Source organism: Ruditapes philippinarum, unplaced genomic scaffold (assembly GCF_026571515.1).
Source record: "Ruditapes philippinarum isolate M1 unplaced genomic scaffold, ASM2657151v2 ctg613_1_1_1_1, whole genome shotgun sequence".
Taxonomy (NCBI): Eukaryota; Metazoa; Mollusca; class Bivalvia; order Venerida; family Veneridae; genus Ruditapes; species Ruditapes philippinarum.
Window position 1 is genome coordinate 15,207 of NW_026856642.1, and position 141,044 is coordinate 156,250.

The 141,044-nt window shown below is 33.6% G+C and overlaps 3 protein-coding genes across 4 annotated transcripts; 1 reads left to right on the forward strand and 2 right to left on the reverse strand.

Moving 5' to 3' along the window:
* Positions 1-3,717: 3,717 nt before the first annotated feature.
* LOC132747198 (centromere protein H-like) lies at positions 3,718-13,727 on the reverse strand. 2 transcript variants are annotated; one of them, XM_060736529.1, is made up of 9 exons: positions 13,629-13,727; positions 12,014-12,255; positions 11,565-11,613; positions 10,771-10,842; positions 8,939-9,022; positions 8,269-8,332; positions 6,169-6,220; positions 5,391-5,493; positions 3,718-4,450 (listed from the first exon to the last, which is right to left on the reverse strand). In XM_060736529.1, exons 2-9 carry the CDS (start codon positions 12,246-12,248, stop codon positions 4,300-4,302), a joined length of 810 nt encoding a protein of 269 aa, XP_060592512.1. In that variant the 5' UTR covers positions 12,249-12,255; positions 13,629-13,727; the 3' UTR covers positions 3,718-4,299. The 2 variants fall into 2 exon arrangements, with proteins under 2 accessions (XP_060592512.1, XP_060592513.1); XM_060736530.1 differs by having other exon boundaries at positions 13,602-13,714.
* Positions 13,728-23,290: 9,563 nt separating this feature from the next.
* On the forward strand, positions 23,291-84,253 carry LOC132747199 (insulin-like peptide receptor). The gene is made up of 28 exons (XM_060736531.1): positions 23,291-23,998; positions 33,620-33,772; positions 34,687-34,848; positions 35,324-35,653; positions 36,068-36,370; positions 54,811-55,353; positions 58,573-58,751; positions 59,394-59,601; positions 61,364-61,462; positions 61,870-62,017; positions 62,695-62,912; positions 65,239-65,368; positions 65,948-66,001; positions 67,259-67,428; positions 70,388-70,558; positions 72,221-72,407; positions 72,838-73,132; positions 74,996-75,080; positions 75,903-76,054; positions 76,426-76,600; positions 77,259-77,361; positions 77,828-77,895; positions 79,158-79,362; positions 79,939-80,071; positions 80,526-80,685; positions 81,289-81,418; positions 81,929-82,063; positions 82,385-84,253. Exons 1-28 carry the CDS (start codon positions 23,890-23,892, stop codon positions 82,998-83,000), a joined length of 5,421 nt encoding a protein of 1,806 aa, XP_060592514.1. The 5' UTR covers positions 23,291-23,889; the 3' UTR covers positions 83,001-84,253.
* A 19,869-nt stretch (positions 84,254-104,122) lies between these two features.
* LOC132747200 (insulin-like growth factor 1 receptor) lies at positions 104,123-133,310 on the reverse strand. The gene is made up of 20 exons (XM_060736532.1): positions 133,179-133,310; positions 132,641-132,788; positions 128,528-128,745; positions 127,949-128,075; positions 127,349-127,402; positions 126,268-126,446; positions 125,467-125,637; positions 123,609-123,807; positions 122,647-123,028; positions 121,799-121,889; positions 121,171-121,322; positions 119,915-120,089; positions 118,979-119,078; positions 118,266-118,336; positions 116,842-117,052; positions 115,366-115,498; positions 113,152-113,311; positions 112,359-112,488; positions 108,930-109,064; positions 104,123-106,431 (listed from the first exon to the last, which is right to left on the reverse strand). The coding sequence occupies exons 2-20, from the start codon at positions 132,700-132,702 to the stop codon at positions 105,795-105,797; spliced, it is 3,387 nt and encodes a 1,128-aa protein (XP_060592515.1). The 5' UTR covers positions 132,703-132,788; positions 133,179-133,310; the 3' UTR covers positions 104,123-105,794.
* Positions 133,311-141,044: the final 7,734 nt, after the last annotated feature.

The following is a 141,044-nucleotide window of genomic DNA, read 5'->3' on the forward strand; positions in this document are numbered from 1 at the left end:
AGGATTTTTACTAAAGCAATAACTCATAATACAAATCTGAATAAATAAAAATACAAGCAAACTCCCAGGTGAGCAACTGCACATGTATACCAAGATTTCTAGGTCAAATACTGTTTGGGCTACGCGCGACCCTAGTAGAATATTACAAATCTTAACTAAGTCAAGGGCAATGACTCTACAAAAACATTTCTGTAAAGCTTTACGACTCCATGTCATATACTTTTTGGGTGAGGCGTGATAAAAGTTGAAAATTGCAATTTTTCACCAAGTCAAGGGCAACAGCTCTCCAAATACTGCATAAATCCACAAGCAAACCACCAGGTACACAACTACATATGCTGACCAACACTTCTGTAAAGATTCATGGCACTAGGTCAAATACTTTTTGAGCTATGTGCAACACAAATTGAAAATTTTTACTAAGGAAAGGGCAAAAACTCAGTAACAGGTTCAAATCATAAGGACTTTAATTTTTCATTAACAATATACAAATGTCATTTTCCAGAGGATTAATATGCACTACAATTTTCTACAATGTATTATATTTTCTAGGTCAACAATGTTATACATTTCCTTGCCCATCTTCAATCAGGCATTCTCATGCTATATTTAGTTGTGTCCCTTTTATTCAACTTTAGGATGCATTCATTTATTTCATTCCTTTTTAGACAAATTTTAAAACATTCTTGGGGTCATATCTCAGCGATTGGTCCTCCATCAAACAGGCTTTCCTGTATAACTAATTTTAATTACCAGTGACTGGGCCAAGTGACCCACTATTTATCTCACCCGATTTCTGAATCAATGGTCATTAAAAGACTCAATGTCCGAGATCAGTTATCACAGAAAAGATTTCACCACAACAGAGTATCAAACCAGTCACCACTGGATTAAAAATCTATTGGGTCTCAATTGAGCCGAGCTGACTTAGCAGACTAGGATTTACGGTAAAGGGTCAACCCGGCCGTTAACCAACTAAGCATAGGTAAACTCAACACAATATGGAAACAAGCCCCTTGACACCAAAGAAATAATTTTGTCTACAACTGAAACACATGGATATAAATAGAAAATAAAATTACTGATTCCATTCTTTATTCACATATTTTATTCATTTGATAAGTGATAATCCATGAGATATAGTTCTGGTCTTGAGTGCATACATCAGAACAATGGCTAGAGTGTACACTCATACCAATTGTAAGAAAAGGCAAACAGAGGCCTTCATATCTCCATAGTGTCAAAGTTTTCTAACAAGAACATGTTTATTAAACACAAATGCCCCTGGCTCTGATTCTTGTTAATAAAACCGAGTGGCCTTGTGACTCCCAGCACTGGACCACCCAAGGTGTGTTTCTTCCAAAAATGATAAACATTGGTCTATAAATAAAGGTTGCATAAACCAATGTGCAAAAACTGCCTCCGTGATCAAAGGGTTAGAGTCAATGACTTCTCATCCAGTTACCTCTCAGGCGTGGGTTCGATCCCCGGGAGATGCTTTGGTAGTTTAGCGCGGAGGAAGGTAGTCTAGTACTGGTGTAACTCTCCAGGAACGATGGTTAGGAAACTACCCGCCTATATGACTGAAATACTGTTGGGGAAAAGGCATAAAAGGAAACAAACAAACAAAAGCAAAAATCTATTTTTTGGCACCCTTGACCTTGTTCCACTGACCCCTTACTCAATCCAAAAGAACGCCATGCAAGATATCTTCCAACCAAATATGAAAAACATTATGTCCATAAATAAAGACTGTATGGACAAAAGTGTAAAAATCATTTTCGTTTTTTTTCCCACTAGTGGCCTTAATACATTTCAATCCAAAACAAGAACCGGTTGAACCGGGTGATGCTCCCCGAGAAGGTTCTGGACACAGGAAAGTATAAAAAAAATGAACAAAGGGCAATAACTCCAAAATTAGACCAGGCTTTGTTTAGGTTCTTGAAGCGTTGCAGTTCTATCCAATTACATCTAGCTACCTACAAAGTTTCATGTTGATAACTCTAATAGTTTTAAAGTAATGTCCAGGACAAAAGTCAAAAAGTAAAAATAAACAAAGGGCAATTACTTCAAAATAAGGCAAGGCAGAGTAATGATTCTTAAGCACTGCACTTCCACCCAATGAGACCTATCTATCTACAAAGTTTCATGTTAATATCTCTTATAATTTTAGAGTAATGTCCCAGACAAAGTTCAAAGTGTCAAAATGAACAAAGGGCAATAACTCCAAAAGTAGGCAAGACAGTGTTACAGTTCTTGTGCACTGCAAACTTACTCAATGAGATCTATCTACCTACAAAGTTTCATGTTGATATCTCTTATACATTAAGAAATATGTCCCGGACAAAGTTCAAAGTGTAAAAATAAACAAAGGGGGATAATTCAAAAATTAGGCAAGGCAGAGTTAAGGTTCTTGTTCACTGCACACCTACTCAATGAGATCTATCTACCTACAAAGTTTCATGTTGATACCTCTTACACTTTTAGAGTTATGTCCCGGACAAAGTTCAAAGTGTAAAATAAACAAAGGGGGATAATTCAAAAATTAGACAAGGCAGAGTTACGGTTCTTGTGCACTGCACACCTACTCAATGAGATCTATCTACCTACAAAGTTTCATGTTGATATCTCTTATACTTTTAGAGTTATGTCCCGGACAAATTTCAAAGTGTAAAATAAACAAAGGGGGATAATTCAAAAATTAGGCAAGGCAGAGTTACGGTTCTTGTGCACTGCACTTCTACTCAATGAGATCTATCTACCTACAAAGTTTCATGTTGATACCTCTTATACTTTTAGAGTTATGTCCCGGACAAAGTTCAAAGTGTAAAATAAACAAAGGGGGGTAATTCAAAAATTAGGCACGGCAGAGTTACGGTTCTTGTGCACTGCACTTCTACTCAATGAGATCTATCTACCTACAAAGTTTCATGTTAATACCTCTTATACTTTTAGAGTTATGTCCCGGACAAATTTCAAAGTGTAAAATAAACAAAGGGGGGTAATTCAAAAATTAGGCAAGGCAGAGTTACGGTTCTTGTGCACTGCACTTCTACTCAATGAGATCTATCTACCTACAAAGTTTCATGTTGATACCTCTTATACTTTTAGAGTTATGTCCCGGACAAAGTTCAAAGTGTAAAATAAACAAAGGGGAATAATTCAAAAATTAGGCAAGGCAGAGTTACGGTTCTTGTGCACTGCACTTCTACTCAATGAGATCTATCTACCTACAAAGTTTCATGTTGATACCTCTTATACTTTTAGAGTTATGTCCCGGACAAAGTTCAAAGTGTAAAAATAAACAAAGGGGAATAATTCAAAAATTAGGCAAGGCAGAGTTACGGTTCTTGTGCACTGCACACCTACTTAATGAGATCTATCTACCTACAAAGTTTCATGTTGATACCTCTTGTTGTTTCAAAGTTATGTCCCGGACAAGAAAAGGGGACGGACGGACGGACGGACGGACGGACGGACGGAAAGACGGACGGACGGACGGACGGACAAGGCGGCGACTATATGCTCCCCCGAAATTTTTTCGGGGAGCATAAAAAGTTATGTAATTATCATTTTTTCAAATATGAAAAGCATCAGGTTAACATGGTACATATGGACGGACAGACGGACATTTCAATTACTATATGCCTGGGGGCATTAAAAGTATTGCTTTATTGCAAAGGTTTTTATGCAAAACAGTTAAAACTACTACATATATATAGTTTTTTCGAATTTATTCTAGAAAGGTTCAAGTCTATTTGACGTTTTACTGCAAAGGTTTTTATGCAAAACAGTTAAAACTACTAAATATATACAAATGTATAGTTTTTTTCGAATCTATTCTAGAAAGGTTCAAGCCTATTTGATGGGAACTTTTCCATTCCACTTTCTGGACATTTGTCAAGACTAGGATCATGTGGGAAAACCTGATTGCAACCCCAGTAGAGTTCAAACCCACGACCTCCACGTTGAGAGGCATACAACTTAACCGCTAGGCCACAAGCTTTATGACAATGTAGAACAGACTCTGATAAATACAGTAACTCCAACCTTTCCTGTCAAATCAGCTAAAAACTGTATAGCAAAAAGCATGTTTTCAGTTATAACAATTCTAATAGCACTACCAAAAGCAGTAATATGGTCATTTAAAATTGTCACATCAAGACTCGAACCCTCATTCCTTACATATGTAAAGTCTTGCCGGTGTCCTGCATAAGAGTAGATATTTTCCAATCCTGCTGACAAAAGCATAGATATGGTCATCTAAAATTGTCACATGAAGACTCGAACGCATGTTTTCTACATATGTAAAGTCTTGCCGGCCTCCTGCATAAGAGCACACAATTTCTCATCCTGCGCCCAGTTAAGTCCGCTGCCCAGTATGAGGCCTTGTAGCACATTGTTTTGAATGTAGTTCAGTTGTAGTTTGGCCTGCATCACTTCATGAATGCTAAAATACAATTATAAAATTATATTGGACAAAATACAAAGTTTTTTTTCTTCTTTTTATTCCATCATTCCACTCTTTGAAAAAAGAAGGAAATTTTTATATAAAAATTGTTTACACTATATGTGAAAAGTTTGTGAGCAGATACAAACTTGCTGGCTCAAACCTTTGACATTTAACTGTTACCTTGACCTTTAACTGTTTAACTGTTACCTTGACCTTTAACTGTTTAACTGTTACCTTGACCTTTAACTGTTTAACTGTTACCTTGACCTTTAACTGTTTAACTGTTACCTTGACCTTTAACTGTTTAACTGTTACCTTGACCTTTAACTGTTTAACTGTTACCTTGACCTTTAACTGTTTACTTAACTATAAACTGTTACCTTGACCTTAAACAGTAACAATGACCTTTAACTGTATCATTGACCTTGAATGTGGGCGTCTGGCATGTGAATTCTTCACAATGTCTAAACGAGCTAAACATTTGACATTAGTACTTTCAATATGCCTAAATCTGTTCAAAAGATATAGAGTTGACACATTTTCTTTTTGGCTTTAACTTTGGGCTTTTGTCTTGAAATTTTAAATTTGGGGCAACTGAAACCTGGGTCCAGCACTTTGCCTGAATGAGGAGCACATTTGACCCAAATATCAAGAATCAAACACACCAAATAACACTAGATTTTTCAAACAAAGAACCCAGCAAGAAATGATTTGAATAGAAATTAACCAAATCTAATTTTTTTATCTAACAAGTTTTATTCTCAACAGCTCAGGCAGACAGAAAGATAGACAATCAGGGTATAACATTTTTAAACCCTTCGGCCATTTGCAAAAAAAAGGCGATAAAATATTTTATCACATATACCACGGTGCAGGAGTGTAATAAAACCATTTAACAAAACCAATATTAAAATATTGACATAAAATTTGTATTTACCTTTTACCATCTGCGTCAGTTGTCAATGCTTTTAACTCCTCTTCTTTGGCCCTCCGTTTCTCCTCGATCTCCGAGTATAATTTTCTGCATTTCTTTTTTAGAGCTGTTAAATAAATGAAACAGTATCTTAAAATATAGTACTATTTATTTTACACCTTACAAAACTCGACCAATAAACTTCAAATATCTGCACCATATATTCTAATGGAAATTATAAGTGGATCAAATTTTATCAATTAAGGTAGTCTTACTGCAGTGCTCTGTGGCCGCGTGGTTAATGTTGTTGACTACAAAGCACTTGCCTCTCACAACGACATTAAACACGCTGCCACAGACGCCTGTTTGCTGCATTATTCTAACATTTTGATAATGAAATCTCGTAACATAAAAATGGGTAATATCAAATCGGGCCAAACAAAGCGAGAAAATAAACCCTTAGCATGCAAGCGCTTTAGGATTCCACCTGTGCAACCAGTGCAGAACAAGATTAACTAGCATACCCTTGCTGTCTGATCATGGTATGCGATTTAGCCAGTACATATTTTGAAATTTTCCTAAAAGTTATGAATGGTTTTGGTTTTGTCCAGATTAGAAGATTATGTCACTTACTTATCTTTACCATATATAGGAATTTCTCAATATCAGAACTTTCCAATTTCAAATGGAAAACAGACCAAACCACAAAAGCAAACATCAACAAAGATAGCATTCAAGAGAAGTGTTCAATAAACTTCTGTAGGTCAAAGATATATGCCAATGTGGAATAATGATATCATACTAAAATTTTCCAGTTTTAGTTTCTCAAGGTTTTCTCTCAGACTGGAGTTCTCCTGAAATAAAAAAAAATCAAATTAAAGAAATGCCAACATTGTGAACAATATAAAACACAGCCCGGTTAATAGATGTTTTCCGGAACATGGCAATTGTGGGGTTTTACAGCTTCACGGTGCACTATCAGTTTTACCATTAGAGATTCAAGGTACAATATCGGTTTTACCGTAAAAGCTTCATGGTGCACTATCGGTTTTACCGTAAAAGCTTCATGGTACACTATCGGTTTTACCGTAAAAGCTTCATGGTACACTATCGGTTTTACCGTAAAAGCTTCATGGTGCACTATCGGTTTTACCGTAAAAGCTTCATGGTACACTATCGGTTTTACCGTAAAAGCTTCATGGTGCACTATCGGTTTTACCGTAAAAGCTTCATGGTGCACTATCGGTTTTACCGTAAAAGCTTCATGGTGCACTATCGGTTTTACCGTAAAAGCTTCATGGTACACTATCGGTTTTACCGTAAAAGCTTCATGGTACACTATCGGTTTTACCGTAAAAGCTTCATGGTACACTATCGGTTTTACCGTAAAAGCTTCATGGTACACTATCGGTTTTACCGTAAAAGCTTCCATTACAATATCGGTTTTTACCGTAAAAGCTTCATGGTACACTATCGGTTTTACCCTAAAAGCTTCATGGTGCACTATCGGTTTTATCGTAAAAGCTTCATGGTTCACTATCGGTTTTACCCTAAAAGCTTCATGGTGCACTATCGGTTTTATCGTAAAAGCTTCATGGTGCACTATCGGTTTTATCGTAAAAGCTTCATGGTTCACTATCGGTTTTACCCTAAAAGCTTCATGGTGCACTATCGGTTTTACCCTAAAAGCTTCATGGTACACTATCGGTTTTACCGTAAAAGCTTCATGGTGCACTATCAGTTTTATCGTAAAAGCTTCATGGTGCACTATCGGTTTTACCGTAAAAGCTTCACGGTACAATATCGGTTTTACCGTAAAAGCTTCATGGTACACTATCGGTTTTACCCTAAAAGCTTCATGGTGCACTATCGGTTTTATCGTAAAAGCTTCATGGTTCACTATCGGTTTTACCCTAAAAGCTTCATGGTGCACTATCGGTTTTATCGTAAAAGCTTCATGGTGCACTATCGGTTTTACCGTAAAAGCTTCATGGTTCACTATCGGTTTTACCCTAAAAGCTTCATGGTGCACTATCGGTTTTACCCTAAAAGCTTCATGGTACACTATCGGTTTTACCGTAAAAGCTTCATGGTGCACTATCAGTTTTATCGTAAAAGCTTCATGGTGCACTATCGGTTTTATCGTAAAAGCTTCATGGTTCACTATCGGTTTTACCCTAAAAGCTTCATGGTACACTATCGGTTTTATCGTAAAAGCTTCATGGTGCACTATCGGTTTTACTGTAAAAGCTTCATGGTGCACTATCAGTTTTACTGTTAGAGCTTCACGGTGCACTATCGGTTTTACTGTTAGAGCTTCACGGTGCACTATCAGTTTTACTGTTAGAGCTTCACGGTGCACTATCAGTTTTACTGTTAGAGCTTCACGGTGCACTATTGGTTTTACTGTTAGACCTTCATGGTGCACTATCAGTTTTACCGTTCGAGCTTCACGGTGCACTATCGGTCACAAAAGATTAGTCAACCTGTTGTGCTTAATTTCAAAGCTGTTACAGTAAATGTTTGTTTGTACCACCCGATTAGGGAAAAACCTGAATATTATAAGTTCCGGGGTAAGTCTATAGTGCAAACCATCAAACGTTACTCACATAATAATATATTTACTTTAATAATATTATAGGGACTCAACTGAGATTTTTTGACATATGACGGATCTGGAAACATTTGTGTACTATTTGATGCAGGTCTAGACAAATACCAATGTGTGTGAAATTTCTGGTAATTCACTCTGCATTTCCAGAAAAAGATCATTTTAACTGTGCAAAATTATCTAAAAAATGAAAAACTTTCAAACGCTTTTACTCAAAAAAGTAGCGGGAAATTTGATTTATAAATAATGATATTTTACTTTTGAAATTCTATATTTTTACAGATATATTACCTTGTGTTCTTTTGCTACATGAGACGCCAGTGTTGTATACTCGTCTAAAATAGTTTCCAGTTCCCTAGATAGAAATCAGCAATATATGATTAAAGCCTTATACAACTAATTTTTACTGTTTCATGAATAATACTGTATAAGTTTGTTAATTTTGCGATTGCCATTTTTGTGAATTGAAATTATTCACAAATATTTGATCGCGCAAAAATTGTTTTTGTAGGCAAACTTTCTTCTTTCATCTGAAATCAATGTTTCATAAAGCATCCTTCATGAATAAGTTTGACTGTTCATTTATTAAAATTGATATTTCTCATTTCTTGTTTGTTTAAGTTTGGTCTTAATAAATCACAAATGTTAGAATGAAACAATATATGTGTTAGTAACACAATAGGTTATTCACATAACAAAAAATGTTTCAAAATATGGCTAGCAAAGTGTGATAAGGTCCTTTATCAAATTAACAACAAACAAAAGGACCCAACTGGTAATAAGATAATCAACTCTTGTTTGAAAATAAAACAAATGATCTTAAATTAAAACAAAATGACATCCAGACCATCAGATTTAACAGTTGCAGTCTCAGTAAATCTTTGCTGGCCAGGAATACAGTTTTGCCACATGGGTAATTAAGCAATTATTAAAAATATATAATATGTATACAAAAAGTTACCTTTTCTTTTCTAAAGATTCTGAGTCATCGTGGCCAGTGAGTTTACATTGAAGAACAGATAATGTCACCTCATTCAAACATTCTCTGAAATAAATGGAGATTTAATGATAAATTGTAGCTTTAATGTAAAACAAGAGCTGTCCATACTTGACACAAAGAAAAGAGGCATAACTCTGTAGAAAATATAACAAGAGCTGTCGGTAGGACAGCAACGCTCGACTATTCTTAGTGCTTGATAGTAAAAAAAAATGCTTGATACAATTACCTCCTCCTGTTTACAGGTTGGGGTAATGATGGTGAACAAGTGTGCAAAGTTTCAAAGCCATATGTCAATGGACTTTGAAAATATTTGAACTATTACAAAAACTTTAACGTAAATTCTAAGTCGAAAAAGGGGCATAATTCTGTCAAAATGCTTGATACAGTTACCTCCTCCTGTTAACAGGTTGGGGTCATGATGGTGAACAAGTGTGCAAAGTTTCAAAGCCATATGTCAATGGACTTTGAAAATATTTGAACTATTACAAAAACTTTAACGTAAATTCTAAGTCGAAAAAGGGGCATAATTCTGTCAAAATGCTTGATACAGTTACCTCCTCCTGTTAACAGGTTGGGGTCATGATGGTGAACAAGTGTTCAAAGTTTCAAAGCCATATGTCAATGGACTTTGAAAATATTTGAACTATTACAAAAACTTTAACGTAAATTCTAAGTCGAAAAAGGGGCATAATTCTGTCAAAATGCTTGATAGAGTTACCTCCTCCTGTCTACAGGTTGGGGTCATGATGGTGAACAAGTGTGCCAAGTTTCAAAGCCATATGTCAATGGACTTTGAAAATATTTAAACTATTACAAAAACTTTAATGTAAATTCTAAGTCGAAAAAGGGGCATAATTCTGTCAAAATGCTTGATACAGTTACCTCCTCCTGTCTACAGGTTGGGGTCATGATGGTGAACAAGTGTGCAAAGTTTCAAAGCCATATGTCAATGGACTTTGAAAATATTTGAACTATTACAAAAACTTTAACGTAAATTCTAAGTCGAAAAAGGGGCATTATTCTGTCAAAATGCTTGATACAGTTACCTCCTCCTGTCTACAGGTTGGGGTCATGATGGTGAACAAGTGTGCCAAGTTTCAAAGCCATATGTCAATGGACTTTGAAAATATTTGAACTATTACAAAAACTTTAACATAAGTGGTTACGCCGACGCGGACACCAACGCCGACGCCGACACCGACGCTCTGGTGACTACAATAGCTCTCATATTCTTCGAATAGTCGAGCTAAAAAGTATATACCAATTCACAAGTATGGCAACATATGTCATGTCATATGACTTTATTAACACTTAACCTGTTTACTTCACATTATGGATTTGCCCGGTTTTGAATTTGGAACAGTTCATTCTGGGTCTAAGGGATTTCAACATCAACTTCAAATTTTTATCTTGATATCCCCAAAAATTGATAATGGACTGTACCAAAATTGGAAGCTGAACATGTTCATTCAAGAAATTCAGCAGTTTCAGAGTTAAGGTTAATTCTGCTATATAAAAGTCCGACATATTGCGATGTTCGGGGAAGACCTCTGGCTCTCTGTCTATTCTTTTTTCTCCAAGAAAAAGGCTTCATCTCAGTTGAACCACCGATGGCTTACTCACAAGACAGAATGCAAAGTACCAAAATAGAGATAAACAGAATCCCTAAAGAATGCACAACCACAAAACTGCAGTGAGCCAGCAGCAGTGAAGTGCATGTGATACCAAGTTGGTGACTTTAACAATCCGAAAAACAAAGGAATCTATGAAACCTAAGTTTTAGTGTTACGTACCCTTTCAGTATAAGTTCTCTTCCATCATTTAATGTGCTGTGTTGTAGTAAATCTTCTTTCAACTGATCATATCTGAAATAAGTATGATGGAAAGGTAAATAACACCTGCAGGAAAGCCTAATAAATATGGTGATTTACATTCAGTTTAGAAACTTGACCTTAATCATAGAACTACTTGTCTGACTTGAAACACAATGTCTTATCTAAATAAACATTTGTGCCAAGTTATATTAAACTTACTCCATGCATAAGCCAGGTACATCTTGGTTCATACAGAATTTATTTAAGATGTTGTTCTACATGATCCTTTCCTTTTTGATACTTCATATTTATTTTAGTTTGACTGTGAAGGAAGCTTAAAGACACACTTACAAATCCGATCCTGGAACCAACCAGTACAGAGTTCAGTTACAAATATTAAGATTCTTGTTTAAGGAAACCAGGCTTCAAACTATGTGGATAGCGATTCTAACGTGTTAACCACTCAGGCATCCTGCCATTTACAACTTGCATTCTGTACAAGAAATATTGCACATATCTTGACCATTTACCCTAATGTATAACTTGACCATTGATCAACTAGAAATAGTTCTTGAGCATACTACATTGTTTCAAACATTTGTGCCAATTTTGAAATTTACCTTTGTGATACACCATGGACAAACATGCAAGTTGCAAGGACTAACTGGTTACACAAATTTTGTTCTGATGTTTCTATCATTATCAAAAATTTTTATTACATGTATATTACAGTATATAAAATGAATTGTCAAAAAAAAGTCAAAAGTACTTACAGGTTTCTAAGCTGGTTAGTAGTCATTGTGTCAATGTTTCTTGCAGCCTCTGAAATATACACACCTTATTTATTAAATATGTTATAAATGCCCTAAAAAATGTTAAAGTCTTGTAATATTAAACGGGTATCAAAGTAAATATGTTCCATTTTTACATCTTTTTAATTTATAAATACTATCCTTTTTTGTAAAAATCCATCCAAATTGAAAAACTGCATTTGCAAATTGTATTTAGCCATGCATTTTTGATACTTTGCAAACCCTGCTTGCAATGGCATGGAGGAAAATATCAGCTTTTAAACATCTTTTACATGCATTTATAAAACATATTAAAATTTTATTCTTACACACACTTTAGGTGTCATTGTCGCCAATTTCGTAAATTTACTGTGTCAAATTTTTGCCATATGACAACTTGATAAAAATACAATTTTGTATACAACATCTACCTGATTGAATTGTATGTAACTCAGACTTAAGCTGGTTCCTTTGTGAATACAGCCATTCTCTTTTTCTGAGCAAGTCTTCTAGTGATGGTTCCTGGCTTGCCGTAAGAGGAGTACCCTCTGATAATGGACTAACATTCATCAGTTCTGGTGTAGCCCGGGAATGTCTCAACCCAGAGCCCCTTCCTCCATTGGCTGGACTGATGCTGGGGACTAAGTCATTCTCTGGAGTTGCCATTCCTTTTCTGAAACATTATAAACATTGTCTGTAAAATCATTTTCTTACATTATTTTCTTTAAAGAGAAACCACAGCTTTAATTGAAGCCTTGCAAAAATTGTGGACTGAGACTTTAAGTTAACAAGTAATCAAGCTTTATTTTTCTGAAAATCAAACATTTGAGTCATGTACAAAGAATACACAGGCCATCTGCTTGAGACTTCTTAAGCCTTTTCCCAAGGAACCTACCCTGTGGTCCTCAATACCACCCAAATACATTGCAAATATAGTACTGATACTTTTTTTTTTTTGATAGTATTTTGCTATATAGTCATGATCTGTTCTAGATAATTTGGCTTGCAATGTACTTTGTTGGCTATGAGTAAACAGGCTGGTGAAAATGCCCGATTGGGCTTATGACATGAAAATTCATATTTCTAGAAAAGTAATTAATATATTTCTATTAAACTTTGTTTGTTTACTGAGAATAATATTTGACATAAACAGATAGAGAAAAATATTTGGCTACTGTCACTTTTGTGAGAATTATTTCCCCTTTTTCATGTTTTTATAACACATAATTTTTGAAGTCCTTAAGAAATATGTTGCATATGCAAATTTTAAAACAAAATAAGTTAAATAAATTCTTTATGCTCTAATTCATTGCGCCAACACCTGTCAGCATACATTTCATTCAGTTTTCATAGAAAACTTCAAAGTATAATGTCCAGTGTCAAAGAATTGTCAAAAAAAATGCCAGGAACAGAATATTTAATCCAAATATATTGAATAAAGGCACTGACAGTGGCAACATAATCTTGAGCAAAATGAAGTTGTTGGACACATTTGTTAATGGAATTTTACATTACAACATGATTTTCATGAACTTCAAATATTTTGTTTCCAGAAAATGGGAAAAAGGGAAATAATTCTAAGAAAATAAAAGATAACCAAATATTTTTATTTGTATCATATAAAAATGCTTAATAAACAACAAGTTAGAAAGAAACATTTAAATTATTTTTCTATAAATATGATTTTTTATGTCTTATATAAGCCCGATCGGGCATTGTCACCAGCCGGATAAAGAGGATTCAGATGGTGGGTCACGAAGGAAATCAGTTTACATGATACATCTAGTTATAAGTTAGTTAGGCAAGAGTTGTGTGTAAGTTGAGTGGAGCATATGACAACTTATTCCCCTCTCTTAATATTTCAGATGGCATTACTATAAAATTATGAAAAACAAAACAAAATTGCAAATTATGTCATTTTTTTGCATCGCGAAAACTCATTACATGATACAATAATTTAATTACATGGGTGATGATATAGTGACTTTACATAATTTGATAGTAGAACGTGATACGTACATGAAAATCAATCATTAGAAATTAGACTTGCAAACTAGTTTAAAGGCGATTCCTCAATAATTCAATTTTGTTTCCAAATTTGTATTTCCCGGTGATGAAGTCGACTATATATGTCTGTTTAGTACCGTCCTATAACTGTAGTACCGTACTATAACCGTATAATTCATACTAGCTAGAACACATGAATTTATATGTGCCATGTTATGTGCCATGCGAACATGGCGGATTCAGTTTTAAACTTTATCTATTTGATAAATTGTACATGAAATAACATATATAATTATTTCACAACAAAGTAATTAAGACTGGATCGAAAAACAAGTAAAACAATACTTTGTTTCCAGATTTTTATACTTCACAACAGTATGTGTCAAGTGCTGTGTGGCAGCTGTAAAAAGTTGTCCCGTGCTTCACTTCAGTGTTGTTATATTTTTCTGGTCCTTCGGGATCATTGATGCCAGCACTATTAAGTGTTGAGAATTAAGTACCGCTCAAGCCGGTGCTAGGGGTCGTGATGGATGTTGCACGTATTCATTATCCCTCATGTACAGACTCGATCAAACCGAGTCTGCAATTCTCTTGTAATTTTGTTGTGATTAATGCTTCCGAGGGATCACTTTGTTTCCAGATTTTTTTTACTGTATACAGTATCAATTCTTCTCAAGTAATTTTATGTAAATTTTCAAAAAAATAAAATAAAGATACAAAAATGTTGAGGTTAGATGTAAGCGCTTTGAATGTACAACTCATGTAACTTATGAAGAAAAGCTAGCAGAAAGGAAGCATATAAGGAGAAATATGATTGAATATATCATATGAATATCGTATGAATTTTGAACACCTAAGATAAACATGTGACGGAATATGAGCGTACTGAGAGGCAAAGTTCATTCACACTGATATTAAAATTCTTACAAAAAGCGCTTCGATTGTGAGATGATTTTTTGGACATTAGTAAGCTTTAAAAACAATCTGTTTTTATATAACGCAAATGACTGCACGTATTATTACACTAGTGTAATAATTGTTTTGTTTTTTAATGGGTTTATTAATACACTCCTGCGTCGTAGTTAATATGATAAAGATAATTATATATTATAGATAGTAAACGTCCATCTTATAAGAAGATTTATTTATATTGCATATTGAAAAGAACCAGTCCTTTTTTAAAAGTATTAATTAATAAAAATGTGTGTGTATACATATATATAAAGTACCAACTTACCAAATGGAACTCAAGAGTTATCAAATTTTACCAGGAAAATATATTTTGTTATCACAATGGCAAAGCTCTGTAACTGCAAGCACGGAAATAACATGTATTGAAAATTTAGCATTAAATTTAAAATATTTTCAAAGAAATGCACTTCGAACGGTTGCATTGGAAACAAGTTGACGAAAATGACGAAGAGCCACAGGCTGATGATAGCCCGATACATACTAAAGATTATGTAATGAAAGTTTGTAAATAAATAATTTACATTATGAACATATTTGTTTTATTTTTTATATTTAACTCCAAATAGGGGAAGGACGTTTAGAAGTATTACTTAATTCATACAATCCGTTTATTTCCAGCAAAAAAGTAACTTTTTGTAAACTTAGATAAATCGGGGCGATTTTGGAAATGATCCGCACAGTCCATTTCCGTCCGTTCTTTATTACTAACAATACTTACCATTGGCCCCGTGTTCACTAAGGATCACATTTACTCGTACATAAAAAAACTTAAATATTCTCCATCGTTTATGCTCATAGATGAAACATTCAATATTAACTTGGTAAAACTGGATGTGAAATAGCATGTTTATGAAATTTTTGAATTAATTAATTGTTATTTAAAAGATACGAGCATATTAATTTTATCCAAATATTGATCTTGAACTTTAAATTGATCCGTTAATTTTTGTATTTGTTTCGATATTCGTAAATTTTATCCCATAATAGGATTTCATCTTTGCAAATCAGCAATATTTTACATTATGGTTATGCACCAATCATTTGAGCCGCGTCACGACCAAACCAACATAATGTGTTTGCGACCAGCATGGATCCAGACCAGCCTGCGCCTCCGCGCAGTCTGATCAGGATCCATGCTGTTCGCTATCAGTTTCTCTACTTGTAATAGAGTTGGTAAGCGAACAGCATGGATCCTGATCAGACTGCGCGGATGCGCAGGCTGTTCTGGATCCATGCTGGTCGCAAACCCATTATGTTGGTTTTTTTATGACGCGGCTCATTTGATCCTGATCTTTTTTAGTAAACATCTAACAATACTTTTGCCGGTTATTGCCGTCTATCATGGTATGCACTGTTTATTAAAAAGTCTGAATATTTCCCTAAAATAATGAACGGTTTTGTCCTCAAAGAAAGATTGGCAAGTAGTGTTCACTCTTTGTCCGCTTAAACTTCCGCTTGCCTGCAAGAAAAATCGCTGATTTTCAACTGAAAATTAATAAATAAGTTCAAAAAAGACCAATCATGGAGGAATTATTACTTTTATAATTAGAAGTTACATACAAGAGATTATTTCTGGCCTAAGCCCTACGGTAAAACATACATTTTCCGGAAAAAAAACGATTTCTCACCCAGATTCCTCAAATAATGTCACAATTGTTTACTTGAAACACCGATTTCAAGCTTTGCATATAATATACGAGCAAATCCTCTTGAAACTTTAAAGAATATTGATTATTATAATCATGTGAGCTTAAGAAAATTAAACAATATCTCGTGTACACACAGTGGTTTATGAAAAAATGACAAATAATTCATTATTGGTGTTGTTTCCTAACTGTACGGTTGCTTGCTAACTCATAGTTGCTTGGGAGAATAAATTAAAACTGTGTGCCGTTGCCTTGGAGCCAAATATTGTACAATTTCTTGATGTTTTATTTGTTTTAGTTATTGTCAATTAATTTAAGATCCTCAATTGCTCATAAACGGCTTAACATTCAGACAAATTAATCCTGATTTAAACATTTATTGAGATTTGGCTACAAACGAAGGAATCACTGCTCAAAATTGCATTTGAGCTCCATATATATTAAGGAGATCCATATGCACATAATATAAAAAAATATAGCAACATAATTACGGATCACTTTCATAAAGCAATGTATAATTTATTCTTGTGCGTATCATTCTGTAGTAAAAACTATTATCCGAAATAGACACATTTTCACGAGACGAGCTTAAATAACATAGTATCCTTATAGAAAGAGATAAAAGACATTCTGCATACGAAAGGTATTGAAAATGGGAAGGCATTGTTTATTTTGATTTATTGCCGTCATATGTACTGCAATCATTCTCTTTTTATGCCGCCATGCATTAATTAATTAATTTACTAATTATTCACTCGACTGCACTGTCTGCTTCATAGGGGAGTAATGTGAAGCGTGTTTGAATTTTTAATGACGCTGTAGAAAGTTAGTGATAAACTATTTGAAAAAAAGATCAAAGAAACTTAGCATATTTATTTTTCCACATCAAGAAACGTCCTTGCATAATATCTACATGGTTTAGTTCATGTCCATAGTCGCAATTATGGGTCAATGCCTATTTGACTTATTTTATGCATGCTCTGTAACTCTTTGGATGTTTTTTAAGAAACTTTAACAAATCTTAACAGCATTGAGCGATCATGCATCCTTTATCCTAAATGTTATGTTGCGCTAGGAGGCACTGCCTCTATGAATCTTTCATGAGTAGCATTACTATTATCCATTTCAAGTCCCCAAGAAAGTAACAGTTATCGTTACCCGTAATAATCGACTTATTGATATAGATTTAATCAAAGTGCTGAATGCACTGAATGCGACGGACATGCAACCGGAGAGACATCAAGGCTTTTTCTGAAAAAAAAACACACACACAAAAGATATAGCAGATACAATTTGTTCCATAAAAGTTCGAGATTTGTAGAGCAATCTATTTTAGGTGTCCCAATCTGATATACTTCAGATTTTCTACTTTCAAGCAGAACACGTCCAAATTTTTAAATACAAAATGAAATTTATGCCTCAAAACTCTTATCGATTTATTTGTAAATAGAAAAAAACTGTCAACGAAATATTTCTAAAAGCATAATACATAGTAATGCGAGAATGTTAATTAGAATTGCTTCAAATTATACTATAGTTGGCATATAGACAATAAAATAAAGTCATTAGTACTTTTATTACTCTTAGATATGTCTCATTAAAATATTTTTGGTTAAAACCATCAGCAATTAATGGTGTATTTTTTAGATTTATTTTTCATTTACAAGGTAAAGATGTAGAGGCCAGAGCACATCTTGTTTGCTTCTTACAATTGTATAAAATTTCTTAAAGTATTGCATGTAAACAAAGTAAGTATCCGCTGATTTATTACATGTATAATGTGTACTACCTAATCGCTTGTCCGAAAGTCAGCACAGGTGATGTAGCGGTGATAAAATCTATTTTTAGAATAGTGTTATCCCAGATCGAAGGCTATTATAATCTCTCACAAATCACATTAGCAGGTTAACTCATATCGTGACCTAGAAAATTATGTAATTAATGCGCGAGATATTCTAGAATTGCTGAGTCACGAAAAACTTTTGATCTGTTAATAACTAGAAATGTGTCATCATGCCACGGATGCCCCCGCATGCAGCCATAATTTCAAATGTTATAATATTTAGTTCCAAATTTGTTTGCACAAATTATTTTTTTCATTCTAAGTTCAAAGCCCTTAAAACTTTTCAATGTTAACACAAACCATGATTATACAATGTTCAAGGCACTGAAATTATTCAGTCTTAACCTTTTGAAAATAGCATATTGCATATTTGTAGCCAAAATAATGGCTATATACATTTCCACAAAAGTATGAGTGCTGAAACTGAAAGTTCAAAATTTTTCCAACATTCAGGAAAGATAAGTTTGTCCAAAATCATTGAACCACGACCAAATTCAAACTTAAACTGCTTATTCCTAAGATGTATCTATATTATTTTCAAAGTGAAAGGGACATAACTCTGCCAAAAAAAATCATCGAACCATGACCAAATTCCAACTTGACCTGCGCACTCCTTTGACATATCCATATGTCAATTTTGAGTTGAATATGTAACACTGTTGGGTTGATAATGAACAGAAACTGTAAATTTCATATCATTTTCAAAGTGAAAGGGGCATTACTCTGCCAAAAATCATTGAACCATGACCAAATTCAAACTTGGCCTGCGCATTCCAAAAACATATCCATATGTCAAATTTGAGTTGAATGTGTAATACTGTTGGGGAGATAATAAACGGAAACTGAAAATTTCATATTATTTTTAAAGTGAAAAGGGCATTACTCTGCCAAAAATCATCGAACCATGACCGAATTCGAACTTGACCTGTATTTTCTCCTGACATATCCATATGTCAAGTTTGAGTTGAATGTGTAATACCATTGGGGAAATAATGAACGGAAACTGAAAATTTCATATTATTTTCAAAGTGAAAGGGGCATAACTCTGCCAAAAATCATCGAAACATGACCAAATTTGAACTTGACCTGCGCATTCCTTTGACATATCCATATGTCAAGTTTGGAAACTGAAAATTTCATATTATTTTCAAAGTAAAAGGGGCATAACTCTGCCAAAAATCATCGAACCATGACCAAATTCGAACTTGACCTGTATTTTCTCATGACATATCCATATGTCAACTTTGAGTTGAATGTGTTGTACCGTTGGGGAGATAATGAACGGAAACTGAAATTTCATATTATTTTCAAAGTAAAAGGGGCATAACTCTGCCAAAAATCATCGAACCATGACCAATTTCGAACTTGACCTGTATTTTCTCATGACATATCTATATGTCAAATTTTGAGATCAATATGTGCAACGGTTAGTAAGATAATGAACGGCAACTGATGATGACGAAAGGACGGAATGACAGAACAGGGTAACACTATATGCCCCTGCCATTATATGGCGGGGGCATAAAAATGTTTTGTTTAATGGAGAAATATTCATTTCCTACTATAATTTCCAGGAATTATTGAGCTTACTCCTTAATTATAGCATAATTTGCTGTCCTACTGTTTCGACAGCGGTTATTTGCATATTGCGCAATAATACTACGGGGCTACAGCGTTTTTATCAATCAAATACGTTCATATTTTAACTTGGATAACTTTATTTGAAAATAAAAAGGCTAAATATTGAAGTTTTTTAAGATATCCCGACAAAGTATGGGAGTTTCATAGGATCAAATTCATGTACTATTTCTTGGGCTGTTATTCGGTTGGGGACACTTCGATGTCGCACCAGGCCATGTTATTTCCACATAGCAGTCTCGTCGCTATAACTTGTGGAATCTTAAAGTTATAAATAATTTTATGAATATAGAAACATATTATATGACACGATAGCTTTACAAAGTTCAATACAATGTACTTTCAATTTGACTTGTCCAATTTTCATATCCTTTATTAGTAATTTGTTTATCATTGGAGTACTATCCGCTCTGTGTCAACATTTTCATGTACTCGGGCCTTTTACTGTTTTAGTTTTTCTAATGCTAGCAGAAGCTAGTAAGCCCTGTCATTGTGGTGATCAAACACACTTATGTTACTATTAAGTTTTCAGCAAAAGCTACGAAACCTTAATTGTTCCTTTACATTGACTATTTAATGATTATATGGAAGTCGTCCATAGTTTTGTAGATGGTATTCTACATCACTTATGGATCTCTTCAGCATATATGAAGCTTAAATGCAATTTTGAGCAGCGATTCCTTCGTTTGCAGCCTTTCAATAAATGTTTCTGAATGTTAAGCATTGGTCTGTAGTGAGATTTCGTAAAATTTCTGTTTTTAGTCCGTTTAGTGACATTTTCTTCATGAACATTGCATGTTTTAGACACAAGACGGAAAGAATATCTCGATGAAGACTGCATATAAATCCAATACAAAAATGGGTAATATAGAGGAGAGTCAGGAGGGTGGAATCACATTTCGATTTTCTAAAAAAAAGGATTGAATTTTATATAACTGTTTAAAAAATTCAAAACTTACCCTGCGATTTACCTATTTTCTCAGTCACATCTGGAGCAGCGGAAATTCACATATACTTTTTACCGATGCTCATTTTCGAGATACATATGGGGTTCCACTCATGTGATGGTGATTATGTACTATGTACGCTCCGTGAACCTTGTGAGTGGTGCCCTTTGAGCGAAGTGAGTTCAGTGTGTGAGTAGTGTCCTGTGATTCATGTTCACTTTGTACATGGTGTCCTGTGTTTTGTTACGTCAATATTTGAGTAGAATCCTGACGTTTGCTGTCTACATTGTGTGTAAGGTCGTTGTGTAAGTAGTGCCTTGTGTGTCAGTGCTTGCGAAGTGAAATGCGAGACTTGTTCGCCGTCTGCATCATTGTGGTCAACTTATGCTTTGTGCCATGTCATCATGTAAGTAGTAGTGGACTGTGTGTAAGGTCAGTGTTTCAGTTGTGACCTGTTTGTCAGTGTGTGTGTCGATGTGCTTAAATAGTATACTGTGTGTCAGTAGCGCCCTATGTGTTAGTGTGTACAGTTTTGTGAGGGGTGCCATGTGTGATTTGGGTGTCTGTATGTTACTGTTTGAGTTGTGTCCTATGTGTCGGTGTGTGTCATTTCTTATGTTTGAGTTATGCTGTGTGTAACATTATGTGAGTCGTGTCCTGTGTGTTATTGTGTCGGTTGTTTACTGTGTATCAGTTGTGCCATATGTGTCAGTGTGTTAATGGTGCCCTGTGTGTTAGTAGTGTCCTGTCTGTCAGTGTGTGAGTCGTCTGTCAGTGTGTGAGTCGTTTCCTGTCTGTGAGTGTGTGAGTTGTTTCCTGTGTGTCAGTGTGTGAGTATGTCGCGTATGTCAGTACTGTCCTGTCTGTGAGTGTGTGAGTCGTTTCCTGTCTGTCAGTGTGTGAGTCGTTTCCTGTGTGTCAGTGTTTGAGTAGTGTCCTGTCTGTCAGTGTGTGAATGGTGCTCCGTTAGTTCCGTTCATTGTGAAAGTTATGATTTGTGAGTTATATTGATTGTGTGAATTATGTTTTATATTGAAATCGCCATTACAAGAGTCATTTTTTTTATTGTTGTTAGTATTTTTAGTGGAGTAGCGGAAGATCGAACTCGCGACCCCTAGACTTGTAGTCAGACACTGTTACCACTGCACCACAGCGTCCGCTCTGATTTATAACTATTTTGTAGTCCCTATATACATTACAAAAAATTGAGTAATACAATTGAATTTTCACACCTAAATAGTTAATGTAGCTTTTAGGTCTATGGTGTTTTACAATGGCTGACATTCGTGTCCTTGCTCCAGTGGTTATGATAAAGGACTAGACACAAACGAGTACTGAAAGTAAATAAATAGGACTGTTAATAGGCAATAAAAACATGTTAGAAAAAGTCATGTTCCGTTTTATAGAACCGCAGTTCTGATATTGACAATAAGTAACTTGTAATGGAAGATAATCGCTGCCAAAATTACATCCTGCGTTCTTACATTGTAAATTGCAGCCTCTATATGTCTGCAAGTAAATTCGTTCATTAAACCATTAAAATGGTTACACCATGCTGCATTCTTACATTGGAAATTGTATTTTTTTTAATTTCATGGAAAAGTGTGCTTTCTTCTAACTCACTATATCACAGTTTTATTTACATGATGATTTCTTTTCACTCCTTATGAATAAATAATACTTTATGGTTAGTCTCTCTTTTCACAGCTGTTAACATAAATTCTTTGCTAATTTTGAAACAATTAATTGACTGTGGCCATTATGATGTGATAATGTGATAAGATTTTGTTATTAAATACCTATTTATTATGTTGTTCTTGTTTTAAAAAACAAGCCGTAAATGGTTACGTTGACTTCAAACCACTTGCCCCTCGCCGCTGTGGGCTCGAATCCCGACAGGGACTTTAGATTCTTTCATGTGAGGAAGCTATCCAGCTAGCTTATGGAACGTCGGTGCTTCTACTCAGGAGCCCGTTCGTGCCTGAAATAATGCACGGAAGGGCACCTAAGGTCTTTCTCCACCAGTAAAGCTGGAACGTGGCGATATGACCTATTATTTACTGTGTCGATGTGACGTTTTTAACCCAAAACAAAACCTCGAAATAACATTTTCTATATCGCAAATCGGCCCTTGGTTAAGAGGATGTACCGATTGTCGCGAAACCATAATATAGATTTGACCCTGGTGTAAATTAAAGTCAACAAGGGGACATAATTGTATACTAAATGTCACCTGTCTATAGTATTAAGTTATGTCCCTTTATGAATATTTTCTTTCAACTTACAAGTTAACAAGCGTTAGTTACGCGTAATTTCTGAAAATTTAGCCTTAGATAACATTTATACGAAATATGTCATCGATTTGGAGAGATATTTAATATATTTGAAATTGTTACCGTAGACTTACCATAAATATGTACTTTAAGCGCTTACATTTGGATAAATGTTGTTATTCTTACCAAGATGAATGTCCGATGAGTTACAATACAAAATAATTATTTAATTTTTTTTCTGTGCAAATCAAATATTTTGTAATTATTTTTTGGGCGAAAAAATACTGTATATTTTACAATTCCAAAATGTAGAAATAGACTATAGTTGAAAGTATATAGCGACCAGTACGAAACTTCGGTGCGTGAAAAACTTGATGGCTTTGTGCGATATTGACCAATCAGCGGGAGGGGTTGTTTACGTTTATGTTTCACTCTGTGATAGTACATTGAATATCGTTGATTTTTTAACGAGGAATTAGTAGTGAATTCGTGATAAAAATCGTGTGAAAATTTTATAGAATCACTAAATATAGGATACATTAATGAAATAAACCAAGATATTCAACATCAACAGCCGGGGAAGTCTAAAAATTACATCACATTCTTGTTGTTTTGAGAATGACATTTTATTATCGCGGTTCAAGGCTGTTCGAGATGTTTGTGTAACAATACAATAACATATGAAAATGAAACCCATGGATTTACAATTTACTTAGATAACATATGAAAATGTGAATAGTGATATGATTTTCATTGTTTTACGGAGTTGGTCATGTGATTAATTGATATTTAGGGATTTGTTTGTGACAGTCATGTACTCCGCGTTAGGATTATCATTCATTGATAAAAGCCGCCATTGAAATCCCAGACAAAATAATTTTCGTGTTTACAAGGCCGGCAATGGTCGGCTACGGGTCACTGCGACCCTGGGCTTTAGTGTTTCCTTTTCAGTAATATAATGAACATGTAGAAATTTTTAATATGCTGGGTGTGAATTTTATGAAAGCAATTTTAATTCTGGCATGGCCCTTGGTGACCCTCGCTCAACTGGACCCACGTGAAGGATTAAGAGATGCCAGTGTAACTGCTGGTAAGTATTAATGGTACATTTTAAAAGGTCACTTCTGTAAACTCATCAGTCTGAAGTTCTTTTTGTTTAAAACCAATGTAATAATAGATTGTTATTGTCACTGATTAAGTTAAAATTGAAAACAGAATTACGGTAGCAAGACACTTCACCCCCAGACACTTCACCCCTAAAGTCACCCCTCAAGACACTTCACCCCTCAAAATCAGTAAGACACTTCACATGTATTACACAATAATACTTCACAAGAATTACATGTAGTCCTCTGAAGAATAATCAGATGGCTTTAAAGGTTATAAAAAGTTTGTTTTAAAGTTTATCAGAAGGTGAGGTAAAAGGAACCAAATCCACATATCCTACAACTTTTCAAGAAAAATATGGAAGTGTTCAGAAATTATGAATGTGGAGACAGACTCTTGCAGACACTTCACATTCCCCCCCCCCCCCGCCCCCCTTCAAACCCCCCAAACAGAAGGGGGCACATCCCCCTTCTGGCAACCCCCTGATGTATCTTTTGGTTGGGGCCGCGCCGAAAAAGAGGTCACTTTTTTTAACAACATTTCTCAATTAAGGCATTTTTTCATCATTTGAGACAACATAAAAGGGGGGGGGGGGTGAAAAAGGCGTTAAAAGGCGTGTATATGAAGTAATGGGTAATAGGTGAAAATCTCTTCAAAACTTCAAAAGTCTTCACTTGTATTCTTGTATTCAAGTTTAAACCATCTGTAGACCAACTATTTCTTGATTTCTTTCATCAAACAAATAAGAACATTATTGAAGTAATGTATATATGGTCATTCATATCTTTTTTTTTACATTCAAGAACCATCCTCTCTTCAAACTGAAAGCATTTTTAGGACATTTTGTCAGTAATTTCATTAAGTAAAACATTTTTAGGACTATATGTACGCTTTTTGACTAGGTTGACTGGTGGACTATTGCATCATACATGTACCAACTCTTATTATATATTAGTCTTAAATCGTTGAAGTCATTTCATACACGTACCCAGTCCCTTAACAGAATAATTTAGTACTTTAGCATATCACCATGATTGTTGTTATCCAACATTTTTTTCAAGCAAATACATGTACACAGATAAATTATACATGTATATATTCATAATTAGAAAGTTCAGTCAGTTTCTTTTAATGCTTAGAATTAAAGCATTTTGTGATGATGAAGTATATCCCAACCTGTCTTTGAGGTTGAATCTTTGATTATCATTTGTCTTTATATTACTAATGCCCTCTGTGACTGAGGTGTTTCCTTTAAAGGGATACTCAGGCAAAATAATGGCAAAAATATAAAAATGATTTTCTGTACTCAAATCACCCTAAAATGACATTTCTTAAAGTCCCAACATGAATTTCTGTATAAATTCTATATATTTTGGGTTTGAAGTTTAAATATATCTATATATGTTGAACGAAATTTTGACACGAACAGAATCAGCAAATAGTTTAAAAACAAGTCATGCGATTTGAACAAACCCTGGAAGTTACAAGAACAAATATTGTGGATATTGTATGATTGAAACAAGTCTAAGTAATTGATTTGACATGTTTTTTAACATTTCCAGAGTACAGAGTGACAACTATTGTGAAATTTTAGCGCTCTAACCTGACCCACGCGGGTCAAGTTAGGAAAACACCATTTTATTCTTTATATGGAGAAAAGTTTTGTTCCTTTGACTGTTTAGTGTATTCATTTTGAGGACATTTACAGAATAATGAATGAAAATTTCAAAACTAAGAAATGAAAATTTTGCCTGTGTCTCCCTTTAAGGGTTGAGGCTTAAGAAATCAGAACTGCAGCCACCGTTATCCATGGCAACTAAATCTAATGGGTACAAATAACTGTCCCAGAGTCTATGCATCTCTTTACTCTAGCAGGTGAGGTGGTTTTGACCCAGGGCTGGCATTGCTTTGAAGTTTGTTACAGTAGCTAACTCTCAAGGTTAGCCAAAATCATTTTTCCTGTTTCAACACCATATGATCTGAACACACAAACATTATGAAACATGATTTATTACACTAATAGCGCCCAGTCTACTGTCAAGTCAGTGTTCAAAGAAGTTCTTTTGAAAAGACTATTTAAAATCCCCTATATTTTAGTCCAGACATTATGTTGTGTGTGTTGACTGGAATACATGTACATGTACTTCATACTAATTTAGTAAAAGTTATAATAAAATATTGTCAACAAAAGTTTGTGATGTTCATGTCCAATGTTCAATTGAGAACCAATTTGAAGCAATCTGGAATAAGGTTAAGTTTTTATTATTACCTTGCAGAATGAGTTGCATTTTGAGGTGATAATATTTTTTTTTAGATTAATTCAAACACCATTCTTTAATCATACTAGCAGTGCACTTTCATCAACATGAGACAAAATTTATTTGTCTGTTATTTTCCTAGGTCTGACAGAGAAACACGTAAAAAAAAAGTAACAGATTAAATAGAATCTGTAATTTCCAGTTGCATATTTTGCTTCTTTAATTTATCAAATGCGTCTGACTTTAACACTGTATGATCATATGATTATCTATTGATGCTAATAGTGTGGTGCATTCATTTTCTTTCCATTATTGTCTGCAATTCTGTCTGGATAAAACTAAGGTTTGTTTTGCTTTGCAACAACTTGAATAAATGAATCCTCCATTGTCAAGTGGTTACGGTAGCCCAACTTTTAATCCCTTGCTCCTCACCTATATGGCCTTATATGTTTGAGTTCCACCATGTGTCTGCTAGGGTGTAACAATACAGCAAAAACCGTATTGCAATATATTGCCATTTTGCTGAAGCGTATTGCAATATATTGCAATACGTATTGTCGTGTATATGTTTTGATGTAAAGATGGAGTAACATTTATATATTATTATTATTATATGTATATATTTTTAGTAGAAACTTAATAAAAATGTAAGGAATAAATAGAAAGTAGTGTCACACAATTTGATAAACAAAACTAGTCGCGTGTAACCTTTCACATCTGGGCCGCTTATGTAAATTATGCGGCCGCTTATTGACTTTTAAGTGTACTAGTTGTCGGATACTTTTATCTTACGTTGGCGCCAACAAAATTTGCCAATTAAAGATTTTATGTGAAATTTGTACAAAATTAGAAGGCAATTAATTGAAAATTATGATTTTTATAAAATACCGGTTTTCCAAAAATCGTACCGCGGTTCGAAATTCATTTTTTCATATTGCAATATATCGGTATACCGGTAAACCGTTACACCCTTAGTGTCTGCTAAGGTAGCAGAGCTCTCACTAGGATTTTTAAAGTAGGAGTCCTCATGAAACCAATGTGGAGTCCTAACTCTACCAACATAACTATACAAGCATTAAAGCCCAGCCTTAAAACATAACACATAAGCCGCTGTATAATTGCATATAAGAAGGACGCAATGACATGCGGATTTGGAATTTATATGCGTACTGATGATCAGATATTTAAAGTTGTCTTTTGCATAAGTATGCGTAAAAATACGCTCAAATAAGCGTTTCCGAAAGCCCTTGGTAGAAATAGCTTGCAAGCCCATAGCTAGGAGAATATGGATAAGCCTGTTACTAGACTAACATAATAACTATGTACATGTGTGCATATTGGGGGTTCTGAGGTCTTCTGTTTTACAAGGTTTCCATTAAGTTCCAAAATTTGGAAGGCATTGTCAGCTAAATCTGCTGTAATGGAAGTCACATTATATAGGTAAAGTAAGAAAAGCATTACTAATGATTAGTTACATTTTGGAAGTCAAAAGCCAGAATCAAGGAGTAAATCACTAAATGACTCCCAAACTTCCACGGAAGCCCTGGCCTTGAAGTCACCCAAAACATTGAAATAGAATTTCTGCATGATATAAAATTTATGAAATTCAGACATTTTGTGTTTGAGAAGAAATTTATGAAGTTTAGTTAGTTATATATGTATGTAAACAGTGATTGCATTTTCATATATATATGTAAACAGTGATTATATATATGTAAACAGTGATTGCATTTTCGCCCTATCGTTTAGGGCTTATATAAGCCCCCATTACACCATTAACCAATCCAAAAAAGCGTATTTTTTCCATTTTCAAATTAAAAGTTTCCAACAGTTGCCCAATAAATGACAGTTTGTGAAACTGATCAATCTTTAACTGTATTGAAGAACTGACAGGTTTTTCTGATCACACACATGTTAAAAACCATGAAATTCATGTGTAAGGAAGTTTTGCAACTTTTAGTTTTACATTTTTTCAAAATTTGTCAAAATGTACAGTAGAATTATTTTTTTCCAATTTTTGCCAAGGGCTTTTTCCAAAAAATTAGCTAGAATTGCACCGAAATGTCTTGTACATATCTTTGTCTAAAAACAGAAATTTAAGAACATTATCATTCTGTACATTGTTTTTGCTTAATGAAATTTATTTAATACTTTACAAATTATTCTGAATGTAAATTCTGTAAATTTGATATTGGTTGAAGGTTACCACTCAATTTCTATGATTTTTTCCCCAGTTAATACAAGTTCCTATAGTTATAATACAATTTCAGTCCACTGACGGTCACTGTTCATGTACTTTGTAAACTTTCTATTATCTTATATTTCACAAAGGAAAACTGTATTAAAAGTTACATAATATTAATCTCGTTCATGTTTAATAGAATAAGATGATGACTGCATTCCTTTCATATGATGAATTTAATTGCTTATAGGATTAAATTGATTTCATAATAGACAGGAAATCATTTCATTTAAGTGCTCATATAAAATTTGTCATAAATCAGTAAATAAATTTAGATTAATTTCAGTAAAATTACACTGTCCAGCACTGCAAATGCAAAGGTCATAGTGGCAACTTCCCAAATGGTTCAGGAAGAGTCTTAATGTGCTATGAATGATATGCTGACACAAAAACAGCCCCTGCCATAGAAGGGGAAAAAAGCCTTGTAATTTCAAACAAGTTTCATTCTCTTTGTGCTTCCTTAAGAAAACTGAATACAAAAAATAATGAAAAAGGTTAGGTACACCAAGAAGTTCCTTTTAGTAGTGATTTATCCTGAACTCGGCAAATGTGGGTTTTTACAAACTAAACCCCCAAGTACAAACAAACTTTTACTGTTATAGCTTCATGGTGCACTATCTGTATATAAACTGTAACTGTCTTTGTTTGTACCCCAAGATAGCTGGGAAAACTGAAAATATTCTTAATTCTGAAGTAAGTCTATTTTTTTGTGGCCTGATCAAGAACTTACAGTTATGAAGTCAGAATTTCCCACTCCTGATTCTCTTCCAGCCATCATATCAGTGCTGACCACTCATTTTTGGTAGGCGATAAATCTGTGTTATTTATAAATGAATAATCCTGCAAAGTACAAAATCGTCCTCCATCAGTACTTATTATCATCATTTTCATGTAAGATTGAAATCAATAAATCCTCCCTTAACAATAACAATGAACTGTTCCCAACATCAATGCAGGAAGGACCAGTCCATTTCACAAATTCTGCAGGGTATCCAAGAATAACCCATTCCCCCCTCCCCTCCTAATTCATGATTATCTCATTTGCTACTTATGCAGGCAATATCCATTGCAATGTATGTACAATGTTCCACATTAACATTCTGGTATTGTTGTAGTACTTTAGGTTATTCTTGTATTTACCTGTTGCATATTGACAGGTAAAAACACAGTATAACACACACATATGTGTATATCTTTCATTTTCTAACCTTGATAAAGAAATTTCTATGCATAAAAACCTTGTGCAGCAGATTTTCATTGACATAAAAAGCGCAACAACATTTTTGCATATAAAAGTGTAAAATTTTAATTTTAAACTTTCGTGTACTATATCACAAGGCAGGGATATGTTTCAATGTATAGCGATGGTATTCCAGCTATGCTGCGTTTATGAAAAATACACCAAAATGTTTTTTCACGCCTTGTTAAGCATCATTTAATCATTGTATTAGTTAAGAATACTATTTTGTTTTGTATTCACGCTGGTATCTCGTACAATCAGGGGTTCTACTAACTGGTATGAATAATGAAATACAGGGTTTCTTAGTTTTGTATAGGTTTATTTTGTGTAGTTTTTATCAGGCCGATCTCCAATTCCTGCCTTTGTTTAATTTACTGCGTCAAAATGTTCCACAATATTATTAACATAAACAGCACCCTGACATTCTGCTTTAATTATAATAATATACATAACATAATTATGTACTTTAGAAAAGTCAAAATACTGATTTTCAGTTACCACTGTGAGTGTCTATTGTAGGAGGGGAGATAGGGTGATTCACTCATATTTTTTGAGGATTTCCCCCTATTTTTGCAGGAGCAGGGGGACATTTTTTCATAGAAAAAGAAAGAAAAAGATCAACAAATGTAATAAATTCTCACTTGTTGATAAAAATCCCCAGTTTTTCGAATCCTACTAAGGATAGACACTGTACCTGGTGTAATTTTCTTTCACTGGTGTATTTTTTTTCCCCTGAAAACTGAAATACATTTTACTATCATTCAAATAAAATTTGTAAAATATTTTTAAGTTAAGCCAAAGAAAAAAATAAAAATAGAATTTATTATGTAATTCTATTAGTTACAAACTCAGACAGGCAAATAATTTGGTAGGAAGTAATCTAGTTTAATCTTTCAGTTTCAAAGTTATTATAATTTTCTCTGTGTCTTAATGATTAATATATATACACATAACAGTTAAAAAAAATCTTAATTTGAATCTGTAGAAACCAATAGATCGACCTGTCCCCCCCCCCCCCACACACACACACTGTAACAGCTTCATTATGCCTCTTTTCTGAAGACAATTTAGTACATGTATATTTCATGCCAGAATGTTTACTTTAAAGGCCCATTGAACCCCATACAAAATTTTATTTTTATTTCTAAACCATCACTTTATTTTAAGCATCCAAAATGTAACATCAGTCATTACACATTGGCCATAATTACAAGGTATACATTGTAGCTAAAACTATATTTTTTGATTTTAGTAAATTTGGCCATTAGTAAAGTTATCAATTTCAAATCAGAGGAAAAAACGTATTGAATTCTGAGGCTTATTGGGCCTTTAAGGAAGGTTTCATTTTCATGCCTAATGCAGTCTTATTTTCTGAGCCCTTTAAACCTTAAGCAACCAGTCACGAGCTAAAGAACCAACATAAAATGACCAGCCGTAATATTTATGCAAGGAGCAACAAGAGTTACAGAAATTTATAAATATCTACCATCATGTATAAGATATAAATGATGTTTATACAAAATAATGAAATGATAATGGCCGACTGCTATTTTTGTGACGGTGACCTGTTACAAGGCTATTTTTGTATAAGTTTCAAGTTTTATTATTTGTCATATTCAAGGCCGCCGGCCCAAATACGCAATACAATAGCAAAAATGTGCAGCCACTTGTGTTATAATTTCCTAAAATAATATATATTACAAATAATAAAGAGAAAAAGAAATACAATAGCAAAATAGTGTTCATTTTACAACAGGTTGTGCAATCATTTTATATAGAACATGTACATGTTATACAATGCATGTATATGTACAATATTATAATATACGATGTACACATGTACATGTATTAATGCATGTGCAAAGACAAAAGATAGTTTACTGTTAATGTTTATATTTCAAGTAAATCTGTTCCACTACATTTAATCAAATCATCATCAAATTATACATATAATTGATACAGTGCTTAACTTTTTATTAAAATAAAGTGTGAAATCTAAATTAAAAGGCACATTATGCCCCAGAAATGAATATTTTTTAACTTATTTAGAAAGGGCAAACATGATCTTAATAACATTAAAATAATGGTTTTAGAGCATGTTAGAATGATGCTTATAACATGAAAAAAACAGAAGAACATAAAAAATAGACAGACTGGAACCCAGGCTACATTGTAACAATGAATGTGAAATAATGTGTCATAAAAGTAGCAAAATGTAAACAAAGTAGTATTATGACTTCCATACAAAATATTACTAAATAACTATAACAGTACTTTTTGCCAAACAGCAACAGAGCAAAAAATGGTTCAGGTAATTGGCCTGTGAGTAAATCTTTGGATACTATAAAAGTACACTGAAAATAAAAGCTTTGAAAAATAAAAATTAAAAGCATTACCTAGGCATAATGGGCCTTTAAAACTTAATATCATGTTTAAGGCGAGAGAATCTGGAAACAAATCTTTATAAAGCTATATATTTCAGTATGGTTTGTTGCCAGCAGATTTAATTTCAATCCTTTATTGTGGCAGCTGTTTTTAAATAATTAAAAAAAGAAAAGGAAAACAACTCCATATATATTGTGTGTAGTTTGAAGATTTGAAATTTATAATTTGGATTTTGAACTTGACTATTCAAAGAATAGGAAGAGGAATTGTTGTATTCACCCAGGTGTCGGTGTTGGCATTGGACTTGGGTTAAGTTTTTGCAATGCAACTGCAAGTTCGTATCTCCAAAACTACTGAATGGAATGGTTTGAAACTTCACAGATTTATTTGATAGCATAATAGGAGGTCACTGTCCAAGGCCCATAACTCTAACATAGAATAATGGCCCTTTTTTCACATACAAATCAAATTCACTGAAAACAAAGCTGTGTTTGACATTATACGCACCTGATCACATAGCAATTTTTATCTCCCCTGGCCCCAATTTTTAGCCTTATTCCCAAGATATTTTATACTTAAGATTTAAAATCTCAAAACTATTTTTCTATCATCTTTATGAAAAGTGATATATAAATATCTTTTACATATTGATGCTGTAATAATATTTTGCTTGATATTTATAAAACAATTTGACAATTCACCAAAATCAGTTATTTTTATTGCAGTTTTCATAATATGGTCAGTTAATATTATATAGGATATTGACCCATAAAGTTGCTGCCAAATGCAGTTTTTATATTTTGTCAATTATATAATTATATAGAGTATTGACCCCTAAAATGGCTGCCAAATTTGGCAAGGGAGGTAAATATTATAAAATCGGAAACTATCTATGGTTATACAACTTACAAGTCAAGAATTTGCTCCTTTTATTAATTATTAATAAGTTTGTAGCATGACCAAGACTAGTGCTGCCTTGTTCTTGGTCATAATGAAATATTACCGGTAATGAGATATATATATATATATATTGTTAAATAATTGTATCTGCTGCAGTTTTACGTCAGCTGATGTTATGTCATAAGATATAAATTCTTCGGCCTTTGCATTATCATTGCTGATTTGTAAGTAGTGTCCAAAATTCAGAGTTTTTGTTCATAGTACTGTACAGCGTGGTCATATAGATTTTCCGCAGACAATTTGTTTTGAATTTGAGACGGTAATATTTGGTTTTATCACATACAACAAAGAGTGTTTCTAAGTTTTGAGGCGGCTCAAAGTGCATTTGAAATGGTCATTTTGGCTTCAAGTCACCACTGAATAACAACATTATATTTTTTACTCACCATGGTATTAAATCATCACATAAATATGATTGGATGAGTAGAATTTTCAATCTCTGATATTCCGCCTAAATTATTCGCTAATAATGCTTTAAATACATGTTTATTTAATTTTTGTATACACTTATTTTTCTAGTGCGGTTGACCAATTCTAGCCATAACAACTATGGCATTCTTGAGATCTACTTTGAACGAACATGGACGGCAGTGTGCGATGATAGTTTTACCAATATTGACGCTATGGTTGCATGTCGCCAGCTGAACTTTAACGATGGCCGGCTCCAAAAAGGTAAATTTGATGTTTATTAAAATATGTGTATAATGTAATAACCATTGAAACAGATAGCTTTTATTAAAAAAAAGTTGAGGAAGACTTGGTTATAAATTGTTAGGCCTAGAAGGTTATATTATAATTGGTACATACTGGTATATATAGCAAGTCTGTATCAAAATAGAGGAAAAGTGAATTTCCTTGTGTTGTTACTTTTTTTTGTAGAACATCATTCTAGTATGGTTGTCACATATGAGTGCACACATGTACCTAAGTCACTTAGAATAACAACTGTGTCAGGAAAGTGATTCTTTATCTTGCTGGTCCAGAGGGCAGTGTTGTGTTTGTAAGGGGGTGGTCACAAATTTTGGAATTAGACACGAGTGTGATTTTTTCGATGTGCAAGCATATTTGTGTTATGAAATATATTAAAAGTAATGTTTGTCAATAACAAATTGCAACAGTGTGTTGCATCTAAAATTAAAACATAATGTATCAGCTGTCTCCACAATAAATGAGCCGCGTCACGACAAAACCAACATAATGCGATTGCGACCAGCATGGATTCAGACCAGCCTGTGCGTCCACGCAGTCTGATCATGATCCATGCTGTTAGCTTACAAACTTTATTATAAATAGAGAAACTGATAGCGAACAGCATGGATCCTTATCAGACTGCGCAGACACTCAAATATCAAGGAATATTATTCATATTAATGAAAACTGGTAAGGTCTGCCACTTTTTTGTCCAGTAATCAGTCTACCAGAGCCAAATCTTATGAGAATTTTGACTGTTGAAAATAGGAGGAAAAAACCTTTATGTTTTTTTACTGATGATTCTTGTTAAGTGGACTGGAAATCTGGAATTGTCGGGGTGTGTGGGGGGTATGTTTTCATTGTATATTAAAATTTTAATTTTGTTACTTTTCTAGGTTCAGCTCTCGGCATTAATCAAGCACCAATTAAAGCCGTGAAGTTTCAGTGTAAGGGTACTGAATCAAGCCTTAATAAATGCAAAACGACGGTTAGCAGCACCTGCCTGTCCAATAACTATGTCACCTTATACTGCAGTCGGACATTAATCATAGAAAAAGGTAAAAATTTCATGTTCAGAGACTTAGTCTTTTCGATTCATAATAAAGCTGTTGACCCCTATTAAAGCTCAACAGGAAGAGTATCTTATTAATAATCAAGGGGTCTCTGGTGAGGCGAAATTTCTTCGGGACATTACATAAATATATATCATTTATGCATGTATTGTATTGTTGGATAGTGTAACCTTATTAAGAAATCCGGAATGCTGGATATACCTTATGCCTTTAACTGTGTTGAAGTGAGATAACCAAAAAAACAATTCTAAAAAAACTGATTAAAGCCTGATTTTCCAAGGATGCAGTTGTAGTATTTAGTCTTGAATTGCTTGAACACCTTATTTTACAAGGAAATGATTTTAGTATGTAGTCTGAAATAGTAGGAACAAAACTGACATTTCTATTTTGAATATTCATTTTGGTTTTATGTAATTTATATTGCATAAATGTTACTAATCCACTATCTTATCTTTGCTAGATTTTCCGGAAATCCGAATCAAAGATGGTCAAAGTTCGGGCCTTTTAGAAGCTAATCAATACGGGTTCTGGGGACCGATATGTGACACTGGCTGGACCGATATGGAAGCTCATGCTGCGTGCCAACAACTTGGTAAAGCTGGTGGTTACGCTTATTACGCCACAACAGACTCTGACTATCCTATGGTGGTTGGAAGATTCAACTGTTCTGATGATGTGGACGCTCTTAATGAATGCGATTTCAAAGGATTCGGTGAATCCCTTGGCTGTCAATACCCAATAACTAGAGGGTCCAGACGAGCAGCTGGCGTCTTTTGCTATGATCATCAAGGTATGTTAATTTGCTTTTATGACTGGGAAATTTTGGGATGGGGGAAACCCGTAGATTTGTGCCGGAAAAGTTATGGACACTGACTTGGTTACCAATGGTATCATTTGATTGCCATGGCGATTGGATAAACAAATCATACCAGGAACTTTAAATTCTTCTAAGCTATGGTGATATCCAGCTGGTATTCAGAGGGTCTTTTATTTAAACGAAATGCTTTATCTCTTTCCGAGTTAAAACTGTTGGTTTTTTAAAAAAATGTTAGGGCTCACTGTTAACAAGCATTAAAAATTGATTCTAAGTACCTTTTTTGTTGAGTTTCTCAGAAAGATACAAATTCATCATTTGACCTCTTAATATTGTTTTAATGGTGTAATGTCAAACAAAGTAACAAGATCGCTATGTTCCTACTTTCAGATGGCGTACAATTTCGTCTCTCTGATCGCTGGTATGGTAAAGTACAGGTAAAACACAACGGGGAATGGGGCCGCATCTGCAACGCTAACTGGGGTAACAAGGAAGCCAGTACACTATGTAGACAGCTCGGCTATGTTGACGGACGGGCAGAAAACACTCCGAGTAAAAGTAGCGGAATGATACGCATGGATAATGTAAATTGCAGCGGAACCGAGAGTTCTATATTAGAATGCAATCATCGCTCTAGCTGGACAGATTCTTTAGAACCTTGTAACGATGCGAGAGCAATCTGCAATACAACAAGTACGTACATATTTGTTCGTTTTGTTCCATTTATTCCTGATAAATGCCATTTTTCAAGTTTCTTTTGGCCACATATCTTACATTTGGAATCATTTTGTGTTTCAGTCTTAAATTAAAAAATGCAATATATAAACTGTTGACATTTGTTGAAATGTAAATAAGAAATTTTTAGGGAAATGGTAAAAGGTGTTGAGTGGGTTGTGGTAACTTTGAAAAGTCAGGATGTATGTGTTTGTGTGTAGTCTGTGGATTTAGCTATTTGGCTAGTAGAATTTTGGTCATCCAGTTAAATTTTTCATTTCACTAGCTGATTGGTCTGTCAAAAACTAACAACGGATCACTATATTTTCTGCTAATGAAGTGACTTAATTTCAAATGGAGTAACTTATATTCTCGAAATAGAATTACAAAATGTATGTTACTGACTTAATTATTTTTCAAGACCTTTTTTGCTACTTTGCCAGTTGAACATTTTTGGGCTAGTAGAAATTGCCATCTACTTCCTATATGGCTTGTGGTTTTCTGATCATAAATTTTTTTATTGGATTCTTGTTCTATTTCTTTAATTCTTTTTGTAGCGTTATTTGATTTAAAATGCCTAGAGGTTGTGCTAAGGATGAGCATTGGAGAATTGCCCCTCACCATTATGGGTTTGAGTCCCGCCAGGTGGATTCTTTCTTGTGAGAATGCTGTCCACCTCTTTTATGAAATGTTGCCTGAAATAATATGGAGGAGCACCTGACGTCTTCCTCCACCAGTAAAGCTGGAATGTTGCCTTAATATTATGACCTTTACTGGCGCTGTGTGAGTGCAACATAAAAATAAATGTGATGGTGTGATGTGAAAAAACAATATTGATATTTTGGCATTTTTTAATCTTTACTGAAAGATAAGACTTACAAGAATTTGTGTTTTTAAGAAATATATTTTAGCTTTAAACACATGATCAATGTCTGGCAGACATTTTTTAACCACTATTCTGCCTCTTTCTGGGTGATAGGCAGACGATTTCAACCACTTTAGAGCAGCAAAGCCTCTTTCTTATAAAATGGTATTTATACCATCACTTGTGATACTGAAAATTGAAACGGTTGACAAAAAATGATGTTTTTATAAATATTTCATGTGATTTGTGTTAATTATGACAAAAAGCCTTGCTTGGTCTTTAAAATCGGATTCCTAAGGGGTTATTTTTTGTATGATTTGTTAATGTTGCAAGAAATGTTTTGGATGTCAAGTTGAACCTATCTGAAGACACAAGTTGATTAATTTGTCATCGTACGATATAGGTTTAAGAAGCTACGATATAGGTTTAAGAAGCTACAATATAGGTTTAAGAAGCTACGATATAGGTTTAAGAAGCTATTTGTGATTTGTTTGGTGGTTACCGAAGAAGTCTCCGATATCATTTTGTTTAGCAATTATTTAAACATTTTAAAAGTCATGAACACAAGAGATCGGGTTTCTTCTATATAAATGTGTTTCAGTAAAGAAGTGAATAAATAGGACCAATTTTTAAAGTTACTGTCGCCTCCCCTGTGTCTAGATCTTGATCAATATCGAGTGCATTTTTGCTGCACTGATATTTGTTCTCTAGTTCAACTTGTGTTGCTAGGTTACTCTTGTAACTGGCTGTGTTTGACCTCAGCGAATGGTCATTTAGGGTCATTTAAGGGTAGTGACCAGACGGAAACAGGTTGCTTGGTTCAAATTACAAGGGCTAGCCCAATAAAAGGAAGAATTACAATAATACACACTGTAAAAATAATTTCACCTTGTGTTTACTGGTTTTTCATTGCAAATCGCCCCTGTGTTTTAATAATGTGTGGTAAACAGCATCAAAATTTGGTTACTGGAATGGGTTTAATTATTTCTATTGTAGTTTGAATGGAAACTTAAAATATGACAATAATTATTTAACGTCCAACAATGAGTTTAATCATGCTCTTGACCTATGCTTGGTTCAATTCTGCAAACTTAGGGCTTCTGGTTTAAAGTGAATTGCTTGGTTCAAACTTACTTTCTTAGAGGTTCTGGTTTAAAGTCTGAACCTTCAGCATGAGCAATGAATGCTTAGTTAAAATTTTCGTATATATAAGATCAAGCATAGCCCTCCAGGGTATGCATGGTTAAAGCGTGTACCCTTTAGGAATGGCATGCCGAGTTCAAGCCGAGGACCGATGTGGGTTCTTGTAATGAACTTGTATCAAGTCCGAATCCTTTTAAATGCAGGATCACAAAGGGTCCTGAGATCCAGTGATGGACAGCAATCTGGAAATATAGGGGCCTGGATTAAACTTAAAGCATTAAATCTGCTTGCTTCTCAACCCGGGGATCATGGGTTCGAGCCTTAATTGGGTCACAACCATATGTTTCTTCATATGAAACCAGTACTGGTTGGTTCCTGGAAGCGGATTAAAACGTGATTAATATAAGTTGCAAAAACTTGCTTGGCAATCAAGCTTAAATTAAATATGTTTAAACCATAGATCATATTTATTATAAGGAAATCTGACAGGTGTTGTTCAGTACAAGATACTAATTAAAATGGTATTCAAGTTAGATGAAACCATATTTACAATTTTTTAGGTAAAAAAAAAAGAAGAAAATAACCATAGGAGTGTTAAGCAATTTCATGTAAACTTTGTTTTCTTTTTTTTTTCCATTGGCAGATGTGACCATGACTTTTTATGGCAAGAGTTCAAGAAAAAAAAATGTTTAAGAATTAATGTATAGCTCTGTTTATTGTCACAGTTGTCTTTTGCACTATCTCAGGTTTAATCTGGAGTATTTTGGTTTTAGCTGAAATTAAGATTAAAATTGGATGATAACTGTTTCCAAGAATTGAGAATAGCAATAATATTATGTCCGATCACTTAAAATGAAGGAAATGAATAATTGAAATTAGAAGTGTTTACATGTTTTTGATGAACTTGAAATTTCTTGCTGCAGTTAAAGTTGCACCACGCCCAGATTTATGTGAATTTTTTTTTGAAAACTTAAAAATTGAGCAAAAAGTTTTGTCAAGTGTATAAATAAAGCAATTAGGCAAAATTTTCTAAGGCATACTCAAATTTTGTGGGGTTTTTCCAAAGCTTATATCCCCCCCCCCCCCACACACACACAGGTACAAACAAACTTCCAAAGCTAATAAACCCCCCCCCCCCCCCACCAGGTACAACACAACTTACATAATTATGTACTGTTCACAATAGATATGACAACCTTTTGTATTCATTTTTGAAGCTGAAACCATAAAGAAAACAAACTTGTACAGTTGCAAACTTTGAAAATATGTGAAACAGATCTACTGGCAGCCTGAAGCTGTTACATAATTATGAGGAAATAACCTTTTTTGATGTATGGGGAATTAGCTTTTTTGCAGTAAAAGTTTTATGTATGGGGAAATAAGCTTTTTTACAGTAAAAGTTTGATGTATGGGGAATTAGCTTGGAAAACCCCACATTTGGATAACAACTATTACCTATGTCAAGTATGCAGAAAACTTTCTTTATAAGAACAATTCTGAGGATTAGTAGATTTAGCTGAGGGCTTGGGTGCTGGTTTTTCACCCATGGGCATATTGTTGCATTATGGGATGCATTATAGGTCATGTAAAGGTCTTCTTACACCTTTCTATCCTGGAAAATTGCCAAGTGACAGTAACAGTGTTGTAGTAATATCATTTCTTTATGGCATTGAAGATATTGAAAATTGGAATTGAATTTTGTTTTGGTGTTACATCTATTTTTAAGAAAAATGAAAATATTCGTGCACATTTTTAATATTTTTAGAAACAGTTATTAAAAAACAACAACAAAAAACAACCTGAAACAAGAACTGTTGAGAATAATTCGTCCTTCAAAGACAGGTTATTTTATTGTCACGTTGATATTATGCGTTGTTGTTCAGTGAATGAGATAACACTTTAGATCTGGGAAGTAAATTTTTACATGATGATCATATTTTATATGTGGGATGACAAAGCTTTCCGTTGTTAAATAATTTTTCCTCATCACTAATGTCCTTGATTGATAGTGTTTAAGTGTTCTGTTTATTTCATGCGACAGTCATTAATGAGAAAATCGGTCAAGGTTTGAATTCCGAGTTTTCTGAAATCATTAATTTACGAAAATACGCAATATTTTTATAACGCACTTTGTCCAGGTAGAGTTTTACCTTAAAACATAGAAATTTTCATGATAGGGGACAGCTAAGCTCAATAGGGAGAGCATTAGATTTATAATATAGGGGTTGCCGGTTTGATCCTTTAGAATGGGATAAGGCAAAATTTCTATGTGACAATTGACCATTGATCTTAGACATTGAGTATAGTGGCCATTTTGCTCGAGAAAATTGTAATCAGTGGTGAGTCAATAAGGAAAAGATAATTACATAGGCCGTCTGGTACGTGAGAGATACATGTATGACTAAAAATATGTTGAAATCAACAATGTAACACCTTGGACAAACAAAGATACAAGTAAACATGGCTTTTTTAGCTCGACTTTTCTATGAAAAGGGGAGCTATCCTACTCGCCCCGGCGTCGGCGTCGGCGTTAGCGTTGGCGTCACACCTTGGTTAAGTTTTTCGTACCACCCCACTTTATTTCAGAAGTATTACAAGTATGGCTTTGAAACTTACCATACTTGTTCACCATCATAACCTCCATCTACAGACAAGAGTACATAACTCTGTCAAGGTTTTTGACAGAATTATGGCCCTTTTTTGACTTAGAAAGTGTATTGAGCTTGGTTAAGTTTTTTGTACCACCTCACTTTATTTCAAAACCATTGGAGGTATTGCTTTGAAACTGACCATACTTGTTTACCATCACGACCTTCATCAACAGACAAGAGGACATAACTCTGTCAAGGTTTTTGACAGAATTATGCCCCTTTTTGACTTAGAAAATACATTGAATATGGGTAAAATCCACTTATTGCCTTAACCTTTGAGATATTGCTTTGAAACTTTTAATGCTATTTCACATCATTACCCCATCTGTACGCAAGAGAAGGTAACTCTGTCAAGGATTTGTTTTAAAAATTAAGGCCTTTTATCGACTTAGAATCTTGGTTAAGTTTTTAGTACCAGTCCACTTTTTGACTGAACTGTTTGAGATATTAATTTGAAAGTTGGAATACTTGTTTACCATCATGGTCCCAAAACATGGGCAGGAGAAGGTAATTCTGTTAAGGATTTTATTTGAATTATGGCCCTTTTTGACTTAGAAACTCAGTTAAGATTTTCATTCTTGTCCACTTTGTTGACTTAACCATTTGAGATATTACTTTGGAAGTTGGAGTTCTTATGTGCCATCATGAGACCTATCTGTAAGCAAGAGAAGATAACTCTGTGAAAATGTTTCTTGATTTGTACTTAGAAATTCCTAGTTAAAGTCTTGTGTGCCCTTAACTGTCAAAGTTTTGTTTTATAGGCAAGCACTAAAAAAGTCGAGCGCGCTGTCCTTCTGACAGCTCTTGTTTCACAGGTTGGGGAAGCAGCCTTGCCCTTAATTTTGGGGGAAAATTACTCGTTATATTTGCAAAAGGGGAAGAAAAAACTTAATATGAATTAAATTTTTTGGGAAAACTGCATGATTTTAAAGAATTTTTATTTGGGGAAGCAGCCCTATAACGGCCACTATGTATGTATCAAAATGTTAATTTTAGAAACTGCTCTTTCACGCTAGATTTGGTCTATAGGGCTGGCAAAGGCTAGTGGTTATAGCCAGTGAAATTCAGAAAAGTCTAAAAGTGTATATATATATTTAGCAGGAATTGGCTGATCATGTGTTTGTTTTAACTTCGTTTAAGTGCCCGAAGATTGTAAATTTTTGGCAGAATTTATTAGTGAAGGCGTTCTTACATTTTCGTTCTAGGGCTGACTTTATGCCCAACTCTCACAGTACCTTAGAAGAAAGAAATACAGGATGTTTTTGTATACGAGTCATTTCCTCAAATAATATTCCCTGAAAAAATCCCTGAAAAATATCAAAATTTGTACTAAATAAGGAAGCTAAAATGTTATTGTTTGTTATTTTGTTCAAATCACATTATCCCTCATCATGTCCAAACTGGGACTGTGGATTCTTCCTAATCCAGCTACATGTCGCTGATGGAATTTTTGTGGTTCTTTTTTGAAGAGCACCTGAGGTTTTCCTACACCTGTACGAGCTGGAATGTCGCCATACGACATTTTCAAAGTGTTGACCTTTAAACAGTGTCGATATGACCAAAAAAATGTTTTTGATAAAATCTTTACTATTCTACTTAACTCCAATAGAACGATTTTTTGTTTGTTTAGTTTTTAATGTTATGCTCTTTTAGAGCTTTGAAGGAGTGAAAAGATTAAACTCTTCCTTCTTTGAATGGATTAGAAAAAAAACTTTTCATGGATGATATTATTAATCTTATAGGGAGTGGTAGTTAAAATAGTATTAAAATAGCTGTGGTCAATTTTTATAAAGTGAAAAATAAAAAATTTCACCGTAAACATGGTTGTTGCATGGCTTTGGGCTTCTATTGAATTTTTGATGTTTTAGTTTAAGCTTGTTTAAATTTTTTTTCGAGATAAATAAGGAAAAATTATAGCAAAAACTGAGGAAGGGGCACTTAACTCTTGCACTACTCCATTTTGTCGTTATGTCTTTTTGGGTCAAAGTTTAAATTAAACATACAAAAATCAAAATTTCTGAACAGTAAGAAATCAAATGCTGTTCTATATTTAGCTAGCTGGGATTTTTTTTCTTTTCTTCATCTAATTATTGCGACACTAACTAAATTGTTAAACCCATAATTTACTACAATGTAAAATTCAGTCAATCGGCTAATTCAATAGTCTGATACTAAGATAGTACCTTTTGTATTTATCCCTTTATCTGCAGGAACCGAAAGTGATTATAAGCCTTTGCCACCTGTATTCGAGCCAGGCCAGCCAGACCAGGGGTAGCTCAATTTTGATATATAGATACCTTTTTCTTGAAATGGACTGTTCCAAATTCAAAGGTGGGCAAATCCATTAATGCAAATTTAGGAGGTTCAGGGTGGATAACAAGTTCACATGTTCTCTTCAAGGAGACAAAATGACATTGACTATATCTTGATAAAAACCTGTGTAAAAAAAAACCCAAAACAAAACAATGCAGATAGGTAGCTTAAGTTGGCAACATGCCAATATTTCATTGTAATGTGTGCACAACTTGTTTTTGTTTTGCTGTGTTATAAGCAATATATGTGACCTTGGAAAGCCGGAGGTTCACTTTGGGAGAAAAATTCTCTGACTGTTTTTATGATAACCATTTATTGATTGAAGTCTTGCTGATGAACATGTTGACATTTTTCTGTCAGTTTTTTTTTTTAATTTTTTTTCCTCCTGTAGTTTTTGTTTTGAAACATTTTGTTTTCTTTCAGTTGCGGCATAATTTAGATTTTTCTTGGGTGTAATTTGTTTGTTATTTGAAATGTTTTATTTTTTATCTTCTTAATTTTGATTGAAGATATAGCTGAAGATGATGTCTATTTTTTCTATTTATGTGTGGGGGGAAACGTGGAATTGGGGCCTGGAAATTGAGGTGGGGTAGGGAATTGAGGTGGGGTAGGCTTTTCTTGAGTGCATTTAAGTTATATGGTAATATATTTTAGCTTTTCACTGGCAATAATCAAGAAACAAAGTGATCCCTCAGAAGCATAAATTACAACAAAATTACAAGAAAATTGCATACTCGGTTTGTTGAGGTATAATGAATAAGTGCAACATCCCTCACACCCCCGTAGCTAGCACCGGCTTGAGCGGTTCTCAATTCTCAACACTTGTGGCAAAGTGGCTTTCTAGGCTTGGAAGTCAAAGGGTAACTTTATTTTCCCCTCAGAGTTGCGGGTGTAAATCCTTTCAAGAGCTTTTAAATTTTTCGTCTACATTTGAAGATGCTATCCATCTAGATTTGTTAATTTATTATGTCATAATGGAATCAGTATACTTTAAAGGGACTCCACAGAGGTTTTTTGACATGACTGGACTGGAAATAATTTTTCGAGATCATTACTCCATTTGATGTAGGTCTATACCAACAACTTATGTGCAAAATTTCAGATCATGTTAAGCTCGCTCTGTTTTTCCAGAACAATTATTATAATTGGGGAAAAATGGCCCATGAAATGCTTTTCATTCAAATTGGACTGAGAATAGATAGCACAAACATACAATTTTCTATGTATTTCTGAGTATATTTCTTAGTTATATTTGATAAATGATTCTGTTTTAAAGGCCTAAGATGATCTATGAGGGAAATTAAAATTATATGTTTTTAGGCTCAAAACCTCAGTGGAGTTCCTTAAATGTGATTAATAAAAACTGCTTTGCTTAAATGTTTTGTTTTTACTTGAAATTAATCATAATCTTTGTTTTTGTTGTTATACCATTATGGGAGTGGCATTCAATAGTGGTTAAGATGTGGGCTCCTCAATCCAGGGACCATGGGTTCAACTCCTACTTGGGTCATAACCATGTGTCCTAGTATGACAACAGTACTTGTTAGTACCAGGAAGTGGCCTTGATAAATGATTAAAATATAAATTTCAAGAATTTGTTTTTTATTCGAGCTGAAATAAATATGTTTAAACTTCTTTTTAAAATATTATAATTTCAAGGTCACTCGCAAATATGTCAATATTATTCATCCACTTCAATTGGGATGGTATTTTCATTTGAAAGTTTTTAAGTATATTTTACACTAAAAGTATAAGTAAATAGATCAAGTTGTGTCATTGGCCATTCATAATGCCAGGATCAATATAACCTTGGGAGATGTTTTAAATATTTTATTACATGTATATTAATGAAATGTCCTGTCGTATCAAACATTGCACACCACGTAGAAACTTATAACCTCATACATGCTTGAACACTTATTGTTTTGTTTTGTTTTGAGATATCGATAGTAAATATGGCTTTCTGTTTTGGAAAAAGAAAACAGTTATTTCTCTATTTTGTCTGCCTATATAAGTTGTCTTTTTCTATAATTAGAATCTGTTTTTGTTTTTTTTTAAAGTCAAGCTTTAATGATTGCAAGGTGGTTGTCATTGCGCAAATATCATGTAGCCTATTCCTCAAGAATTATAAAGGACATAAACAGAATTATTAACCCAAAATAAAGTAACATTTGCTTATTGTGACAAGGTGCAGTTGTAAGACAAGGGGCATTATTCTGAAAGTTATATTTTCAGAGTTATGCCCCTTTTTTAGTAAGACATTTTGACTGTTCAGTTCTTGACTTTGCATTGCAGATCTTTGATTGCATTGAAAGTCTTTAAGCGTATTATATTGGTCTGAAAAAAATTTGTAGATTTGGATAAAAAAAAACAACAAAAAACACCACAGACGTTTTACTTTTCCATTTAGAATATTGAAATAGAGAATACATGGTTGATGTCAGAATGGAGGTTTATCCGGTGAGCGAGAAAGTGTATCTTGGTGAGCTTTAGCGAGCCAAGCTTTACTTAGCAGTGAACTGGATAAACCTTCTCCATCCCGAGAACAACCATGTATTCGATTTATCCTGCATTTGTCTACTTTGATAATGGTTTTGAGTTCAATAAAATTGTTTCATTCTTACTTTTTCCCCAATAAAACAGTGTCTATATGTAGTTTTGTTTTGCTGCTAACCATGTGACGTCAGTAGTATCATAGGCTAACCATGTGACGTAAAAAGTCACGTAATGACTGGAGATAGATAAGTTTATCAAGCAAGACTTTATCCAGCTGATAATATTGACAGTAGCAGGATAAAATACGCACGCTGGAGGAATAGTCTGGTGGTACAATTTCCTGTCAGTTGACAACTGTCTGAACGTAATTTCCCCGTCATAGTTATTTTACATAAATTGAAACAAGTGCTGAAACCATAGTAAAAAGGTGATTAATATTTCACACAAAATAGTGTTTTGTGATACGCTACCCATCGAACCTTCCTCTGTCATCGAAGACAGATGATTGTTAATAGTGTAAGAAGATATTTTATCCTGGCTAACCACTCACTGTTTTGTCAGGTAAAATTTCAGATGGAATATTTAACTTTACAAGTTGATACGTCCTTTACCTTTAACCCTTTAACGTCCTTTACCTTTAACGGTGGTAAGTATTATATCTTGACTGGATTTGCCCATCATTCCAGAGCATTCATAATATTTAAGGGAAAATTTCAAAAAAGTCGAGTCCCGTTCAGACCATGGCACTGATGTGCTGGTAGCAGTTGGACTGCCAGTATAAGGCTTAAGGGTTTAAACAGTAGGTACATGTATCAAAACTGTTAAACTGTGTTAAAATTATTCTATCTTTCTTTACCATTTCGCAATAACTGTTGCAAAGATGCATACTTTTTCCTTGAAATTGTACTGAAAATTCCTAATACCCCGGTCACATATTCACGGAATACGCCCACGAAAGAGCCACGGATTAATTCCGGCATCGTCCGTAGCTATCCGTACTGGTCAGTAGCTCTCCGTATTGTAACCGTAATCAATCGTAGTAGTCCTTGTATATCCGTAGCGATCCTTGACAATTTTTGAACATGCACAAAAATTTGCTACGGAAAAATCAACCGTAGCGTATTCCTACTAGTCCGTATTAATCCGTACTGATACGTACTGGTCCGTATGAAAACCGTAATAGTCCGTACTGATTCGTAGTCCACCAACTTGTCAAGGATTTCCACGGTTTGGTACGGAGAACTACGTATTTGTACGGTTACCCTACGTATAAGCTACGGTTTTAATACGGATTAATACGGCATTGTCACGGAAAGCCACGATCGTAATACGTTGTACTACGGAGAGGCAAGGATTAGCACGGTCTTATACGGTTTATTGCGTTGCAACACGAAACGGTACGGAACGGTACGGCCCACCACTGTTTAGTACGGATGAATTGAGTATCATGTACTTTTTCAAGGGTATAAATACTACCTTCTTGTTAAAAACAGACATATATATTTGCAGGAACATTTAATAAATATTAATTGCCATTTACTGGCTGCAACTTTATATTGAAATGGCTCAGAATGCAGAGGCAGTGGTCGAGCTGCTTCATGACATGCATAGAAGTAAATTTATATTAATAATGTACTACAATTCATAAGAAATAGAATAACATTTAATGTTACATATTTTACAAACATTGGATCGTGAAAATGGAGTAAATATGTACATAAAACGAAGTGTCTAATAAGCCTCGGACACTGGCCCTTGAGTGATAATAAGATTAATTAACAAGCTTTTTACATATTTTAAAAACATAACATCACGATCATTAATGTAATTGTAAGATGAACAGCAAATCTTAAAATTAAAAGAGAAGCAGTATTGATCAACATTTTTCATAAATGATTACTAGTCCATATCTAATCAGGTAAGAGAAGACAGACGAGATGGTGGACTAGAGATTGGCTTTTACGAAGACCGCTTCATGTTTAGTATGAGGCTCTCATGGCCGAACTTGTTGAGGATCCAGCGTCCTTCAAGAAATTCACTTTAATTGGACCTGATGTGTCTCGGGGTTCAGACGCGATTAGGCTGAATCATCTCCGCCAAAATCATTGAACGATGCAATTCGTTTTCTAGGTGTTCTTTTCTTTTGAGGCATTTTGAAAATGAGCAAACAAGAGGTTGTGGACGGATGTATTAGGTCCGTATAGATCCGTAGCAATTCGTTCTTCTCCGTATCAATACGTTCTTCTCCGTATCAGACCGTACTTATCCGTACCAACCCGTGCTTATACTGTAGCAGACCGTAGTGTATCCGTAGTGCGTCCGTCCTGATTCGTGTCGGTCCGTATCAAACCGTGTCGGTCCGTAACAATCCGTGTCTTTCCGGGGGGCTTTTGGTGGTAAATCCGTCGGACTCCGTACTCATACCGTTGTGTGTCCGTACTGGAACCGTAGCGGACTACGGAATTTCACTTTTCCGTAGTAATCCGTGAACGATTAGACCGTAGCTCTTCCGTGGCATTATCCGTGAATATGTGACCGGGGCATAAATCTGCCTTACAAAATGGAAAATATTTAATGTTTAAAAATATTTCTAAATGAACTACTCTTCAAAGCTGCTTGCCTCCAGATGAGCCAAAATATTTCAAGAAATTCAAACTTTAGAAAAATTTAACAAGATCTTAAGAAAAGTAAAAAGATTCAATATTTAATTTATTATTTACATGTTCTGTGTGATTAATGACTGATTTTGCAGTATCAATCACTATAATTCTACTGCGTTACTAACACAGTAAGAGGTATTTATGTATATTTTGACCCCTCTTTGGTAATTTACGTGGATTGTAAGTGCCGTTTGCAGTGTGGAAATTACTTTCTTTGTTCACTTCACAGTATTTTACTTTTAAATACATTTTCAAAATTTTCATGAAAATTAGCATGAATCTGGAGGCATGCTGCCATGTTGATGTAACGAAATAAAAAACCAACAAACACCTTTTTTCCCCCCACCCCACACCTGAAAACGAGAACAAAAGAAATCAATAACATTTGTATGAATTGACATGAAGGAGATAATCAATAATTCTGAAACTGGAAACCGGTGGTTACAAAATAAAAAATTCAGACCCACCTGTTGCTGGTAGTGTGTTTTTCTCCTCCCCCATTCTATATATTCATTTTGATAAATTGTTAAGTAAGGGTAATTTTTTTTTCACATTGAAATATATATCTGACATATAACCTGTAACCCTAGGGTGATGATGACTGTTCATATTAAGGTGACCACAGTGACGTGTGTGACACACCAAAGGTGTTAAAAACACAATTTTTCTCAGTATTTTTGCATGACGAGTTTTTTTTTTTTTTTTTTTTTTCTGTACACTCTCGTGACTTTTTCTAATACTGCCATGTTTGTAGTCGATCAAGACATTTGAGCCGCATCACGACAAAACCAAATGTAATGGGTTTGCGACCAGCATGGATCCAGACCAGCCTGCACATCTGCGCAGTCTGATCAGGATCCATGCTGTTCGCTTACAAACCCTATAACAAGTTGAGAAACTGCTAGCGAACAGCATGGATCCTGATCAGACTGCGCTGATGCGCAGGCTGGTCTGGATCCATGCTGGTTGCAAACCCATTATGTTGGTTTTGTCATGACACGGCTCATTTCTTTTCATTTTTTTTCTCAAAATTTTTAGTTTTTCAAATCGGTAATAAAGATTTTTGACATAATTTTGTATAACATTGGATAAATGGTTGTTTGCTATGTTTATATAACCCTAGCTTAGCATCTTGGGTCATTTAAACTTACAACATTATATAACCTGATGTAAACAAAGAAATATAATGGAAATGTCAGAAATGTTCATTAATTATTTTAACAGAATTCAATTAAAAATGTTTTTGTTTTTTAATTTGGGGGTTTTATGTCACACTGACACAGTAGAGGTCATAATTATGGCGACATTCCCTGTTGGGATTCGAACCCACAGAGTTGAGGGGCAAGTGGTTCAGAACTGTTGCCATGGCAGCATTCAGATGATTGTTGGTTATATGGCTTTAACAGCTGCCATACAATGAAATTATAGGACTTCAGATTTATGGCTTAATTAATTTCAAAAATCAATAGATTGAAAACTAGAAAATGAGATGGAAAATTGTAAGCTGTCAAGCAGGGCCCTACTTAATACTTTCTTTGTGATAAAAAGACCTTCTACAGTGTTTTTTCTCAATTAATTACTTTATTTTTTTTTATTTTTTTTTTTTTTAAATTGTCAATAAAATTGCTCATGAATTAATTTTGATTTTATTTTTGCAATGACAGGCTTTGTCTTTAAAAGACTGTTGTATAAAGTGAACATTTTTGGCATTTCCTTTTACTCGATGTCATAATACCAGTCTGGTAGTATTTTTAGAAGGTTTTTTACAGGATTTTTCTGCCCATTAACTAACAGTCTTTTAAAATTCATTAATTGATCTTGTAAAATATAATTATAGATTACACCAGGGCCGTAATTATCTTATTATAAGGGACAGGGGTTAGTGCCCTCAAGTAGGGGAATTTCGAGTTGTTTTGAAGAAAAAGGGGAATTGTCTGCAGTGTAAACAAGAATGCTCACAATGATAAGTATTAGTATTATATTTAGCAAAACAAGTGAACTTCAATTTGCTATTGTTAAAGTTCTTCTGCTTGAAGGAGGTAAAATTGAAAAAAAAATAAAAAAAAATAAGGGGATTTTATAAAAAAAGAAATAAGAAGGGAAAAATAAATGTTTTAATAAGGAGGGAAATAGGTTGAATAATGCAGCCCTAAAAATTATGAAATGATGGCCCTGTATTGTTAAAAGAAACAATAAGAAAAAGGAACCATTCAATATTATAACTAAAATAGAAAAAGGAACAATTCAGTATTATAATAACTAAAATTTGAAAAGTGCAAAGTTTGACATAATTTATCGTTATTAGCTATTATGTAAATTGAAGCAAGTACGCTGAGAGAAATTGAATTTTTTTAATAATACCAAGAAAGTTTTGGGAAGCTGTTGTATGAAGTTAAAGTGCATTTAGACGCTGACCTTACATATACATGTAAATTATATCGACCATTCGCTGTAGTTCTTGCCTAGACAGTGTAATGTCCTCTGTACATGATGCAGACATAGTAATAGAAGTATTGTTTGTATTGGTGATAAGTATACAGTTTGCTAAAAAATATGTGGGGGGGAAAAATAAAGTGTACAAAATTAATGTACATGTATATAATTATGAACCTTCCCTTTACTGAATTTCAAACTGGTACTTTATTACCTTAACCTTGTCCTCGAAGACTGCTGGCAGCGATTATAAAAAACTATCTATGCGATCAATGCAGACCAAAATCAGCGAACTCGTATGTGCCACCTGATCATTGTCTGCACTGTTTGCTGTTCAGTCGGCAGTTATTTAAAGATTTTTTCCCTAAAAATGATTAATGGTTTTGTCCAGATTAAAAGATGGAGGACAAGTCCATTCATGAAAATGTGGGGGGAAAATAAGTGTAAAAAATTAATGTACATGTATATAATATGACCTTCCCTTGTACTGATTCAAATGTCTTTTTACTTACTTGTCCTCGAAGACTCTGCAGGATTATAAAATATTATGCGTCAATGCGACCAATCAGCGAACTGTATGTGCCCCGTTGTCTGCATGTTTGTGTTAGTCGCAGTATTTAGAAGATTTTTTCCCTAAATGATTACATGGTTTTTCCATTTAAAGATGAGACACTATTCATATATAACTGGGATTAACTGACCTTTACCACCATGCATTATGGAGCCCTGCCAGGCTGCAGTGAGCTCAATCGTAAGGTTGGGTGATCAGCCTAATTAAATATCCCCAAAATCTATAATAAACTGTTCCCAAATACAAAAATGGCAGCTCACTGGACAAGACCATTTAAAGAATTCTGCAGGTTATTTTTAGTTAAGAGTTGAATGTGCTAACAACTTTTGCCTCATTATGAAGTATAGATATAAATAATAAGAATATGATAACAACTTTTAGTTTATACTAATTTATTTTAGTTTGATAATGTTGGCAGCTATAAGCTAATTGAAACACTCTCGATTTCTAGAACAACTTTTGCCTCATTATGAAGTATACCGTAGATAAATTATAAAAAACTGAACAATAAAAAAATTACTGATGACAAGTGTGATGATAAGTACGACAATAACAGCGTAAAAATATATCGAGGGAAAGTGTAAAATTTTAAACCCGAGGTAAATGATGTGTAAAATATGAAATAACAATAAGTAACCACAAAAAGCACTTGGCAAACCTTATTTACATCTGATCTGATAGTCCATTGGATGAAAGCTAGGTGAACGACGAGTCAAAAAGGTCTCGCATTTAATCTTTGTTGACTGAGTATTGGAAAAGTTCTGGATTTTAAACCGTTATCGACTTTTTCAGTGGCCTTCAGACTTGTTTATATCGTGAATTGCCTGAATACCGTAAATGCGCATATTTTAGTTGTCTTCATGGAATAAAGTTTGGTGATAGAGTTATGATGTATTATATAGTCATAAGTGCTGGTGTAATGCCATTAAAACGGGCTAATCAATTTTTGTTATCTGTATTATTAATGTTATCAGGGAATTGATTGTCGGCATTTCAAGGCAAAATATCGGTGATATATCACTTAGATGACCTTGAAATGCACAAAAGCAAAGGATATCCAGATTTATAACAACAAACATTGATCATTATTTTACCCAATACAATTATGTCGTTATGTGTCTACAAAATAAAATAGTCAGTTTGGCTTTCAAATATCCCATCGTTGTTTTGCTGGTAACCAACACTTCTTAATGAGTGCAAAGGAACTACTTTTGGTCATAACTAAACACTGAACATCATAAACGATTTACAATGGTCAGCATTTGATCAATAATAAATATCTTTCTAACTACCCTATAATTTAGCAGAATAAACAATTAAGAACCATATATAAGATTCAGGCATATTTTTACTAAATTCAAAATTATCACAACAAGTCGATTATAAAAAATACAGTAAGAACAAAGCAGTTGAGACGTAATTGAATTTTCAGTACAATCACACTTTAAAATTAAGAATATCACTTGTTCTGTTCTATGTTCTATACTTAAATGACCTGTTACGTACAAAAGTGTATAAAACTGTTTTCAAATTAAGTGCAATAGTGTATAATTTATTTCAAATTTAGAGGTCAATTATTGGGCTATTTAAATTTTTGTCCAAATAATCTTAACACTTTCTTGTTTGCTTTACATCTCTAGGTTTTAAATGCGTATGTCATGAACGTAAAGTCGTGTACGAGATGCATTAGAATGAGACGAGGATGGACTTGAGAACATGCTGAGGGGGCGTGACTGATAACCAAATTTGTCTAATCTTTTAACGTAAAGGTCAGCCAGTGCATATATTGACTGGTGATTGTCTAAATTAGCAAATTATTATAGAGGATTCCATAGGTACTTTAAAGGCACATGATGTCTCAGAAATAAAAAAAAAATTACTTGTTAAGAAAGGGCAACCATGAATTTTATAATGATTAAATAATGGATTTAGAGAATGTTACAGTTAGATGCTCGTTACCTGAAGACAGTAGCGATAAATGTGAAAAAATTGTCGTAAATGTAGCGAAATGAAAACAGAGAAGTATTGTTAACTTCTAATCACCAGAAATAACTTATTCTCTAAAGTAGCTTATGGAAATTGGCCAAAAGGAACAGAATGAAAAAAATTATTGGTAATTGGGCTAAATGAATATTTTAGTATGTTTAAAATTAAAAATGTAGATGAAATACGTTAAATTAAATATTTGAGACGTATAAAAACCAAACATAGTTTCTACACATGTTGGCGGCTCTGATCAGTCAGCTTTCTACATTCGCTTGAATTTTTTAAGTAAAACAAAATAAATGATAGAGTAAAAAATGTCCTCTTTTGAATTTGAGCCTTTTAAACATTTTAGTTTAAGGTCCATTTTAAGCAGGTTATGGATAAGTTATTGAACAAAAATGTATTTTGTTGAATATAAGGACTCCAGTATCGAAATACTAAAAAATTGGGAAAAAATATTGACAACTTCATGTTTAGGGGTCAAAAAAGACTGGGGTAAAATATTGTAGACACGTTCGGAGTATAAAATGACTGGGGGGCAAAATATTCCATATAGTCATATTTTACATAATTATGAGAAAATGAAGAGAATAATTTATACATCCATTCAGATTTTCGTTGAAGAATAATATTTAGAATGTCTCATATTAGTTTTACAAACGGCCTTGTGTTTCTGTATAAGGAAGAAAATATAAGAGTGTATACTGTAATAGGAAGAAAATAGTCTCATATTAAAGCTTGTGTCCTTGAAATATTGTCTCCATGCAATCTAAATATTGGAAGACCAATAAGGAGGTAAAAAGTGGTTACTTTGTTTACATTAAGTCTTTTGTTTTTCAGTTTTATCATTTTTCACTGTTTGTGGCTTTGTGGTTTGTGTTGTTGTGTTGAGATTCCGTATTTAGCTTGTGCACTTTGGAAGATCCTAATAGGGTGTACTTGAACTTTGGCATCAGCTTCAGGGAAGATGGTTCTTAAGTGTTGATCAACTTTCCTGTTTTATGTGCTTGAAAAAGCTATTGCTTTGTTTGCTTTGTCCATTCTTTTGTAAAATTATCATTAGTTTGGAGAGATTTGTTAGTTGTTTAGTCACGAAATCAATTCTCTCATGCGCATAACATGGCTCTTTTGATTGTTTACTTGCTTGTTGGTTGCTCGCCCACCCGTCTGCTCGCTCACTCACTCTTTAATCAAGCCACACACCCACTTATTTAACAAATTTATTATGAATCATCTATTATGATTTTAAAATTGTTTTTTTTACTCGCTAAATAAGAATTGAATTTTTTGTCTCGTTTCAGTTTGTGGCAGCATAGATATCCGAAATGACATAAAGAATTTAAATCGACTTGAGAACTGTACAGTGATTGAAGGAAACTTAACGTTCCTACTGATCGATACCGGAAAATGGGAAGACTACCAGAAATACAGCTTTCCGAACCTTATTGAAATAACGGAGTTCCTTCTCTTGTTCAGAGTCATTGATCTAAGAAGCTTGAATCATTTGTTCCCGAACCTCGCCATAATTCGCGGAGATCGACTCTTCAGTGATTATGCATTGGTTGCTTTTGAAATGCCAGATCTCGTTGAACTTGGGCTGTCTAGTTTGGTATCGATACCTCGAGGTGCCGTCAGGTTGGAGAAAAATCCAAACCTTTGCTATATCGAGACAGTGGATTGGGCGAAAATAACAACGGGAGTGACGATGTCAGAGAACTACTTTAAAGGCAATAAAGATGTACAAGAATGCGTGAATAGTTGTCCAAATACATGCGATATGACCATTGAATTCGATAAAGAAGTGCACAGATGCTGGACTATGAATGACTGTCAGAAAATGTTGTGTAAGTATTCCTTCAAGCCCGTTATGTCACATTTTATCTATATTTTGGGACCGCTGTGGTTGAACAGTAAGCATTGCCAACATTGAATCACGTCCTCTCACTGCTTTGTATTTAAGTATCACCAAGTACGATGAGTCAAGGAAGGTCAGTGAATAAACTCAAGGCCTGGTGCCTGTAGTGATTTATGTATGGAAACATTTATTTCACCAGTAAAACTCAGGTGTACCTAAATATCTAACTCACCCACTCACATCCAACCTTCAACAACACATCCAACCTTCAACAACACATGCAATTACCTTTACCTACACACATCCAACCTTCACCCATACTTATCCAACCTTCACCCACAAAAACCCTATCTTCACCCACAGACATTCAGCATCGACCCACACACATCCAACTTTAACCTGCACACGTTTAACTATCCACCCACATGATCAACACCCTTATCAACTTCACCTACAAACCCAAAATTCACCAACATTGACCCACACATCCAAGCTTAACCGCATACATTAATATCCCTACACGATCAAATTCACATGCATCTACAAGCTACATTTCATTCATGGGTAATTTAGAATAATTTCTAAAAGATAAAGCAGTCAACAAAAATTTTCTGGCAAATATATAATATATAATTATGTAATAAGAAAAAAAAAAACAAGCAAATAAAATATGTACAATTAATCAGAAATTAACACTATTCATGATCAGTAGGCATTTTGAATACTGATAAAATGTAGAACATATGTATGTTATGTACAGAAAAAGAAATGTGGAACATAATAAGTATGTAATAATAACTATGTACGGAAAAATAAATGTGGTACATAAATATTTAAGAGTATGTACCAAGAAATCATTCATAATTAATTGTACAAGTTCAGTCAATAAGTAGGTTACTATATAGGTTAATTAAATTATCATACATTGGTCTAGATACCATACATGCTACGCTGCTCAAAATAACAGGAAATTAAGGTTTTTCATAAAATTCACCCATTTTCAGCTTCAAAATTGGTTAAATTATTTGTGCTATTAATATGACTAATATTTTTCACACATACATGTATTATTATAATTTTGTAATCGACCAATTAAAAAAAAAATGGTATTTTTTCCCCCAACACCTACACAGATTGTCAAAACATGCACTTAACAAAATGACTATAACACTATTTGCATAATTTGTGTGGAAAAAAAAAATTACACCAAATGAACCCGTTTAATGTAAAACTGTTTGGTATGAAACATGTTTAAAAAAAACCCTCAAAAATATGTGAATATTTAAAATAAAAAATTAAGAAAAAAAGACACATCTTTATTTTGAACGGAAAGAAAACAAGGTCTGAGAACATCAACATCTTAACTGTGCAAGGATACCTGTGTTGTTTTAAATATAGTATATAAACATCAGGTACAAAAAATCGAGCATGTTTAAAACATGATTCATTGCTTGTGTAATGAATGTTTAAAGGTACAAACAAAATGTATCAACACAAACAAATGTAATTGTATATTTTGTTGGTTTTGACAAAAAAAAAATGGGCAATGAGTTATGAAGATGAAGGCATGTTATTTTAAAATGAGTGAAATTAATGTTACAAATTTCAACTTTCAATATATACAATTCCAGGGGAAAATAACACAATCCCAAAATACTTTCTTTGTAATTTTATGATATATAACTTTTGTGTGTTCTTTATAGTAAAAGTAATTTTGAGAATACATAGGTACTTACTCTGTTTTTCAGAGGAAATTAAGCTTTGAATTCTGGTATTTTCTTGTTTAAAATTATACAATACTTAAATTAGTCTTCTCTTTTCATGGAAGTTAACAGGAAATTGAAACTGTTTTTCTTTGAATTAATGTCCTTTACTTTAAGATAAGTCCTTGACATTTATATCATATAAACTCTTATCTTGGTCTAGCTTTTCTCAGTGTAATTTGTTTGTTCCATGACTTTGTGGTCAAATTCTGGGCACATCATTCTCCTACCACAAACTAATACAGTTGTATTTACTGGGTTTTTTTGTGTGTAAAATCTATACTTTATAAGACTAATCTATATACTTTATAAGACCAAATGTCAAAAATCTATATACTTTATAAGACCAAATATCTACATATTTTATAAGACCAAAAATCTATATACTTTATAAGATCAAAAAATCTATATACTTTATAAGACCAAAAAATCTATATACTTTATAAGATCAAAAATCTAAATATTTTTGGCTTTCGTTAACCATTTTGTTAAAATCCTTTTTTGTTCAGAAACTGTAAAAGCTATTCACTTTAAGGAGTCTTGTTTATAAAGATATATAAAAACAGCTGTTTCGCCATTTAAATAAAAAAATTAATAATTTATATGATTTATTAAATCTAGATATGTAGTTCTATATCAGTTATAGCTAAAGAAAAATTGGAAACATATGTTGAGATGTTTTTTTATTAGCATGGTAACTGTTTATTTGAAATTGTATTTTTTTTTGTTATGAAATTCTCTGGCACACTTTTGTCACTGTTTTTCCTGCTTTATTGTTTAATTTGTCTGTTGTCTTTTATTTGTCCATTTGTCAAAAAAATGCAGAAAATTTGAATACAAAAAAAAAATTGCGATTTATACCATCTGCACATTATTGATCAATATACTGTTTAAAGCCCTCGTGTGAGATTTGACAGTAACCTTGTCAGGTATTGTATATTCGTCTCAAAGCGGGCGTATTATTCTAAGTTATCTAAGAATCAGATCATCTTTTTTTTCCCTCCATGACCTTGAAAATTGATTCCATTCTGGTGGAAATAATTGTATAAGTTCCCACAAACTTGTTTATAATGTACATAATCGTGACTTGTAACACAAGTGTTTCCTCTAGATTATAGAATTGCAATGATTTCATAATGAATTGGTGAGCAAAAAGGCTTAACATTTTGAAAAAAAACCCAAAAAACATGCTTATGTAAGTGTTAAATATTTTTGTCATAATTTATCTCCATTAAAAAAAGTGTGTTTTTTTTCCAGATCCTCATAAAATTGAAAACATTTTGCTTTGTTTTATATAAATTAGTTATACTTGTTTTGTATAAGTTGTTTATACTTGTTTTGTATAAGTTGTTTATATTTGTGTTGTATAAGTTGTTTATATTTGTTTTGTATAAGTTGTTAATACTTGTTTTGTATAAGTTGCTAATACTTGTTTTGTATTTCAGCTCCGCCGGCAAACTGCGAAACTGGTTTCTACAATGGTAAGACGTGCTGTGATGCCAACTGTATAGGCGGCTGCACCGGACCGTCACCGCAACAATGCACAGCTTGTAAACAAGTGATGCAATACACAGGAAATGGATTTCCTACATGTACAAAAAGATGTACTGCAGGAACATACATGGTATATATATATATATATTGCCTACCAGTAAAGAAGTGGTTAATGTGTCTGCCTCTCAAACCAAGGGTTCATGGGTTCGAGTCCTATTTGGGTCACAACAAGGTTCCCGTTATGTTAACACCAGTATTGGTTAGTTCCACAAGAAGTCAAAAGAAACTGGAATGGGTTAGCTATTGCAACCGTTGTTTTCAATATTTTTCAAACGGGTACGACTTCAATGCAATATATTTGTTTAAATTAAATTAAATAAGATCATCATTTCAAAAATAATATATATAATATAAATAATATATAATTGATGACTTTCAATTAATGCAGTAACAATGAATTGTTTTATTTTTTTAGTGATTAAAGTGTGTCTTAGCCAATGTAATATATAGCAACATCGTTCAAGATAAAAACGAATCCATTTCATGTGCATGTGTTCCACATGCAGAAACGATTATTTTAATTTTCATGAATTTTAATAAAATTAAGTTAGATAAACATATTAATATTTTATGAATGAAATCTATTTAGTCATACATTTTACATTGTACACTGTTTTGTTCTAACTTTGTTTCTGACCTAAAGTTTTAAATTTTATTGCTTAACGGAAATAATAAGACAAATTATAACGTGTATCGATCATTTATATTTCAGTACAAAAACCGCAGATGCCTTCTTGATTGGGAGTGTTTGAACTTCACTGATTACCCGACAGGGATGGGTTATGGTCAATTCTTGAAGCTGATCATGTCGACAGACAAGCGCAAGCCCGGACTCTGTGCCGCTGATTGCCCTCCCGGTTATAATACCGACTCAAATGACCACCAGAAATGTGTCCTATGCAAAGGAAAATGCCCGAAAAGTAAAGCACATATTTTCACTCTGTTTTTTCATAGCAGTTAAAATATAGTGTAGTACATATATATATACAGTATAACTTCTGAAAACCGAACACCCATGGGACTTGTCAAAAAGTTCGGAATTCAGAGGTTTCCGGAATTCAGAGGTTTATGATAATGTCGACAAGACTTGAATTTCTATCAGTTTGTAGAAATGTTGTTAATTGCATAAACTTACATATTGTCCGATGCTAGTTAATTAATTATTACATCAAATGCAATGCAATACCTAAAGACGTTTGATGCATACATTGTCCCAATTAATTGTTATTTAATCCGCCAATAAACACTTCAAATTAACTGACTGTCGTAAATTAAATACCATTTCACAGTTTGTGATTTTAACGCGTGTCAAATAACAAGATCTACGCACTAGATATATATATATATTTGCAGTGCAATGGCCGGATAATGATTGTTTTGTTTTTCTGTTGTTTTCTTTCTAGTCTAGGCACTGCATAACGTTACGTGCTTAATGTAAGAATTAATAATATAAAATCTATTAAGCCTTGAAAACCTTCTGAAAACATGTGTACATGCTTTTTTTCTTTCTTTATTTTTACACTTTTTTTATACTTTATACACCAGCTGGAGAGAATTGTTTCATATTTTAAAAGTATACTGATTTTATTGTACTTCATTTTGTGTATTTTGTTTAAAGCAACCATTATGTTTTCTACATATAGTACAGATGGCGTGGAATGTTTCCCCATCCTTTTTATTTGAAAGTAGATTTAAAAAAATAGGTGGGGCTATTATAGTCATCTAGGTGTTAGCACTGCCATCGCCATCACACCTTGGTTAAAATTTTGCTTGCAAGTTGTTATCTCCAAAACTACTGAAGGAAATTGGTTGAAGCTATACACACTCGTTCTCTGTGAATATTACATGATGATCACAGTTCACATAACTCTTGAGTTAGCTTTTTACAGAGTTATGCCCATTTTCTAACTGTCCAACTGCAAAGAGTTAAGCTTACTGTCCTAAAAATTGTTTTAGTTACAAGCAAGATGTTTTAGTATGCATGCTAGGTCAATATGTACAAATAATCTTTTAGCTATGAACCATTTCAAAGACCATGCTCCAATATATTGTAAATAGGCCAATATGATATAAACAGGCCATTATGTTGTAAACAGGCCAATATGTTGTAAACAGGTCAATATATTTTGAACAGGCCAATATGATGTAAAAAGAGCCAAAATGATGTAAACAGGCCAATATGTTGTAAACAGGCCAATATGTTGTTAACAGGCCAATATGGTGTAAACAGGCAAATAAGTTGTAAACAAGCCAATATTATATAAACAGGCCAATATGTTTTAATCACACCAATATGTTACAAACAGGCCAATATGATGTAAACAGGCCAATACGTAGTAAACAAGCCATTATGATGTAAACAAGCCAATATGTTGTAAACAGGCCAATATGGTGTAAACAAGCCAATATGTTGTAAAGAAGCCATTATGATGTTAACAAGCCAATATGGTGTAAACAGGGCAATATGATGTGAACAGGCCAATATGTTGTAAATAAGCCATTATGATGTAAACAAGCCAATATTGTGTAAACAGGCCAATTTGTTGTAAACAGGCCAATATGGTGTAAACAAGCCAATATGATATAAACAGGCCAATGTGATGCAAAAAGAGCCAAAACTGGTAAATTTCTAATTTGATAAAAATTTAGATTTGTTTGACTATGTAAACATTTGTGTTACAGAATGCAGTGGGAAAGTTATTGACAGTGTGAATTCAGTACAAGAACTAAAAGACTGCAACATAGTCGAAGGACCACTACATATCAAACTTATGCAAGGAGGTATGCACTTATTTTTGCGTTTTGTTTACTTATTTGTCATGGATTCACATGAAATTTCCATTCCTTTAGATAACTTACTGTGAATCAGGCGCTTGGAATTGTTCATCTGTAAAAATTCAAACCACTTGTCCATTCACCACTGTGGGTTTGAATCCAGCAGTGACTTTGAATTCTTTCATGTGAGGAATCTATCCAGCTAGCTTACAGATCGTCAGTGGTTCTACTCTGGTGCCCGTTCTTGCCAGAAATAATGCACGGAAGGGCACCTAACAGTCTTCCTCCACCATTAAAACTGAAAAGAAACCATTGGTATGAATTTAAATCTAACAAGCCCTCTGTTATTTATTCACAGATTATAGCACATGGCATTCTATTATTTACTTATAATTCTTCTCTATTATTTACAGGTCAGATTGCCCAGGAACTTGAGGCTAATTTGGCACAGATTGAGGAGGTTACGGAATATATCATGATAAGCCACTCTGAGGCTCTTATTTCACTTCATTGCTTCAAAAATTTAAAGAGAATTGGAGGCAGTGTGTTGCACCAAAATAAGTAAGCTTATATAACTATGAAGTATATGAGCCGCGTCACGACAAAACCAACATAGTGCGTTGGCGACCAGCATGGATCCAGACCAGATTGCGCAACTGTGCAGTCTGATCAGGATCCATGCTGTTGGCTTACCAAAACCTATAACCAGTAGAGAAACTGATAGCGAACAGCATGGATCCTGATCAGACTGGGTGGATGCGCAGGCTGGTCTGGATCCATGCTGGTCGCAAACACATTATGTTGGTTTTTGTCATGGCGTGGCTCATATAGAGTTTATATGATTTTTTAAGTGTATTGGAAAACCGAAGTTAATGCTTATATAGGTAACAAGTATATAAATACTTATTATTATATTAATAAGTTAATGCTCATTTGATTCAAAGTATTTGAACACTTAAGTTAATACTTATATAATTTCAACATATATAAACACCAAGTTATTGCTTATATAATGATATAGTATATAAACATGTAAGTTAAGTTTTGTATAATTCTTGAATATATCAGAAGGAAATTAATTCTTATGAATTATATTACTTAGTCAATACTAGGATAAATATAAAAATATTACTAAACTTAAGTTTGGTTTCTACTTACTACTAAAAAGAAACTGTTGACTGTAATGGATTGGGATGGCTGAGATCAAACCTTTCAATTTTTCATTGATATATTTGCAGGTATGTTTTCTATGCCTACGACAACCTGAATCTTCAAGAACTGTTTATGGAACATGTCACAAGCAACCTAACCATTGGAAATGGTACAGTCCTGTTCCAGTACAATAGAAAACTATGTTACAACAAAATCAAAACATTCGTAACCTCCGTTGGGCTCGATATTAATAAGATAAGTGCGGAGGAAGTCTCGGCCGACAATAACGGAGATCAGATGCCATGTAAGTCGTTTTAACATGATATTCATATAATAGAAATAAGAATTTACACAGGCTACCATTACGAACTGGAACATTTGACAGGCTGCCATTATGAACTGGAATATTTTACTGGCTGCCATTATGAACCAGAATATTTGACAGCAGAATATTTGACAGGCTGCCATTACGGACTGGAATATTTGACAGGCTGCCATTACGGACTGGAATATTTGACAGCAGAATATTTGACAGGCTGCCATTACGGACTGGAATATTTGACAGGCTGCCATTACGGACTGGAATATTTGACAGGCTGCCATTACGGACTGGAATATTTGACAGGCTGCCATTACGGACTGGAATATTTGACAGGCTGCCATTATGAACCAGAATATTTGACAGGTTGCCATTTCGAACCGGGATATTTGACAGGCTGCCATTATGAACCAGAATATTTGAATTGAGGGTTACTGGAAAGACTGTCAGCCCATTTAGCTCAATAGGAAAAGCTTCAGGCTTGTAATCCATGCGCCGCTAGTCTGATCCCCTGCGGAGGCAATTAAGGACCGGAACATTTGACAGGCTGCCATTAAGAACCAGAATATTTGAATTAAGGGTAACTGGAAAGACTGTCAGCCCGTTTAGCTTGATAGGAAAGGCATCAGGCTTGTAATCCATGCGCTGCTAGTTTGATCCCCTGTCCAGGCAAAAATTTGTCTGTGACAATTGATCTGCGACATTTGAATCTTATGGTCATTTATCTTTCAATAAATCATGGACTGACCACTGAGATACTACCAAAAACATGTATGAAAATCATTGTAAAGACTAGATAAAAAAACAACAGTGGAAATAAGGTTGAACAAAGGCAGTCAACAAAGTTGTGCCAATTTTTCTATAGTTTCCAAAAAGCTGAATATTTCTGTACGCGATGACTGCCAGGCTAAGATTTTTTTTCTCTGTACATTCATGTAAAATAGGTCAAAATGTAAACTGATATTTTTATTTTAACACTTTATTCTTATGGAAGTGTAAGAATTTACAACTTCATTCATTAAGGTAATAGAATGATGTCATAAAAAGCACAGGATTTGTCTTACAGTGGGGGTGGGGTGTAGAATGATGGTTTTTTTCGACATCAGTTCCGACGCTAGAAAATTAATAAGCTGATGTGTATTAAACAAAGTCTGCAGTGATGTTTTTAGCATGAAGATTTATGGTTGTAATATGATAATAGGTGGTTAATATCACGCTGAAGCCTGCACTGTTAGGTGAGTAGGCACAAGCCTATGTGGCTACAAGAGTAGATAAAGTGTTAGTTTTAACATACTTAATTTAAGCTAGATTGCTAAACAAGCTCTTGCAACTTATATTAAGCACTTCCCAGTCGGCCTCCTGGAACCAACCAGTACTGCCACCAATGCTCCTTAGTTGAAATAAAGTGTTAGATATAAAGATCTCCAATAATTGAAATTGGGTGTCACCGTGTGTTATTTCCTGAAATTATTTGTTTTACAATTTAACATTTAGTTATTAGTGTAGTGGTTTAATTTATTAATCATTTACACAATGTATTTCTTTATCTATACATGGTTATGTAAAATAAATGTGGAAAAAAAATGTAACACATAACTTGCATGGAGCTGAAAGTGTCAGATTACTCTTTGCCACTAGTATAGCACCAGGTCAGAAGTGTTGCATCTAGAATTTCCTATTATGGGAGATTGAACATTGAAAAATGTGGGGGATTTGAAAAAAAATTGAGGGACTTGCACCTTAACAATATGACTTACCGAAAGTATTAATTTATTATACATTTAGGCATTTTTAACAGCAATCGTCTGCTCAACAATGGAAATAGAAAAATATAAGATATTGACAAATACTTGTAAGGTGCGCAGATCAAACCGTCAATACAATGCAAGATGACCCTGTCGGGTGCTACACACGATTTAGTATGTATTTTAGCCATTACCATGAGTGAAAACAAACATGGCAGAAGTGTTCAAGAAACGATGAAGAGTAACTGAATTAAGTTGAAAAGATCGTCTGATAAGTGACTTGGCGCGCATTGACTTAATCAAAATGCGAGATCTGCAAAAGGTATGTGCAAATCATGCAATTCCGTGGCCTAGATGCAACACTGGGTCAGTCTGCATATTGCTGCAGTCAGACCATTCTACAGTTGGTAGCTCTAAGCTTATAATCCCTTATAATATGAATGGACTGTTCCAAATTTAAAGCTGGGCAGATCCATTACACAGATTCAGCAGGTAAAGGGTTGATATAAAATAATTTTTTGTCGTCTGCAAGCTTTATGAATGTGTATAAATTTGTTTTTATACAGGTGACATACAGAAGTTGATGATGAGATCGTTGAAGGTATCGCCTCATATTGCCTTTGTGTCGTGGACAAAAATGAACATTACGGGTGATGCTCGTCATCTGATAGGTTACACAATCAGCTGGAAAGTTGCGTAAGTCTCGTTCGCCATTTAACTGAAGTTTTCTTCTTACTCTCTGGATAATTAGAGTACATGATATCGCCTTTAATAGTGTGAAATATTTTCTTATATTCTACTTCATCTTGTGTCTACAGTCAGTGATTTTCCTGCTTATATAACCAACTCCAATAAAAGACCTCTTTGAAATTTTCTTTAAAATCATGCAGTTTTTCCAAAAATCTGAACTTACACTTTATATCAAAAGGCTTAGGCTTCTTCCCAGTTAAGTTAGAAAAATCACTGAATGTTGAAAGGAAATCTCTCTGTTTTGGCTTTAAGAATTAAGTGCAAAATGTGAAATTTTTATATCTTTTGTGCTACTACTTATCTGGGTAAAGTTTGGCTTTTCATTGTCCAGAGGTAAATAAGCTTGTATATACAAAGACGTGAGAAACTTATACATGTATTTTTAACCAATCACTTTGCTTTATAATATTATAAGAAAAGATATAATTTTAACTAAAAACCTGTAACAAAAGAGCTGTTGTACATGTTTAATAGCCCATTTGAAATGAATTGAAATATAGATTTTTCTATTTTCGCATTTTTCAGGCCGGAGAAGAACGTTTCTATCTATAAAGGGCGTGATGCATGTTCGGACGACCTGTAAGTTGATAGCATGTTTTGAAAACCATTATGTTCTAGTAAGGATTAACTCACCTATGTCATGGATAGAAACACTTTCACGTCACGACTGTAGAATCCTAGACCTTTAATTAAGCGAATTTGGAATTTCACTACCTCAAGCAAGAAAACTTTTGCCACGAAAATTTCAGAAGCGTAAACATTTCCCATTCTTGTCATGTAAAAAAATAAGCCAACGTATTATTTCTAATTGTGTTTTTGTTTTTGTACATTCTTATGGCTTTATTCATCTTTTAGTACAGATATTTATGTTGAGAATGGCATTGAATATGTTTTTGTTGGATTTATTATCCCTGTGTATTAGATTTGTGGTATTTAAAGCTACAGCGACAAAAGAAACACAATTGCAAAACAACAGAAAGAAAAAAAAAACAACAACACTTAATCAACAGCTGTGATTTCATGTATGAAAACAAGCTAAGTGCAAAACAGTGGTTCTGCTATTTATATATTAGTACATTAGTACACTGTAGAATTCCTGAAGACATTTTTGTTTTTGAAGGGGGAGTGGGGAATATGATAAAACAACACATTATTACAGATTATTCATTTGTTTGTGCACTTTTAAGTTTTCTGCTATTTATATATTGGTACATAGAAACTTTTTTGCTTATTGAGGGGGAGGGGGGGTTAAAAAAAATATGACAAAACAACACATTACATATTCTTTTTTTGTTTGTGCACTTTTAAGTTACTGTGTGAAAATGTTTGCTGAGTGTATAAAGGTCAAATGTGAAAACTGTTTGAGTAAGGAAAGGTTATATGAAAGTATGGCAAGAAATGTAATTTGTTGTCTATTTGGAGTGAAAATTTAAGCCACATGTAATAAGACCTGCTTTGTCATTATGTATAGTCATTACATATATAAAGTGCCATTTATAAATAACTTATTGGTAAATAAATGAGTTTCTTGTATCACTAAGCATGAAAAAAATCTCTCTTTTTTTCTCTCTCTCTCTCCCCAGAAAAAAGGATGGTAATTCATTACTAGGCAAGGCTGTATTACACGTACTTTCCTTTATATAAATTATGATATGGGACTTAATGTAATCTGTAAGATCTAAAGACAATTGTTCATGGTTTAAAGCTTGACTTTTTTCGGAAAATAGGGGGAGGTACTCACCTTGTTGTCATTGTTTTTTAAAAAATTGTTTTGTTTTAATTATTTATTTTTAAGTTTATTTATTTTTACGTTCATTTATTTATTTTTCATTACAGATGGTTGAGCAAGGACGTTTGTACAAACAAACCATGTGACCGATACATTAATTACATCGCAGGGCTCGAACCCTGGACCCAGTACGCGGCCTATATAAGGGCACTGACTGTATCCAAAGCATTGAAAGGCGCAAGCAGTGATGTGATTTACTTTCGTACGGCAGCAGAAGGTGAATATACAATTTACTTTAAACATTACTTTTTGACTTCTATGAATTTTTATATCAAAGTAGCAGAAGGTGAAAGTGATCTTTAAACATTTCTCGTTGACTTCTGTGAACTTTTATATCAAAGTACAATATAATTATTTGCTGGAAAAAAAAACATCTGTCGACTTTCAATATTGAGTTTTGTTTTGGAAGATGACGCATATTTATAAATTTGAAGGGGCAACTTTAATGAATAAGTTTGATTTAACTCTTAGATTGTTGCCCGCATCAGAGTCTATCCATACAGCAAGTACTGACCAAGATCAGCTGGCATATCTGTGCTGTCTGATCATGGTCTGCACTGTTCACTATTCAGTTGGTACTAATTTTGAAATTTTCTCTATGGAGATAAATGGCTTTGTCCAGATTGTTAGTGGAGCAGGTCCATTTGAAATATTTAGGGTGGTAAGACTTTAAACCCAGCAATTAATGACATTACATTACAATAATGATACCCAATTCAGAATAGTTGATAAGCCTGAGCACTGTCTTTAATTGATTATTTCCTTTCATGGGAGAAATAAAAAAGACAACAACAAAAAACGGTGGTTCTATTCAAATGGCCACTTGTGTCTGTAATAACGCACAGGTTGTTTTCCACCAGGAAAGCTTGAAAGTCTCCATGAGAAGAAAAATGGAAGAAAAAGTGGAATGTGTAAGAGTTGAAAAAAAAACAACATTAGGATATTGTAAAGGATAAGAGCTGTTAAACGGAGATAGTTTAATAAATAAGTTCCTTTTTAACAATATCTTTTTAAAATTAAATAAAAATAGACAAGCTTTTGGGCCAAACACCAATTTTTCCGTATAATCAGTTATTCACTATAGCAGTGTTTGCTGCAAGTCAGTTTTACTGTAGTACATGACATGTATAATTATGATAATGTAAACATGTGGACTGGCCGATAAGGTTAACAAACTTTTTTTTATTTTACTGATTATATCTTATTTTTTTACCCTCTGTTAGATCTCGATCAACATCTGTCCGACCTTGGGATGACATCTGTTAATCATTTTGAGCTCGACTTTTTTAGCTCACCTGTCACAAAGTGACAGGGTGAGCTTTTGTGATCGCTTTTCGTCCGGCGTCCGTCCGTCCGTCCGTCGTCCGTCCGTAAACTTTTGCTTTAAATGACATCTCCTCATAAACCACTGAGCCAATTTCATCCAAACTTCACAGGAATGTTCCTTTGGTGGTCACCTTTAAAAATTGTTCAAAGAATTTAATTCCATGCAGAACTCTGGTTGCCATGGCAACCGAAAGAAAAATCTTTAAATATCTTCTTTTAAACAACCCTAAGAGCTAGAGCTTAGATATTTGGCATGAAACATCTTCTAGTGAGTGTCTACCAAGTTTGTTCAAATAAAGGCTCTTGGGTCAAAATTGGCCCCGCCCCAGGGGGTCATTGATTTTCCCTAAATGCATATAGTAAAAACTTAAAAAATCTTCTTTTAAAGAACCCAAAGAGCTAGAGCTAAGATATTTGGCATGAAACATCTTCTAATGAGTGTTTACCAAGTTTGTTCAAATAAAAGCCCTTGGGTCAAAATTGGCCCCGCCCCGGGGGTCATTGATTTTCCCTATATGCATATAGTAAAAACTTAAAAAATCTTCTTTTAAAGAACCGTAAGAGCTAGAGCTTAGATATTAAGCATGAAACATCTTATAGTGAATGTCAACCAAGTTTGTTCAAATAAAAGCCCTGGGGTCAAAATTGGCCCCGCCCCAGGGGGTCATTGATTTTCCCTATATGCATATAGTAAAAACTTAAAAAATCTTCTTTTAAAGAACCTAAAGAGCTAGAGCTAAGATATTAAGCATGAAACATCTTCTAGTGAGTGTCTACCAAGTTTGTTCAAATTAAAGCCCTGTGGTCAAAATTGGCCCCACCCCGGGGGGTCATTGATTTTCCCTATATGCATATAGTAAAAACTTAAAAAATCTTCTTTTAAAGAACCATAAGAGCTAGAGCTTAGATATTTGGCATGAAACATCTTCTAGTGAATGTCTACCAAGTTTGTTCAAATAAAAGCCCTGGGGTCAAAATTGGCCCCGCCCCAGGGGGGTCATTGATTTTCCCTATATGCATATAGTAAAAACTTAAAAAATCTTCTTTTAAAGAACTCAAAGAGCTAGAGCTAAGATATTTAGCATGAAACATGTTCTAATGGGTGTCTACCAAGTATGTTCAAATAAAAGCCCTGGGGTCAAAACTGGCCCCGCCTGGGGGGGGGGGGGGGTCATTGATTTTCCTTATATGTGTATAGCAAAAACTTAAAAATCTTCTTTGAAAAAACCCAAATAGCTAGAGTTTAGATATTAAGCATGAAACATCTTTAAGTAAATATCTACAAAGTTTGTTCAAATAAAAGCCCGGGGGTCAAAACTGGCCCTGCCCCAGGGGTGTCATTGTTTTTAACTATATGTGTATAGTAAAAACTTTAAAAATCTTCTTTTAAAAAACCCAATGAGCTAGAACTTAGATGTTTAGCATGAAACATCTTCTTATGGGTGTCTACCAAGTCTGTTCAAATAAACAAATAAAAGCCCTTGGGTAAAAATTGGCCCGGGGTGGGGGGGGGGCTATATACAGGTGAGCGACCTCAGGGCCATCATGGCCCTCTTGTTTTTCTTTTTTTTTTGAAGAAAATAAAAAATAGAGTTTATTGTTATAGTCATGTGGAATACCCTTTGACCTATCCTGTTGCCATTGCCTCGCAAGTTGCCGTCTGCAAACTTTAACATTGACCATGACATTTTTTATCTCTTGTCAAACTTATTGTTAGTTTATGTATGATATCATAAAATTCAAAGGGGCTTATCTTGGTGGGAGTGATCAAAATAAACTTTAATCTTTTTTTATGGCAATTTAACTCAAAGTATCTATAACAAAACTAATTTATGTTACATAACTTTCAGTTCCAACAAGCCCAATAAATCTCCAGGTGAAAGAGAAACATCCAGGTGAACTGGAAGTGTCTTGGGACCCGCCCAACAAACCCAACGGGAACGTGACCCACTATCACGTCTACTGGCAGCTTCGTAAATTCAACCAGAAAGAATACGAGCTCAGAAATTACTGCACAAACCGTGAGTACACATACACCAAAACTTTTTATGACTTGATGCAATGTGGTTGTTTCTCTTCTTCTTGTTACACGCTAAATTTGTGGTGTACCAAGCACATGAGGTAAACACACAAGATAAACGCACGAGCTTAACACTTAAGATAAACACATGAGGTAAACACACAAGATAAACATGCAAGATAAACACACAAGATTGACACATGAGATAAACACATGAGATAAACACATGAGATAAACACACAAGATAAAAACACAAGATAAACACGTGAACAAGTGCTCTTGCTCCGAAATGATCTCCAGATTGAGTTCGATGGTTATTTATCTCACACTGCTGATACAGAAATCATATTTGATGAGCGGTTGGGTCACTTGCGGAGACATTGGTGCAGAGAACTTGGAACTTGTATGTTATCTGGGACAACTAGTTAGGTGGCTCGACTGCCGAGATAGTCCAGATAATGTGTTAAAATTGCCGAAAATAAAAAAATCTAGAAGTGAGGCCATGACCTAGAAGTTAAGGAGTCAACTTCTCAATGCAGCAGCAATAGTTGGCTCCAACCCTATTACGGTCACAGCCATTTTAATTAATATGATGCCAGTACTGGTTACTTTCAGGAAGTGGACTTAAATGTTATTGATACGAAATTGAAAAAATAAATTCACAGGTTGATATACCTGTGTTATTTGATAGAATTTCAGTATTTCATTAACAAATTATTGTACATGTATATATAAAATTTGTAAAAAGTAGATAGTATTGATTTATGTGAAAAATTATAAAATTCTGATTATTTCCAGTTTTTGAATTTGCATTAAAGTGCCATTGATTGAAATATAAGCTAAATTTGAACTGTTTATTTTTGTACATAATTACATACCCGTAAAGTTTCTGCGATTCTGTAAAAATGGTATGTGACTTGAAAAGAGTATAGCCATGCTAAATGTAAGCGTTATGCTATAGGTGCATCAATGAAAAATGACTCTTTTTTTCACTTAAATGGTCTTTATTTTTGGTATGTGATAAATAGAATATTAAATTTGAGTGAAGTTCATTACTTAATTTATTTAACTCATTGAATGTAATGATGTCATGCTCTCCAGAGACTCGCATAATTTGATTTTATTATACTTGTTCAATAAATTCTGTATTGAACTTACACTCATTCAATATCCTCTATTTATAGCACTGTCTGTAAGCCTCATTCAATATCCTCTATTTATAGCACTGTCTGTGAGCCTCATTCAATATCCTCTATTTATAGCACTGTCATAGCGCTGTCTGTGAGCCTCATTCAATATCCTCTATTTATAGCACTGTCTGTAAGCCTCATTCAATATCCTCTATTTATAGCACTGTCTGTGAGCCTCATTCAATATCCTCTATTTATAGCGCTGTCTGTGAGCCTCATTCAATATCCTCTATTTATAGCGCTGTCTGTGAGCCTCATTCAATATCCTCTATTTATAGCACTGTCTGTGAGCCTCATTCAATATCCTCTATTTATAGCACTGTCTGTGAGCCTCATTCAATATCCTCTATTTATAGCACTGTCTGTGAGCCTCATTCAATATCCTCTATTTATAGCACTGTCTGTGAGCCTCATTCAATATCCTCTATTTATAGCACTGTCTGTGAGCCTCATTCAATATCCTCTATTTATAGCACTGTCTGTGAGCCTCATTAAGAGAGAGATAGAAGAGAAACAGGCTGAGGAGAAAAGAAACGTTACGAGAAACGGAACGTGCTGTGAGTGCCCGAAAACAGAGAAACAACTACAGGTGGAAGAGAGAGAGCGATATCTCGAAATTCAGTTCCAGGATTATCTACAAAACCAGGTTTATGTTAAAAGGTACGAATGTTTTTTAAAGGTTTCCTGCACTGAAGTTTTTGGTCCACACCTACATTAGATGGTTTACAAAACTCCAAAAGATGTTTCAATCCAATCATTTCAGAAAACCTGAAGCCCCTTAAAAAGCCAACAATAGGTTCTGGTTAGACTGCATGGTTTTGCAGGCTGGCCATGATTTATTCAGGTGACTTTTGTGAATCGAGTCTTTAAAAACACTTAAACGGTTTTAAAGTCAGAAAAAAAAGATGGAGGTAAATAAATGTAATAAAAAAAACTATTGCGAAAATCAGGAATCGGAAGTCTGTAAACAAATGTCAAAACTAGATGGTTGTTGACTTAAGTAGTAAAATATAAAAGATTTAACATTTAGTTCATTTTCATTGATCATTGAATTTGATGATAAATGCTACGTTGTTTTTCATTTTTACAGACTTGAACCAGCCGAAACCACAATAGCTGCTAGAAGGCGACCTAAACGTTCCGTAGCATCGGGCACATCACATGAGGTCAAGAAGTACACATATCAGTCGTCGGTGGAAGGCACGGTGACGGTGAACTTAACAACCATGACGCCGACAGTAGACACCGTGACGTCCCCGCCACCAGAAGATAAAGTTCCAAAGGGAGAAGTCAGCACAGAGAATCCTTACATGATGGCTGACGTGGTCGATCAGCGAAAGTTCATCATAACAAATCTCGGTCATTTTGAAGATTATAACATAAAGGTATGTTCGATGACCTCGATTTCTTCGCATTCTAGTTTAGAACCTTTGAAGAGCAAACTTCCTTATAGCAATAAACTCTTTCGTTTATAAGAATTTATTTTAGTTTCATTGGGTTGGAAGCTATGAGCTTACTGAAACACTCAAGAATCTGTTTCTAGAACCAACCAGTACTGCGCAATGAATGTAAAGTTTCTTGTTCTCGGAAATAACAGCTTGTTCTGATGGGGGTTTGAACGCATGTGGCAAGCAATCTTTAGATTACTAGTCCAATATGAACTCTTTACATCAATAGCATAATATCTTCCGAAATTAAGGCATCACAGAAAATGTAACTTTTCTAAAGGTCAGCAAAAACTCAAAGCAACAGCAGAAATCTTAGTCTCCCTGAGGAGAATAATGTGTTATTATTAGTGATGTTCCGATTGTCGCCAGTCGCCGAAAATCACTTACTGCTATGTAAAGCGACAATAATCGATTCGTAAAAATTTGTTCCGCGACGTCGTCGAAAATGTTTAAAGTGTCAAAGGGAATTATTCTGACGGTAATTTTCACCTCGCCGATCGCAAAAAATAATGTCAGAGACAATTTGGAGTTAAACAGAATCAATAAGTAATGTAAACAATAGTAATGTAATGTGATTTGAATGTTATTATTTGACATACATTGAAAAATAAAAGCTATTTCGTAAAATTATGACTATACAAGGTTAAAACTGTGTTGAAAAGTGTTAAATGAAGTTCATGTTACTGAATATAATCAAGTGCCTTGGGAAGAAATGTTACTTCCCTATTTCTTTTTAAACGCGACTTTATTCCAAAAGTTATCGATTATGTCCCATCCGACTGAACCGATGATCGATTGGGACAAATTTCATCCGATTTCCATCACTAGTTATTATGCTATCATACTAGTTTTCTATGTTAACTTATGGTGATATGTTGACTACCAGCATAAACCACTGAAAGAAACATATTCAAGTTTAATGACCAACCTGCAGTTACATTTTGTATGTTTTACTACATGAAATGACTTATGCCCATGTCTTGATTCAAACCTTTTAAAAGTCATTTGTGAAGGCGCACATGATTTTTTTTTTATTATAAAACTTTACCAATCTGTTATTTAGGCTTACTATACATTATGAAAATTATTGCCTTACTTTTTATCATTTAAGCTGTTACAGTACAAGTAGTGTTATGATCTAGATCAATCTGATAAAATATTAGTTAAAAAAATGTCATAAAAACATGTTTGCCTGATTTTTGTAAAAAAAAAAAAAAAAAAAAAAAAAAAAAAGAAAGAAAGAAAAAAAATATCTGCCTTAAGCACAATCAATACTTAAATTTGGTTTTATAAAATATTTAACATTATTCATGATGAGTATTGTTAATGGGTGACAACTTCATCTTTTTTCTAAATAACAAACCCTCAAAATTCCCATACCTGAGTGGTCCTGGTATTGAACATTTTTGGCCTGCTGATGGCATACTGATACTATACATGTGACCAGTGCAGACCAAGATCAGCCGAGACATACCCATGTAATCATGGTCTGCACTGTTGGCTATTCGGTCAGTACATACAGTCAAACTTGTATGAAAGACCACCTCTGATTTAAGATAATCCTGCAAATAAATGCATTTTTTGATAGCCCTCGATTGTTAATATAGAATAAAATAATCTATTTATAAAGACCACTTGTCTCTAAAGACCATGTTTTGTCTCTGGGTGGCCTTTGTTTACAGGTTTAACTGTATTTTGAATGATGAATGGTTTTGTCCAGACTGAATCATGGACAGGTCCATTTTCAGATCTTTAGGGTGGTAAGGGATAATAAATGATTTTATTTTGTTTGTTGAACAGGTTATAGCCTGTCATACAAGGGAGGCAGACAAAGATATGCTGTGTAGTAACCAGGCTCTCGGATTTGGCCGCACTTTACCCGACAGTAAGTTTATTAACATCGATAGTAAGTTTAATAACATCGATGAAATACTCGGAAGTATTTGTTTTAAATATCTATGAAATCCTCTTGAGTTTTTTCTCAACTACTATCAATACAAATTTAAATGTTAAAGACAATCTTGTAAGTCTTAAAACATAAAAATGAATTTTATAGGGTGTTTGTTTTATACCCTCACAAACAAAGTTTAGGGGGTATATAGGAGTCAGCTTGTCAGTCCGTCCGTCAGTCCTTCAGTTGACCACATCATGGTTTCTGGACGATAACTAGAGTTTGAAATGAGGTATTGTTATCAAAAAGGTAATGGTAAAAATAGAAAAAAAATTCTGGACAATAACTAGAGTTTGTTAGGAATGAGATATTGTAGTTAAACTTGGTGTATAGCAAGCTTATATGAAGATCCTGGTTGGGATTGCAATTAATTGAAATAATTCTTTGCACACAGTTGATACTTCATTTACTATAGGTTGTGTTCAAATTTTTCTACAGACCACTTATTTTTCAAAAAGTCTAAGTTGCTAGTTGGGGTATTAATCACCTTCAGTGATAGGTCTAGTTTAGACTGTTTAATTCCTTTTTCTTACAAAATATGATACTAATGATTTAGGATATTTAGATCGTTTTTAGAATGGTTCTGGGGATAATTTCTAATAACTGGTTAGTTATCTAGGAAAGCTGGTTAGATGGCTCAACTGAGATACGAGTATTAGCACAAGCATATGTTTAAATTGGTGTTAAAAAAAAAGAAAAAGAAAAAAAAAACAATATACTTAATTGTTTATTTACAATATATTGTTATGATTTCAGGCAAAGCAGACACGATTAATTCTAGCCTAGTTGATGTTAAATACATGGTGAACAAGACTGGCGCTGTACATATAAAGTGGCAGGATCCACCAAACCCTAACGGCCTTATTCTCACTTATGATATAGAGTACATGAATCAAAATATTAAAAATGTGAGTAGGTTTGAAATTTGTTTTTACTTTGATCGGTGAATTATATTTTTATATCCCCAACCTGTACAATAAATTTCAAAGTTGTTCTTTGGAAATAAGGTGATGTAGGGTGACAAGGTCAGCTTGAGCAATTTAGAGGCGAAATATCTGGAAACCGTTTGACAAAGTATTATATTACTGTAATTGAGCTGCAGGGAATACCAGCTGTGTTCATCTATTGAAAACTTATCAAAGTTTAAGCCATCCAAAGCAGAAATGTATAGAATAAAGAGGCAAATATTCTTGACGGAACATTGAATTAAAAGAATTTTTTGAAGCTCCAGCATTCCGAGTTTGAGTAATTGAAGTTTAACTTTATTTCATATTTTCAGGTGAAGCCAATCTTGATATGCATCACCTATGAAATATATCGTGATGTCGGGAAAGGTGGACATTTATTGGATAAGCTTGACCCTGGAAACTACACGTTCAGACTCCGAGCAACGTCACTCGCAGGAAATGGCTCGTGGACAGACTACCTATATTTTACAATAAATAATGTGGCCAGTATGTATACTTTTCAATTTTCACACTGATTTCAAGTTATAAAATTTTCTTCTATAGTCAAATTTATGTAAAAATGTCGACTTTACCTTGGTTTTTAAGCCCCCATTGATTGGAATGACGTAGATTTGCCTTAGTCTGGACGTCTGTCATGCTGTCCCTCAGTAGACTGACAAGACAGAGAATTTCAGGGGCATCTTTGCTCTATTGTCATATTTCTGTTGCCTTAACTTTCATGGACTTAACTGCTAAGATATGCAGGTATACCTTTCTATATACTGGTGAGCTAAATTATGACGAGGCATAATGGCTGCTGGCATTGCATGGGTTAAAAAAATAGTCGCCTAAATTCAAATGGACAGAGATAATGCATGATTTGTGAAAAATTAATAAATAACTATAGGGAATATTGTGGTCAGTGATTTTTCCCCTTATATAGCAGAGGCCTATATAAAGTCCTCTTCCCAATCATGCAGTTTTTCCCAATAATTCAAACTTACACCAGCTTTTTTACTTCCCAATTTAGCAATTTAAGTGATAATTTCCCCCAAAATCAAGAATATAAGGCCTCTTACTATTTAAGTGAGGTGGTGAAGTTTGGCCACAAAAATTTTGTGCAATTTGCAATTTGAAAACTGTAGAACTATTTTAAATTTTACAGCCAAAGAATGGCCACAGAATCAGATGGTTGCAGTCGTCAGCAGTGTTGTTGTTGTCATCTTTCTGTGCACAGTTGTAGCAGTCTGGTTTATCACTAAAAGAAGGTAAGTTTCCATGGTTACAGTGGTAACAATATATCATTATTATTTCATATTTTGTGTCTGAGTGATTAACATCTCGTAACTTGGTGCTCTCTGGTCCTTTTGCTGCTATGAGTATGATACATGCAAAATATTTATATATATTATTTCATATGCACATTCAAACATCTAAATACTTTTAAGTTTATTTTTCATATGCACTTTAAAACTTGTTTAAACATGGAGTTGTTATATTATTAATAAATATTTATGCACTCAATACTTAGAGGGGGTATATAGAATTGCCCTTGTCGGTCCATCACACTGTCTGTCCATAGACTGAGAGAAAAAATGGAATGTGGGTGCGACCATGTTCTATGGACTCATTTCTAGTGCTTATTTTCATCAATTGGATGTTACATCTGTGTTATTTCTGTTCAATTTCCATGTATGTAGTATATTCTAACAGAATTTGTTGTCTTGCGTGTAGGTTTGCGAAGCAGGTACCGGACGGAATGCTCGTCTCTACAAACCCCGACTACATGGCCGACTATGCAGGTATGTGTTAGTAATCAAACATGTATAAATACATCTTTTCCTCTACTATTTCAAGGTACAGGGCATTTATTAAAGACACAGTGTTCACGTCGGCTAACCCAGATTACTACGAGACATCTGGTAAGGTGATCGTATTGTAATAAATGCACTGTGTTTTACGTTACTCGATGAAAATGCCAGGATGTTGTTGTAAAATAAAAACTTTGTTGTCTGTACTGCACATTCAAAAGATCATATATTTTAAAAAAGTTGAAAAAAACATTCTTTAATAATAACATGGCTTTGATAAATCAAAAAACAAATTGTACTCCGTTAAAATGAAAGAAAATCTATTGTAATAATGTAAGGTATAGCACTTCAAATATTGTTGCACAATGATGTATACTTGTTTTTGAATTTGAAGAATTTCTCATGTTGTATTGAAAATATTGTCATGTTAATGCAATTAATTTGATAAAGTACATGTATATATAATTGATAAGACCGAGTTATTTTTACCCCCTTTTTATAATGATTTGAAATTTTTTAAGGTTAGTAAAATTGTACTAATGAGAAAGAGCAAATTTTATAAATGATTACAAGATATCAAAGAAAAAAAAGAAGAAAAGTTTGTTGGTACATTTTATTGAAAGTGGTAAGGGCACAATATGGAATTATCGCAAAACCAACTAAAATAGCTGCAGATTTTTTTCTTCCGAAACTTTCTATTCTGTTCCCGTAACTTGTCATGTATATTAAGTTTCATGGACATTCTAAGTAACAAATGTTTCAAGAAACGACCGTTAGGTTGCAAAAACAAAATAATTTTACTGTTTTTAGATTTTTATAAAATGTTTCATCAGATATAGCTTTTTACACTTTAATGTACATGTATATTGTTCACTAATTTTTGCTATGTACGTACATGTATCTACACTGTAATTTTTGCATGTTCAAGTAGCCCTGTGTTCATGTAGCACTGTGCTCATGTAGCCTGTAGCTATGTGTTCACATAACCCTGTGTTCATGTATCTGTGTTCACATAGCCCTGTGTTCATGTAGCCATGTTCACATAGCCATGTGTTCATGTAGCTGTGTTCATGTAGCCATGTGTTCACATAGCCATGTGTTCACATAGCCCTGTGTTCACATAGCTTCGTTGTGTTCACATAGCCTTGTGTTCACGTAACCCTGTGTATACGTAGACCTGTGTTCACGTAGTCCTGTGTTCACGTAGCTCTGTGTGTTCATGTTTATTGTTTACACTGTGTATTGTGTTACAGTTTATGAACCTGACGACTGGGAAGTGGATCGTGATAATGTACAGTTGATTAAAGAATTAGGTCAAGGTTCATTCGGTATGGTGTACGAAGGTCTCGTAATTCTGACACCGGGAGGGGAGAAAACTCCTGTTGCGGTAAAAACAACAAACAAAAACAGCAATGACCACGATAGATACCAGTTTCTACAAGAAGCCTCCATTATGAAGTAAGTTGAAATGTTAAGAATCGTTATTAGCTTGACTTTTCGTGGAATAGCATCATCGTCACACTGGTTAAGTTTTTCCGTGAAAGTTGATTTCTCCAAAACCATTGAAGGGAATGCATTGAAAGTTCACATACTTTAACGAATGCCTTTTAGTACCGCCTCCGTGGTCGAGGGGTTAGAGTCGATGCCTTCTAATCCAGTTACCTCTCTGGCATGGGTTTGATCCCCGGGAGATGCTTTGGTAGTTTAGCACGGAGGAAGGTAGTCTAGTACTGGTGTAACTCTCGAGGAACGATGGTTAGGAAACTACCCGCCTATATGACTGAAGTACTGTTGAGAAAAGGCGTAAAAATGAAACAAACAAATGCCTTTAACATGGATTTTGAAAGAATTTTGGCCCTTTTTGAACTTAGAAAATTCTATGATACATGATTATTATAATATTTGATTTATCATAATTTTATATTTGATTCATGATAATTTATATTTTGATGATAATTTTATATTTGATTTTATATTTGATTTATGATGATTTGATTCATGATAATTTTTATATTTGATTTATGATAATTTCAGACAATTTCAATGTGAACATGTAGTCAGGCTGATGGGTGTGGTGTCACAGGGTCAGCCTGCGTATGTATTGATGGAACTGATGCAGCAAGGCGACTTGAAAAACTTTCTACGTCTACACCGGCCCGATGAGGAGGTAAGACCAGCCTGAGAGGTTATAAAGAAATCCTCTATGCTCAGACTCAGATCTTAGGCATTTGATTGGTCAGAAGCTACCACAGAATGTTTAATGACCAATGAAAATCCTCAGATTTGAGAAGAAACTCAGAAAAAAGTTTTTTGTAACGATGATTTTCATTGGCTAATTGTGATGTTTAAATTATTAATATACTAGACTGCAGTAAATTTAAGAAGTATTTTTTTTTTGTAACACTTTCCCCCATTAAAGATATATTGGATCTATGCTTATCTTTAGGCAAAATACTATGATTGCAGAAATTTATTGAAATCTCCAAAATTCCCACATATATGTCTAATTTGACTATGTTTCATATATATTCAAGTCCCATTTGTATTTACTACTTTTAGAAATAAGGGAGGCTTCTGTGTTGTTTCTTGTTTTTACATGAAATCAAAAATTTTTCTCGCAGGATAATAATGGTCGACAACCGCCCAGTTTAAAACAAATTCTACAGATGGCCGGGGAGATTGCAGATGGTATGGCGTACTTAGCTGATAAAAAATTTGTACATAGAGATCTGGCAGCTAGAAACTGTATGGTAGGGGAAGATATGATAGTCAAAATAGGAGGTGAGCGATTTAATAACAGAAAATAAAATTTCATTTGCATGCCTTGAGATGAACCAAAACTTTTCAAGAAAATCGAACTTGAGCAATATGTATTGAGGTTTTATTAAAAGTAAAAAGACTGAAGATAAAAGTAATAATTTCCATGTTATTTGCGATAAATGACGGATTTTTCAGTAATTTTCACCATATTTCTACTGCGTTACTAACTGGCTAATTTGCATATTTTGACCTCTTTTTGATAATTTACATTGGTTGTAAGTGCCGTTTGCATTGTGTATATTATTTGCTTTGTCAGATTCACAATGTTTTACTTTTTAATACATTTTCAAAATTTCATGAAATTTAGCATGAACCTGGAGGTGTGCTGTTTTAAGGGCAGTATAATTATAAATATCACATCCAACTGAATGGCAATCCGTTTCATCGATCAAAATGCTGTGAAAACTGGTTGTATTTCCAGTCTGTAGATAAAAATAGAAACCCTTAGCCAAATCGGTTATTTTTGTTGGCACATCTTTTGCCTCGGATAAAAATGAAAACCCTGTTATTTCCCTCTTTACTGATGATAAGGTTTATTCACATTAACGAATCTTATTTTCTCAGATTTTGGAATGACTCGTGACATTTACGAGACAGATTATTATAGAAAGGGAAGCCGTGGCTTGTTACCAGTGAGATGGATGGCCCCGGAATCTCTAAAAGACGGTGTTTTCACCAGTATGACTGACGTCTGGTAAGTGGTTGTTTATTTTAGTAACAGTAAAATAAGTGGATTTTCTTTGGTTGTTGGGTTATGCACCATCACAGTATAGATCATATGGCGACCTTCCAGCTTTTACTGGTGGAGGAAGACCTTAGGTGTGCCTTCATACATTATTTCAGGCAGGAATGAGCATGTGAGTAGAAGCACAGACATTCTGTAAGCTAGCAGGATAGCTATCTCACATGACAGAAACCAAAGTCCCTGGCAGGATTCCAACCCACAGCAGTGAGGGGGTAGTAGTTTGAAGTCAATGACTTTAGCCACTTGGCCATGAAAACCCCTGAAATGATGGTAATGTTGAATAACTTGATTACTTAAGGAGTAGTTGAATATTTTACCATTTTATAAACCATATACTTGAGGCAAATGAACATTTTTCTTTCGCGTCATTATGAATTCTTATAATGTATATATATGTAAGAATTGCCGTTTTTGTTAAAACCTTATTAAAAATATTAATGTCATATGTTACACATATAGGTCATACGGTGTTGTATTGTGGGAGATGGCAACCTTGGCGGCTCAACCATATCAGGGCCTGTCCAACGAGGAAGTCCTCAGATATGTTGCCTCAGCCAAAATAATGGACACACCTGAACGATGTCCAACCAAACTGTAAGATCTTTGAATTATTACATCTTTAAAAAAAGATTTTGCCTTAATTATACAGATGTATATACAATTGTTCACTTTACGTTTACAGTCCATAAATTTTTCTAGTAAACCTTTCAGTCTCTTTTAATTTGCTATGAAGTACATACTTTTGTTGGTAATTTCTTATATTTGATGCATGAAAATTATAACTTGTTTCTGTTGAAGGTCATAATAACGAGTACATTGTTCAGAAAAATTTCTTACCATATAATTCCTCTGAAGTTATTGACCACAACTGTTGTGTTTTCAATTCACAATTCAATTTCTTACGTTATTTCTCAGATACGATTTGATGGTAAAGTGTTGGAGATACAGACCAAAACAAAGACCGACATTCAAAGAAATCATTGAACTGTTATTACCTGACTTAGATCAGAGTTTTAGAGACTGCTCGTATTTCTTCAGTGAAGAGAACGCCAAATACGAGGAAGCTAAGCATCATGGTGGGGCGTCGAACAATCGTGACGATTATTTAGAAACATTGGACGATGAGGAGGATAATGATCCTCATTGTCCCGTAAACGATTACGTTGACGAGGCTCACTTGCCGATGTTAGGTGTCGGAGCCTCAAACGGGCACAGTGTAGAACTTCAAGATATATTTAGCGATACTGGCTCATATCCTCATTATAGTAGTTCCCATAACAAACAGCATGACGGGTCGGCGGAGGTTTGCGATTGTAGTGTGATTAGAGAACAAGCGGGGGCGGCGGCTCAATCAAATATTGACTTTACGAGACAGGGCGTCTGCTCGAGCCCAAACAGCGCTATCGGTGGCTCAAGTGACGGGAGTAAAGAAAGTAGTAAAAGTTCGAGCAGTAGTTACGCGCACATGAACGGACTGAGTGTGGCTAACGGGCATGTTCCGTTACACTTACAACGGACTACGCCTTGCTAGCACAAGTACCCCCTCTCTTAAAAATGCTCAGTGTGATAAAACCATTTAAACTATAATTCAATAGTTCCCAATTTTTTTTAGTGAAAAGTGCAAGATTAGATTTTCATGCAAGATAATACAATACTGTGCTAAGAACAGTTGATCGGATTTTGGATCAACGGAATATGTGAAAATATTCAAAAATATTCATCAGTGAAAGTGAACTATGAAATTCAATAAACAAAAGTTTATGCCAAAACCATGTACTTAAATGGTAATTATTCATAAAGTGATTTCTACATTTGTGCCAACCAGTGTATTACGCTTCATGTTCTGTCTATCAAATGTTGACATTTTGTACTGAGTTCCAAAAAATATATATATATATATCATAGATGTGGGCTAGAAATATTATTTGGATAACTGAATTAAAAAAAAAACAACATCAAAATTTAGCCAAAACAATTCAAGATGGCGTATCAAACAAAGGGATGTCACTCTAGGTGCTTTTTTTGAGAAGGGAGGTAATTTTAAAACAATCAGTTAATGGACTGAAGGTATTCTACATTGTGATAATCAGACAATCAGCTATGACTTGCTGAAACCGTTAATTTCTCTACATTTGTACAGTATACTTCATCATGTGCTATGTTTTTTTCTATGTCTGCCTATGTGCGACACGACGGGTGAAAAGGTGCCAGTTGGGTAGGGGAAAAAATCAAAATTCTGAATTTCATTGTTATTCTTACATTTTTATCTTGTTTTCGTATTATTATTATTTTTTTTTTATTTATCCGCTGTTTTTACCATTATTTGTTTTATTGTCAAGAAAACAAAAACAGAAGATTTGTACCAATGTTTTCTGGAGTATAATTTGATTAAAACGTTAAGTATAATTTTATTAAAACGTAACACGAAAAAATGATTGAAAATAAACACAAAAGCGTACCCCCTACTGGCTCCTTTTTGCCCGACGTGTCACATGCACATTTTAATGTACCAAGAACTTGATGCGAACAGTAACAGTTGTGTACTTTTATGATTTTTAAAAATATTCTTTACAACTGTTCTATTGGTACCAGACCCTAGATATTTGATAATTTCTGATTTTTTTATATATATATGTATTTATTTATATATATAAATCATTTACATCATGTAACATACATCATTTGATTACTTGACATTTATTTGATACTCAGCTAGTCTGTTTTCCTAAACCATTTTGTCATTTATGCTGGAACAATCGTGAAATAAAAATATAAGAAATATTACTTTCTCTTAAATAGATAAAGTACATTATACTGTCCCCTCTTTTTTTATAATTATACAATTTGAAAAGTTAGTATTTTCATTTTACACTGATGTCAATTTTGCCAAGATTCTGACAATTTTGCCTAGATTCTGTCAATTTTGCCAAGATTCTGACAATTTTGCCAAGATTCTGTCAATTTTGCCAAGATTCTGACAATTTTGTCCAGATTCTGACAATTTTGCCAAGATTCTGTCAATTTTGCCAAGATTCTGACAATTTTGCAAAGATTCTGACAATTTTGCCAAGATTCTGTCAATTTTGCATTATTATTCTGTGTCAATTTTACTAAGATTCTGAAAATTTTGTGGATATTCTGTCAAATTTATCATTATTCTCAAAAAGCGCAGCGGAATGAAGAACTTATTTATTCTAAGATACTGTAGCTACCATGATATATGTGGGTATTTTATATTGAGATGTGACAAGAAAAAGATATATTTGTATACAGTCGTGGGTCAAGAAATATAACTAATAAAAATTACGTTTGAATTTAGGTTAGCTTGAAAAATGTGTGAAAAACTTAAATTAATTATATTGGTTTATATGATCAATAATCAATAGTTATTTGTAATATTACTGACACCATGCATGTCGTCTTTTATATTAAAAGATATAGTGTGTTTTATATTGTTCTAAAGCAATCCAAGTCGTTTGATAGAATCAGAGTATACTGAGAGAAAAAAATGTTCATGTGAACAAAATTCTTCATACCTTAGAACATGTTCAATGTGATTTTAAAGTCGCATGCCTCCAGATGAACCAAAATATTTTAAGAAAATCAAAATTGAGAAAAATCAGTTTTTGATTATCATGATTTTTTTAATGCTTGCGTTATAATATTTTAATGCTTGCATTTTCTAGTGATTATTTCAAGTTTGGACATTTTAGTAGGTATGTTGTTTGATTGGTTGGTATGATGTAAAATATATGTGTGTGAGAGAAAGGTGGGGTTGGGGAAGGGGGGTGACATGGAGGCGGGGATTTGGCAGGGGGGTGGGGTTGAGTGTAAGGCATCATTTTTTTGTTTTCATTTGTTATTATACTTCTTATGGCAGCTATTGCATTTTTATGTTAATCATCAACAGAAACTAATCATTTTGATATTAGGACCTGCATATTTTCTCTGTGTGCCTGTCCGTCTGTCTGTGCGTGTATGGTAACCGTTCATTATTGATATTGTCACTATTTATGAGTTAAATGCTGAACTTTTTTGGCTGAATGAATTTCTTTCTAGATTTGGTTGAAAGAAGAGTTTAGTGTGTATGTCTGGATAGTGTAAAACTTTGGTCGGGGAATTTTGTTATTGGCGCCAAAACATTTGGCTATATTTCAGTTTGATTAGTTTTTGATGTCGGACACCGTCCCAAATACTAAGAAGAAACAATACACTAGAAATCTGATGATTTTTTTTTGTTTTCTCATTGATTTATTCTTCCAGATATTCTATTCTGTTCCATCTAGACGGATTATATTCTGCAAAGAAACTGGACTATTGCACACTATTGTATTCTGTAATACATATAGGATGTGTTAATGGAGATCAGTGCATTTAGGTGGTTTAAAAATCTGCATTTATATGTCAACAGATCTTTCACCTGAAACATTTTATACAAATTGTTATACTCTGATTTTATCAAACTTCTTTACAGTATTGTTGTGCATCAGCACTTAATCGTGAAGTGAAACGGAAAAAATCTTCTAGTGAAACCTTTAATTTGAAATATTTTTTCTTATGGCTAAAGCTAATTTTTTTGGATGTTTTGATATATATATCAAATAAATTTGATTCTTTTTATATATATATAAAAAAAAAATGTAGCGAAGATTATATGGGGAAAACAAATTTCATGAGCAGTTTTACAGTTACATGGAGAAAACAAATTTCAGTTTTACGGACGTGAAATACAGTTACATCAGTACTGGTTACAGAATATGGACCTGTGTAATATGAAAATACAACATTTATTCTATTTTCATCACTCTCTTCATACAGTTACCATCGTGTATATACTATACATGTATATATATGAAAACAAAAACCAACTTTTACTGATTAAAATCTTAATTATGTATGTAATTATTTATTTATTTCTCGCCATTTTGTAATATATTTTCCTCATTATATGTACCTCGTGTAAATGTTAGCCCGAATGTTGATGAAGTTGTTTCTGTGTTTTAATTGAGAGCTGAGCTATTTTTATACCCCCTCCTCCCCCGTGTTTAGCTTATAAGCCTTGTCTAATAGGCCATATCTGGCATTATAATTTATCCAAATATGTTTGTTTCAAGGCCCAGCATGCCTGTATAATAATTCTTGTCCCTTTATAGTATTTCTTTCTTTTTGGTTATGTTTAAATTTCCTTGTGATTTTAAGGATTTTTTTGTTTCTTATTTCACTTTATAAATTACCTTGATTAATTGTAATTTTAAGATACAGTTTTAACCTTGTTACATGATAGTTATTATAAAAGTAGAACAGAAAAAAATACATGTCATGTTGGGTCTTTAAAAAGTTGAAGTTTTGCCTTATATTATTGAATGTAAAAATAAGAAAGACATGATACCTTTTGACAATATTGATAGAGATGAAGTATCATTTGAGCCGCGTCAATCCGTGCAGGCTGGTCTGGATCCATGCTGGTTGCAAACGCACTATGTTGGTTTTGTCATGAAGCGCCTCATTTATTATTATGCTGAACTTTGAAAAGAAAGAAAAGTATTTTTTGTGTAAGATGTTTAATAATATATATTTGTTTGTTTTATTTAGATTCAGGTTTTTTCTTTTACTCTACTTGTTATAATATTATTTTTAATCTTGTTATGATATTTCTTGCCTTTGACACATGTTTTTTCCTCATTTTTTTCTTCTTCTATATCGGGTATAAATGACAAGTTCTTATGGGTAAGATGTGGGTAAAAGAGTTACATTTTTTAAACTTGAAGGGTAATAAATAACTTGTTAAAATTTCTGTGATATTGTCAAAATAGCGGATGCTTTGAAAAAATTTTTTTTTTTTGGATAATGTTAAATTGTAAGTTTCTGAAAATTTGTAGTATATTAACGGGTGTTTGAAGATAAAAAAAGAATTAAAAGGTAAACTGTATACATAAAATTACAAACTTAAAATTATACAAGAATTTTATTGCATTTACAGGGTCTTAATTTATTTAAACCATGTTCAAGGTCAATAAAAGGTCAGAGAGTACTAGTTTTGTAAGAATTGTGGGTGGGGTTGAGAGAAAGCAGTAAAGCTACACTTAAACTTTAATAAGGATCATCTGACGACCATCTGACCCATGTTCTATCAATTTAACAATCATAAGTCTTATATGACCTTCATCAAACTGAGACCAAGATTTTACCATCTATATTGATCAACAAATTGGTGATATAAACTTTACGGCGTATATTGTAGCTCAGGGGGAACAATCTATAGAATGCTGTATGGCATATAACCAAACCAAACCAAACTCAGAAATTTTGTTCACATATAAAAAAACATTTTATGTATATCTATTCACTATTTAAAGTTTGTTTTATTTTACCAATATTTTTAAGTTTTTCTAGATAGCTCAGGATTGAATTTATGGTTATATGTGTTTATTTGTTAAAGTTTTGCCAAAACTTGCTGGGGAAAAAAAACAACAACAACAAAAAAACTTGTGAGCCAATATTAAGGCAATTTTAAGCAACACTTGTTATGTTGCTCAATCCCAGCATGCAATTCAGATAAACTGTACTCTGTGTAGTTTTATTTCTGAAAGGGAATGTTCTATTTAAGTAAGTTTGATGTAATGACTCGTGTATAAGTCGGGTTACTTTGTCTTTAAATTAGTGAGTAATTTAGAACCCCTGACTTATAAGTGATCTGTCTTACATGTGAATAAATTTGGCATAACAACTGAGGCATCATGGTTTGGAAGTAATTTCAAATCTTACAAAACAGAAACAAAACATGTCCTTTAGAACAAAAGTCACTCTTGTTTTTGCAAACATGTTATCTGGAGTTGCAAAAGGCATATTTTCTTTGAACCCAAGTTATCTCCCCTTCAACACCCTTAACTTTCTAACATTGTTCACTGTAGGATTGACAATGCTTTATCAAATAAACACGTATCATACTTATTTATTACGAATATTGACAAAGTGCAGGAGTTTCAGACGTGTAATGTTAAAATTTTTATAGTTTTGATAAAAAGTTGAGAGATTTTATAATATATTTAATATCTTGACCAATTCAAAATAACATATAAAGGACAAGAAGCAAAACATATCTTTATTATTATAATAATGAAAATGATAATACTAATAATGATGATGATAATGATAATAATTATAGTAATATGTTTTATTTTGCCATGTGTGAAGAAACAATAGTGCTGAATTATTTCATGTTTACATTTATTATTATGTTATTTTATTGTTAACTTATTTTAAAAGAAAAAGATCGGCATGTGTTATGGCTATGTTTTATATGTAACGCCAGTTAAAGGCTTCCCCATCATACATTGGAGTAAAATATTTTTTCCCCATTATTTGTATACTTATTTATGTTTATCATGTACATATGATCTATTTCTGATGTTAAATTACAAGAAAAATTAGCCGTACGTTTATATTAACGAAAATTACCGTATGAAAATAGAAACAAAAAATTGCCCGTAAGTTTATATTAACGAAAATTACTGTATGAAAATAGAAACAAAAATTGCTGAATGAATATTTTAACAAATATTGCTGTAGAAAATAGAAATAAAAACTGCCATATCACAATAGAAACAAAAAATTTCCATATGATAATATAAACAAAAATTTTCCCTTTAATTATATTTATAAAAATTGGGTTTGTTAGCATAAAACAAACATGATACGTTAAGAATTTCATGAATTGTGAATATTTGAACATTTCTTGACATGTCGTACACTCATTGAAACTTAAAATATTTAACACTTTGTTAACTTTAAATGGTGTTTAGCTCGTTAAGATCAACTAAAATGATACATATGTACATGTATAATTACAGTTGTATGATGGGGTGGTTTTTATAGTTGCTTCATATAATAAATATCCCTTACTATCTTTCTAGGTATAACTCTACTTTCATGTGGCTTCACAGATTTAACTTTATCCTGTCCTATTTTGTTTTTATCGTTTTTATCTTGTTTACACTTCTTTAATTACCTAATTAATTATCTTTAATTCTGATTTTTTGTCCATTTTTCTTGAGTTGTGCACTTTACTAAGGTTGTGAGAATTAAAGAAATTGATGTAAAAATGGAAGTTTTTTTGTTTGTTTTTTTTAAACCATATTTTGTTTTATGAATAGACCTCTGTTTAGCTTGTTAGGTTATGTTACATTGAATTTGAGTAAGTAAAATCTGTTGTTGTTTTGTTTTTTGTTGCAGCTGTTGCTTTTAAAGCAGCACGCTTCCAGATTCATGCTAATTTTCATGAAAATTTGAAAATGTATTAAACAGTATAATATTGTGAAGTTACCAAAAGAATGCAATTTACACATTATCAATGGCACTTACAACCCATGTAAATTACCATAAAGAGGTCAAAATATTCAGAAATGGCCCTTACTGCATTAGTAATGCAGTAGAAAAATAATTTTAAATGGTGAAAAAATAGGTCAATAATTACATATAACATGTCAATTATTACTGAAATTTTGAATCTTTATACTTTTCCTAAAGTCATAGTACATTTTTCTCAGGTTTGATTTTATCAAAATATTTTTGCTCATCTGGAGGCGTGCAGCTTTAAAAATAAAAAAATCAGTTTGATTACTAATATAAACATTATTGAGGTGTTAAAGTACAAATGAAAATTTTTGTATATATATACAACTGTGTGCATTGTTAGTTTTGAGAATAGAAATTAAGATTTATATATCAGAAATTGTCAACTAAAATTTAGAGAAAAAATGTCTATGAAATTAAGAGAAAAGGGGGCTTTGAAATTAAGAGAAACAGTTTTTTTGAAATTAAGAGAAAAGGGGCTTTGAAATGAAGTTAAAAAGGGGGTTGAATTAAGAGAAAAAGTGGAAAATATTAGATTTTTTTTTTTGAAATTTAGAGAAAAGGGGCTTTGAAATTTAGAGAAAAAGTGGAAAATAAGAGTAAAAGTTTTTTTAAATTTAGAGAAAACAAATTTGAAGTTTAAGAGCAAAAGGTTTTTATTTCACACCAAATGAGAATTACTGCAATACTTAGTTTATTAAACTATTTTTTTAAGTTAGGGTTTTTGATATGTTATTGTATAGATGGGAGGTATCTAAATCAGTTTTATAAATTCAGGTCATTTTTGTTTAAGAGTACATTAAAGATATTGTTATTTGATGGCAGATGAAATTATAAGTTTTACAGACTGTAGTTAATTTTAATATACAGTGTCAATATACAGTGTCCTCCAAAAGATTTTGTCACAATTTTTTGATATTTTGATATTTTCTTTCGGTGTTTTCAGCATGATGAAATTTTATTATGTTAAATAATCATTCTTTTTTTAAGCTTCAAAGATTGATTAGCTAAATTAAAATAAACCTTTGCTAAAATTGTATTGTTTAATTTAAGATTTCATGATTGCTTATAATTATATAAATTTATATATTAATATATATATTATTTATAAATGTTATGAATGAAAAATAAAAAGAATTGTGGTTGAATAAAACTTTTGGAGGGAACTATCCGAACTAGGAACTGTTTTAGATAGTCATTGCAACTTTGTTAAACCCAATCCTTCGTGACTTATCATAATTCTGTGAATTCACATAATTTTGTGGACATGAATTTTCATGGTTTTGTCACAAAAAAAACATTTATGTCGGTACTTAAATTCATGGACTATTAATTTTTTCCAAAAAGGTAAAATGTAAATAATGTGGTGCAAAATAATCTTAAATTTGTGGATTGACCTATCCACAAAAATTAGTGCCCCACGAATAATAATGATTTTGCAGTAATTAAACTTGTGAGAAAAAAGGCCATGCTATATGTTTGTGCACAATCGTTAACTAGAAAAATCCATGCTCTGTTTTGTTTCTGCACTTTTTGTACACGAGGAAAACCAGTGTCTTGTTATGTTTTGATGGTGAATGAATGAATGTTTTAAATGTATGATGAAAATATTATTTATATTTCATTGAAGTAAAAATCTGTGTTTCTCATAAATATCATGATGGGCTTTGTGAATTTTTTTTTTCTCTGGTGATAATAAGATAATGTTTGTTATCGTATTATTATCGTTATTGTATTATATTATCTCTTTATACATGTGTAAACAATGTCTGGACTATGAACCAAATAAATGTAAATATACTATGTTGTTTTTTGTTGTTTTCTATTTTATTTTAAATGAATTGAAAAGTCGGTACTTAAGTACATGTGTACTTGCCAATGAAAGCAATGTCCGTACTTAAGTACTTGCCGTTAAGATTGTGAATTTGTACTTAGATAAGCAAGTAAATAACTTGAGAAATACTCCATACTTTGATTTGAGTTTGGTTTTGAGAGCAGAGCAAAGTGTTGTTGCAGTTATTGGTGACTATTTAGTGCTGCCGGGTGACTATTTAGTGCCGCAGTTGGCTATTTAGTGCGCCAAGCTGCCAACACATCACATACTGTTAAAGTATCTAATTTGTTTACAGTTAGATTTCTTTGAGTAAAGAAACTAAAAAGGCTTTTAGAATTTTAATAATAAACTGTTTGAAAGCAGTAAATTTGAAGATGTGATTTTGCATTTTATTTTCATGAAAGTTTCATCAGTGCATTTTGGTGTACTTAAATGAATTCAACAAAACATGCAGCAGTGAGGGGCAAAAAAATCCAGGTAAATAATTACAACCCATGCTTGAAATCCTGACTAAATTGTTTCTTCTTGCTGATAAGTATTTTATTTATACTCACAAAATAATTACATGTAACTACTGCCTTACGGTTTTTAGGTAAAAATAAAATAAACTAAATGCAGGAAAAAAAAATGATAAACAATGGACTGACCCAAAATTTGCAAAAAGCAGAAATATTCATTGTTATAGTATTTTTATATTGATTTCCCTGTAAATCAACAATGGACTAACCCAAAATTAGAGCAAATTAGGAAAAGTCCATTATCTGATACTGAAATCCCTTATTTAAAAAATGGACTGACCCAGGAAAAGTCCATTTTTTAAAATTTTCATGTTTAAGATCCCTTATATCAACAATGGACTAACCCAAAATTTAAGGAAAAGATCCCTTATTTAAACAATGGACTGACCCAGGGAAAGTCCATTTTTTTTAAATTTTCATGTTTAAAATCCCTTATATCAATAATGGATTAACCCAAAATTTAAGGAAAAGATCCCTTATTTAAACAATGGACTGACCCAGGGAAAGTCCATTTTTATTAAATTTTCATGTTTAAGACCCCTATATCAACAATGGACTAACCCAAAATTTAAGGAAAAGATCCCTTTTTTAAACAATGGACTGACCCAGGGAAAGTCCATTTTTATTAAATTTTCATGTTTAAGACCCCTATATCAATAATGGACTAACCCAAAATTTAAGGAAAAGATCCCTTATTTAAACAATGGACTGACCCAGGGAAGTCCATTTTTTAAAAATTTTCATGTTTAAGATCCCTTATATCAACAATGGACTAATCCAGAATTTAGGACAAGTCCATTATTTTAGCATTTTCTTAGTGACATCCCTTAAATCAACAATGGACTAACCCAAAATTAGAGCAGGAAAAATCCATTATTTGATACTGAAATCCCTTATTTTTACAATGGACTGACCCAAAGGTAAGCAGGAAAAGTCCATTTTTGTAGCATTTTTCATATTTGAGATCAATGGGACACAATATAAAGGGATAAGCAACTGCAGATAAGCTCTTCATCACCTTTTCTTCCAATCAGACTCACACACAAAGCCATTTTGTAAACTTTATGTCCCAATTTCAACAAATTAAACCAGGGTAATGGATAAAACAAACAAGTGACAAGTAATTTTTAGGAATATTTACATTTATTTGGTTTTTATAATCCAGCAAGTATTTTGTTTTTTTACATGTGTATAAAGAGATATAATACATTAATGATATGATCAATATTGACATAAAAATAATGACGAGAAAGAAAAACACAAACATCCTGACTTAAACAAATCAGTTTATAACAAAGCACTGGTAAAACCTTACTCTCAAATTTCAACATAAATACATTTTATGTGATTAGAGCTCATAATCAGTAATGATTTGTTTGTTTTTTTCTAAATCAATGATTTTTCACCTGAACTTTGAAAAAAAATTTTTTTAATGTTTTGTCAGTTTACTGACCGGTAGCAATGAAAGCCAGGACAGACTGTTAAAGGGTAAATCTATATGCCCTACCCCCAGTGTGTGTGTGGGGGGGGGGGGGTAATAAAATTTTCAAAATTTATGTATTAAGTTCTCCAAGATTTTTTATTTGTACATGTAATATGAAGTTAAAGACTTCTGAAACCTGCTAATTTGTTACCTAGTAATACAGAAAAATTAGTGTGGTACTTAAAGGGAGACAATTCTCTTATAATAATTGCAGCAATTTAATATCAAATATTTACTTCCCTAAAATAAATAATGGACCATTCCGAAATAAAACATATTACACTTAGTCAGTGGTACAAGTTTTTAAGACCAAATATGCGTATTTTGCGTTAAAACAAGGAAAGTTTTACAACTAAAATCATAATAAGATCAATAAATCAAAATAAAATTTTCAAACACTAATGATTATGAGCCCTAAAACACATTGAAAAACATAAAAAACAAAAATACTATTTCAAATATCTATTTATCACAGCACAATTTTTAGCAAGGCTAATATTTGATACTATAGTAACCAATTTTTTTTTTTTCTACTTTTATTAACCTTATCAATTTTACAATTTAACAAAATTTGACTTACAAAAAAATCTGTTCAGTCTGATTGGACCTGGCCTGACCTTGACCTTTGATTGGACCTGACCTTGACCTGACCCCTTAGCATGCATTACCTCCCCTGGCAGCCATTTTGAGGGCCATTCCTACCAAAAATATTATAATTAGGGCTAAAATTTGATACTGTTCATTTGTTTGCTTGGTTTTTATGCCGATTTAAACACAATTCTTAGTCATAAATGCACTATCGATCCAATTGCCTCTTTGTCCAACGATCTGGCTTTCCAGGATAGCTAGATGAAACAAAAATTTCACACAATTCAATCATCTTGTGTACATTACACAGATAAAAACTTTTTTCCGTATTTGTGCTATAATATTTATTTTCTGACAAATTTCACAAAAAGAATCTGTTTACTTTGTTAATTTTCATATTTTGTTTAATACATTAAAATAATAACACTCTCAAAACATGGCTGCCACATTAGTCAAGAGATCTAGATATTGAACAAAATCAAGAACTATCTATACTGTTTTATTTTTTACATTTTGTTAAGGCCAAAAAAAGAGAGAACCAAACAGAAAAAAGAAACAATTTTGTTTCTGGTCTCCTAACCGAAAAATAGGATATGTAGGCGGGAATTTTTCATTAATAAATAAATTTAAATATAGTTCAATAATTAAACATTTAGTGTAAAGAAATATTTCAAAAAAGCAAATTAATCAATTAATTAATTAATTAATATATGCAATATATTTAATTACTAAACTATGTCCTGCCTACCTACCTAATTAATTAATTAATCACTATATCAATCAATTAATTCAGCAAGGGAGAGGTTTTTTAGTAAATCAATTCACAGCTCATAATCAATTAAACATAACCTTGATCAAGTTATTTAATAAAACTATACGGACAAACATATTTAAACATGTTAACATTAAATCATATAGTTGCCAAATCTCTGGCAGGAATATATTTCCATCTACTTCTTATCTATAAAATATTACATTAATAAACATTTTTAAACAAGCAAACAAACAAATTTTGAAAACAACAATTACATAATAAATTTATCTAACCCTTGACCTGCGGGAACTGGAAACTGATTTACCCTTTACCCTTAAACCAGGGCAGCCTGCGCATCCGTGCAGTCTGACCAGGGTTGCTCAATTTTTGTGTATTTTTCATACTGAAATCCCTAAATCTTCAAATGTACAGTTCCAGTTTTTCTAAATCATGGCAATTCAATTACACCAAAGCCGCAGGTTAAAGGTTCACAGTTTAAAGAAACAATTTTTTTTAATTAATAATAACATAATAATTATTATAACATGATGAAAAAGAATTTTGTTTTTGTTAACATAAATAGATTTTCTCTGATTTATATGTATATCATTGAACACTTTAATAATCTAGAAATAAATATATGAGTGTGATCACCTAATACACTTACAGTGCATGATTTTATCAGTTTTTATCAGATTTTGTGCAGTATTTATTTGGAAGACCAGGAGTCACACCCCCAGAGTGCTTGTTTCTTAAATAAGTTCTTAAGTTTAAACATATTTATTTCAGCTCGATTGCAAAATAAGTTCTTGCAACTTATATTAATCACTTTAGAGTCCACTTCCTGGAACCAACCAGTACCGATGTTATATGAAGAAACATGGTTGTGACTCGTTTAATGTTCGAACCCATGATCCCTAGGTTGAGAGGCAGACACCTTAACCACTAGGCCACCGCTTTGGTTTAAAGTTCTTATATACTGATAGGTTCTTTCATCCATTAACCTGCTGGAACCTGAAGTGAAGTCTTTACAACCAGAACAGAACCAGACCAGCTTGAATATATTTACATCCTGATCCGGTTTTATACCGTTGGTTGTTCAACTCCTGCTCTCTTATCCTAAAATCCCTTAAAATAAAACTTTGAATGGACTGGTCCAAATTCAAAGTCGGGCAAATCCATTACAAAATTATTAGCAGATCTAGGGTTTAGAATTATATATTAAATTTATTTTAACTTTATTTATTACAGAAAAATTTACCAGACTTGGATACATAGCAACTTAGCATCTAAGCTGACTTGAACAAGCAGCGGTTAAAACAAACCCATCTAAAACTCACTTCTTTAACATTGAAGTTAATTTCAAGGGACTATCATTGTTATTAAATCTCTATAGCCTTTAAAAGTAAAGTACAATGCATGTAACTTTTAAAAGTTCGTTAAAAACCCCCAAAAAACAGAACTTTTTATTTATTATTAAAACTTACAAGTTTTTCCAGCATGCAATGAACAGTTATGGTAGACCTACAGTGTTAGTTCCATCTGTTTCAGAATGACAAACACTATAAAACTGTGAACAAAAATTATATATATTTCATACAAGAACACTTTCTTCAAGAGCAAATACTCTTACAAAAATATCACAAAGAAAGTATGACATCTATAAAATGATGTTATGATGCCAATATAAAATTAATGTTTTATTTAGGAACGGTACAATACAGGACTATTATCTAGGAATGGTCCGATATAAGACCATAATCTGAAATGGGTCCAATACAAGATGAACAACTGGGAATGGTCCAATAGCGGACCATAATTTAGAATAAGTCCAATATAGGACTTTTATCTGGGAATGGTCCAATATAAGACCATAATCTAAAATGAGTCCAATATAAGACTAAAATCTGGGAATGGCCCTATACAGGACCAATATTTAGGAAAAGTCCAATACAGGACCATAATGTTGAATGAGTCCAATATAGGACTATTATCTGGGAAATGGTCCAATACAAGACCATTATCTAAGATGTGTCAAATACTGAACAAAATTAATGTAAAACGAACTTTTCTAATATAAATACTAGCCAATAAGGAAAAGTCTGTTTGGCTAACATTACTTGGTATATTGTATTTTATAAAGAATACACAACACAATGATGCAAATACTATGTGTGTTACTATGATAAAATTAATTTAGACATTTCACTGAGTTTATAATATATATTATTAAATCTTCACTTTTTTCATAAACAATCACTTTTTTTTAAAAAGACAAACAAGCAAAAAACATAATTATTTAAACACAAATATTTTACAGATCATAATAAACAAATTGCATTGCATGGCACAATATTTCCTCTTTCTAAATATAGGTGGGTGAGGTATACAAACAATTAGCATATTTATCTCATAGGGGGTGTGTCTAATCTTTACTGACTCCACCCCCTACGAATAAATTTAACAAAAAACACCTCTCTTTCACATCATTATAGTATTAATATGAATTCTAAAATATTATAATTGGTTCATAATTTCTCTTAACTCTAAATATAGAAATTACGTATTTACATATTTTTCTTTAAAAGGAGGCGGTCAACACTAGCCACACCCCCTAAAATTATCTTTCTTCATGATATATGTTACGGCAACAAAACCAAAGATAATATTTGATAAGGAAAACAATGCTCTGTCTAAATATTATCAAAATTATTTTAAGAAATTGATTTTAAAGAAAAAGTAAGAATTACAATCATCGCTTTCATTCCTTTTCTAAATTGCCCTGAACAACTTGATACGTAATACCATGTATAAAATAATTTAGTAAAGCATCATAAACTTAGCTATGTCACTACCAATTTAAAAAATGGCCCTGAATATACCTGTACAAGTTTATAAAATATAAAAATCAAGCATTAACTAGTGTCTAAATGCAGCATCAGGTGGTAATGCTTATTCGCAGTTTCATAAAAATCTGGCCGAAAGATTATTAGAGGCATAGACCAGATGTTAAAATTGAGGTTATTTGGTTGGTTTTTTTTATCACTCCATCAATGGTAACTACTTTCAATCCTTATCAGTTCGTCCACTGCTAGAAGGAATCAAGCTGGCGTTTTTTCACTTCATTTCTTAATTTAGCTTAATATGATATTTAACTTCAGAATACAACTCAAGTTGATGTTTTGTTTTTCAATTAATCCATGTTTAATATTTTACTTAAAATGACATATTACTAAAAAATTTAGCCTAAGTTAGCATTTTACTCATAAATTCAGTCTAAGTTGATATGTAACTCACAAATTAAGCTTCAGTTGATATTATACTCATAAATTTAGCCTATGTTGACAATTTACTCATAAATTTAGACTAAGCTGATATCTTACTCATAAATTCAGCTTTAGTTGATATTTCACTCATAAATTTAGTCCTGGTTAGCATTTTAGTCATAAATTAAGTCTTTAAGTGTATTTTTCACTCATGAACAGGCTCAGTCAAACCGAGTCTGCAACATTTTAAATTTTGGCATTTTCTGTGTTCTTTACAGATTTCTTTTTTCTTCCTTGTAAATATATGAAATACAGGAATAAATATTTACTGCTAATCTTTCATGAGGCAACTGTTTTATATTAATTCTATAATCTCTTTGAAACAGCTTACATATTCCTAAAACTAACTTTAAGTCCAATTGCCTACTCTATTAATGTTATAAATAACCTGTGAAGCAACCTTTGGTAAAATCTCTTTAAAAATATATATATATGTTATATAAAACAAATAGTGCTTATAAAAATGACGAGAGAAAAAAAAAATAACAAAAAGAAAACAACCATTGAAAAATTATTCAAACTTAACAAAGAATCAGAGCTCAACTAATCATTGGCAGGAAATAACATGTAAGTCTTTATACAAGGGCAATAACTCTTATTCAACCAGTCAAAACTCATCCATTTATCATGTCACATAAGTTAAATAACTCTTTGACCAACTAGACACAAATTCTTTCAATATTGAAGCAAGTTAATTCAACACAAGTTCAGTAACTCTTGACCACCCCCAATACTTAGTCCAACTAATTGTACTGTGCGGCGAGATATTGTGCTATTTTCGTGTCTGTGCAAAATCTTGCCTAAAAGCAAGATTCTGCCCCAGAACGAAAATATCTCAGAATCAAACTTTGGCACGTCAATATATTTTGACTACCCCGATACTTTCATTCAGTCAATATTCAAGGTAGGTAACTCAAGTTCATTAACTCTTGGTGAACTCAATAATAATAATACTAAGTTTCCACGAATAGCAGATGTCCAATTTAAAATCCTTGTAGATGTATTGCATGGAACATATTTGACATTTAAAAAGCATTTAAAGCAGCAGGCCTCCAGACTTACGCTAATTTTCATGAACATTTTTAACATATGTGTAAACGTATAATAATGTGTAGTGACCAAAAGGAAGCAATTTACACCTCATTAATTTCACTTACAACTCACGTAAATTACTAAAATGAGGTCAAAATGCACAAAAAAGCCTTTACTATGTTAGTACCACAGTAGAAATAGTCATAATATTGAAAAAATCAATCATTAACCACATATAACATGTCAGTTATTACTTGAATCTTTAATATTTTTACAGTCCTCAAGTGTAAGTAATATTTTAAGCTTCATCTTTTTGAAATATTTTGGCTTATCTGGAGGCATGTAGCTTTAAATCCTATAGCAGCAGGTGTTAATTAAATACTCAAATCAAAACTGTTACTATAGCGATTATTTAACTATAATTTCACAAATAGCGTAAGAAGTCAAAAACATTTAGCGTAACATTTTGAACAAGCTAAATTATTAATATATAATTCACATGAAATAAGACAATTTCTTTTGCGCCTCAAACCACAAAAACAATTTTACAGCAATAGTCTACTGTATGTGTGACAAACAGAAATACTTTTTCATAACTTTGACTGTAACAGTGATGGAGTAACTTAAAAAAAAACATAACAAAAAATAATACAAATAAAATTGTCTTATCTGAGCATTTCAAATATCCGCTGTTAGTGCAATGAACTTTTAACACTTCCAATGATCTTAATAACATACCAAAAAAAACAACTTTATTAATCACAATTTTATGTTTTATGATGAAACATTTCAATGACTGATCAGAACTAACTAAAATGAAGGACTGTAAAATTTTGATTAACAAAATTTCAGCTGTTTGATTCAAAGTTGCTATATATAATCATTTAAACAATTTTCACTAAAACAAATTAAGTTCTCACAAAAATACATTATTTTTTCTCACTTTTTCATAATTTGAGCTTTAATAAAATTAATTGTAACAGTAAGAATTGATACAACATTAAAACCTTCTAACATTCTTAAAACATAGTAAGTTGTTAACCTATAAATCAGTTACATTTATGATTACAGTAATTACTCGTTCATAAGTCTGACAGCTTTATAAGTCGGGGCTGTCTGAACTGTACTTATCAACAGCCTTTAATTAAATTTGAATTCTCCTAAAAAAAAAATTAATATCTTTTTTGATTCCATACTGGTGTCAGAATACATATCTATAAAATATAAGAAAAACAACCTGTTAAAAAGAATAAGTAAATATGGTACATGCACTTATTCTTTTTTATCTAAAAACCTGCCAATCTTTAAAGACACAATTTCAATCAAAGATATGTGAAAATTATAAGAGGTAAAAAATATCTTTATTAAAAACTAAAAGACCAACCTTGGCTTACTAATTTTCTTTCTGAGTTGATGTAAGAACTCTCAAACTTGATTTGTAATCAAAACTACAAGCTAACTTAGACTTTAAAATTAAATATTTTTATGCCACCGCAGCATCTGCGATGCGGTGGCATATAGCGATTCACCTGTGTGTATGTGTGTGTGTGTTTGTTTGTTTGTTTGTGTGTGTGTGTGTTATATAGATTATATAGTGAACTTAAAAAATCTTCTTGTGAAAAACCACTAGTCCAATTTCAGCCAAACTTGGCAGGATTGTTCCTTGGGTGATGGGCTTCCAAAGTTGTTGAAAGAATTTCATTCCATGCAGAAATCTGGTTGCCATGGCAACCAAAAGGAATTATAAGAATAAATTTTAAAAATCTTCTTGTAAAGACCCAAAAGGCCTAGAGCTTAGATATTTTGCATAAGGCATTGTCTGGTAGACCTCTACCAAGATTGTTCAAATTATAGCCCTGGGGTCAAAATCGGCCCCGCCCCGGGGGTCATTGATTTCACAATATGTACATATAGTAAAAACTTAAAATACCTTCTTGTAAAGAACCAAAAGGCCTAGAGCTTAGATATTTTGCATAAGGCATTGTCTGGTAGACCTCTACCCAGATTGTTCAAATTATAGCCCTTGGGTCAAAATCGGCCCCGCCCGTGGGGGTCATTGGTTTTCCCAATATGTATATAGTAAAAATTAAAAAAATATTTCTTCTAGCAATTGACAAATGCTAGAGGTTAGATATTTTTCATTAAACATTGTAAAGTGAACTTCTAGCAAGATTGTTCAAATTATAGCCCTGGGTCAAAATTGCCCCGCCCCGGGGGTCATTGATTTTCAATATATATATATATATATATATATATATATATATATATATATAATATATATATATATATATATATATATATATATATAGTAAAAAATCTTGTCAGAAGGTACAAGGCTTAGAGCTTTAATATTTGTTAAATGATATCATCTATAGGAACTCTACCAAAGTTGTCCAAATTTTGCCTCTAGTGTCAAAATTAGCCCCGCCCCAGGGGTCATAGGTTTTCCTTATATGTATATAGTAAAACTTAAAAAATCATCTTCTTTAAATTTACAAAGACTAGAGTTAAGATACAAATGCATTTTGCATGAATCATTATGTAGTGAGTGAACCTCTAGCAAGATTGTACAAATTATAGCCCTGGGTCAAAATTGGCCCATACCCCCAGGGGTCATTAATTGTTACTATGTACATATAGTAAAAAAATTAAAAAATCCTCTTTTCTGACGGTACACAGGCTTAGAGCTTTGATATTTGGTATATAATATCATCTATGGGTCCTCTACTAAAGTTGTTTTAATTATGCCCCTAGTGTTAAAATTGCCCTGCCCCAGAGGCAATATTTTTCCTTATATGTATAAAGTAAAAACTTGAAAAATCTTCTTCTCTGAATTGAAAAAATCTTCTTCTCTGAATTGACAAAGGCTAGAGTTAAATATATAGCATGAGACTTTGCGAAGTGAACCTTTACCAAGATTGTTCAAATTATAGCCCTGGGTCAAAATTGGTTCCGCCCAGGGGGGTCATATATCATGATTGATTTACATAAAGTTGAAAAATAAAAAATATTTTTGTCTGAAGGTACAAGGCATAGAGCTTTGATGTTTGCTATATAATATCATCTATAGGCCCTCTACCAAAGTTGTTCAAATTTTTCCCCTGGTGTCAAAATTGGCCCTGCCCGGGGGGCAGTGATTCTCATTATGTACACATAGTAAAAACAGAAAATAAAACAAATGTTTTCTGAATGGGAGAAAGCTACAGCTTAGATATTTGACTTGAAATGTTGTTTGGTGGACCTGTATCAAGATTGTTTTGAATTAAACCCTTGGGTCCTTCTTGTCCTTTGATGTACAGCAATGAAATTTTGACCATGTGCACAGTTTTAGTTGTAAAATTGAGCTTTGATATCAGGTGACCAAGATTTTGATGATGTGACCTACTTTCTTGTCCTTTGATGTACAGCTATGAAATTTGAAACATGTGCACAGATTAAGATGTAAAGTGAACTTTGATTTCAGCTGACCTAGATTTTCACAAAGTGTCTTACTGTGTTGTCCTTTTGATGTAGTCATGAAATTTAGGCTGTGTGAAATATGACATTCACCACCAAATTCACTAGACTCGAGTGCATTAATATATTCCTACTCTGATCTTTTATTGAGTTAACAACAGATTAAACCACTAATCTGATAATAAGAATAAGATAGGTCAGGGATCTATGCATTATGACAATCTTCAAAATTGTATAGAAACAAAAAAAATCTGTTCCTACACTACTATTTAGTGTTGTATTAATGCGGTGGCATAGCATTTTTCTCAAATGCAATCTTGTTGTATACTGTATAGATTAAGTAATTTTACTTTCAATACTTCTGACAAACTTGAGGTAATCTTGTTTAGAATAAATAAGTTTTTTTAAACCCTGTGCATGCTGGGAAAATTTTCGTATGATAAAAAAATGATGCCTGCCTATTTCTTTTTCTTGAAATCGAATCTTCTGGTGTATTTTGGTAATAAACCTTTGCCACCCAGTATAGAGCCAGGCCAGCCTGCACTACCATGCAGCCTGACAAGGCTCAATACTTCTGGAAGTTCAAATTTTGTTTATTTCCATAATTAAAATCTCTAAAACCTTTAAAGGGACTCCATTGAGTTTTTTTGACATGAAGAGATTAAAAAAATTTTTTTTCATGATTTTTGTATAAGTAGATGCATGACTGGTCCAATATCTCATGTACAAATTTTCAGATCATTCATTCATTCACTCTGTTTCCTAGAAATAATTAATTTTATTGTGAAAATTGGCCCCAAAAATGAAAACCGTTCGAACGCTTTCCAATCGGCTAAAAATCGCATAAAAATTGATTATTAATTTAATACCATGTATATTTATATATCATCTATTGCTTGATTTCAAATTTAAGTGTACTTAGTTGATTTAAGAAAAAATTTCAAAATTTATTATTTTAGGCTATTGGACCTCAGTGGAGTTCCTTTAAATGGACTGTTCCAAATTTAAAGCTGGGTAAATCCATTACACAAATTTAGCAGGTTAAGGGTGAAGCATATAACAAAATTCAAATTCACCATGATTTATAAAAGAAATTTAAAATTTTTACTGTGATTCTTGAATTCCGGCAAAAAACTAACAATCATCAAGGCAGTATATGTAGGTCTATGGGGAAGCTTTTATAACTCCTGTATATTTCAATGAATTGTAAAATTGTAACAAAACGGCCCTGGACTTAAACACAAATTCAAATTAAGAAATGTAATTGTTTCTTATCTATTTATATGATAAAGACCTGGGGGGAAGAGTCATTGTTTTTGTTTAACCGATTTACCTGTGTGCTTTGATCTTAATGTAAAATCTTGATAAATATTTCTTAAACTGTATCACAAACATTTCAGAAAATACACAAACAAACATAATTAATTTCAAGCATTGAATTCTCTTTGAAATATCCCTACCTCTACAAGTTTTCATTCTGTTAGTGACAGGGTACTTTCTAGCAGGTAGAAGTAAAGAAAATCAGACACCAATATAAAGGCATAAAGCTTTAAAGGGTATCTTTTATCATAAATATAACATAACATCACAGTCACTCAACCTGTTTTCCTTAATTTTCAATTCCTGAAAAAATCAAATTTTCAGATTTTAATATAATTTCACTCAAAAGTTCCATGACTAGAAGAATCATTTTCACATCTATTCAATTGATCCATTAATACAACAAACATATCTTCTTTCCATCAACCAAGAAAAACACACACGCACAAATAAATATCTTAAAATTTCAAAGAAAAATTCAACTTTTTTTATGAATATAAGTATGCATAACAACTATTTATAATTATTAATTTAACTTATTGTTTGTTGACAATATAGATGTCGAGAAATGACAAATTAAACAATGGAGAGATTGTCAGACTATCACATTATGGAAACACGACCAGTCCACGACTGTTTATATTTTTCTCAATTACCTCCCCTCTCACTAGACACCACCATATCCGTATTGTCCACAAAGATTTGTTTTCCCCACATAAGAAACTGCACTTTTCCTGATAGGTAAAGAATGATTTACGCGCATTATTTCAGCTTAGAAATTTTATCACGATAAGCGTAAGTTCATTAATTAAGCGGCCTGTAATGTCACAGCAACACGCGTGATTTACATACACTAAGTTTTATCAACACAACACATGTGACTTATATGTATACACAGTATTGGCTTTGAATATTTACTGCAACATGTGCGATTCACATACGTTTTGTAGTCAACACAACACGCGTGACTTTTATGAATACACAGTATTGGCTTTGAATATTTACTGCAACACGTACGATTCAAATACGTTTTGTAATCAACACAACACATGTGACTTATATGTATAAACACTATTGGCTTTGAATATTTACTGCAACACGTGTGATTCACATACATTTTGTAATCAACACAACACGTGACTTATATGTATACACAGTGTTGACCTGAACACATCTCAACCATATGCATATAACATTGAACAGAAACAACACAGTAACACATGTTGTCTTGAAACTGAAGCTGTATGGGTACTGAACTAGATTCCATTATGGTTTAAAAATAGATTTTTTCTTAAAACAGATCCCATTCATACAGCGTATCTGGCATTTGTTCCATGAATTCATGTATGTCGTAAGTTTGTAAAAATAAAATAAATGTGAGGACATTATAAGTATACTCCTATGTGTGTGTTGTAAGTTAGTAAACAAGTAAATATGAGGACATTTTCAAACATACTCTGTCCGTAGTTTGCCAGTACTTCATATTCTCCAGCCTCTCCAAGCTGAACGTGTTTGCTTCAATTTCGCAAATTCAACCTATGAAAGACATCTTCAAACTTGCTTGAAATCAAGTAATTTCAATTTCCTTTATCACCGGGCTCCTTCATATTAACCATCTACTGTAATCTCCAATCCGTGCCTTTATGAGAGAGGGTACTTATGCTAGCACGGAGTAGTCCGCTGTAAGTGTAACGGTACATGCCCGTTAGCCACACTCAGTCCATTCATATGCGCGTAACTGCTGCTCGAACTTTTACTACTTTCTTTACTACCATCACTTGAGCCACCTTTAGCACTAGAATTAGGACTTGGACAGTTATTACGTTTATATATATCTACAAGAGACTGCCCAGCTGCCCCCGCATGCTCTCTGAACATATTACAATCACAAATCTCCCCAGAACAGTCATTATTTCTGTTATGGGAGCTACAAGAACTAAGATGTGGGTACGTTCCAATATCACTACAAATATCCTGCAATTCTAAATCGTGCCCATTTGAGGCACCGACACCTAACATCGGTAGATTTGCTTCGTCAACGTAATCATTCATAGGCCTTTGCATATCGTCTTCATCGTCTTTATCAATGGAATCAAAATTATCATCGTCATGACTGTGATGATTGTGTGAGGCTCCGGTCGTGTGCTTCACCTCCTCGTACTTCGCACTTTCTTCACTGAAGAAATACGAGCAGTCTCTGAAACTCGGATCTAAGTCCGGTAATAACAGTTCAATGATTTCTTTGAATGTCGGTCTTTGTTTTGGTCTGTATCTCCAACACTTTACCATCAAATCGTATCTGAGAAATAAAATAACAGAATAAAGCTTAAGACAACAGCAAAAGGATCAATTTAAAATTAATTAAGATACAGAAATAATCATAATGTCCTGTTAGTCTTGTGTCTATTATCTGATCTAATCAACCAAGAAAAGTTTTGAAGTAAGATTTCTAGTTATTACTGAAATTTTGCTAAAATGAAACAAACAAAATCATCATAACATGTTATTTTATGCTATCATCATTCCTACATTAGCCTTGCTTTACCAGTATCCCAAACATTGCTTGACTGGTATCACATACATTGCTTTACCAGTATTTCAAGCATTGCTATACCAGTATCACACATTGTTTGACTGCTCTCCCAATACATTGCTTTACCAGTATCACATGCATAGGTATACCCGTATCACAAACATTACTTTACCGGTGTCACAAACATTACTATACCTGTGTCACACATTACTATACCTGTGTCACACATTGCTATACCTGTGTCACACATTGCTATACCTGTGTCACACATTACTATACCTGTGTCACACATTACTATACCTGTGTCACACATTACTATACCTGTGTCACACATTACTATACCTGTGTCACACATTACTATACCTGTGTCACACATTGCTATACCTGTGTCACACATTGCTATACCTGTGTCACACATTCCTATACCTGTGTCACACATTACTATACCTGTGTCACACATTACTATACCTGTGTCACACATTACTATACCTGTGTCACACATTACTATACCTGTGTCACACATTGCTATACCTGTGTCACACATTGCTATACCTGTGTCACACATTACTATACCTGTGTCACACATTACTATACCTGTGTCACAAACATTACTATACCTGTGTCACACATTACTATACCTGTGTCACACATTACTATACCTGTGTCACACATTACTATACCTGTGTCACACATTGCTATACCTGTGTCACAAACATTACTATACCTGTGTCACACATTACTATACCTGTGTCACACATTACTATACCTGTGTCACACATTACTATACCTGTGTCACACATTACTATACCTGTGTCACACATTGCTATACCTGTGTCACAAACATTACTATACCTGTGTCACACATTACTATACCTGTGTCACACATTCCTATACCTGTGTCACACATTGCTATACCAGTGTCACACATTGCTATACCTGTGTCACACATTACTATACCTGTGTCACACATTGCTATACCTGTGTCACACATTACTATACCTGTGTCACACATTACTATACCTGTGTCACAAACATTACTATACCTGTGTCACACATTACTATACCTGTGTCACACATTACTATACCTGTGTCACACATTGATGATACCTGTGTCACAAACATTGCTATACCTGTGTCACACATTGCTATACCTGTGTCACACATTACTATACCTGTGTCACACATTACTATACCTGTGTCACACATTACTATACCTGTGTCACACATTACTATACCTGTGTCACACATTGATATACCTGTGTCACAAACATTGCTATACCTGTGTCACACATTGCTATACCTGTGTCACACATTGCTATACCTGTGTCACACATTGCTATACCTGTGTCACACATTGCTATACCTGTGTCACACATTGCCATACCTGTGTCACACATTACCATACCTGTGTCACACATTGCTATACCTGTGTCACACATTACTATACCTGTGTCACAAATTACTATACCTGTGTCACACATTACTATACCTGTGTCACACATTGCTATACCTGTGTCACACATTACTATACCTGTGTCACACATTACTATACCTGTGTCACACATTGCTATACCTGTGTCACACAAACATTTCTCATACCTGTGTCACACATTCCTATACCTGTGTCACACATTACTATACCTGTGTCACACATTACTATACCTGTGTCACAAACATTGCTATACCTGTGTCACACATTGCTATACCTGTGTCACACATTGCTATACCTGTGTCACACATTACTATACCTGTGTCACACATTACTATACCTGTGTCACACATTACTTACCTGTGTCACACATTACTATACCTGTGTCACACATTCTATACCTGTGTCACACATTACTATACCTGCATCACACATTACTATACCTGTGTCACAAACATTGCTATACCTGTGTCACACATTGCTATACCTGTGTCACACATTGCTATACCTGTGTCACACATTACTATACCTGTGTCATACATTGCTATACCGGTGTCACAAACAATGCTATACCTGTGTCACACATTGCTATACCTGTGTCACACATTGCTATACCTGTGTCACACATTGCTATACTGGTATCACACACATTGCTATACCTGTGTCACACATTGCTATACCTGTGTCACACATTGCTATACCTGTGTCACACATTGCTATACCTGTGTCACACATTGCTATACCTGTGTCACACATTCCTATACCTGTGTCACACATTGCTATACCTGTGTCACACATTGCTATACTGATATCCCAAACATTTCAATCAACTTACAATTTAGTAGGACATCCCTCTGGGGCATCCATAATTTTGCCAGAGCCCACATATTTTAAAACCTGTTCATTAGATAAGCCTTGGTAAGGCTGGGCGGCTAATGTTGCCATCTCCCAAAGCACAACTCCGTATGACCTGAAAAAAAAACAACAACAAATATATATATATACTTTGAGTATTATGATTACTTTAATAATAAGATACAAGAGGGCCATGATGGCCCTGAGGTCGCTCACCTATATATAGGCCCCCGGAGCGGGGCCAGTTTAACCCCAGGGCTTTTATTTGAGCAAACTTGGAAGACACCTATTAGAAGATGTTTTCATGATGTTAAGTTTTTACTACACACATGTAATGAAAAACAATGACCTCCGCCCCACCCCCCCCCCCCCCCCCCCTTTGGCAGGGCCGATTTTAACCCAAGGGCTTTTATTTGGACAAACTTGGAAGACTACAACAAAAAGATGTTTCCTGCTTAAAATCTAACCTCTAGCTCATTGGGTTTTTTAAAAGAAATTTTTTTAAGTTTTTACTATACACATATAGTTAAAAACAATGACACCTCTGGGGCGGGGCCTGTTTTAACCCCAGGGCTTTTATTTGAACAAACTTTGTAGACACTTACTAGAAGATGTTTCATTCTTAATATCTAAACTCTAGCTATTTGGGTTTTTTCAAAGAAGATTTTTAAGTTTTTGCCATACACATATAAGGAAAATCAATGACCCCCGGGGAGGGCCAATTTTGACCCCAGGGCTTTTATTTGAACAAACTTTGTAGACACCCATTAGAACATGTTTCATGCTAATATATCTTAGCTCTATCTCTTTGGGTTCTTTAAAAGAAGATTTTTTAAGTTTTTACAATATGCATATAGGGAAAATCAATGACCCCCTGGAGCGGGGCCAGTTTTGACCCCCAGGGCTTTTATTTAAACAAACTTGGTAGACACTCACTAGAAGATGTTTCATGCTTAATATCTAAACTCTAACTTTTTGGTTTTTTTCAAAGAAGATTTTTAAGTTTTTGCCATACACATATAAGGAAAATCAATGACCCCCGGGGCGGGGCCAATTTTGACCCCAGAGCTTTTATTTGAACAAACTTTGTAGACACCCATTAGAACATGTTTCATGCTAAATATCTTAGCTCTAGCTCTTTGGGTTCTTTAAAAGAAGATTTTTTAAGTTTTTACTATATGCATATAGGGAAAATCAATGACCCCCTGGGGCGGGGCCAATTTTGACCCCAGGGCTTTTATTTGAACATAACGCTTGACAAAAAGCGATCACAAAAGCTCACCCTGTCACTTTGTGACAGGTGAGCTAAAAAAGATCAGTTGTGCTTGAAGTTTCATTGAGCTACACTCCAGCGTCCTTCCTGTGACTGACTGACCAGTTGTAATGTCAAATGAAAGAAACATGGTTGTGAACCAAGAAGTGATGCAAACAATAATCCTTGGGTCGCCAGGCAGTCAGACACCTTAGCTAGTAGGCCATCACCCTAATACATTTCACTCCTTAAACTTCAGTGACAAAACAATCCAAAATGTAGACATTGTCTTTTTAATCATTTTTGTATGGGAATAATACAATATTGTATATATATATTTCTTGCATATCAGACAGGATTATCTACCGTTAACACCGGTGCTAGAAAACCCTGTATTACACCCCCCCATGTAAGAAAAGTCGCGTGCCGCGCGCCTTTTATGAATGAATTGCGTTCTTAGGATGAAGTCATTTTTCTGTTATGAATGAAGATGTATGTTCATACGCTACTATCAGAAAAAAGTGCATAATGAGAATATCAGTTTTCATAATTTCTGTTCCAAAAATGATTGACATGTAATATGCAAGAAAAAGAATCAAACACCGGCTGTTGGTACAGACGGGAATATCTAGTTCTTGGTAACTGTCTAGCGGAAACTCGGCAGAGCCTCGTTACCACTGTAAACAGTTACCCTCGAGCTAGATATTCCAATCTGTACCGGCAACTAGTGTAAGATTCTTATAATCTACAAATATTAATAAGAAAGCATATGAGCCGCGTCACGACAAAACCAACATAATGGGTTTGTGACCAGCATGGATTCAGACCAGCTTGCGCACCCGCGCAGTCTGATCAGGATCCATGCTGTTCGCTTACCAACTCTTTTACAAGTACAGCAGCATTGATCTGGATCAGACTGCGCAGATGTGCAGGCTGGTCTGGATCCATGCTGGTCGCAAACCCATTACAGTCGACTCCGGTTATAACGAACTCAATGGGACATTAAAATATCGTTCGTTATATCCGAAGTTCGCTAAAAGCGAAGTAGCAACAATTTTCTGACTTGTTTGGATGGGGAAATTTGCCATGAAAAAGCCATACTCTTCACTGGTTACCTGTGTAACAGGTAGTTTACTGCAGCGGTTATTTAATGGTTATTTAATACAGGTCATTTTATTGAGCATATATTATGTACATGGTACATAAATTTATTCATGTATTGTCTATGAAGTTCTTACCATTTGTTTTCTTTTGCTATTTGTTTATTATCGTTTGGTTAATATTGCAAACACAAAAAAATCGATTACTTGGCAATTATTGGGCATTTACATCAATCAACTGAGGGTGTGAAATACAAATTTTCCGTAACAAGTAGGAAATTATGTTGTGAGAACATTTTTCAAAATCTTTATTCCCTGAAGCCATAACTAACCTGTGCAATCATTCGATTGTTTAATTATCGGATAGTGTTATTCGTGTACTGATCCTAATCGAGCGCATCCCGATATTTCAATTATAACAGTTTGTTATAACCGAGGAAATTTAAATGTTTTCCGTCATTTGGGGCCTTGAAAAATGGTTCGTTATAGCCGAAAATTCGCTATAAGCGAGTACGTATTAAGCGATGTGATTTAATATAAAATAAAGAAGGAATCGGCCGGGGATGTCAGATTTAGTTCGCTATTAACGATAATTCGTTATAAGCGAGTTCGTTATAAGTGGAGTCGACTGTATGTTGGTTTTGTCATGATGCAGCTCATATGTCTCAAGCAAAACGAGAGCAATGTTTTCATGTTGTTAACTGATTTAAGTCCTTCTTTATTTCATATATGTTACTGCAGTTTTGCTGCCAACCCTTAATATGAATTTCTTGTTTAAAACATTAAGATTAAATCTGTTTGTTTTTCTGGTTTTTACAGCAATTTTAAGACAATATTTGTGATATATTAGCCGTCAATCTACATAGTCTTCTTTTTTAGATACAGCTAAAGATTACAACATATGAATAGAGCAAGAGGCGCGGAGGAAGGTAGTCTAGTACTGGTGTAACTCTCCAGGAACGATGGTTAGGAAACTACCCGCCTATATGACTGAAATACTGTTGGGAAAAGGCGTAAAATGAAACAAACAAACAAACAAATAGAGTAAGAGACTTACCAGACATCTGTTAAGCTGGTGAACACTCCGTCTTTGAGAGATTCTGGTGGCATCCATCTTACAGGTAACAACCCGCGACTTCCCTTTCTATAATAATCTGTCTCGTAAATGTCACGAGTCATTCCAAAATCTAAATTTAGAACAAAAACAACATTTTAATGCGTATAAATTTATTAAGTTTATTTCATATGCCAAAAATAGAGGCACAGATGAATAAGGAAATGAAGATTCACAACGGCTGGTAAAACAATCATAACAGAGGGCAAAATATGGATAACAAAAATGATCTTGACTACATAATCAATGCATTTACACTAAAACCACATACCCTACTTTAAACTTGTAGATAATGTTTCATTTTATTTTCCATACAAATAATTCATTATCTTTCATGTACAGCAATCTGGAACCATTGAATTTTCATGAACATTTATCAGGAACAATTGCTCTTTTATGTACATTATCAACCAGTCATGTACATTAATCAGGAACAATTGCTCTTTTATGTATTGATCTTTCATGTACATCAATCAGGAACAACTGATCTTCTATGTAAATAAATCAGGAACAATTGACCTCTGATGTTAATAAATCTGGAACAATTGACCTTTTATGTATATTAATCAGGAACAATTGATTTTTCATGTACATTTGTTAAAAACAATAAATCTTTCATGTGCATAAATAAGGAACAATTGATATTTCATGTACATTAATCAGGAACAATTAATCTCTAATGTACATAAATCTGAAAAATTAATCAGGAACAATCAATGGTAATGAATAACCTCACCTCCTATTTTTACAGTCATATCCTCCCCTACCATACAGTTTCTAGCTGCCAGATCTCTATGTACAAATTTTTTATCAGCTAAGTACGCCATACCATCGGCAATCTCCCCAGCCATCTGTAGAATTTGTTTTAATGTTGGCGGCTGACGTCCATCGTTTTCCTGTAAAATAATGAGTTACTGTTTAGTAATGTCAATCACACTACAGTCCAACCCCGTTTATTCGAAGTGCCTGGGACTGAATATTTACTTCGAATAATCGATGGGTTTGAATAATCGAAATCGAAATATTGTGATAGACGAAAACTACTCCACTTTGACCAATCATCGCAAAACTACCGTTTATAACACACTTGCTTCCTCTAATCAATTGAGAAAAATAAATATTTAAGAATTAAAAATTATTGTATTGACATTAAAGACATAAATACTTGCATTTTATTTTACATTATGTATCGTTTCGTTTCGCTCAAAGCCTTGATAATAGCCGTGTCGTCACTACGGTATTTACAGCTAAACTCTGGTGTTTTCGATTAGGATAAATTAAGGCTCTCATGTAGCGTTGCAATTAATGAAAAAAATGTTTTGCATGTTTTGACAAATTCACATATACGGACTGTATAAAAATTATTGCTGTTATCTTTAACAAAATCGGACACGGTGCATAGCTATTCATTTTCGGTAATCAAAGTTGATTAAAGAACACACAAAGAGTTATTATCATGATTGTCTAATTACAAGCATGACTGTTGATATTTTTCACAAGTCGACTGGTCAGCGAGTGGATCTGCGCCAATTAGTCTGGTTTCGAATAATAATTAGGCTGGCTTCGAATAATAGGTGTGAAATTCTTTCATAATTTTATAATCGGGACCGAAATTTTACTTCGAAAAATAGGAGGTATTCGGATAATGCATTTCGAATAATACGCTCGTATTTATATTGTTTTATATAGAGATAAAAACAGGACCGCCGATCTACTTCGGATAATGCCCGGTATTCGAATAAAGGGTTGTCGAATAACCGGGGTCGGACTGTATTTGTTTGAAGGTGTTTATACAAGTTAAGTGTCAACTCGTCTTAAAACCAGATATGCCACCGGGCAGAACGTCAAGCTTCAGATCAAAGAGAAAGATGTATGTATGGTTTATCTTGTATTAGAGTGCAATATAATAAAAGAAATAGATAGCACCACTCCCAAGTCTGACTTCTAAGTCAGCCCTAAACAATCAATATCTAATATTATATTTTAAAAACACAGTAAGAGAGAAGATTTATCTTTAAAGACAGAGTAAGAGGGAAGATTTATCTTTAAAGACAGAGTAAGAGGGAAAATTTATCTTTAAAGACAGAGTAAGAGAGAATATTTATATTAAAGACACAGTAAGAGAAAAGATTTATATTAAAGACAAAGTACGAGGGAAGATTTATATTAAAGACACAGTAAGAGAGAAGATTTATATTAAAGACACAGTAATAGAGAAGATTTATATTAAAGACACAGTAATAGAGAAGATTTATATTAAAGACACAGTAATAGAGAAGATTTATATTAAAGACACAGTAAGAGAAAAGATTTATATTTAACCCTTTAGCTGCCAGAGGGTTATTGTTTTATTGTTCACCTATTTGCCAGAGGATTTTCTAAGAAATTATTATATTATTAATAAATATAATTATTATTATTTGTTATATGTATTATAATAATTATATATGTTTCCAAATCTGTTGATATAATAATAATAATTGTCAATGGTATAATTTTCTTTATATTTATTATTATTTTTATTATTATTATTATTAATTTATTATTATTACTATTATTATTATAGAAACGGCTAAAGCCGTCCATATGGCAAATACGCCGAAAATAAAAGGGACGGCTTAAGCCGTCCCTATGGCAGTGAAAGGGTTAAAGACACAGTAAGAGTGAAGATTTATATTAAAGACACAGAAAGAGTGAAGATTTATATTTAAAGACACAGTAAGAGAGAAGATTTATATTAAAGACACAGTAAGAGAGAAGATTTATATTAAAGACACAGTAAGAGAAAATATTTATATTTAAAGACACAGTAAGAGTGAAGATTTATATTTAAAGAAACAGTAATAGAGAAGATTTATATTCAAAGACACAGTAAGAGGGAAGATTTATATTCAAAGACACAGTAAGAGGGAAGATTTATATTAAAGACACAGTAATAGAGAATATTCACCTCCTCATCCGGACGATGTAATCTAAGGAAATGTTTGAGATCACCGTTTAACATCAGTTCCATCAACACATATGCGGGCTGACCCTGTGATACCACACCTATAAGCTTCACTACATGATGACAACTAAACTGTCTGAAATAGCAAAAAAACATATAACAAGTTACCTTACTTTCCTATGAATTTTATCACTCTTAAACGAAATCTGAAATAAAGCATTACCTTGCTGAAACAAAAAAGTGATTAGCCTTTGCCATCTGTTAATAGCTAGACCTAAGCCCGCAAAATACATTTTTCCTAATAAACAAACGGAAGCTTATGATTAGAAAACTAATGCAGAAGTAATAAAAATTTACGTACAGGTTGGTCTTACTAATATTATGTGGTCCCACATTGTCTTTGTATATTGGTCATCTTTTGAATACAGACAAGTGAACCTTGAAGACGGATAAGTAAAATTTTTAAGTTACTTGTCAAGTTACTTGTCGGTGGACAAGTAAAATTTTCAGAGATTTTACCAGCCTTGTGTCTGACCAGGCTTTATACTGTTGGCTGAAGAAGTTATTTTCATCTTGATAACCCAAAAAACTCAAATGGCAAACAATTCCAAAATGCAACCAGCATTTAAGAAAATTCAATAGGTTATGTCAAAATATTAAACTAAGGGGGACAACTTATCTTAAAACAAAATTATGTCAAACATTATAATTACCTCCCCTGTGATCATTTTCTGACTCCCAATGAAACACAAAATGATTCACTAAACAAACCATGACTGTGCATTAATCTAAATATAATCTAGAGAAATAATTACCTTAAACAGTCAAATAATTACATTTTATAGTCTCTTTTTTTTCTTTCTTTTTTTTCCTGATATGGCTTATTCAGTGGTATAAACAAAACACAAAAGTTCTTTTCACTGTTAAATTCTTTTTTTCATATAACAACTTTCCAGCTTTACTGATAAAGGAAGACCTAACCTGATTAGCACCACTGACAATCAGTGAGGATAGTTTTCTCACATTAATGAATCAAAACAGGCTGGCCTGGCTCAAACCTAAAGCAGTGAGGGGCAAGAGGTTTGAATCAAATGACCTTTACCACTTGGCCAGACGCCCCAACTGTTTCATTTAAATGACAGGAGCATTAAACAGTTTAAGAAAAGATGGCATGTTATAAAACCTCGACCTTTCTTTGCTCCGAATCTACTCCGATTTCAACATAATTTTAGTGATATTTCAATAGTCGGTCCATTAAACCGTCTTTCCTTGATAACTAACCAGTGACTTCTAATTTCTATTTTCTCCCCAAATAACAGACTTGTAAGAGATTTATTGTCATGCAGAAATTTGACCCCACCCAAGATGGGAAACAGCAAGCCCTGGTTTAATGAATGGTTTACCTATTAAGTTGAGGGGACGGACATTAAATCTTAATCAAATACAAAGGTACACTAGCGCGTCAATAAGAATACGTACTTCATAATGGATGCCTCCTGTAAAAATTGGTATCGATCATGATCCGTGCTGTTTTCATTGGTCGTTTTCACTGCTACTTTAATTATATCATCGCTGCCCGACACTAGGTTCTTAACCAAGCCCATGTACACCATACCAAATGAACCTTGACCCAGATCTTTTATCAACTGGACATTGTCTCTCTTAACTTCCCACTCATCTGGTTCATAAACTGAAAAATAGAAATGTTGGAACATCTTTTTAGGGATAGCAACAAATACCGAAACTAATACTGGAGTACTCAGTCATTTTTCCGATTGAGTTACTAAGATGATTTCCAATGATCTTCAAAGATTTACCACACAATATCTTCAAAGATTTACCACACAATATCAACACCGTCTGCATGCTACTTTAATTTTCTATTTAAATTCATAGAATTTGTAACTATAAATAGGACTGCCAGGGAGGTAACTGAGAATAACCAATAAACAAATATTTAAAATTAGATCAACAATATTATATTTTGCAGCGTTTTAATAAGTACACAATTTAAGGTAATTAGATATCATAAGAGGCCGAATGATGTAAGCGACACAGGTGTTCACTCCCATGCCCTTGTCAAACTGTTGATCACCTTGTTAAATTCACAATTCCATTTTAACTGATGGGAGAAACCCTAAGATGTCCCTTTATTCATTATAAGGCACCTCAGGCATCTGAGTAAAACCACTGACCTTCAGTCAGCTAGCTGGATAGCTACCTCACTCAAAGGGATCCACAGCCTGTGGCGGGAATCAAACATACTTAGGTGAAAGGTGAGTGATTTGTAGCGGACATCCTTAACCACTCGGCCACAGAGAGTCCATTATAATTCAATGTTAATTTATGTCCTCCAATATTCCTCTTTATTCATTTTCAGGCTGAAGTTGGCACCTTGAAATAACTACTTTTTTGAAAGCTTGTTTGACAGCTTCCTCCCATTAAAGAACATACCTGTGAGGAATCTGAACTAGTGGTAATGAGAGTCAAATAAAGAGAAATTTCCACTCAACAAGGAATACTTCTGTCTGTCTGTTTAATTTACATCACACCCACACATTTTAGGTCATATGGCGATGTTCAAGCTTTACTGGTAGAGGAAGACCTCAGGTGCCCTTCCGTGCATTATTTCAGGCAAGAACAGGTACCTGTGTAGAACCACCGAAGTTCTGTAAGCTAGCTGGATAGCTTCCTCACATGAAAGAATCCAAAGTCCCTGTCAGGATTCGAACCCACAACGATGAGGGCAAGTCAATGACATTAACCACTCGGCCATGGACGCCCCATAAAACAAGGGATATGATTTCCTACTGATTAGGAGGAGGAAAGATTTCTGAATTTTACAAGAACATATCCCACATTTTGGCAACTAGATGAAAGAATATCATGCCACAAATACTTACTATAGTACGCCATTTCAGGGTAATCAGGATTGGTTGAAATCAAAACACCACCACGCGCCAATTTAACGTACCTTTAAATATAAATGAATTCTGTATATAGTTTCAAATTTACACGCATGACCGTATAAAGTCTGTATAAAGTAAGTGAATACATCAGGTTAAATGTATAGAGGCAGGTTGTGTCATTTGTTACCTATGTAACAACTTCATTTAAGTCCATTTATATATTCAAGTTCAATAACTTCAGGTTTATTAAAGGGAATCCACTGAGGTTTTTGACATAACTTGACTGAAAATATTTCTTTTAAGATTAATGTTCCATTTGATATAGGTCCAGGCCAATAACTTCGGTCCAAAATTTCATATAATTCGCTCACTCTGTTTTTCAGGAGTAAGTATTTAAATCATAAAATTTACTCCAAAAAATACCTAAACTTAAAAAGCGTTGCAATGCTTTTCACTCAAATCTGGCTAAGAATAGCACAAAAAATACGATTTTTTAATTTATTTCAGTGTATATTTCTTTTACTATCTTTCGCATATCTCTCCATTTTAAGTGCCCAAACTGATCTGAGGTCTATGTTTTTAGGCTTTTGGACTTCAGTGGAGTTCCTTTAAGACATACATTATCACCTTAAGCTTAGGTTAGAAATAGAATATCAATTTTAAATTAATTAGCTTCATTAGTAAAATACTGGTAAAAAAAATCTTACTTCCTTCTTGCGATGAACCAGACTATAATTACAGCAATTGGAATAGCTAGGACACATGTTATGCTGACAGCTATAACCATCTGAGTGTTACTGCTCTCCTCTATAAAAAATAAAACATACACTTTATATCATCTTAACAACCCTAAAAATGTTAAATGGGCTAGTCCATCTTTCAATCTGGACGAAACCATTCATAATTTTTTAGGGAAAATTTCAAAAATATGTACTGACTGAATAGCAAACAATGCAGACCATGATCAGTCAGGATGAAAGCCCGCTGAAGTTCATCTGCATTGGTCGCTTGGGTAAAATCTGTTGCTGCTTAGGAAGGAAAGCGTTTAAATCAAGTCTCTATTCCAATTCATTCACCCTATGCTACCAAGTGTTTAGTAACGAAGTGTCAAAAAATCATCTTACTGAGATTGACACTTTTCCAAAGCCATGTATTTTTGCAATTCATACATTGCATTTACATAAGTAATGAAGGAGAAAATTTATACAGCTTACATATCTACATCTATCTTGATATAATCAACTTCCAATGAAAATATTTTGTCATTGTCAGGTTTGAATGAGACAAAGTTAAATATATTTTGTTCAGTTTAAACTATCTGAAGAATAGGCTAGAATGATATATGAAGTTAGATATAGTGTAAAAGAAACATATTTCAGAACTGGAATTTGAGTCTTAAATATTGACCCCCTGACTTATAAGAGCTTTGTCTTAACAGTGAGTCAATATAACAAATATATATTGTTTTGGACCTAGTGTAAAAGTAACATACTTTAAAACTATTATTTTATTGATAAATATCAATCCCCACCTTATAAGGGGTTCGTCTTTACAATGAGTAAATATTGTTAAATATCAACCCCTGTCTTAAAGGAGATCTGTCTAAACAGTGAGTAAATACAAAATGATATATACAAACTTACCTTCTTTGGCCTCAATGTTAAAGTAGACTGGGTCTGTCCAGGAACCATTGCCGGCAAGTGATGTGGCTCGCAGTTTGAACGTATAATTTCCGGGTTCTAGTTTATCGAGTACATGGCCTCCTTTACCCTCGTCTCTATATTGGGCATATGTTATACAAATCAACGTCGGTTTCACCTGAAATATAAAACCAATATTTGGTTGATTTGATTTCAAAATTGTTTAACACTGTTAATTACCACAGTTTTGGTTATAACTTAGTCCATTTGGTCCAATTAACTTGCTTTCAAGGATAAATAACAAGTATTAGCCAATTTCGCAGCAAGTGACCGACCACTTATCCCACTTGGTACAGGAATCAAATTAGCGGTGAGAGAAAAATGATCATTCGACTAATTATCCTAAATCAATTATTGTCACAGAGAGAAATTTCACCCAAGCATCGTACAACAACCCCTGAGCTACAAATCCAATGCTCTCCCTATTGAGTTACATAGGTCAACATCAAACCAATGAACTCAGAAAATTTGTGGTAAAGCCCCAGTCACATTAGAGTTTATGACCAGTAAAGACAACTTCACGATCACCAGTGACCACTGGTCGCGGACAATCTTTAAAATGTTTTACGACGGTCATCGGTGATCTTCGATAGTCGCAGGTTATCTTATTCAGGTCCCACGACCAATTTCAGTCGAAGAGAGGTTTTTGAGCTTGCACAAAAACCTCTCTGTGATCAAACGGGTTGCTTGTGATCTTATAAGGTCTTAGGTTGTTGCACGATCGTCGCTCGAAAGTGCGACAGTCTTTACAAATTGCCACTAGTCACTGATAACCTTGAGTAGTCTTTAGTAATCGTGTGATGGTCGTACGACAAGTTGTAGGTGATCGCATGACAGGTCACGGGTAGTCGTAAGTAATCCCAGGCAATCTTGAGACCATTGTACGTTTGCTGATGACCAGTCGTGCGATTGTCAATGATGATTGGTCGTTCTATAATAGCAGAAGTAAATTTATCTGTTCCAAGAGGGCTTGGTCGCAGTCAATCACCGATGATCGTCGGTTTTACACGTCGCCGGTAGTCGCAAGTAATCGTAAGCTCTAGTGTGACTGGGGTTTAAGAAAATATAATTTTTTAAATCTCTGATGAAAAATATAATACATTATCTACGTTATGTCATCTCCTTTCTAAAAAACCAATCTACTTAAATAAACAGTTTTGGTAACTCTCAACAAATACAAGACAATGGCAAATACTTACATTGTTAATATTTTGATTCATATATTCGATATCATAAGTAAGAATGAGTCCATTAGGATTTGGCGGGTCCTTCCATTTGATATGAACAGCACTTGTCCGGTTGGCAAGTGCGATCACCTGAACTAGACTTGAGTTAATACTATCAGCAGTATCTGAAATACAGTGAACAAACGTGTATAAGACCAGTATGTAAACAGTATTGGAGGACGATTTCTGGTGTAAAAAATATTCTTTTTCAACCTGCACCTCCTGGATTTCTGTAATGGATTTGCCCTGCTTTGAATTTGGAAGAGTTCATTTGAAAATTTACGTATTTTTTTAATTTCAAAATGCAAACTTTAAATTACCAACAGTATAAAATTCATTTTCTATTCGAGCTGATTAATGAATAAATACAACCGGATTTGTCAAATCGTAATAATCGTAATATACCTAAATAATTAACGTAATCTGACAGCGAAAAAATTATGATACTGTCACTTTAAATTTCCAATTTATCAAACAAATTATGCTCTTTTTTTCACTATTGTTACATTGATTATTTAAGTTCTACACCATTTATTTCTCTACACATTTTGGCCTACATAGTTTGCTATTATTTAGGTCGTTTTACTATCTAAGCACCTACCATCTGGTAAAGTTCGTCCAAAACCAAGAGCCTGGTTCCCACACAACATGTCCTTTTTTGGATCAGGTGGACGTGTATGACATGCTGTGACCTGTTTATTAGATTATAATTATTATGTAAGATTGTCATGATTGTCTTATTATATATATATGAGCCATATCATGACAAAACCAACATAATGGGTTTGCAACCAGCATGGATCCTGAGCTGCCTGTTCATCTGCACAGTCTAATCAGGATCCATGCTGTTCGCTTACAAACCCTATAGCTAGTAGAGAAACTGATAGCAAACAGCATTGATCCTGATCAGACTGTGCGGATGCCCAGGCTGGTCTGGATCCATGCTGGATGCAAACCCATTATGTTGGTTTTGTCATCGCGGGACTCAATTACAACTTTTTCTTAACTCATAGCACGCAAGCGACAACTGATTCAACCAATGTGAACAGTGCAGACCAGGATCAACTGGCATGTCAACGCTGTCTGATCAATTGTCTGCACTGTTTGCTATTCAGTCAGAACCTATTTTGAAATTTTTATCTAAAACTGATCAGTGGTATTATCCAGATTGAAAGTCCATATAAAATATTTAGCAGTGTAAGAAATTTTTTTCTCAAAAAGTGCTTTAAAACAGAAATTTTGTGCTCTGTGTATATATTCAAATCAGGAAATTGAAATGTTGCCTATAAAAACAGGTTATATAGATGTAGTCATTCAACAAAGGTGATCTTGCCTAAAAAAAGCCAAAAGTTACAGTACTTAATTTAACAAAAAAAATATAAATAAATAAATAAAAAAAAATCAGCATTTCTAAGTTCAATTCATATAAGTAAAAGACCTAGTACTTACCTCTATATTGTAAACTTCAAAATGTCCAAGACCTGTGATAATAAACTTTCTCTTCTCGTACACATCTGCTTTTAAAAATGTATTTTCATCGTTAATATCTATTTTCTGATCTTCCTCTGAAGCCACAGGTGTAGTCGTGGAAACGTTAGTCCCAGAAATATTACCATTTGGTGCAAGAGTTGTGGAGATCGGTTTCTGGCGGTCATTGCCCGGTGACTGGCATTGTAACTGTTTGGGATTCTGGGGGTTATTGCTTTGTTTGTACTTCTTGACCTGATGTAATTTGGCAATAGATTTCTTTGAGGATTCTGTGTATGGGCCGAGGAGGTATCTGGAAACTGTGGCGGCACTAGGTAAGATAGTGGTAGCTGCGATGGTCAACCTAAAAATAAATCAAATATAAAATAACATTATTTACAACCATGGTCTAAAAAAAAAGGATATACTTTTATCTATCATTTTATTAAAAGCATTGCTAAATATCGATGGCAGTTATAAAGCAGGTTTCTCACTGATAAACAGGCTTTTAACTTGCAAACATTTTATAATACATTTGTATATGGAAAATACTAACATTTCATTTCACATATGTGCACTAGAGGGTCACCAGTCAACTTTATATCTCTATATATGATGAATGGACTTGTCCACATTGAAAAATGGACATTTCCATTTAAGATATTTAGCACGGTAGGGCTTAAGTCAAGATTCTATACGTTCATATATATTGAAGCCAGTGACAAAACTAAATACTGCAAAATCTTTATTATTTGTGGGAAACTAATTTCTGTTGTCTTCATGAATGCTATAAGATTATTTTGTATTACATTATTTACATTTTCACTCTTGGGGAAAAACAGACACAAATTTAAGAAACCATAAAAAATGTTCTTTGAGACAAAACCACAAAATTTTAGGCCCATGAAATTAAGTGAATTTACAGTAATAATAAAACGTGTTACCTTTTAATGTAGACCTGGTTTTGGAGATTGTCCTGGAACTGTATGCCAAGATTTCTCTCCCTTTCTTCTTTCTTTTGCTGGGTTTCCGATTTGGGGCACGCACAACAAAAGCCGTCCCTAGTTGAGTTCTTTTTCTCTTCTTCTTTTTCTTTTAATTCTTTTTCTTCTTTCTCTCTTGTACTCATGGTCATTGTCAAAGCTAAAAATAACAAGGTCATAAAATGTCAAGGTCATTTTAGAGGTCAAGGTCATATCTAAAATCTTAAAAAAATAAATCTTACGCATATATTGTTGTGTTGCTTTCAATTTGGCACCGTCCATTAATTTATATCAGGGATTTCAAACTTTAGGCACTTGAATTGTTTACTAAATTAGTGACAATAACTGTTTTAGGATAAAAAAAAAGAGTATTTCTGTTGGTTTAATTGGTTTGGTTTTATGTTGCACCAACACGGTATAGGTCATATGGCGACTTCTAGCTTTCTTGGTGGAGGATGACCTCAGGTGACCCTATATAAAATTATTTCAGGAAAAACGAGCATCCAAGAAGAACCACCAACATTTGAAAGCTAGTTGGGGAGCTTTCGTCCAATGGCCATGGAAGAGTTTGAAGACGCAGGTGCAAATCGTAACTACAGTGGTGAGAGACAAGTGGCTTGAAGTCAATAACCTTACCCACTTGGCCACGGACACCTCAGTGAAGAGAGTAAACCTTGGAAAATCACACTAATCAGAAATAAAATATACGCAACTATTTGCAATCAAGGTGATACATTTAATGCATTTAATACAAAATATGACAGAATTTTATCATCTACTATTTCTATCAAGTGCTTAAAAGGAATAGGTCCATAATGGAAGGTCTGTTTTGTTTGTTTGTTTTGGGTTTTACGTCACATCGACACAGTATAGGTCATATCGCGACGTTCAGAGCTTTACTGGTGGAGGAAGACCTCAGGTGCCCTTCCGTGCATTATTTCAGGCAAAAACGGGTACCTGAGTAGAACCACTGACATTCCGTAAGCTAGATGGATAGCTTCGTCACATGAAAGAATCCAAAGTCCCTGTCGGGATTCGAACCCACAGCGGTTAGGGGCAAGTGGTAGGAAGGTCTGATAATCATGGTATAAGTATTTAGTTTCATATATGACAACAAACCATGAAAGAATTATATATGGATGTTGTTGGTAAATGTGAGATACATGATCTGATATAAAATATCTATATATACACGTGGAAATAAGTTAAGCACACACTGGAAATTTAATATTGGTTGTGATTGCAAGCATTATCATAAGATGGCTAGGAAATAGTAATTTGATATGTAGCGATACCAATTTAGTAATCATAAAACCTGTAAATATATGAGTTTAGTTGATTCTTCACAGAATTATTGAAGCATAAGCAAAAATATGTTGTTTTTTACCAAAAATGTAAGTGTTTATAAGTATGGTGTTGGAACGTTTACAAAACATTTACAGGTGGATATTTTTGGTAAATGTTAACCTAAAATAACATTACGTAGCAAAATTTTTGATAGCGTGTGTAACCGCCACATGCCCCTATGATAGCCTCAACCCTTCTACTCATACTACCAGTCAGACGTCTAATGCCATTTTGTCGTAAATTTTGTCATTCTTGGTGCAAAGCTTGTTCCAGATGTTGCAAGTTGACTACAGCTGGTTCGTACCATTGCCCCCCAAAAAATTAAAAATTTCAGGTGAGGCCATGTCAAAATTGAGGCAAAATGCAGGGTGTGAAGAGACTGGTTGAGGCTATCATACGGGCAAGTGGAGGTTACACACGGTATTAAAAATTTGGAGACATGCATGCTTTTTATAATAAAGGGGATACTTACGTTGTGAACAGTAATTCCTGAGCTCATATTCTGATTGGTCAAACTTTTGTTTCTGCCAGTATATTTCATAATGTGTCACATTTCCATTGGGCTTATCCGGTGGGCCCCAGGTCACTTCTAGTTCACCGGGTACCTTAGCTATGACCTTGAGGTTGACAGGTGGTGTCGGGACTGAAAAAAAACAAAAAAAACAGAAGCAGTATTATAAACCTAATTCTCAACTTACTTTGCATGTGGTAAAAATACTTGTTGAAGAATAAAATTTTAATTAAAAGGTTTTATTTTTTAAAAAGAAAAAAATGTTTGTTTTGTAGGTTTTTAAGTCACCCTTTTTTATTATCATCGGACAATGCTGAAACTTTAATAGGGATAGCAAAGGCTTTGTGTCCCATATGTACACAAGTTCCATCAGACACAGACCAGGCATCTAAGTTTTGTTTGTTTGTTTGTTTCATTTGACGCTTTTTTCAACAGTATTTCAGTCATATAGGCGGGTAGTTTCCTAACCATCGTTCCTGGACAGTAACACCAGTACTAGACTACCTTCCTCCGCGCTAAACTACCAAAGCATCTCCCGGGGATCGAACCCACGCCAGAGAGGTAACTGGATTAGAAGTCATCGACTCTAACCCCTCGACCACAGAGGCAGTTAGGCATCTAAGTAAACACAAGAGTTTCTTATAAGCTAAACAGTATCTCCATATCAAAGGTTGACTGCAAAACTGTTGTAAGTCCTCCTGTATTTCATATAAGTTACTAGTTTCATTTAAATACAACAAAAAAAAAATCATGACTCCTCACCTTCAGCATCTGTGCGGAAGTAGATTACGTCACTGATACCACCTTGAACCGATTTGGAAACTGTCAATGCTTTCACGTAGGCTGCATACTGGGTCCAGGGCTCGAGCCCAACGATATAGTCCAGTGTAGAACATTGATTTGGATGAGACAGTCCAGTGCACACATCTTTACTCTGCCATCTTAAATAATTATAATATCAATGTTGTTATTTAATTAAGATAATGAAGTTGAAAAATGAACCTTAAAATATCTGTAGTTAACGATAGGGGGGAAATCTATAACTGCTGGAGGTGAAAGTGCTTAGCCTGTGCAGTCTGACCAAGCTTTATGCTGCTGGCTTACAACTTCATCTTGATATCCCTATAATCGATAATGGACATTTCCGAAAAGGAATTCAGCAAGTTAAGGGGTCAAATACAGGGCTCGCGCTGGCAGGAGCCAATGAGCAAATTGGCTCCAAAATAATTAAATTGGCTCAAGAAAATTAAGATTGGCTCAAACTTACGAAAAGTATGACTTTCAGAATCTCCAGTCTAAATTGAGCATTTTCTATTTTCAGAATGGAAAAGTACATACAAGTAATATTTTGGTTCAAACGAAAGATATGAAAGACATTATGGTACCTGTAACCTGTTGTTGAATCTACTTCATATATATACCTCCGATAAAGAAGCCAGCTTCAAACCAACAATGGTGTGATGGTAGTAATTTGACATATGTCACCTTTTAATTCACTAAGCACTGAAGGCCATTATTGTTTGTTTGTTTCTTGTATTACAATTTAAACACATTTTCGGTCATCGTTGGCAGGTCCATTTAACTGGCTTTCCTGGATAACTAACCAGTAATTACCAATTTCTTCCCAAGTAACTGCCTGCTTATCTGGCAGGATTACTGAATCAGCAATGAAAGTCAAATGACCTCAGATTCACTCTCCATGGTCAATGGTCACAGAGTAATTTCATCTTGCCCGAGGGTTGAATTGATGACCCCTGGATCTGATGCTCTCATTTTTGAGCTAAACAGGCAAACTAAGGCCGTAATTGTACATGTAATCATTTTTTTAAAAAATTTTACTTACATGTCATCTGAGCATGCGTCTCGACCTTTGTAGATGGAAACATTCTTCTGAGGTCTGAAAAAAGGTTGTACAAATTACAAAGTATCTTATATCCAAGAATAAGTAAAATAAGAATATATATATTTATTTTTTTTTTACCCCAAAATAAATGAACTGTTCCAAATGTAAAGCAGGGCAATGCCACTTAAAAAATTCAGCAGAATAAGGGTTGAGCATCTAGGACAAATGACTAAATGCACCTTGCTGCAACCTGAACAAACTTTTAATCACACTGGAGACACCCTCAAACAAATAACAGGTAGTTTGGATTGCAAATAATAAATGAACCGCGTCATGACAAAACCAACATAATGGGTTTGCAACCAGCATGGATCCAGACCAGCCTGCAAACCCATTATGTTGGTTTTGTCGTGACATGGCTCAATTTATAACACATAAGCACTTTAAAACTAAAATTGTGACAACAAAACGCATATGCACCAACATTGCAATATTTCGTCAGCCTTCACACAGATAGCATGACAGACGAGGGTTCAATCTATATGGCACCCACCCACAAGTAGTGAGAACATAAAAACGGGGTCAGAAATAAACACTTACGCCTCTTTCCAGTTGATTGAATAACCAATAAAAAGCCTATCATCTGTGAACTGCATTCGGGACCATGATACAAATGCTATATGTGGCGATGTGTTGTGTAACGTTAGCGTCAGATTTTGTATCTCACCTGAAATAAATCCCGTATGTGTTTAGTTTAAAGGGACTCCACTGAGGTGTTTTTTTCACATGACCTGACTGGAAATATTTTTCCGAGATTTGTGTGCAATTTGATGTAGGTCTTGAGCAATAACTTCTGTGCAAATTTTCATACCATGTGTATGTGTTTGAGTTTATTTTCTCGAAACAATAATTCAGTTTTATAGAGGGTATCTTCCTATAGCAGAGTGCTCAACATTCATATACCTAATTTTGCAACAAATATATAGTCATTTTCAACTAAAGAAAATCATACATGAATCTTGTCATGACCCAACAAATATGCGTTGATTTTATATTCATCAAATGCAGAACAAAACTACATTCAATCTTGTTCAAATTTCCTTATAAGTATTTTTTTTTTAAAAACAACTTATTATGCAGTTTTTTAACATCGCTGACCCAAAAAGAAACAAAACTTACATGGCATTTGATCCCCGTTGTTTTCTGAAGACACTTCTTCAGAGTCAATCTTTGAAATATCGAGACCAACCGAGGAAATGAACTTTGTAATTTTCTTGTAACACAGTTTCCGGTTGTATTGAAACAAGACTGACCCGTTGCCTATTTTAAGATTTTGCGCAACTTCGTCTAGAAAAAGTTCCTGAAGATTGAGATTGTCGTAAACGTAGATGACGTACCTGAAATATATTTCAAATCTATAGTTTTTATCAAAAGTTTTTATATTTTCTTTGTTCTTGCAATTTTGACGGCAGCCATTTTATACCATAGCTTAATGATCTATGATATGTTTATCAGAGAGGGTATCATAACAATAAACTAGAAATGTGTCCATAGGACACGGGTGCCCCCACCGCGCCACTGTTCTGTCAATCTTTTTACTAAGTCAAGGGAAATAACTCTACAAATACTGGATAAATCCACAAGCTAAACCCCAGGTGCAAATCTAAATATGCTGAGCAACCTGCCCATAAGGTTAAATGACTATGTCAAATCCTTTTTGAGTAACTTGCTACACAAGTTGAAAATTGCAAAAATTTTCTAAGTGAAGGGCAATAACTCTAAAAATACTACATAAATCCAGACAAAAATACTAAAAATATCCACATGAAAATACCCAGGTGCACAACAACACCCACTGATCAACATTCCTGTAAAGTTTCATGACTCTAGGTCAAATACTTTTTGAGTTACATGCGACACAAGTTGAAAATTGCAAAATTTTACTAAGTCAAGGGCAATCACTCTGAAAATACTAAAAATATCCAGACGAAAATACCCAGGTGCACGACTACACATGCTGATCAACATTCCTGTAAAGTTTCATTTCTCTAGGTCAAATACTTTTTGAGTTACGTGCGACACAAAAGTGAACGGACGGACGGAAGGACGGACGGACGGACAAGGGTAAATCTAAATGCCCGCCACTAACATGGGGGCACAAAAATAATTCAGTTCTATCACAGTAATGTAGAAGAAGATATCAAAATAACTAAAACATCAAGTTCAACTGTATTGATGTATTGTTTATCTTTTTTGTCAACACTTGTATCAAAACAAAAATATTAGCTACTTTCTTGTCCACACTTTTGTATGAAAACAAAAATATTAGCTATTTTCTTGTCCACACTTTTGTATGAAAACAAAAATATTAGCTATTTTCTTGTCCACACTTTTGTATGAAAACAAAAATATTAGCTATTTTCTTGTCAACACTTTTGTATGACAAGATTGCATTTGAGAAAAATGCTATGCCACCGCATGGTTCAAATTTCATAACTGTACATCAAAGGACAAGAAAGTAGGTCACATCATCAAAATCTAGGTCAAAGTTCAATTTTACAACTAAAACTGTGCAGATGGTCAAAATGTCATGTACATCAAAGGACAAGAAAGTAGGTCACTGTCCCCTTGGGCAAGGCATAATTTTGACCCAAGGGTTTAATAACAATCTTGATACAGGTCCACCAAACAACATTTCAAGTCAAATATCTAAGCTATAGCTTTCTCCCATTCAGAAAACATTTGTTTTATTTTCTGTTTTTACTATGTGTACATAATGAGAATCACTGCCCCCAGGGCAGGGCCAATTTTTGACATTTGAACAACTTTGGTAGAGGACCTATAGATGATATTATAGATCAAACATCAAAGCTCTATGCCTTGAACCTTCAGACAAATTATTTTTTTTTCACTATATGTACATAATGAAAATCAATGACCCCTGGGGCGGAACCAATTTTGACCCCAGGGCTATAATTTGAACAATCTTGCTAGAGGTTCACTACATAATGTTTCATGCAAAATATCTTAACTCTATCCTTTGTCAATTTAGAGAAGATGACTTTTTAAGTTTTAACTATATACATATAAGATAAACCTATGGCTCCCAGGGGCGGGGCTTATTTTGACACAAGAGGCAAAATTTGAACATCTTTGGTAGATTACCTTTCATATGATGATATTATTTAACAAATATTAAAGCTAGATCTAAGCCTTGTACCTTCAGACAATAAGATTTTTTTATTTTTCACTATATGTATATATTGAAATCAATGACCCCCAGGGTGGGGGTAATTTTGACCCCAGGGCTATAATTTGAACAATCTTGCTAGAGGTTTACAACACAATGTTTCATGCAGAATATCTAACCTCTAGCATTTGTCAATTGCTAGAAGAATTTTTTTTAAGTTTTTACTATATACATATAAGGAAAACCAATGACCCCTGGGACGGGGTTGATTTTGACCCCAGGGCTATAATTTGAACAATCTGGGTAGAGGTCTACCAGACAATGCCTTATGCAAAATATCTAAGCTCTAGGCCTTTTGGGTCTTTACAAGAAGGTGTTTTTACTATATGTACATATAGCGAAAATCAATGACCCCGGGGCAGGGCCGATTTTGACCCAAGGGCTATAATTTGAACAATCTTGGTAAGGGTCTACCAGATGATGCCTTATGCAAAATATCTAAGCTCTAGGCCTTTTGGGTTTTTACAAGACGGTATTTTCAGTTTTTACTATATGTACATAGTGAAAATCAATGACCCCCGGGGCGGGGCCAATTTTGACCCCAGGGCTATAATTTGAACAATCTTGTTAGAGGTCTACCAGACAATGCCTTATGCAAAATATCTAAGCTCTAGGCCTTTTGGGTCTTTACAAGAAGATTTTTTAAATTTATTCTTATAATTCCTTTTGGTTGCCATGGCAACCAGATTTCTGCATGGAATGAAATTCTTTGAACAACTTTGGAAGCCCTTCACCCAAGGAACAATCCTGCCAAGTTTGGTTGAAATTGGACAAGTGGTTTTTCACAAGAAGAATTTTTAAGTTCACTATATAATCTATATAACACACACACACACAAACAAACAAACAAACAAACAAACAAACACACACACACACACACACACACACAGGTGAATCGCTATATGCCACCGCATCGCAGATGCTGCGGTGGCATAAAAACAAAAATATTAGCTACTTTCTTGTCAAGACTTTTGTATCAAAACAAAAAAATTAGCTAAGCATGTACCTAAATCTAATTACTTTGTTGTTTGTCAAAAATTCTCAATCAGAAAGAATCATATGAAAGTACATGTAAGCGCAGATTTAAAATGTTTTCAAAATAACCAAAGCATTTAGTAAAACCAAACAAACCAAAAATATCAATTTTAAAGCAGCATACCTCCAGATTCATGCTAATTTTCATGAAAATTTCGAAAAGGTATAAAAATGTAAAATATTGTGATGTGAACAAAGAAAGTAAGTTATTATATATTGCAAACTACTTTTTCGACGAAAACAAGAAAATTATTAAAAACATCTTTGCAAGTGGAATTTATTTTCTGTCCCCTAAAACCAAGTAAACAGAAAAACTGCGGTCACTTTTCAAACACATGTCATACTTTATTATCACACAATTAATTCTGTCTGCCTATTTAACGCAGTCCTTCTAAGAAATAAAAGGACATGAGAGTTTCAAACACAGGCCATTTTTTGTATATTTAAAATGTATCGTTTCCCTATTTTCTATGCATATTTTTACACATATTTGGTCATATCTCTGCCGTGAACCACCTAACCTGCCTATCTGAATAACTAACCAATAGTTACCAATTTCTTCCCAAGTAACCGGCTACTAATCTCACAACATTTCTGTAGCAGTGGTGAGAGACAAATGACCATTAGACTCAATGTCAGTGATCTGTTGTCCCAGAGATAATAATCTTCGTCCTTGAATCAGCGGCCTCTGGATTTTCAAATCTGATGCTTTCTCTAATGAGCTAGACAGGCGAACTATTTGAGCCGCGTCATGACAAAACCAACATAATGTGTTCGCTACCAGCATGGATCCAGACCAGCCTGCGCGTCCGCGCAGTCTGATCAAGATCGATGCTGTTCACTATCAGTTTCTCTATTTGTAATAGAGTTTGTAAGTGAACAGCATAGATCCTGATCAGACTGTGCCGAGGCATAGGCTGGCCTGGATCCATGCTGGTCGCAAACACATTATGTTGGTTTTGTCATGAAGCGGCTCATTTAAAAATTCAATAATTGATTATACTCACTTTTGGTATGCCAAATTCTCTCCGCCAATTTTACGCAGCCCCTTTAAGAAATGAAGTGACATTAGAGCTTCCGAGTGACTGATGATGATAAAATCGGTGATCTCTTCAATCTGTGCAAAGTTCTCCTCTAATTCCTTGGCGATCTGACCTGAAAACAGGACACAAAACTCATCAACCAGTAACACCCTGAATTTCTTAAAATGGACTTATCAAGCTTCCATTTTTGGAACTGTGCATTATCAGTTTTAGGGATATTAAGATGATTTCTTTGTTTTGATTGGGTTTTACACCACACAAACAGAGTACAGGTCATATGACAAGTTTAAGCTTTACTGGTGGAGGAAGACCTCAGGTGCCCCATCGTGCTTTATTTCAGGCACAAACTGGCACCTCAGACACCGGCATTCTGTAAGCTAGCTGGATAACTTCCTCACATGAAAGAATCCAAAGTCCCTGTAGCGAATGGAATCCATAGCGGTGAGGGGCAACTGAATTTCAAGATGAAAATTTAAAATCATATAAATTTTAATTTTTTTACCTCCCTGTCTAATGTTGATCTGTAATGGTCCATTTATAATGTTACAATCCTTCAATTCGTGCGAAGCTATGACGCTGTCTATAACTTTACCAGTACAACCTGAAAATATGTAAAGAATTGGTATAAATCAGTGAATGATGACAGTATTTTAGTTGGGTTTTAAGTCGCACAAACACATTATAGGTCATCTGTCGACTTTCCAGCTTTACTGGTGGACAAAGACCTCAGGTGCCCATCTGTACAGGCACAAATGGACAAGTGAGTAGAACCACAGACGTAGCGTAAGCTAGATGGATAGCTTCCTCACATGATAGAATGTAAAGTCCCTGTCAGGATTCACACTCACAGCGGTGAGGGGCAAGTGGAGTGAATATGATGACAATATTTTGTAAGAAATACTGTTCATCATATTTAATATTTTGCACAAAAAAAATCATTTCAGTGAAAACACATTCCAATATTTTATCAATTTTTCAATGTCACATTTAAATTATGCAGGAGATTTGCCGACTGATTTCAGTCTACACTGATTGCATGGGTAAATTCCATTGCTGCCAGCCAGCTACGGGTTAAATTTATAGTGAAATACTTTGTGTTGTTTGTATCATATAATGTTGCGAAGTTTAAAAGACTGAGAAAGCATACATATCACTTAAAAATAGTGGTGTAATACAGGAGTTTCCGGCCAAACAACCTTCAATTGATGCCATGGTTATTCTATAGTGCTAGGTAAATACATTGAATTTTCTTTATTCACCAGTCAGGGCCGGCAAAATCTGATTATGACTTACTTGTCAGTTTTTATCTGAAGCATTTCCTAACTTGACAATATGATATTTCAATTTATAAAGTAAATTATTGAAAATTTCCACTTGTTTGCTGGCTGAGAAAAACCCTGGAAATATGGAAAGTTTTTTTTGCACCCCTGCCCCTTGCCAGTATATTAAAACAAAAAAATAAAAAATATTAAATCTAAAAATTCAAAAATTTTTGGGATTTTCCAAAATTTTCGATTTGTTATTTTTATCTTCTTTTTATATCTAACCCGGACAGTCACCCACGCGGCCGGGCTTGCTGGTCATGGCCCAAACCCATTTGAGACAGTTTTTTTCGTCTCCTTCTTTTCGTCAAACCTTTTACGTGCGATATATTAAATTTCGGCACTCCTCAGCAAGAAAATCAACGTTTTTTTAACAAAAAGAAAAACGCCCAAGTATGAACTTTAATGGGGTGATATTTTATTATAGAAAATAAGATTTATTTTTTTGGGGTTGTGCTAAAAGCTTTAAGCTTATAGAAACACTCTCAAATTCATTCCTGGAACCAACCAGTACTAAGCAAATTAGTGTTAAGTTTCTCGCTCATGGGAACAACCGCTTGCCCTTAGCAGGGTTTACACCCACGCAGCCATCACTTGAAAAATATTCAAGCAAGCTAGATAAAATAAATTTAAGACAAATTTGTAAACAAACAATACCATTTATCCTGAAAAACAGTTATGAACAATTAACATTTTTTCATCGCTTTTATTTTCTTTTTGGTTTTGTATTTTTTTGCACACACAAAAACAACAACAAACTTGTGTTTACTGCAATTTTAGACAGTAAAATGTTTTTTAATTGCTACAAAAACAAAAACAAACTTTTTTTCTGCAGAGTAGTCCTTGACAGTAAAATTTTTTTTTTCACTTCCTGAAAGATTGCGCAAGTTTGACTCAAATTTATCACTATCTTTTACATGACTGCCAGTAGTCAGGTAAGTTCAGATATCCTGAAGACGCCATGTTATTGAAAAACACTTGCGTTCAGAAATCCTGTAAAAATTTAAAAGTAACCCAAAAATTTATCAAAAATTTCTATTCAAGTAAGATTGAACTTTTTAAAAAAGCGACATCCCTAAGGGTTCAGAAGGGAAGCTCTTACATGTTGGTAGGTTTACCCAAAATGCTGGACACGTTTTGCATGTTGTACCTGTTCCGGTGACGGTCCCCTACATTGCCATACAAACTTGAAAGACTCATTACTAAAACGGACTGCAACTGATGGAACAGTGAAATGCATACAAAGGAATTTTTTTTTAAAAAATTACAAGAAATATCAAAAAAAATTTTAAACAAACAAAAAACATTCCTGAGCCACTATGAACAATTTGAAACAAGCATTTCATTGAAACCCAATAATAGTTATTATAATATATTTAGTAAAACATTTCCTGATAAAACTAATTAACTAGTAAGTTTATACAAAACTTGGTGATGGTAGCAGAGTCTACAAATGTGAGCAGTGCAGACCATATTCATTATTTTTTATTTAGCTTGCTGATCGCAAGAGATTTTTCAAATGTAACCAGTGTAGACTATGTTCATTCTTCAGTAATTACATATTTTTTTTTTAATAATGGATAAGTCCATCGCATGGTAAGGTTTGACATATGTTTGGATTTACTGTGATCTTAATGGCTAGAGACCTAGAGTAACTTTTCACTACAATAACACATAACAAATAATAGGGCATCTGTAGGTGCATGTTCAAATTAATGTTGACTGGGGTCTGGGGAAAAAAAGCGTTTTTCATCATTAAGAACTAATGAAATTATGTCAATAATTGAGGTTTTCTCAAAGTTAGTAAATCTTTTTACTGCTTAGTTGCCTAATGTTCCTTTATATTTTTCTATATATTTTTATTAACATAATTATACATGTAATTAATAAGAAACCTTGCAAACGGAATGAATTCCTTTAAAATGCATTATTAACCACTGACCTAACATAAAAATCATCTTTTGAAAACTCAATTTAATCCGCTATGTATGAAACCAAGAACCAACTTATCTCCCTTTAAAGGTTCCACAAAATTATCTCCCTTTAAAGGTTCCTTTTTTCAGAAGGTCCTACACAAAATTATCTCCCTTTAAGTCATTAACCCTTGTATTGTATCAACCCTGATAATCTATACAGAATGTACAAGTGCTCCAGTTCTACAATAAAAGTACATCTTCAAAAACGTAAACAATGAATTGTCTTTTTTTCTTTTCTTTTCAAATTTGTTTTTCTTTTATAATAACCCTGCGTGTGGAGGTTTGACACAGATAGTGGACAATGAAAGATTGGTAAATAATAACAATATTCATTGACAGTAATCATAAAGGATCTGTTTACAACAAAGTAATTCTTGCCCCCAGGCCACTGACTGCATACATTAATGAACTAAAATGTATACTGCCCTACAAAGATATACGGACTTTGGCATTTGTAAAGGCATTATTATGCGGTTTGTTTTTTTACCAGTATCGTACATTGAAAATGATACGACCATAACTTGGATAATTTTGATGGATCACTTTAATATTGGTTAACAAAAACTTTCGGGTGCCTTTACAGGCATTATTTAAGTAATGTCCAGCAAATGAATAGAAAATACCAAAAAAAATATCATCTCAAATCCTTAACCCAAAACTAAGGCTGGCAAAAACAGATTTCTTCCCCAATGTGATCAGAAATTAATCAAATAAATAATAAATAATTATTTAACTGGCCTGTAAACCCCAAATTATTTGAAAAGGGTTTATCCGAAAAAACAAAAATTTAATACTTTCCTACATTTTTTGCCAGGATTTTGGGAACATAACCCATACCCATGGATATGGGAATTTCAGCGATGTTTTGTTAAAAATTGGGGGGAAAAAATGGAGGACTAAAATTTTGAAGTGATTAAATGAATGCAAACAACCACACAGGATGGCATCCTCAAAGATTTAAGAACTATAACAGTGAAGAAGCCCTTATCTTCAAAGATTTAAAAAAAAAAAAATTTAATATTAATTTTTTATTTCGTAGCATTCAATAGGGAATTTTTTCCTGTGGATTGGGAAAATAATATACTATTTTCAATTGGGAATATGACCGAATATCAGCTATAAAATAAGCCGAAAAAAATCCCTTCATTCTATTTATAGAACTGAACTCTTGAGTTTGCTGGCAACATGCCACCAGTGCAGACATAAGATCATGGTCTGTACCGGTTGCTATTCAGTCAGAATAGTTATCTAATTTTTTAATTTTCAAAAAAAAAATGGTGAATAATTTTGTTCAGATTAAAAAATGTAAAAGTCCATTAAAGATATTTAGGTAATGATGATATAATGTATGGCAGTATGGCAGTGTGGCCAATTGGTAAAAGCGTCGGACTAGTAATCTTAAGATTTCTGGCAGCATGGGTTCAAACCCTGAGGCAGGGGAAAGCCGTTGTTTCCTTGAGCAAGAAATTTTACACTCATTGCTTTGTACTGGTTAGTTCCAGCAACGGATTTGAGTGTATATCAATGAGCTTATACATGTAGCTTACAACACAATCAAACTAAAATTAATTTGTAAGCAGCTGGGCTAGCAGACTTGTTTGAAGTGTAGGTTAAAATTTTAAATCACAAACAAGTCAGAATAATCCTATAGAACAGGATATCTGACAATATCATTCTCTCATATCATTATTACTATAGGGACGTTAGTGTCAGAGTGGTTGGGGTCGCTGAATTCAAACCTCTTGCCTCTCACTGTTGTGGGTTTGAGACGGCACAAGCATTTTCAAATTCTTTCATGTGGGTAAACTATATATCCTGCTAGCTTACTGAACGTTGGTGGTTCTACTCAGGTGCCCGTTTGTGCTTGAAATAATGCACAAAGGGGCACCTGAGGTCTTCCTCCACCAGTAAAGCTGGGAAGTCGCTATATGACCTATTTTGTGTTGGTGTGACATTAAACCAAATCCCCCCCCCCCCCCCCAAATATCTTTTTTTAACTATTATTAGTTTTTCAGACCAAACTTTCGGAGGGCAGTATAGAATATTTTCACAGGTTTTTAGTTTGTCACTCAGGTTTCAACAATGTATTTTAATGGTCAAACTGATCTTGTTCTTATTTGTAAAGCTATTGTCTCAACTTTCCTACATTCCAATGTATTAACTACCTAATTACTTATTTACCAAAACATAATCAATATGCAAATTAGCTTATCTTTACAACTTGACACGCCCTGAGATTTTTGTCATATTTTTCTAGCTTAGAAATTTGAATATCATGTTAATTTATCAATTTACTTATTTTACAACATTAATTAAATAACAAAACGTGTTAATTGTTAATGACTTAAATTATAGTAAAATGTTAAACCATATTATATTAAAGGCCCATTATGCCTCAGAAATGCTTTTAGTTTTATTTCTACAAAGCTTTTTGTTTATGGTGTACTTTTTAAGTATCCTAAAAAGTGACTCCTTTGCAAATTACATTAACCACCTTTTTCATCTGTTTGTTTTTGGTAATAAGGACAGTTTAATAGTGAATAAGTATTTTGCATGGAAGTCAAAATACTCCTTTGTTTTTATATTTTGCTACTTTAATAATAATGACAACTTATTTCACATATATCGCTATACTCTTCAGGTATGGAATATCCAACATTATTTTAAACAATTATTTAAACATTTTAAAATTCATATTTGCCTTTTCTAAAAGATTATCAATTTATTTGTTTCTAAGGCATAATGTACCTTTAACTAGATAATTATCAGCCATATTTATTTGTTTTTCAAAACGTTTAAACCTATATAAGGTATATGCTGTCAGAGGATTGTTAAAATATTGATTATATCATTATTAATATGATTACAGAATACCTAGAATTTAAAAAATCTGTAAATATAATTTATTGAAAGGACCGAGTGGGACAAGAGTAAATCATTGTCATACCAACTAAAGTGCAGTAACATGTAGCATGTAATATTTTGTTCCAGAACATTTTATTCTGTTTATGTACAATATTCATATGCATTAAGAAAACAACATAATTTTACTGTTTTTAATTTCTTGTAAATTTTTTCATCAGATATAGCTAGAAATTTCAACATTAAAACTTATTTTCATGGAAATTTGGAAGAGGAAACTTCATTTTGATAAATACAGCAAAAATCTGCTAGAACAAAAACAAATTTAGTTCATTGGCCACATAATTAGAATCTTGTGCAACCTCCAGACTAAAGATTTTAATTCATTTTGCTGAAGAGACTTTATTTTGATAAATCAGCTAAAATTGGCTAAAACAAAAACAACTTCCGGTCATTAGCAGTATGGGTAATATCTGTGGCCACCAGGAGGCTAAGTATTTTAATTCATTTTGCTGAAGAAATTTTGTTATTTTGATAAATGAAACTAAAATTGGCTAAAACAAAAAACAACTTTTGGGTCAGTGGTCACATGGGTAGTATCTGCTAAGGATTTTAATATGTTTAGCTGGATAAACTTTGTTTGCTCATATAGATACAAAAAACAATTTTGATTTGACTACGTTCTTCAATATAGATTTTTTTTTTCCTATTTCCAGTTAGTTATATCTTATTGATTGTAATTTCAGTCACTTTAGATTTATAATATTGATTACATCTTAAACTGAAGTGTATACATTAAATTCATTTTAAAAATCTACTTCCTGGACAAATAACAAAAAAAAACAAAAACTCTTGTCTTGACGTAGGAAGAAACATAATCAAAGTCTTGCGAGGCTCAAACCACATGTACCCTAAGCCTGCTGGTGGCAACTGAATCTACCCATACCATCAGTGCAGACTCTCAGATTTGCTGGGCACATCTGTGCCATTTGATTATGGTTTTCACTGTTCCCTAGTCAGTCAATTCAATTTTGAAATTTTCCCTAAATACTATGAATAGTTTTGCCAAGATAGACATTTCCATTTAAGAGTTTGAGGTAAGGATTAGCTGACAGTTGCTAGGCAACTATATATGTCCTGACCTTCACCTCTGCTGCTTTTATGTTTGCACAATTCTACAATTATTGTTATATCTTTCGAACCAAACTATTAAAAGATAATTCAGTGGATTTCAAGAATGAGGCATATGAAATAATACAATATTTACAGTCTGGTACAAATGCACCCGCCTGACAAATGGACAGAAGGTCATTTTACAACAGTTCGCGAAGGGCATTCATCTCAAAATCACTGCTTGACCCTGACCGTAACAACTTTATAGAATATGAGTGGTCATTACTATTCTCAAAATGCCTTTTTTCCTTATTGACTTACTTTTCCTTTTCCTTTTTGTCTTTAACTATCATTATAAAGATTCAGGTTAACCTTGATCAACCTAAATATCTCAATTGGACTTATCCATCTTTCTATCTGGACTAAACCATTCATCATTTATAAGGGGAAAAATTCAAGATATATACTGACTTAACAGCAAACAGTGCAGACCATGACCAGACAGCACACAGATGAGCCGGCTAATACTGGTCTGCACTGGCCGCGTAGGTAAATTCACAGTTAATACTGGTCTGTACTGGTCACATAGGTAAAATCACAACTAATACTGGTCTGCACTGATCACATGGGTAAATTTAGAGCTAATACTGGTCTGCACAGGTCACATGGGTAAATTCACAGCTAATACTGGTCTGCACTGGTCGCATGGTTAAATTCAATCACCACCACCAGGGTAAAATGTTAATAGCTTTTAAATTAACACAAGAATGGAAAAGAACTTTTCATTTTCAAATTTAATTGGAATTTTTGTACAGACCAATAACTGCAAATAAAATTCCATTCTACATTTTCTTCTAGATTTTCTTATCATGCATTTGTCACCATTTATCCAAGTACATATATACCACAAAGGGATATCTTGAGTCTTTATATCTGGAACATTTTTTATTATTGAAAGAAAATTGTCCTATCTCAAATAAACAGAGAGACAAAAACAAGATCTTTCTAACAGGGAAGAAAAAATGTTTCTGTTGAATAAAAGGAGTGAAGAGCGCAGTTTGTACTTAGTAATGACTACATTTATCTGTTATGTCT

Bases quoted from the DNA above. Each gene is read 5' to 3' on its own strand.
- LOC132747198 (XM_060736529.1), bottom strand. From the start codon at position 12,248: ATGGCAACTCCAGAGAATGACTTAGTCCCCAGCATCAGTCCAGCCAAT. The intron at 9,023-10,770 runs GTACGTAACACT...CATTTATTTCAG, and splicing joins AGAGAACTTATACTGAAAGG to AGAATGTTTGAATGAGGTGA. The intron at 6,221-8,268 runs GTAATATATCTG...TTTTTATTTCAG, and splicing joins ATGTAGCAAAAGAACACAAG to GAGAACTCCAGTCTGAGAGA.
- LOC132747199 (XM_060736531.1), top strand. From the start codon at position 23,890: ATGCTGGGTGTGAATTTTATGAAAGCAATTTTAATTCTGGCATGGCCC. The intron at 75,081-75,902 runs GTAAGTTTATTA...TTATGATTTCAG, and splicing joins TGGCCGCACTTTACCCGACA to GCAAAGCAGACACGATTAAT. The intron at 76,601-77,258 runs GTATGTATACTT...TAAATTTTACAG, and splicing joins TACAATAAATAATGTGGCCA to CCAAAGAATGGCCACAGAAT.
- LOC132747200 (XM_060736532.1), bottom strand. From the start codon at position 132,702: ATGTCACTTCATTTCTTAAAGGGGCTGCGTAAAATTGGCGGAGAGAAT. The intron at 123,808-125,466 runs GTAAGTATCCCC...TGTTATTTTTAG, and splicing joins CAGGAATTACTGTTCACAAC to CTTTGACAATGACCATGAGT. The intron at 120,090-121,170 runs GTAAGTATTTGC...TTTATATTTCAG, and splicing joins TGAATCAAAATATTAACAAT to GTGAAACCGACGTTGATTTG.